At 34.3% G+C, this 138116-nt stretch overlaps 4 protein-coding genes across 8 annotated transcripts; 1 reads left to right on the top strand and 3 right to left on the bottom strand.

Annotated features, from left to right (window-relative positions):
* Positions 1-18315: 18315 nt before the first annotated feature.
* Positions 18316-36735, bottom strand: LOC143251097 (uncharacterized). Of its 2 annotated transcripts, none has more exons than XM_076502462.1 (4): positions 36441-36735; positions 25847-25988; positions 20974-21107; positions 18316-20351 (listed from the first exon to the last, which is right to left on the bottom strand). In XM_076502462.1, exons 1-4 carry the CDS (start codon positions 36526-36528, stop codon positions 19939-19941), a joined length of 777 nt encoding a protein of 258 aa, XP_076358577.1. In that variant the 5' UTR covers positions 36529-36735; the 3' UTR covers positions 18316-19938. The 2 variants fall into 2 exon arrangements, with proteins under 2 accessions (XP_076358577.1, XP_076358579.1); XM_076502464.1 differs by having other exon boundaries at positions 20974-21006; positions 36441-36719.
* A 2302-nt stretch (positions 36736-39037) lies between these two features.
* On the top strand, positions 39038-55431 carry LOC143251096 (PRA1 family protein 2-like). Of its 3 annotated transcripts, none has more exons than XR_013028493.1 (6): positions 39038-39254; positions 39592-39737; positions 40718-40789; positions 42365-42500; positions 45774-45875; positions 53401-55431. XR_013028493.1 is itself a non-coding variant. In XM_076502460.1 (6 exons), exons 1-6 carry the CDS (start codon positions 39046-39048, stop codon positions 53459-53461), a joined length of 672 nt encoding a protein of 223 aa, XP_076358575.1. In that variant the 5' UTR covers positions 39038-39045; the 3' UTR covers positions 53462-55431. The 3 variants fall into 3 exon arrangements, 2 of the variants coding, with proteins under 2 accessions (XP_076358575.1, XP_076358576.1); XM_076502460.1 differs by having other exon boundaries at positions 45774-45821; XM_076502461.1 differs by lacking the exon at positions 40718-40789 and having other exon boundaries at positions 39049-39254; positions 45774-45821.
* Positions 55432-59963: 4532 nt separating this feature from the next.
* LOC143250352 (uncharacterized) lies at positions 59964-61854 on the bottom strand. The gene is made up of 4 exons (XM_076500798.1): positions 61753-61854; positions 61052-61558; positions 60833-60848; positions 59964-60627 (listed from the first exon to the last, which is right to left on the bottom strand). Exons 2-4 carry the CDS (start codon positions 61459-61461, stop codon positions 60106-60108), a joined length of 948 nt encoding a protein of 315 aa, XP_076356913.1. The 5' UTR covers positions 61462-61558; positions 61753-61854; the 3' UTR covers positions 59964-60105.
* Positions 61855-65102: 3248 nt separating this feature from the next.
* On the bottom strand, positions 65103-105618 carry Ipk1 (Inositol phosphate kinase 1). Of its 2 annotated transcripts, none has more exons than XM_076502457.1 (14): positions 105307-105618; positions 100964-101005; positions 100600-100704; positions 99235-99301; positions 98215-98342; positions 97080-97175; positions 95663-95721; positions 90979-91051; positions 89560-89639; positions 88039-88178; positions 86498-86648; positions 83407-83497; positions 72897-72970; positions 65103-67219 (listed from the first exon to the last, which is right to left on the bottom strand). In XM_076502457.1, exons 1-14 carry the CDS (start codon positions 105439-105441, stop codon positions 67030-67032), a joined length of 1431 nt encoding a protein of 476 aa, XP_076358572.1. In that variant the 5' UTR covers positions 105442-105618; the 3' UTR covers positions 65103-67029. The 2 variants fall into 2 exon arrangements, with proteins under 2 accessions (XP_076358572.1, XP_076358574.1); XM_076502459.1 differs by having other exon boundaries at positions 83407-83494.
* Positions 105619-138116: the final 32498 nt, after the last annotated feature.

The raw sequence follows: 138116 nt of genomic DNA, 5'->3' as shown, positions 1-138116 counted from the left end.
AATTGTATCTAACAATATCTGAGTAGTCAGTTTATGAAACGTCAAAATTGTTGATGTTATATATTAATAACAAAATAACTTAGAGGCATAACTGCTTTCTCTCTTATTTACAAGGTCCGGCATGGCCAGGTGGTTAAGGCACTCGACTCGCAATCCGACGGTCGCGTGTTCAAATATCCGTTACACCAAACATGCTCGCCCTTTCAGCCGTGGAGGCGTTACAATGTGCAGTCAATCCCACTATTCGTTGGTAAAAGTGTAGCCCAACAGTTTGCGGTAGGTGGTGATGACTAGCTGCCTTCCCTATAATCTTACACTACTAAATTAGGGACTGCTAGCGCAGATAGCCCTCGTGTAGCTTTGCGCGAAATTCAAAAACACTCTATCTACAATTTGTATACTGGCGGGTTTAATAAATTAAACCGCATTAAAAACATCAACTAGCTGCCTTCCCTCTAGTCTTACACTGCTAAATTATGGACGGCTCTGTGCAGTGGGCTAACAACCTACTCACTTAAATACTTGTTGAAGAATCCGCAAGCGATTGCGGCCCTATGTTCCTAGATGGAATCTGATGGTGATAACTAAACTAACTAAAAACATCAAATTAAAATTGTTTGATCTAGTACAGAAAACCGATTCAATCAACAATTGTCAATATTCACTCAAATGTTAATAGAATGGATGTCAGTTTTTAGGGAGTGACATTAATAATGTCGTTATGCTGAAATAGAAAATTCAGAATGTCGTATATAAAATGTAGCTGATAATATGATCGCGAACGTACATGTTTTTATAGGTTCTGAGTATTTACATGTCTGGTCACTATCTAGGATGAATTAGGTGTGGTGTTTTTTATGATAGTTACAGTGAATAGGATTTAGGGAAATGAAAGATCATCTCTGCACAAAGAGGGTGAATGCACTGATTCCTGTAGTTCGCTCCCAATAATGAAGTCTAGGGTCTTTGAACCCAAAGACTCCAGAAACTCGAAAAAGGAAATAAAAGCGGCCGCATTCTCGAAAGTAGGGAAAACAACCTGAATATAGGAGGACAGATATATTGCTGATGCTGAAGAGAAAGATTAACAAACTGAGACGACAAAATTTGTCTCAGTAATTTGAAATATATTTATATTGTTTTATAGATGGCGCTACATCACCGAATAAAAGATAAATTTCTAGAACTTTCGAATTTGCTGAGGAGAAAAGTTACCGAAAAAAAAACCCTCAGGCGAATTTAACTTCCTACGTTTTATTTATGCCGTGAAAGTATTTTGATTAAAAAAAAGGAGTAAGTTAATGTATTATCATCTGTTTGTAAGGAGGGGCACTATTTAAAACAAATGAAGGAGAAGTGAAACAGTTTGGACAGTTTTAAAACAAACTAAATATACTTCCAAGTTAGATTTCTATTTTTCTTATTATTTAAAGTTAGAATCATGTTAACGAAACATGATAACGTCTGGTTTTAGGAAGAGACATCTACGTCCACGTGTTTAATAAGTCTAGCATTAAAAAAGCTTTTGCAAAGGTTGAAATATTTTCACAAATATTAATAAGGAGATTGATAGTAAAAGGTCAAGCTCGAGAGGCCATTAAAAGCAAAGGAGTTTCTATTTGTTTTCTGTATTTATGGCAGAGCTGCTAATGCTATCTTCTATTGTCTCTAATTTTGGTTTGCTGACCACAGGGGTGGAAGGTGGTCTCTTATCCACAGAGGAGGAAGGTGGTCTCTTATCCACGCTAAGAGATTAAACGTTATTTTTTATTGGTCTTTTTTAGCTCTCGAACTAAGGTTGAATACGTGCGACACCGCGAAAGTTCCACCCCCAGTTTAAGCTATGGGCGTATTATAAGATTGGCATTCATTCCCCTTAGCGCCATGTCAGAGACTACGGAAGGTCGGATATGACATTCCCGACTTTGGAACTGTTGGACAAAGGGAAGGCAACCAGACAACACTACCTGTCGCTGCCGTTTACATGGCTACTCTTAAATGGTTAGTGGTATCGACTGTAACTACTATAACGCAACTACAGCTGAAAATACAGAACGTGTTCAGTGGCGTATTACGGTCACGACCCATGAACCTTCCGATCACCAGGATCTAACGACTAATTTTCATGTTCCTATACATCAATGAATTGAAACCAATAAAAATTTAAGGATTACTTAGATTCGAGGCTTAGATACATAAAGAAACATTTAGTTCAGTGCACAAAATAGTATAACATTCGAAATCATTTTTGGTGTATCTTAAAATCAGGAAACTAAAATATGTCGTTCAATTTATATCTTAATAAAATAGTTGGTTTTAAAACTCAAAGGTGAAAGATGGGTTGTCTGCGTTATGACCACCGAAAAAGGGTCGAACCAGGAATATGAGGGTTATAAGTACTCAAGCTTACTGCTATGCCATCTGGCGAAGAAGGTTGATAAAAGGTATACAGTTTGGTTGTCTGTTTTTTGAATTTTGTTCAAAGCTACACGAGGACTATCTGCGCTAGCCGTCCCCAATTTAGCAATGTAAGACTAGAGAGAAGGTTGCTAGTCTTCACCATTCACCACCAACTCTTGGGCTACTGTTTTACCAACGAATAGCGGGATTGACTGTCACATTATAACGCCCCCACGGCTGAAAGGGATTCGAACCTTTATATATAGCAGTGACAACTAACATTGGCCCATATCTAAAATGAAGTTTATTTATAGAGTATTAGACGTATGTGTTTGTGTGTTTTCTTACAGCAAAGCCACATCGGGTTATCTGCTGAGTCCACCCAGGGTAATCGAACCGCTGATTTTAGCGTTGTAACTCCGTAGACTTACCGCTGTACCAGCGGGGGGTCAATATTAGAAGTGCTATAAAGCTACATCTATAATTATGCAACTATATATACTAACAGCTGTATTTCTTTTAACGATTTGTAGGATAATTTATACTTAGAAATATGAAGAATTAGTCATAAGAGTTTGTCGGATTTTTCTAATTGAGGTTTACAATTTTGTTATTATTAGAATTACTTTCTTACCTACTAAAAACAGTGTTTATCAGTAATCCAACTATTGGGAACGGCTGCCACTTAAATTGTTTTGCACTAATACTTTAACTCCTGCGTGACTAACTCTATTTCTTCCACGTGTTTACTGCACGGGCTCACACGTGAACCCACGTGTTTACTGCACGCACTCACACGTGAACCCACGTGTTTACTAGAAAAAAAAAAGACAGTTTTTTTTATCAAGTAAATAGGATGAAAAAATGTTTTCTGTCAATTATTTAGTTGAAGGCTGTAATATAAACTGTGTTAGACTTGGAAGGAAAAGCTGAACCTCTGGTGTAACAATAGGACGAAAGGTAAATGACAGACAGACAGACACATACACATACGTCATTGTTAGTAGAAAGGGTCAAAATCCAGCTATTCCTAGAACTTGCGCACTTTAAAACCCCCTAATATCATTGGGTTTGTTTGTTTGTTTTTGAAATTCGCACAAAGCTACTCGAGGGCTATCTGTGCTAGCCGTCCCTAATTTAGCAGTGTAAGACTAGAGGGAAGGCAGCTTGTCATCACCACCCACCGCCAACTCTTGGGCTACTTTTACCAACGAATAGTGGGATTGACCGTAACATTATAACGCCCCCACGGCTGGGAGGGCGAGCATGTTTGTCGCGACTCGGGCGCGAACCCGCGACCCTCAGTTTACGAAGCGCACGCCTTAACGCGCTAGGCCATGCCAGGCCCAATATCATTAGGATTATTAGTGTCTGTTTCTGGAATATCTCTATAGTGACAAGTAATCTTGACCTGATGTTTTTCAACACAAGTTTACAAAAATGACCTATTGCTCTTTGTATATTTATATTAAAATTGTTAACTACTTCAGAAAAGAAGTATTGAACAAACTTGCCATGTGAGTTTTACCGACTATTCTGTATACTTTGGTCTGACATAGCCAGGTGGTTAAAGCACTCGACTCGTAATCTTAGGGTCGCGAGTTCGAATCTCCGTCATACTAAACATTCTCGCCCTTTCAGCCGTGGGGCGTTATAATGTTACGGTCAATCCCACTATTCGTTGGTAAAAGAGTAACCCAATAGTTGACGGTGGGTGGTGATGACTAGCTGTCTTCCCTCTAGTCTTACACTGCTAGATTAGGATGGCTAACGCAGATAGCCCTCGTGTAGCTTTGCGCGAAATTCAAAACAAACAAACAAACTATAATACTTTTTCATTAAAAAAGGTAGAAAAGACGCAAGTTTACGGATACCTTTCCATTTCTTGACAAACACGAGAACAGCCTGCAAACGTATGAATTTCATCCTTCACCACTGCTATTACTATATTTTCGTCTGTTGAGTAATGTGAATTTTTCACGCTTATCACATTGGCTCTCAGACGACCCACCGTTGGGTCGTGATAGTTTTCCACTAAGACCCATCGGTGAGTCGTGCACTGTTTTGTTTTCAGAGGGTCACTTATTGACTGGGAAACAACGGCTACATATGTACACTCTTCCTAAAAAAAGTAATTATAAACTGACTTGTGGGACCCTGGAACGTATCAGCGAAATAGGGTAGGGAACCAGCGTGTTAACTTGGCACAGTGACAATTTATATCAGTCGACACCTATATTGTCATGAAGTACTTGTCCCTGAGACAATCATCATTACATGAACTAGCACTGTGCTGTTCAGAAGTCCAATAAGATAATAGCCAGATGTAATAAAGATGACGTTACAACGTACACAAATGTCAGACACTTTACAGATATAACCATGGTAGCAGTGGCGTCTGCGAGTTGAAAGAAAAGAAAAACAAACTTTCGGTCGTTACACAAGTGTAATCATGTAGTTGGTTGATTGTTAAGTATTGACTTAAATACATTTCAAATTCCGACTACGTTTTTGGTCAATGCGTCATGGCCATGGTCAACCAAAATTGATGTTTTAAGCCAATTCAAAACGTACTCGAACTTTCACGTCACGATTCTGCTGGACACATATCTAAAGGATCATAAAGCACTGTTTGAATGCGTAGTCGAAATTACAACTTCATACAATGTATTGAAAATTACGTTACGATTGGCTTGTTTGGATCTATGCCTATGGTCTTGATGATTTATGTTCAGAAGTATATAATAGTTAGTGATCTTATACATGTTGCCACGGTGGCGTCTCTGAGTAACAAGATGTCAGCTAGTTTACTTGATGTTAGACCACGGTGGCGTCTCTGAGTAACAAGAAGTCAGCTAGTTTACTTGTTTTTAGACCACGGCGGCGTCTCTGAGTAACAAGAAGTCAGCTAGTTTACTTGTTGTTAAACCACGGTGGCGTCTCTGAGTAACGAGATGTCAGCTAGTTTAGTATAGTGACATACAGAATTACGTAAAAACTAGCCAGTTCATTGATCAGAGTACTATTAACATTCGAAAAGATTTAGGGTTTGACCCATAAGAGACAAATGCTACTAAAAATAATTGAAACATAATTATAGTTTATGAAAGTCAGATCTAGAACAGTGTAAAATACATTCGAGATACAGGCCACTTGGGCTAGTGGCATCCAGTGATTCCCTTGACATCCGAGATACAGGCCACTTGGGCTAGTGGCATCCAGTGATTCCCTTGACATCCGAGATACAGGCCACTTGGGCTAGTGGCATCCAGTGATTCCCTTGACATCCGAGATACAGGCCACTTGGGTTAGTGGCATCCAGTGATTCCCTTGACATCCGAGATACAGGCCACTTGGGCTAGTGGCATCCAGTGATTCCCTTGACATCCGAGATACAGGCCACTTGGGCTAGTGGCATCCAGTGATTCCCTTGACATCCGAGATACAGGCCACTTGGGCTAGTGGCATCCAGTGATTCCCTTGACATCCGAGATACAGGCCACTTGGGTTAGTGGCATCCAGTGATTCCCTTGACATCCGAGATACAGGCCTCTTGGGCTAGTGACATCCAGTGATTCCCTTGACATCCGAGATACAGGCCACTTGGGTTAGTGGCATCCAGTGATTCCCTTGACATCCGAGATACAGGCCACTTGGGCTAGTGGCATCCAGTGATTCCCTTGACATCCGAGATACAGGCCTCTTGGGTTAGTGGCATCCAGTGATTCCATTGACATCCGAGATACAGGCCACTTGGGCTAGTGGCATCCAGTGATTCCATTGACATCCGAGATACAGGCCACTTGGGCTAGTGGCATCCAGTGATTCCCTTGACATCCGATATACAGGCCACTTGGGTTAGTGGCATCCAATGATTCCCTTGACATCCGAGATACAGGCCACTTGGGCTAGTGGCATCCAGTGATTCCCTTGCCTAAGATATTGCCACGGTGGGGTCTCTGACTTGAAACGTGTCAGCTAGTGTGCATAACGTTCAACCACAAGTACGTCAGTTTGGTTTAGTTTGAATTTTGTGCAGTGAAGACTAGAGGGAGCTAGTCATTATCACCTGCCGTCAACTCTTGGGTTACTTTTTTTCCAACAAACAGTGGGATTCACCGTAACATAATATCGCCCCCACGGTTGAAAGGGCGAGCATGTTTGGAGTGACGGGGAAGTACTTCAGAATTAGCTGTTGTCACGACAGTGCTGCAGAGTGCACAGAAACTGACCAGTTTACAGGAGACGTTCTCATGGATGTGTCCTGAAAAGTTCCGGCGTACGCTGCTTGTTTAGATCTGTAATCCGTAAGAGTTACTGCTCACTGAAACTCTAAAAACTTTGTCACACGAACAAAGAAGTATCCAAGACGTGACTTTCACTTGACTGTCGACTTATTTGAAAATACCTTTACGCCTCCTTTTTTCTGTTTGTTCCCTAGTGGCACAGCGAAATGTCTGCGGACTTACGTCACTAGAAACAGGGTTTCGATACCCAGAGAACAGATAGCTCATTGTGTGGCTTCGTGCTCAACTACAAACAATTTTTTTTGTTTAAAACTACTTTTCACCAACACATGGAATAAGAAACAGGGTTTCGATACCCAGAGAACAGATAGCCCATTGTGTGGCTTCGTGCTCAACTACAAACAATTTTTTTTGGTTTAAGACTACTTTTCACCAACACACGGAATATTTTAATATAGAAGAAAATTAATGATATAATTAACGAAACTGTAGAGAATACAAAACTATAACAAGAAATGTACACGAGGCACCAGGAAAATATATTAAAAAGACACGTGCGGGTATAACTTTATCTTATCGTAAACGGTCTTCTTGACTATCATGGCAATGCAGCATTGTGGGTAGTTCGTAATAGGTATAAAGTCCACAAACAATTTAAATTTCACTATTTCTAATATACTAATCAAAAGACTCGAACCCTACTACTAGAGGACTTTCAACATTTTCATCAGTATGGACTGTTGAAACAGTGTAACAAGGTTACGTATCCCATGGATTTTTTTTTCTTTCAGTGATGTCGAGAAAACCCACTTGTAGAGAAATATATATGTTAAAACGGCTCGTTTGGGTTGAGAAAATATTTTACATAGAAGAGCGAACAACGTTTCGACCTTCTTTGGTCATCGTCAGGTTCACAAAGAGCTTCCGGTCAGTTACCTCTTTCTTTGTGAACCTGACGATGACCGAAGAAGGTCGAAACGTTGTTCACTCCTCTACGTAAAAAATTTTCCCAACCCAAACGAGCCGTTTTTACATATAAATTTTTTCTTTTGTAATTCGACTCTATCGTCAGTAGAGAAAAAATATATAATGCAAATCACCAGAACAAACTACACTGTAACAACACAACAACGGTGTTTTTCCTTATTTTATTTGAATAAAATATTTTTGGAATGTTTGTAGGTTATTGTATGACGGATGTTGTAATATTATTTGTATGGATGTCATTGCTGAATGAATAAGTCAACAGGGACACAACATCACCTTTGTTACACATCACAACCCCTTCAAATTAACTTTCTCCATAATTTCTCACTGTCTACCGGTAGGTGCGAAAAACAAGTTCCTAGTGCTCGATGTATTTTATCTATTTCTTACAATTTCCACTGTTTACAGACTGTGATGGCAGATGTAGTTGTAGAGCTTAACAAGAATGTCTTTTATGATGATGCTTCTCCTAAATGGGACACTACCATCATACTCCTTTGAAAGTCTGAGATATTCTTGATCTTACTGGTTGTCTCGCAAATTGACTATGATATGATCACATCTTTGTTTATAGACTGACGTTTTATCACCTAACACATCATTCAGTTAGTATATTCTGCATATACAAATACAAATGTCTTTCTCTGTGTAGAGGCCCGGCATGGCCAGGTGGTTAAGGCACTCGACTAGTAATCCGAGGGTCGCGGGTTCGAATCCCGGTCACACCAAACATGCTCGCCCTTTCAGCCGTGGGGGCGTTATAATCTGACGATCAATCCCATTATTCGTTGGCAAAAGAGTAGCTCAAGAGTTGGCGGTGGGTGGTGATGACTAGCTGCCTTCACTTTAGTCTTACACTGCTAAATTAGGGACGGTTAGCGCAGATAGTTCTCGAGTTGCTTTGCGCGAAATTCAAAACAAACAAATTTCTCTGTGTGGACAGAGAAGTCTTAATAATGTTCAATCACTTTACATGTAGAATATTAGCTTAAAATTAGTTAACTTAATTTGTCACTGTAACATTTAAATATGTTGTGTGTTATGGGGAGGAAGGAAGTTCTAATAAAGTATCCAAATAGCCTGTGTGTAGAAAGCTGGCTTATAACGTTGACTGGCTTCATTTCGTGATTACCTATAACATTTGAAATTCTAGCCCAAGACAGCAAAAAAAAAAAAAAAAAAGAGAGTAAAATTATGTAAGAAATTCTTATTAAAGGGAGTAAAAATATATTGATGAATATATCTGAATATATCTGCTTGTTTGTTGTTAGTCACAAAGCTTTCAATTGACTATCTTTGCTGTCTGTACCCACTGCAAGTATCGAATCCCCAAACGTTAGCATATCCCACAACTGAACGCATTTCTTATGTGTAATGTTAATAAATCTGGTTAAAAAGTGAAAATAAAGTTAATTAAAAATGATAAAAAACAGCTATCTTTCTGTTTGTTCGTTTGTTTTGAATTTCGTTCAAAGCTACTCGAGAGCTATCTGCGCTAGCCGTCCCTAATTCAGCAGTGTAAGACTAGAGGGAAGGCAGCTAGTCATCACCACCAACCGCCAACTCTTGGGCTACTCTTTTACCAACGAATAGTGGGATTGACCGTCACATTATAACGCCCCCACGGTTAAAAGGGCGAACAGGTTTAGTGGGACTATTTTTCTGCCCTGAACAAAACTTGCAAAGAGAACATTTCGGGAAAATAATAACACAACTTAAAAAAATAAGAGAAAAACGTAATAAACGGTACTAACGTTTATATAATAATCCAATCATAATTTAATATTTAAAAAACAAACTCTTCCTAGCCTTTTATTTTCAACCAGAAACTGACAGAGCTTACGTCATACGTAATTATTTCTTTTTATGGTAATTCTAGATGTTAGATTATTTTGAAAAGTTAACAAAACAGTAGCATTGATGTCTCTGGTGATAAAATGTTACATTATTTTCACACGTACCTGCTTACTTGGTGTCTCGTTTTCACTTGTGACGTCAAATCTAACCTTTTGGTATCACGCACCGAGGTCGTGTTAAATTACATTTGAGGATTTTATTTTATTTGACATTGTGTGAACACTATTAAAATATCGTATAATACACTTAAATTATCAACTTCCTGAGTTGTTCAGGTAAATTAGTTGAAAGAATTGTCGCAGAAAAACTCGTTTTTTTTGTTTTTTTTTGCCAAGAAAATAATCCGCTTTCCAACATACAAACCTCCTCCAGGAAGAACAGAGAAACCAAAGATCATTCTTTGATAGATCGTTTAGGCAGAGTATTTATGATGAAACTTTGTAGAATGGACGGCAACTGTCTGTTGTGGAGACACAACTGTAGAGGACGACGTTTCGAAAGTCTTCCGCCTTTCGTCTTCAAGTCAGTGTTCAAATCATTCAACAATAATCAAGCCACTATAGGTTTCTTTCTCGAAGTACGCGAAGCTTTCGATATCGTATAACATAACGCAATTAGATATGTACTTCATTCTATAATCGCTAATAGTGCCATCATTAGATGATTCTCGTACTTCCTTACTAACCACACCGCGGTCATTAAAGTCAACAACACTCCATTTAAAACGATGGATATTACGGAAGGAGTTCCGTATGGATCAATTCTTTCGTCATGCTTTTAAATTATATTCGTAAACAATTTATCTTTTCCTAATCTCACATACACGTACTTTTTCTAGTATGCCGACAACATTATTGTTTGGAGAGTCACGAGAAGGGGGGGTATTTTCTGATAGCAAAGCCACATCAGGCTGAGCCCACCGAGGGGAATCGAATCCCTGATTTTAGCATTGTAAATCCGGAGACATACCGCTGTACTAGCAGGGGGCGAGAGTCTCAAGGAACGCGTTAGTAGCCGCTAATCGGGGTCAAAAGTCTCTCCATGTTATTAGCGGCTTATGCAACGATTGGTAGGTCATGCTAACTCCCTCCTCCCCCCCAAAAAAAGGATTTTTTTCAAACAAGTTTAAATAAACATTTTAAAAATTGGAAGAAAGTTAAATTAAAAAACGTTAAAATAAAATTTTGTTTCAAATTGTCACACATGACAAAAAACTCACGTGGGCAGAGCACGTGAAGAAAACACATAAAACCTTCCGCAAACGAATTAGTCATCTTAAACTAATAAAAGGATCACACAGAGGACAGAAGGATAGTAGCGTAATGAATAACTTCAAAGCTTACATCCGCCCAAGTATCGAACACCACCGTCGAGTCACCATAACCATGTCAACAAGAGTGCTCGAAAAATGCAACACCAACAAAACTGTATGCTAAGATTAGCCTCGGAGTTTCCCGGTAACTTGTCTGTACAAAGTAAGTAACTTACCTCCACTAAAAAACAAAGTTAAACACACTAACAGAAACAAGAAATAGTCCCACCTCTACCCTACCACCATATCATGTTTGCCATATACAAAAATATCACCGTATAACATGTACTGTTACAAAATAACGCTAGGATTTCTTGCTAAGAACGGACTAATCATGACATATCTTTTCTTAACACATAGAACACGGGACACCCAAATTATTCGGCGCCTGCCCTGTGAAAGTGGGTTTTCTCGGGGTATTCCCCATCATCTCCAAAACATTCTAGGTATAGATTTTACAGATCTCTGCCGATCTGTTTGAGGGTTATTTATCCTTATGTTTATTATTATTTTATTTTGTATGAATAGATATATATTATGTGTGTGTTTGTGTGTATTCGCCTGAATATTTGGCGCATCTCCTGATATAGACCATCGACTGCATACCTCCATTTCTTGCCTCTGCCACACACATTTAAAATTATAGAAAAGCATATAAATTAATAAAACGAAATGACAGCTAATCCCCACTGTAATCCTATACATAACTTCACGAACTGAACGAAGGAGAACACGAATATTCCTGTTGTAACAGAACACCTTCCTCAAAACTCAGCACACACTACTCATTTTGTTTGTACTCTTCACGGTGTGTGTGGAACGTACACATGTTTGTGTGTGTATACACCTGAAAACTGTACGTGTTCTGACGAGTGAAAATGAATATTTACTCAAGTGAAAAAGTAAATTGGATACTTCCTACTCGTTATTTAATGGAAATTTATGTGCACGTCACGATTATACGTAAATCCATTTTAAATAACTATTTTGGGCCTTATTATATAAGGTAAGCAATTATGTCATCTGATTCCTTTCAATTTAAGCACTATATCGTATCTAATGGGGCTTGCTACGAGTATGTAGGTGTGGCAAAACGACCAAAGCCGTCAGAAGCGTAGTTAGTAACCACAGCGTATGACTTAATCATGTCAAAATGTAATTTCCCCCAGAGGTGACCGAAGGCCTTCTGGAGAGCTCACCTGTTTAAACCAATCGCACCACTATACAGTAGTGTGTTGTCTGTTAGCCAGCACACACTAAAATGACGTCGAATAATGGTTGTTTTGAATTAAACACAAAGCTACACAATGGACTATCTGTGCTCTGCCCACCACGGGAATCTAAACTCAGATTTTTAGGGTTGTAAACCCGTAGACTGACCGCTGTACTAGCGGGAGAATCGAGTAATGGACGCTTAACATTGCAATTTGAACTGTCGTGATGTCAGTTAAACTTAGGCCTGCCTTGAATCGCGTGAAGAATTACAAGCTCCGTAAACTATAATACAGCATGACATACGAACCTCAAGAAATAAAAGTATGTGTTACTCTAATTTTTGTTTCAATTCCTCTTTAAACAGAAGACGTTCGGCGACTCTGTAGAAGTACACCTAATTTGGTAGTATTGTGTTCTGAGGACGGCTGTAATGGGTAGTAAAAGTCTTAATTAAAATAAAGTACAGAACAATGTTGGACCTTCTGACATCACCTTTAGGTTAACAAAGAGAGTTTGCAACTGATTGTTCGAAAACGTATGTCTCAGGACGAGAGAATAAATGGATACAGGATTGTAGGGAGCGTTGAAGTTAGGTTATTAATTAGTATAGGTATAAAGGTGTTCCCTTACATTGATTTAATTTTGGTTTGAGTAACTTTTACTTGGTCATTACAAGGTGTCCAAACATCTGTTAAGGTCACGAAAAATGTTTCCATAAAATGTAAAGGTACTTTAGGACTAAAACAAGGACTTCATGTTCTTGTGAATTAGTATGATATATTATCATCTACATTTTCATTAAGGACTTCGTGTTTTTGTGAATTGCTATGATATGTTATTCTCTAGATTTTCATTGAGGACTTCATGTTTTTGTTAAGATACATCTTTGATGCTGACCGCTATAACTGAATTTTTTTCCTATCATGTTTTCATTCGATGTCACCGTTTTATTTTAGATACGGTTTCCACGTAAAATTACATAATTAAAATTTAAGCCCAGGAAATACGTAAACATTGTTTTGTAATTTCTAATTTGGCACAATTTTAAGAATAGCAAATCAGAAATAACATCGGATTCTATTATAATCGGACGGCATGGCCAAGGGTGTTAAGGCGTGCGACTCGTAATTCGAGGGTCGCGGGTTTGCATCCCCGTCGCGCCAAACATGCTCGCCCCTTTTAGCCGTGGGGGCGTTATAATGTGACGGTCAATCCCACTATTCGTTGGTAAAAGAGTAGCCCAAGAGTTGGCGGTGGGTGGTGATGACTAGCTGCCTTCCCTCTTGTCTTACACTGCTAAATTAGGGACGGCTGGCACAAGTAGCCCTTGAGTAGCTTTGTGCGAAATTCAAAAACAAACAAACAATTATAATTAAACTAAAACAAGAATTCTAGCAATTTTTAAAAATATTTTCACCCTTTTTAATTTATACGTTATTGACAACTTCTAGTAATTTGGTTATTTGAGAGCAAATTACATCTAAAAACATTGATAATTATTTAAGTATTTCAAGTTTGTTAATAAATGACAACTAAATAAAAATAGCTACATGAGAACTATCTAATTTAACAATGTAAGACCAGAGGGAAGGCAACTAGTCATCATCACCCACCGCAAACTCTTTTACAAACGAATAATGGGATTCATGGAAACATTATAACGCCTCCACAGCTGAAAGGGCAAGCATATCTGGTGTGACGAGGGTTCGAACCAGATTACAGAGAAAAATATTTTTTCTGATATTGTCATACTGATTTCTCAATAAAACTGGATCATACATGTCGTAAATGTATTATATTCTACAGTCCAAGGAACTTCTCATGTTACGAGTTTCTCCCGATACGTATTTTCATTTATAAGAAAGAAAATCTCGTCTCATTCTGTGAATTTGAAGTTAAAATATTTTTTCTGTATAAAAGCGGACATCTTTTCGTAATAGCAAAGTTTTATCAAGGACTAAGGCGCCCTCTATTGAAGCCTAACGAACTTATTTTAAAAATACCTCAATAATATATGCAGTAAATTAAATATACGTTCATTGATTTAATATTCATATCTTCAACAAAAATTGGAATATCAACACAGATGGTTATTCGAGTTGCATCGTTTCGCCACATGTCAGGCAGAAAAATATCTGTAATTATGTTTTAATTTACCTAATCACAGCTTCTTCCACAGCGGTTGTTGTTTGGCTTTTACTGGCACAAAACAACTAGGCTACCTACACCAAACCAATCGGTAAAAGCAGTATTACATGTAAAAAATAAATACAAAGAAATAATGTCGACAATTCGAATAAAAGGGCTAAATATAATTAAAATGGCTAATGGCAAAAAGTTAAAAAACCCGAAGCAAGTTGGCCAGTCTCACCATTACTAATGACACTCTGTCCAATGTCAGAGGTAAACCCGTAAAAAAACGGCACGATAGCAAAACGTAAGCGATTGTGACTCGAGTGTCACAAAGACCACATGTTGGTGGATCAGTCCCAGATAAAATAAAACGATGAATTATATAAACAAACTGTAACCAATGTGTGACCAAGTTAGGGCAACTTCCTACTATCTTTACGGAAACAAGACGGCCAAAAAATAACAGAAGGTTTGATATGGAAAACCTTGTTACGACGTTGCTCACTCTAACTGTCATGTCGCGAAGTTGAGCCTTCAATACTGAGCCGTAGGCCATATTTGGGAAAGGTACGACTTTGACGGCACCAGCGAACTCGTTCTGGCGAATACGGACGTGGCCAGATATCGAGAAAAAGTAGATACGAATAAAGGAAAGAGAAAACTGGGCCAGTTGGTTTTGAATACCGACGAGAACTAACGGTAAGAGATGCCAGCATTAATACAGAGCTAAGAGAGTTGGTTTAACTAGTACAATCTGTGTTCTGTATAGCTTCTATGTGATCCAGGGCAAGAGAAATGATATACAACTCGACAGTGAATACTGAAACTGTAGAGGGGATACTGTAAAAACCACCGAGTCACGACGAACCATGACAGATCTCACACAGTCACCTGATTTTGAACCATCCTTCCATTCCCGTTATAGGGTGTATCCATCTGCCTTCCTCAGATGACTGAAAGAAAGGTCGCAGATGAGGATGGTAATAATCTATAGCGGGATGAAGTTATAATTGAAGACACCAACGTCATCCAATGACACACCCAATTCAGCCAGCTGCGACTGGATACGAAGGCCAAAAGAAAGAATGGCAGACTATTTATTACAAAAGAGCATAGCTTGCTGAGAAAGGAAGACACAACGTCAGGTGGGGCGCTGTGGTAAAGAACGAAGTTTTAATGGCATACAGCAAAGAAGGTTGCAAATGGTAGAGATGAAGTTCGTGGTACACAGTGTATAAATTCTGAACCACAGAAATGCAGAAAGCCTCAGATGACGAATGGGGTCGAGCATCTTCAAGACCTAGGTCCTGGCAGAACCAGAGACCCATAGTTCAATTTGAAACGGTTGAAGACAGAACAGGACTTGAGCATATAATATCGATCCACTCCCCAAAAGGAAGAGAGAACACATAGAATGTTCAGTGCCATATTACACTTGACATGCAGTCAGCTGACTGTCAGAGATAAGCTCCAAAAACTTTGCCTCAGGGGTCACAGGATAAACAACACCACTGAGATGGAGCTCTGGATCAGGGTGTATACCCCCGTTGACAGCAAAAGTGCATATAAACAGTTTTACAGAAAGAAATGGTGAAAATCAGTTTCTCTCAAAATGATAGGAAAATGACAACTGCCATGGGTTACTGTCAACCCTCTTAGAAAAGGGAGGGTTGATGAATGATTTCTCCAAGTCCATTCCCTTGGCTGTGGTTTTGCTAAATAGCAGATAGGGACAGTTTTCAAGGGAAGCAGAAAGAGAGAACAATACCAGTAAAAGACTAAGTGTGAAAATAAGTATAAGAACCAGTACTGGAGAGAGAAAGGTTGTGATCTGAGAGCACACACTCTATAGAATGACCCATCCCCATTAATAGCAGTGCCACCCCAGGGAGGATTGTGCCCATGATTAAAAAGGGAGACAAAACTGTTCAACATGAGCCTCAAAGTGTGACTGAGTACAGGTATTTCCTCTAGAGAGCACAGCGATGGTACGACCCAAGGAAACGTGGATGGTGACGGCCTCCAAGGGTGTACTGAGCTGCAAAGATAGAATGAACACGTGCTGGTGAACTATCAGTGCCACCCTTCACACAACCTGTCATTCTAGTATAAAGAAAACTGCCAAAAAGTTTCCTGTAAGGAAAGACACACACAGGATGATAGGAATCAATCAAGGCCTTAAGGTTATCCAAATTAGAATGGATTCCTCGACAGTTCCAATTTATGAAAGTAGTCATATTTATTCAGGTGGTGGACAACTGGGTAGAGAACCTGGGCAATCATTGGAAGGAATGGTGGGAATAGAGACAGAACTAGAGGTTGACTTGTCAAATTGCTTATCTAAAGAAAGCAAAGGACTGTATGTGTTTTGAGTATGACTCTGTTAGATGCAGAGAGAGATGTGTCTACACTCCCACTGTAGCAGCGAAACGTAGTGCAACTGCATATGTCTGATATAGAGACGAGGACAATAACTTCCGAGCCTCAGTGTAAGAAACATTGTGAATCATTTTTCAAATCCTGTGTCTCTTTCTCCTCCACCCGCCCAGGGCAAGAACAAAAGTAAGAGAGGTGAGAGACACTACAATTAACACAGTGAGGGTCCAGTTTGCACTTGTAAGCATCATGGTCTTTGCCACAGTAACAAGCAAATGTCAAAGAACCATGACATGATGCCTTCATGTGACTCAACCACTAACACTGAAAATATCTCAGAGGGTTGAGAATATATGGCTGTACCTTCAGTTCAGATAATCCATCTAGATAGTAGCAGGTGCTTGTGGTGGTGTAAACGTCAAAATTAGAACATATAATAGTCAGTATAATTCCATCTTTGTGAGTGGAGAGTGCAGAAATTTCTTGGGTGGAGAAACAAGCGAAGATTTCTGACTTTGGGATGTTATTCAAATCCCTCTCAAAAATAACTCATGAGGAATTCTAGTACCATGGGGAATAAACCGAAATGGATTTATGCCCACTGGCTTTCGATTTAAAGAGAAGTTAAGTGTGTTTTTGGGTACATATTTCCTCCAAGACGTCCCCATAAAATTACTTCTTGGTTGACTAAGGAGAGCCAGCAAGCCCCTTCTGAATAAAAAGGGAGACATTTGCTCTAAAGGTTTGTCTGACCAAGAATGTAGTATGAGAAAACTAGGTGTACTACAAGTGTAGAAGAAGGTGGGGACTGTTGTCCAGAGTCTTCAAGACATGGTTGTTTACCAATGATCTGTGCCCACTGACCCCACCCACCATGGAGTCCACTACAACGTAACACCAGCAGGGTTTCATGAGTGCTATATCCAAACACCAGCATTAGACATAATGCCCACATACCATTTGAGGAGGCCCAAGACTGGTACTTGGTTGACCCTAGCTCAACAGGCCAAGCCGACTAATCCTGGGGAGGAGGGACCACCCACCTACAGGAATTCAAAATCAAAGTGGTGTGTTGGAGTTAGACCCCTCAATAACCAAGATCTTCTCGCCCCTTCACACGTAGTCACACACGTAAAACAGGTGGATGGACGTTCAAGTTTCAAAGGAGGTTAACTGAAAACACAGAACCTTCTCTGTGAGGACCATTCACTACATACAGGAATCCGCACCAAGGGAGTCATAGCAAACTTCAATTCATGGTGCTAGCTTTCACATCCACAGAATTTTATTGTGTCAGAAATAAACATTCAGTGGTTCCATGACCAAGAAAAGGGGGGCATATTTACCTTTCAATTTTTTTCCTTTTGCCAGAACTTTCATGAAGTTTTACATCCTACCACCGACATCTTATCATATTTAATACACAATTTACAAATGCTATTGAAAATTGGAATTGCTATTATTAAAAATAGTGGGATAATCAGATTACCCAGTTTAGTCACTAATGAGGGTAAATAATTTCAGAAGATAACTGTAATTCATGTCTAAAAAACTGAAATATATCAAATACGTTACAGTTATATGCTGCTATTATTGCTCAATTTGATGAATTTAGAATAACAATTTTGACTTCTAGTTAGGGATCAAAAGCCTATATTTCATTAATGTTATTTTCACATGTGTATCAGTTGAATACAAAAAAAGACCCACATCACAATTTATACTTTCAACAAACTGGCCAAAACTATGCTGAGACGACTTATGTGGATAAACATTCAAACCAATACATTTATAAAACGTCAAGTTACAGTTTTATTACAGCCACTATTTTTGGTTCTTTCACAAAAATTAAGGATTTATAGATTATCAACCTGTTCTGTTTTAATGAAAATGTTTGTATAAGAAGTACAATAAGTTACTTTTAGAATTAACATAATATCACACTTGATATTTCACACACAATCATTTACATTGTAAAACCAAAATGAGCAACTAAAAAAATATTTTATCTAAAGGAAACAAAACTACACACAAGAACTATCTTGGTGACTGAACTCTGTTCTTCTTTAAGTATCTAAATACAGTTTTTAAGATATCCAAACTCATTTAATATTCATCTTTTAAATATAAACAAAGTACTTATGCTTAATATTTTTTCAACAGTGAATGAACAGATAAGTGATACAATATTTTCATATAAAATAAATATTTATCAGCTGCATTATTGTACTCAAGAACGATTTAAATTATTGTCAAACATTTCAAAGAGGTTGCACCAGCCAATCAGGAATTTTATATAAACAAAAAGGTCATAGAAAACAGAATATTTTTAAGAGTCACAATATAAAAGTACATCTTCAGGTATTGCATGAATTATATCTTCTTTCAAAATAAAGAGAATTTCAAATATAAGAACAAAGCCTATGCATTTGTTTTATATATATATACACATTACGTTGTTGCTACAAGACATTACACTACTTTCTTAACATCAAGACCTTTTCACAAGTCATCCAGAAACAATCACAAAAGAAATGTCTTTTTTTAATATTACTAATCAAACTGTAAATCTGTAATATATTTTTAACATTAACAACCCGGTTCGATTCCTTACACTTGTATCACTTCACAAAACAAGAATGAATTAAACCTACAAAAGTGTGTGTAAACAAAATATTTAATTTTCCTTGAAATTGGTCTCACAACCATTTCTAACTTTTATTATTAACTTTAAAATCTTTATTTTTGCTCTATTATAGGGCAAAAGAATAACACTGACACTTAAACTAAAAACATTTGTATGTCCTACTTTCATACGCACTTGTTTTTTTTGTGAAGAAACCAGAATACACATTTTTTCTTTGGCCTAATGTCAGATAATTTAAAAAAAATTTAAATTAAAATATCTCACCAGAAAAGTGTCTGATGTTTTAAATCACAGTTAACTTTATTTTTTATACTTATTAATAATGTATTTCATGCTACTTTAAAGTCCCATTAATATTAATTAAATCAGCTGTTTTTTAAATACCCTAAAATAATGTCTTATTTCTAATTAGATTCAGTTACCTCAGCTTAGCTGCATGTTATCTCACAAAATATTTTTACTAGTAAAATTAGATCACATAATGTTAATTTTAGTGGATTTAAATATTTTTTTTTGCCTAACAAATATTAAAGCATTAAAGGTGTTTGATATGAAAGAGAACAAATCTTGGAGATACTTCATAAATGAGATTCCTTATGAGTGTCAAATACAAGGATGTTTGTTACTGAAGTAAGAAAATTAAACATAGAAAAAGGATTTTTCTTCTTATGAATTATGTTCTAACAAAATTAATGTTTTTCTCATCACAAGAAAATGATCACCAGGTTACGTTAAACTCAATACTTTATATTTACATATCAAATTTATGCCTTTTCATTATGGTTATTAGCCATGTAAGTAGGGTTGTAAGCAGGCTGACTGATTCCAGGGTAAGGAGGAGGGTTCATCCCAACTACTGATGGGTTGTAACTCAAATCACCTTGTTGCCCACTACTTGGTGGATTATTCTGTGTATAGCCACCAGAGGAAGCTGGATATTGTGGAGGACCACTAGAAGGAAGATGGTATGGAGGAAGACCACCAGTTGGAAGTGGGAAGCCACTAGAAGGTGTTGGGTATTGTGGATAGGCAACAGGTTGTGCCAGATACTGGTTATCACCACCAAACGGTGGTGGGTAAGGAGAAAAGCCACTGGTTGTTGGTGGTTGACTTCCTGGTTGTGGGCCATATGTGACAGCTGAAGTGGTATTAGATATAAATGTGGAGGACTGTGGGCCTACAAAAATTAGAATGTAATAAAGTTATTAGTGTTTGATAGTGAAAAATGAAGGGTAAATGTTAAAATAAATAATTTTCATTTCATATAAGAAAAGTACACAACTCAAAACACTGTTGGAGTTAACAATCACTTTAATTAGAACATTAAACACATTAAAGTAAAGATAGAAGTACGTCATTTTGTCATTTTACAATTAACAAAATAATAATTTTAATTCAAAGTTTGCATTTTGTTCTACAGACTTGTTACCAAGACATGCTTGTTATATTGATACAACATTCATTATTATTAATCTGACTTTAAGATAAACTAATGTTTTATCAATGACAATTTCATAAAGAACAGGATAAAACTAAAATTTAGCAGTCTGAATATTTATAGAAACTAAATGACTTTCAAATTAAAATATTCACCATGATATCAGCCATTTACCTGCAGCAAAATGGAACACAAAATTCAACACCTTAGCCATAAGATAAAAGAAAACAAGAGAACAACACAACATTTTCAAGCAACAAAATGATCTTTATCTTTGACTAATTTTAAGCACAGTTTCTGTTTGCTATTTTCGAACATTGCTACATTTGTCTACAGTTACTACTAAATTAACAATACTTACCATATAAAACTCTTCCCTGCTGTCGACGTTTTGCTAGGAGGCAGCAGCCACAACAGAAGCAACATAAGAAAATACCAACAACAACTATGATAATTGAAGAAACTAACAATCCCAAAATCAAGCCCATGTTACTGCTGTAACGGTAAATAAAACAGATGGATAAAAACTCTCAGTAAGTTGATACATAACTCAAACTTGCATAATAATAGTTAGAATAATGAATTGTTTTATACTTTTTAAAAAAAGTAATCTCCATCTATTTATGTAAATATACCATTGCCATCTGCCTTGTTCTCTAGACTGTAAGTGGTCTATAGAAAGAAAACAGAAGCTCAGTAAAACAATGCACAGTGGAGAAATTTGATATCTAGATGTTTGTAATATATATTGACAATTTGTATTTATATTCAGAAGTAAAGGGCAATTATTTTTTTTTGTTTTCAATTCAGAAACTAATTATTTCTGAACCTTTATGGTTTATCCAGGAATTCAATAAGTAATTATCTTAATCTGTATAAAATAGCCTAAGTTTTAAAAACCATGATCATATGGAAGAATAAGTGAAACCAGCAAAATTACTGTCAGATTTTGAGTTTATTTACTGATTAAGTTTCACAAGTTGTAACTTACAATAAAATAAAAATTACTGTCACATTTTCAACAGAGAAAGAAAAACATATTGCTGTACATAAACATAGCTCATACAAGTGATGAAATACAACAAAATGGGTACACTGTTATTTAGACTATTAATGTAGCTTTATTTACAGTGAAAATGATGTTACTAATGATTACATGTGAAATGAATTCAGGGTTAAAATACTGTTTCCTTCACGTGCAGCTTTCATGTTTTTCAAAATTGGTGAATGTTGATCTGTTTCTCCAGTGTATAATTTTTCATCTCCACTATAAGCTACTTTGTATGCTGTAATCTTCACTTTTGTCTTTACAAGATACATTTCATTTAATATAATTTAACATGTATTTTTTTTCAATGCTCAACAATTTTAAGGGCACTTCTTAACTGCATTCCTAACTAGCTTTCTGGAATGAATTGTCCAGGAAAAGCTTGTTTCCATATATATGTAGGGTTGTAAATATTCATTTTTAATTATTTTGTCTACTATAAAGTTATAATTTTCCTCTACTGAAAAGTTATTTCTGATAGGTATATACCTTCTCTTACATAAATAGCTATTCATGTTTAGCACAGCCCTCTATGTGTAAACTTATTTTTGCATGCCACAAGCCTAAGTTCCCACATACCCCATGTTTAACATGATTAAACTGCATCTCATATTTAAATCATCGTGTGACAACTCTCCACCAATAAGAGTACAACACACCCTCCTGATGCACATGACTCCCTCTATTTAATTATCTAATAATTATCACTGCATGTTTTGGCAGAAAATTGAAGTACTGATTTTCAGTGAGGAAGGGTGGGAAGTGTGACAAGAGATAAGTTACTATTGGAAAAATATTTTCAGTGGAGGAAAATTATGTCTTCTGATACAGTATTATTATATACCTTCACCACTTTTGTCTACTGTTGAAGAAGGTGATGCAGACATGGGCAGAAAATGTACAGAGGACATGGTAAAGGAAAAGAACAATATAGACACACAATAACTGAATCTAAATCCAACAGATTACATGAATGTGCCCCTATGTGTAGAGTATCTAAGCTGTAATGGACCATACACAGTAAATCAACTGCAACAAAACCCCAGATGATGAGAACCGACACCTACGAGGCAGTAGGATGAGGATCATACCATCGATAAGCCAACTATAACCCAAAACAAGTCATCAGAATTGACATCCATGTGCAGGTAGGAAAGAAAATCATACTGGTGGCAAGTCAACTACAATCCAAAACAATGCTACCTGATAGGAGTAGGAAAGAGAACATTACCAGTCTGTGAGCGAGGTATGATAGCAATATGTTAAGCTGCTTGACTAACTTGGGGACATCCAGATGATGATGTCCCTGTAAAGTAAATGCTCCCACTCAAAACCAATCTGACAGAAGCTATCCCAGTGCAAAAACATTATCAGTATTTGAAAATCATTGAGGTATAGTACAAGAGGAAGAACCACATTTTTCTACAAGTATCACCACTGTGATCCACAACATGAGTAAAGTGAACAACAGTATAACTGAGTAAGGGAACATGCATACCTGTAATACATGTCTGATAACTTATGTTGATTGGTTCAGGTCTAAATCCAAAACCCAGACCCTGGAAACCGATATCCATGATAACTTAATGGTTTAGTGAGAAATTTGGGTCTTCCAAACAGTTCTTCAGAGAGTCTGGGATCCAGACTTCAGGAGATTTTAGTGGTACAGAAATCATAAGAAAGAGTAAACATAATATTTTTTTTGAATAAGGTTCACTGGCTTATTGCAATATTGCTGAATTAATCCAATGCTAGAATGTCAGTCTGTGAACTAAGTGAGTGGCATTTGTTCACTGATTCCTCCAAAGTCCAAAAGCTGTTCTTCTTAACAATAGTAACATGTACATTCATCTCTTCCTCCTGCTCATTCAGTTCAGGAAACACAAAAAATCTCAAACATCTTATTAATAATGTCAAATACAAAAACCATGGTGGAGACTTAAAAGTCCTTTGCATGTTGTTGGGTGAACAATCTGGTTGTGCAAAGTTTCCATATTTCTTTGTGGGAATGGGATAGCAGAGCATGACATTAGCACTGGATCAAGAAGCAATGGCCACAAGAGTCAGCATAATATTAGGACTAGAAAACAGTGAATGTGAAAGTTCGGTTGGCACAAAGAAAGTCCTATTACCTCCACTTTACATAAAAGTGGGCTTGTTGAAGCAGTTTGCAAAGACCTCAGACAAAGATGGCGACTGTTTCAAGTATCTATGTGGGAAATTCCCAGCTCTTTTAGAAGTGAAACTTAAAGAAGGGATTTTTGTTGGTCTTCAGATGAGGAAACTGATTTGGATGAAAAGTTCAAAGGGAGAATGAGAAAAGTTAATAAAAGAAGCTTGAACTACCTTTAAAGATGTTATTGGTAAATGTTCGGGAAACAATAAAGATCCAAATTACAAAAATATTGTCAGTAACATGCTTGATACATTCAAAGAGGTGGGTTGTAATATAAGCTTGACAGTCCATTTCTTACACTCACATATTGACTATTTCCTTGACAATCTCAGAGCTGTTAGCAAAGAACAAGGGGAAAGGTTTCATCAAGACTCCAGGAAAATGGAGAAGAGATATCAGGGAAGGTAGAACATTAACATGATGGCTGGTTACTGCTGGTCATTGAAATGAAATGTTCCAGATGCAGTACATAAAAGAAAGACCACAACACAGTTTTGAGACAAAGACAGATTTCACACAAATAAAATCAGGATGAATGAGGCTACATATTAATTTCACAATCATTCTTCACTTTTGTTTTCAGCTTGTTTGTATTCTTGTTAACAAAATAATAAAAAATGTTCATTATGGCTAACAAAATAATAATTTAAGTGTTTTTTCCTTCTGATGTTGTAAAAAATCCTCACCCGATAGAAAAAAAATTATTTTAAAAATCTGCATAAATTATAAAAAATCTATAATAAAAACCAAAACAACTTTTACAAAGTTTAAATTTGCAGGTCTACTATGAATTAATCAGTATTCTGTAATAAATTTACATTGGATAATTACATTAATATCATGATTACAGTAACAGATTTTGCAGCATTGTTAATATTTTAAAATAAAGGTTTCAAATGTAAAGGTTTTCCAAGGTTTATTGGTCTATTTTTAGAATAGATAAAGAACACAGTTTTTATAGGTTTTAAATAGTTCGCTCATTTAAAAAGTGTGAGATGCGATCAAACACATGCTCTGAAAAAACGTTCACATAAGAAGAAAGGTTACAAGTTAAGCAATGTTTTAATTGATTAACCTTAGATTGGCTATTCTCAACCTTTTTATTAACAGACACCACAGAAAATTATAGAAGCATGGCATGTAAGACAGTATTGTTTCTAGTTGCTGTTGGGTTCATACATGTGACAATGGATGACACATAATGCATACTGTGGTGTACATTGCAGGTAATGTTGTCATAATCCTATATATGCAAAAACGGCTCGTTTGGGTTGAGAAAATATTTTTCATAGAAGAGCGAACAACGTTTCGACCTTCTTCGGTCATCATGGCTAACAAAATAATAATTTAAGTGTTTTTTCCTTCCGATGTTTTAAAAAAATCCTCACCCGATAGAAAAAAAATTATTTTAAAAATCTGCATAAATTATAAAAAATCTATAATAAAAACCAAAACAACTTTTACAAAGTTGTTCGCTCTTCTATGTAAAATATTTTCTCAACCCAAACAAGCCGTTTTTGCATATATATTTCTCTACAAGTGGGTTTTATCGACATCACTGATTGTCATAATCCTGTTTCTTTTACAGCAAATCAACTGATATTCATCTTTTAACCATCCTTATGTTTTAAATACAAAGTATACTGCAATTTAAACAATAAATTCAGTGTTAACTCTAGAGTAATTTACTAAAATTTTCATTAATATATAATTAACACTCTCAAGGTATTATATAGTTGTATTGTACTTCTGATCTATTGCAACATTTAAAACAATATTTTCATTTAATCTTAAGCCTTTTTTTTGGCTCACCAGTGAACCCTAATCAACAATTAAGAAGCACAGTCTGAGGTTGAATTGGTACTGATAAACTAACCTACTTTAGCTGTTTTTTTTTTGGAGGCAGCTTGTTTTTTTACCATTCCAGTTAACAAAATACCAACACAATCAATATTGAGAAGATATTGCTAACATGAATTTTTTTTCCCACAACAATCAGTACGAACTTACTCAGAAGTACTATATTCGAAATATTCATGTGCATTGCAACAGTATTCTGAACCCGGTTCTCCACAACAATATGATGCTTCTGCAAACTCATGTTTAGGGCAAATTAGGCTGTTGAGTCCAGTGCCACAAATCTTTCCATTCACTACATAAAAGGTAAGAAAACATGTATACTCACATGTATTTGTAATTATTTCAAAATTTATATTTTTTTTGTAAAAAAACCAATTTAATTAGTAAATTTTCATATTAAAACAAGATATAATTAAAAAATAAATAATTAATTAATACAAAAACCTGTTTATGAGAGTCAATTTTTAAAATGTGAATGGTACTAAAATGTACTTGTAGAAAATATTAAAGTGTCTATAAACATTATCTTTCATATTTTAATTTTATTCACTTACTCAAGTAATAAATAGAACAGATGTTTCTAGAAAAATGTGTATCCATTTAGAAAACAATTACTAAATATTTAGAAACACATATTAAACATTAAATACATTTTTCACGACAAATAATAAGAGGATTTCATTTTTTATCTGTTCATCATGTGCTAGAGGTATCTCGTTGCAGTTTACATGTCAGTGCACAGTCCAGGTGGCATTTTAAATTTTGAGAAGTCTTTTTCCATAAATACTATACTGTAACTAATTCAAATGTTCTTGGTATCTGAACTTTATTGGTGTTTTATTCACATAAAACACTTTTCTGTCTTTCAGTGCATTTGAAGATGGAAGAACATGCTTGTGTGTACCAAAAGATCAGTCATGACGAGACAAATAAATAATGGATATAGTGGTTTATTCTACGGAGAGCTTGGTATCTGTTTGAATTACTTTTTCAGTTGTCAGGTATTGAAAATGTTAAATTACAGTATTTATCTCTCCACAGAACAAGTAGCTAGAATCTCATGCTGGGAAGATAGTGGAGGAAATAAAACAAAGAAATTAAGGTTAGTTGTTTTGCACACTATAGAGGGAAAAAGAGAAAACTCATGGAAAGAGTACTTAGGAAAAGAAACACTTTGTGTGAGATCCACCTCAAGCACAGAATGCTCTTAAGAACGTTTTCCAGAAAACAAGTTTCGACTTGCTGTTAAAGTGTTACAATGTTAGATGGAATGCGAAGGCTTCTGAAGTACCCTATATATCCAAGAGGATCAGCAGACCCTCTAAACTGTGACTAGGATAATATGTCAAGCTGTACAGCATAGAAAAAAATACCTGTGAGGACCACTAATAAGATGTAGTTACATGGATTAATCGTAGTAGACATACAACCCGAGGAAAAATGAAGCCCCACGAGACTAGTTAGAGCTACTCAAATTGTCTGTTTCTTAGTGTTTGGGATGGCTTGCACTACTCTATCAGGTTGACTGATGTATACGTCCATCTGGCCTCAAACTAGCAGGTTTATAATGACAAGAAGAGAAACTCCATACACTGACAGCTCTAGTGATTGGGTACTGAGGAAGCAAACATTTTCCCACTTCATTAGCAGAAGCTGAGACAGGAAACAATATATGGGAAAATATTGGAGAAATGTGTAGACTGAAGAGAAATTGCTTTATCTGTATACGATTTCTCACTAAGATACTGTGTATGGATTACTATAAACAAGGACAGCATATGGTATTAGTTCATGCACACAAATTAGAATTAGTTATTTGTGTACATAATATTATTACTTCATATGCAGAATATAATAAACTGATTTGAATAATTTATTACTTGGTGCACATATTATATTGGTATGTAATTTAGTATTTAGTGTACATTATGAACAAACCCTAAACATGTCCCTAAAGGGACTCCACAGGTTCCTAAATTCTGACATTCAAAACTGTTAAGTTTGAACAATATTTCTATCAATGATCAATTGAAGTGAAAACATTAGAAATGCAACAGCATAGCACCTAATGTTATAATTTAACAATAACAGTGGATCTGTCTGTCTGTCCAAATAGGGTTTTCCATGCACTAAACTTAAAACCAAAAAACTCAAAGCCACTCTTTAGCATTGAAATATTTATGAAGCCTTTCCATACACACACTTAAATGTAATGCATCCACTACATCTGAAGGCAATTCATTTCAAAAGCCAACCACCCTGTTAGGAAAATAAAACTGTCTTAGCTGAAGATGCCTCCTACCCTGTCAAAATTTATATTTGTGTTCCTAGTCATACAAATCTCACCACTGAGTACATAAAAGATGATGCACACACACTATAAATTCCTTTAACAATTTCAACACCTCAATCAATATCTTCTAGCTTTTTTTTTTCAATAAAACCTATTCCAGAAATTTTAATCAAAAATTTAGAAAAAAAAGACTTTTACCCTCTAACCTGTCCTCAGATGTTATTGTTAATACACACAACCTGTCCTCAGATATTATCATTGTTAATACACACAACCTGTCCTCAGACATTATCATTGTTAATACACACAACCTGTCCTCAGATGTTATCATTGTTAATACACACAACCTGTCCTCAGATATTATCATTGTTAATACACACAACCTGCCCTCAGATGTTATCATTGTTAATACACACAACCTGTCCTCAGATATTATCATTGTTAATACACACAACCTGTCCTCAGATGTTATCATTGTTAATACACACAACCTGTCCTCAGATATTATCATTGTTAATACACACAACCTGTCCTCAGACATTATCATTGTTAATACACACAACCTGTCCTCAGATGTTATCATTGTTAATACCCACAACCTGTCTTCAGATATTATCATTGTTAATACACACAACCTGTCCTCAGATGTTATCATTGTTAATACACACAACCTGTCCTCAGATATTATCATTGTTAATACACACAACCTGTCCTCAGATGTTATCATTGTTAATACACACAACCTGTCCTCAGATATTATCATTGTTAATACACACAACCTGTCCTCAGATGTTATCATTGTTAATACACACAACCTGTCCTCAGATATTATCATTGTTAATATACACAACCTGTCCTCAGATGTTATCATTGTTAATACACACAACCTGTCCTCAGATATTATCATTGTTAATACACACAACCTGTCCTCAGATATTATCATTGTTAATACAGATATTATTATTAATACACACAACCTGTCCTCAGATATTATCATTGTTAATACACACAACCTGTCTTCAGATGTTATCATTGTTAATACAGATATTATTATTGTTAATACACACAACCTGTCTTCAGATATTATCATTGTTAATACAGATATTATCATTGTTAATACAGATATTATGATTGTTAATACACACAACCTGTCTTCAGATGTTATCATTGTTAATACACACAACCTGTCCTCAGATGTTATCATTGTTAATACACACAACCTGTCCTTAGATATTATCATTGTTAATACACACACGTCCTCAGATATTATCATTGTTAATACACACAACCTGTCCTCAGATGTTATCATTGTTAATACACACAACCTGTCCTCAGATATTATCATTGTTAATACACACAACCTGCCCTCAGATGTTATCATTGTTAATACACACAACCTGTCCTCAGATATTATCATTGTTAATACACACAACCTGTCCTCAGATGTTATCATTGTTAATACACACAACCTGTCCTCAGATATTATCATTGTTAATACACACAACCTGTCCTCAGACATTATCATTGTTAATACACACAACCTGTCCTCAGATGTTATCATTGTTAATACCCACAACCTGTCTTCAGATATTATCATTGTTAATACACACAACCTGTCCTCAGATGTTATCATTGTTAATACACACAACCTGTCCTCAGATATTATCATTGTTAATACACACAACCTGTCCTCAGATGTTATCATTGTTAATACACACAACCTGTCCTCAGATATTATCATTGTTAATACACACAACCTGTCCTCAGATGTTATCATTGTTAATACACACAACCTGTCCTCAGATATTATCATTGTTAATATACACAACCTGTCCTCAGATGTTATCATTGTTAATACACACAACCTGTCCTCAGATATTATCATTGTTAATACAGATATTATTATTAATACACACAACCTGTCCTCAGATATTATCATTGTTAATACACACAACCTGTCCTCAGACTTTATCATTGTTAATACACACAACCTGTCCTCAGATATTATCATTGTTAATACACACAACCTGTCTTCAGATGTTATCATTGTTAATACAGATATTATTATTGTTAATACACACAACCTGTCTTCAGATATTATCATTGTTAATACAGATATTATCATTGTTAATACAGATATTATGATTGTTAATACACACAACCTGTCTTCAGATGTTATCATTGTTAATACACACAACCTGTCCTCAGATGTTATCATTGTTAATACACACAACCTGTCCTTAGATATTATCATTGTTAATACACACACGTCCTCAGATATTATCATTGTTAATACACACAACCTGTCTTCAGATATTATCATTGTTAATACAGATATTATCATTGTTAATACAGATAGTATTATTGTTAATACACACAACCTGTCTTCAGATATTATAATTGTTAATACAGATATTATCATTGTTAATACACACAACCTGTCTTCATATATTATCATTGTTAATACAGATATTATTATTGTTAATACACACAACCTGTCCTCAGATATTATCATTGTTAATACACACAACCTGTCTTCAGATATTATCATTGTTAATACAAATATTATCATTGTTAATACAGATAGTATCATTGTTAATGCACACAACCTGTCTTCAGATATTATCATTGTTAATACAGATATTATCATTGTTAATACAGATAGTATTATTGTTAATACACACAACCTGTCTTCAGATATTATAATTGTTAATACAGATATTATTATTGTTAATACACACAACCTGTCCTCAGATATTATCATTGTTAATACAGATATTATCATTGTTAATACAGATATTATCATTGTTAATACAGATATTATGATTGTTAATACACACAACCTGTCTTCAGATGTTATCATTGTTAATACACACAACCTGTCCTCAGATGTTATCATTGTTAATACACACAACCTGTCCTTAGATATTATCATTGTTAATACACACACGTCCTCAGATATTATCATTGTTAATACACACAACCTGTCTTCAGATATTATCATTGTTAATACAGATATTATCATTGTTAATACAGATAGTATTATTGTTAATACACACAACCTGTCTTCAGATATTATAATTGTTAATACAGATATTATCATTGTTAATACACACAACCTGTCTTCATATATTATCATTGTTAATACAGATATTATTATTGTTAATACACACAACCTGTCCTCAGATATTATCATTGTTAATACACACAACCTGTCTTCAGATATTATCATTGTTAATACAGATATTATCATTGTTAATACAGATATTATGATTGTTAATACACACAACCTGTCTTCAGATGTTATCATTGTTAATACACACAACCTGTCCTCAGATGTTATCATTGTTAATACACACAACCTGTCCTTAGATATTATCATTGTTAATACACACACGTCCTCAGATATTATCATTGTTAATACACACAACCTGTCTTCAGATATTATCATTGTTAATACAGATATTATCATTGTTAATACAGATAGTATTATTGTTAATACACACAACCTGTCTTCAGATATTATAATTGTTAATACAGATATTATCATTGTTAATACACACAACCTGTCTTCATATATTATCATTGTTAATACAGATATTATTATTGTTAATACACACAACCTGTCCTCAGATATTATCATTGTTAATACACACAACCTGTCTTCAGATATTATCATTGTTAATACAGATAGTATCATTGTTAATGCACACAACCTGTCTTCAGATATTATCATTGTTAATACAGATAGTATTATTGTTAATACACACAACCTGTCTTCAGATATTATAATTGTTAATACAGATAGTATTATTGTTAATACACACAACCTGTCTTCAGATATTATAATTGTTAATACAGATATTATTATTGTTAATACACACAACCTGTCCTCAGATATTATCATTGTTAATACAGATATTATCATTGTTAATACACACAACCTGTCCTCAGATATTATCATTGTTAATACACACAACCTGTCTTCAGATATTATCATTGTTAATACAGATAGTATCATTGTTAATACACACAACCTGTCTTCAGATATTATCATTGTTAATACAGATAGTAATATTGTTAATACACACAACCTGTCTTCAGATATTATAATTGTTAATACAGATATTATTATTGTTAATACACACAACCTGTCTTCAGATATTATCATTGTTAATACAGATAGTATTATTGTTAATACACACAACCTGTCTTCAGATATTATAATTGTTAATACAGATATTATTATTGTTAATACACACAACCTGTCCTCAGATATTATCATTGTTAATACACACAACCTGTCTTCAGATATTGTCATTGTTAATACAGATATTATCATTGTTAATACAGATAGTATCATTGTTAATACACACAACCTGTCTTCATATATTATCATTGTTAATACAGATATTATTATTGTTAATACACACAACCTGTCTTCAGATATTATCATTGTTAATACAGATATTATCATTGTTAATACAGATAGTATCATTGTTAATACACACAACCTGTCTTCAGATATTATCATTGTTAATACAGATATTATCATTGTTAATACAAACAACCTGTCTTCAGATATTATAATTGTTAATACAGATATTATCATTGTTAATACACACAACCTGTCTTCAGATATTATAATTGTTAATACAGATATTATCATTGTTAATACACACAACCTGTCTTCATATATTATCATTGTTAATACAGATATTATTATTGTTAATACACACAACCTGTCCTCAGATATTATCATTGTTAATACACACAACCTGTCCTCAGATGTTATCATTGTTAATACACACAACCTGTCCTCAGATGTTATCATTGTTAATACACACAACCTGTCCTCAGATATTATCATTGTTAATACACACAACCTGTCCTCAGATGTTATCATTGTTAATACACACAACCTGTCCTCAGATATTATCATTGTTAATACACACAACCTGTCCTCAGATATTATCATTGTTAATACAGATATTATCATTGTTAATACACACAACCTGTCCTCAGATATTATCATTGTTAATACACACAACCTGTCCTCAGATGTTATCATTGTTAATACACACAACCTGTCCTCAGATATTATCATTGTTAATACACACAACCTGTCCTCAGATATTATCATTGTTAATACACACAACCTGTCCTCAGATGTTATCATTGTTAATACACACAACCTGTCCTCAGATATTATCATTGTTAATACACACAACCTGTCCTCAGATGTTATCATTGTTAATACACACAACCTGTCCTCAGATATTATCATTGTTAATACACACAACCTGTCCTCAGATATTATCATTGTTAATACAGATATTATCATTGTTAATACACACAACCTGTCCTCAGATATTATCATTGTTAATACACACAACCTGTCCTCAGATGTTATCATTGTTAATACACACAACCTGTCCTCAGATATTATCATTGTTAATACACACAACCTGTCCTCAGATATTATCATTGTTAATACACACAACCTGTCCTCAGATGTTATCATTGTTAATACACACAACCTGTCCTCAGATATTATCATTGTTAATACACACAACCTGTCCTCAGATATTATCATTGTTAATACAGATATTATCATTGTTAATACACACAACCTGTCTTCAGATATTATCATTGTTAATACAGATATTATCATTGTTAATACACACAACCTGTCTTCAGATATTATTATTGTTAATACAGATATTATCATTGTTAATACAGATAGTATTATTGTTAATACACACAACCTGTCTTCAGATATTATAATTGTTAATACAGATATTATCATTGTTAATACACACAACCTGTCTTCATATATTATCATTGTTAATACAGATATTATTATTGTTAATACACACAACCTGTCCTCAGATATTATCATTGTTAATACACACAACCTGTCCTCAGATGTTATCATTGTTAATACACACAACCTGTCCTCAGATATTATCATTGTTAATACACACAACCTGTCCTCAGATATTATCATTGTTAATACAGATATTATCATTGTTAATACACACAACCTGTCTTCAGATATTATCATTGTTGATACAGATAATATTATTGTTGATACAGATATTATCATTGTTGATACAGATAATATCATTGTTGATACAGATATTATTATTGTTAATACAGATATTATTATTGTTAATACAGATATTATCATAGTAGCCCTTCTTTAAATTCTTTCAAACAATTCAATGTCTTTTCTAAGGACCAAATGTGGCCTAACATTAACTTATTAAATGAAATTATAACTTATTAGACTTATATTCAGTGTTTCTGTAAATAAAATGCTATTTTCACAATCATTAAAACAGAACATTGGTTTGATGGCTTGAGACTGATCAAGTGGAACATGAAGGTCCTTTCCTACCTTAACGTTAAGTTTATTTCAACAGAAATTACTCAAATTGTGGTATCTTACATGCATTATCTTGTATTTATTATAATTGTGAGTCACTTGTCATTTATTCACCCAACTTTCCAAATAATCAAAAGCTGTAGTATCCTCTTCGTAGCAAGTGATATCCAAGATGTTAATATTATTAACAAATCTGAGCAATTTACTCACAATTCCTTCATCTGTATTATGATGTAAATCTAAAAGAGCAAAACTAGGTCATAGTCCACGGATATTTCACTTGGAACATTAATCTAGCTTCACTCAGCTCCATTTATAACAATCCTCTACTTTCTTCTATCTATCCCTTTCTCTATTCAATTAACCAACTTATAAAACAATATTTTAATTAATCTTTTATGTGGCACTTTCTCAAATTCTTTCTGAAGATCCAGACACACAAACCTCATATCCTTACAGCACTCTGACAAACAGTAACCTCTTAAAAGAATATAAATAATTGGTAAGGGAAGATATTCCCCTCCATATAGGTAACCATGTTGATTACCAAAACATTTGAGACTTTGTTAAATGATTCCACAAAATATCTTTGTTCAGACTTTTTTACAACTATGGATGTTAAAATTTGACTTATAATTCCTGGGACAATGTTTATCATCTCCCTTGGAAAGAGGAGTAACATAACCAAATTCCAATTTTTTTTGGAACTTGTCCACTATTCACAGACTTACAAAAATGTTACGAAGAGGATCACATATCAATACCCTGATATCCTTCAGAACTCTTATTAAAATGTCCAGTTTAGTGCATACTGTGATAAGTTCACTATTGTAAAATGGTTCACTGTTAATATTTTTGTGTAAATAAAATCATGGAACTGACAGGAGTTTATGGAATAGAGGAAAAGGTAAGAGAAGTGAGGTTGAAGTGGCTCAGTCATGTGGACAAAAGAACAAGCAATAAGAAGAACAGTAGAACTTCCAGTAGCCAGCAAGAAAAAATGAGGAAGGCCAGTAAAACATTGGAAACAAGGAATTACAGAATACATGAATACAAAAGAGGCTGTGGAACTTGCAATGAATGAAGATGATGGAGAACAATACGTGTGAAGGTTAGTAACCCCTGCTAAAGGGGAAAGATTATTTTTTCCTTTTAGTTTTAACTTGATTTGACCTGTGTTACTTTTGAAATTAGAATCAGCATTAGTAATGCTCTAAAATACTGAAGACAATAACCTTAAACTTAGGAAATTTAATGTTCATGTTCTTCAACAAAATTGCTACTGATCCACTTTGAATATTTCTTACAACTTTTTTAACTAGTTAAAAACTTTGGTGTAAGTCATTAATTTGTATTTAAATTTTTTTTAAAACAAATATATCTACCTAATGTTTCACTTCATTTAGTTTCAGTTTTGATTTTTTGTTTCCTCACACAAGAGATGACCATTATTTAGTTGATAGATCAAATGGCCTCATTATGTCACCTTGAACTTGCATTTTTTGTTATCAATTTAAAGCTATCTAAAAGCAAAAAAAAAGCCTTTTAAATGTTATTTTTGGTCCTTACACAATTAACATGAATCTGGCAAGTGCTAAGTTACAATAACGTTTAGAACTTTTTAAGTTCTTAGTGTAAGTGCAGGTTATACTATATTTAATGGTTTAGTTTTTGGTGTGATTCTTTTATGGTCAAGAGTTTCCTCATGTGATATGTTATTGTGATCATGCTATTTTATAAGTAATTTATAAAAAAAAACAAAAAACACTGGCATACTTTTTGGTTCCTTAAAACTACCTATCTAATGACCAAACAAAGATTATACCTGCTAGACTCAAGTTGTTTTTTTTAACACATTTTTCAATACAGACATAAGCAGTAAATAACACTTGGTATCACTATATACATAGTATTATAAAAATGTAAACATTATAAGGGTAAACAATATAAGGTTATACTTTCCTTATGAATAGTTAATTAATTATTATTACTAGTAGAGTGATAATTATAAAGAAATTATCAGTTGAGTTTAAGTTCAAGTGTATTACTAATACTATTACCTGTACGAAATGCCAAAGAATTTAGTAGAACTAATATTAATAGGGGCAACATTGAAGATTGGTTGTCGGTTTTAAAAAAGAAAGCCATCAGTTTCGTTCTTATATTAGATGAAAATCGTAAAATTCAAAATATTTACTAAATATAAAAAAATTGTACATTAATAACAGTTCGAATTATATACTCTGAACGTGTTATCAATTCTCTCTATCACTATTTTAAATTACAACTTTAACTAAAGATATTATTGAAATCGCTGAAGTAATTACTCAAACTACTACTAGGATTCTCTGCGTGCAATATTACTGTCTAAAAATAATATTTTAAAAATATAAAAGTTTAGAAACTACATGAGCAATAAATATTATTGTGATTGTAAAAATTGCAAGCACACTTTTAAGAATATGGAGAAAACCTAAATAATTTAAGTTTTTAGATTATTGTCTCTGTTCTAAGTTCCAGTACCTTTTTCTTAGCTACAACATTAATTTAATTTTGCACTTTTTAGCAACTAAATTTTAGGTGATATCTGTTATTGTATTGCTTTTTTTTTCAATAAGAGTACATGATTTTACCCATTTCTCTCAGAGTTGAAGAATTTTTTAAAAAACAGAGGGTCTTAACCAGTTTCACCAAAAAGAATAAAAAGTATACAACCGTGCTTTTATTCTGACAAACTAGTATGTATTATAATGTACGAACATATATTTTGCGAAATTTTAATGCATTCTCTTTCGTCGTACTATTATCTTATTTTATACATTGCTCTGACTGTATTTTATTTTAATTATTAGGAATAAATGTTTGAGTATTGACACAAATAATGACAGAATTACAGTTTTTGTTGAAGGATTAATTAAAGTAAATTTTACGTATCTTTTTTAAGTTGGACGGACAGAAACACATGCAATTACAACCAAGGTAAAAAAAAACAAAAACAATTTGTTAAAATATAATAGAAATCCAAAATAAACTTTTAAGCAACTTCAAATCTTAATAAATAATACAACACGAAACTCAAAGTCCTTCATTTCAACACAGAAAGGAAATTAGAGTTTAAAAAACACAAGACAAACCTAGTTCCGAAAAAACAACATAATGCACCAAAATTGAGCCACTTCTCAAAGTCAATAACAGTTTCGAGCAATTATGCTATCTATACCTCATGAACTAACTAGTTTAATATCATAAAAAGATTTTTATTTAGTGATTAGACCACGAGACTACATCTCATGTGACTAGCTATTTCCATACGTCTACATAATATTTCACGAAAATAATATTTATACGTCACTGTTAGGGGAGCTGTATTAGTTTCATAATACATAGATATTGAAAACCAACGTGGTCTAGATGTAAGGTGTGTTAGCGATTTAATTGTTTGTTTTGAATTTCGCGCAAAGCTACTCAAGGGCTACCTGCGCTAGGCGTCTCTAATTTAGCAGTGTAAGACTAGAGGGAAGGCAGCTAGTCTTCATCACCCAACGCCAACTCTTGGGCTACTCTTTTATCAACGAATATTGAAATTGACTCACATTTTAACACCCCCACATCTGAAAGGACGAGCATGTTTGGTGTGACGGGGATTCGAACCCGCGACTCTCAGGTTACGAGCCAGACGCCTTAACCCACCTGGCGATGCTGGTCCTTTAGCGATTTAATATAATTAAAAGTTCATAGTTGAACTAAAAGATAGAAGGAATAATAAATGGACTGTAAGCAAAACCATAACAAAATAAATGCGGAATTCACTATTTTACAAAGATTTGCGACTTGTTTATACAAAGATGTTATCTAATATGCAAGAAGGTAAACAAGAGTTCAAAATAAAAATAAACTCAGATTTAATCTATAAGCATGTACATATATTAGGTTGAGGAATAATTCGTGAGCGTTTTTAAATAATTTCATTTGTTTTGTTTTGGAATTTCGCACAAAGCTACTCGAGGGCTATCTGTGCTAGTCGTCCCTAATTTAGCAGTGTAAGACTAGAGGGAAGGCAGCTAGTCATCACCACCCACCGCCAACTCTTGGGCTACTCTTTTACCAACGAAAAGTGGGATTGACCGTCACAGTATAACGCCCCCACGGCTGGGAGGGCGAGCATATTTGGCGCGACGCGGGCGCGAACCCGCGACCCTCGGATTACGAGTCGCGCGCCTTACGCGCGTGGCCATAAATAATTTCATTCAAGCATTACATGCAAGACTATACAATACTTCAATGCATGAACACATTACACCCAAAACATTTATTATGATACTTTATTTCATGTAATACCTAGGTATATAGTATGCATTGTTTTAAACGAAATTGCAAGAAATTAAATGCGAAAAGCAGATGGTGTCGAAAATACTCGATTTTGTCCACTTGACATTCCATTTAATGAGCTGAAAATGAAAGCAAAAATTAAAGACATATGAAAATCAAACACACCATCTATTAGAGCAAAAAATTATCTACCAAATGACATGAAATATTTTGCGAAAGCGTTTCATTTATGAATATATTTTTTAACTTGAAAAAACGCTCACGAATTATTCCTCAACCCAATAAATATATATATATATATGGGGTAATTAGCCTACTTTGGTATATGTCCGTCAGATGACAGCGTTATTTGCCGTAACTGAAAAGATGGCTGAAGTTGAGATTTCTCCGATGAGAACTTTAGATGATTTTATTTTGGGTGGGGCAAAATTCCAAATTCCAAACTTTAAAAATCCTGACAAATGGGCGAATCGTGTTATGAACAATTTGCTATATTATCAAACAAACTATTTTTTGATGGCAGTTCTGGTGTTTTTGATAATTGGGTAACTTAGGTTTATTCAGTTTCTTTTCTTACTCGTAATAGTAATCTTAATACCAAGATTCTTACTCTTACTTAACCCTACAAAAAACCTAACTTACACATAGTTAAAGAGTTAGATTAAGCAAAGGTCTTAATCTTAGACTGTTTAGACATTCGTGTTATAGTGAATTAACATAATATTATCATTAAATTTTGTAATGTACGTTGACACTCAACAGATATATTTTATAATACTAACAGACTTCTTACTTAGTTTATATGAATGCACTTATAACTAAACTTTTAAAACCTCAAATTTTGTTAAATGTATTTAATTTAAGAAATATTTGCTTCTCCAGCATCATCCATCCTGCAAAAATGCTGTGTGGAATGATGGCTATCTGTGTTGCATTTGGCCTATTCTACTATGTCACCAACACAAAACGATCTGCAACACGTTTTAAACAGGAACATCCTGTTATTAGCTTGGCTGTCATTTTCATAGGTAATATTTTAGTAACAAAGTCATTTTGTTGATGTGGAAGTGGAAAGTTCAAGAAATGTTTAAAGGTGTAGATGTTCACTGAATATTATATGTAAAGTTTATCCAACATTAAGCTATATTTTCAAATCAATAAACTTAACTGCTACATCTTTTAGCAAGTATGAAGGTGATTATTTTTTCAGATAACATTTAAGGAAAACGTGCTACATGAATGTGTATATTTAAACTGTTTTTTTAACAATAAAGTTTAACTGAAGTAACATAAAACGAAAAATTAATTATTACAATTCCTGCTTTGGCTTAATTTGTTTTATATGTGTTTTTTGCTTTAGAGATATTTCAAAATTAATGTTTAAATGATGTTTGAACCACTAAGCATATACACATCTTTTCTGATGTGTAACTTGACAATTTCATATTCATTGTTTCAGCTTTATTTGTTTAATTTTTAATTGCAAAATCAAATTATAAAACTTTGAATGGTATGAATTGTGTATATCATTAAGAACATGGTGTTGAAACATGTTTGAATTAAAAGAAAATTAAGATTTTGTGTTGAATTATTACAGTATTTGTATTGAAATATCACAGTATTTGTTTATATTTCATAATTTCTGAACACTTTACTTAGTTGATGTTGAATAATTTTGTTTCTCTTTAAGCAAGTGATTTACCCAAAATAAATTGTCAGTTACAGTATTTAGTTTTATTAACACTTTATGTTTGTCCATTCTCACAATACTAATATTAAATTTTGTATTATTCTCCACACATTTCTTTCAGAAATACAAATATAGTTCATTTAAGAATTGTAGTTGTAACAAAATATTATATTGCTCTTATATGTTGTTTTTTTTTAAATTACAAAATCAGTTTCAAAGTGTAGTTAAATATTTTCCACATTGATTTTATTGAACTTCAAACACACGAAAGACCATTAAGCAGGTATGCTGCTGTTTTAAAGTTTTTGTCTATTTCAGGTGGTTACTTCATTGTCTACATGTTTGGGGCTGTGGTTATATTTCTTTTTGGAATTGGCCTTCCATTATTGTGTAAGTAATTGCTTTGAAGGTTAACAAAAAAACAGTTTATTTCTTCATCCTTTTAAGCATATTCCAAGTAATTGTGCTATTTTTTGTTGGAGTGGTGATTGGATTGTACTTCTTTTGAGAAAAAGGATGGATGGATAAAATGTTTAGTGCACTGTAAGTGATGGTGATCAAATGGAAACTAAAGTTGTGTTTTAACTACAGTATTTTACACCTTGTAAGATGTTACATCACGGAAGATGTACCCTAATTTTGTGTAGGCAATTCTAAGAAAAAAATATTTTGACTCTCCAACCCACTCCCTGATGCAGCATTGACTTTTTTTCAACCCACTGAGTAAATACAGTCATATTCTTCACAGTATATTGATGATATTAGTTAACTCGAATGTCTTATGCTATTGAAAATACTTGTAATTAGTAAGTAATGAGATTACAATCCATATGAGAGGCTGTTTTGAGTAGACCCTAAGCTAACCTCTTGCTTTAACCCATCACTTTTATATTGGAAGACGAATGGGGATTTTTCAAAGTATTTTTAAAGAAAAAAGTGTGTCGTACAAGGTATAAAATACAGTAATACTTGGCCCTATACTGGGGATTAATTATACTTTATAAATAAATGTTCTGGATTTTATGGTTCTATTAAAACTGCTACTATCATTGTTCATTTTTACTCTGATGATCATGTACTGTTGCCCAACATTGCATACAGTGGAGGACCCATAGAGAGTTTGTTAAAATCTACAACCTAAAATAACGTATCAGCAAAACAAAGGCACACAAGTCTATTTTAGCTGCAGATATGATTGCTATGATTCCAGTTTTTTCATTCATCTTTAGGAAAATAGCTGTTGCTTTCAACACCTGGCTTAAAACTTGTAAACTTACCTTTGCAGACTACAAATATTTGTTGCTAACAGTAACAAGGGACTTCTTCACATTCCCTGCATTACCACTGTAAACTGGAGAATCCTTTTTTTCTGTTGACAGTGGAGATTATTCGCATTGATTTGGTATATGGCTTCAGAGTTTTTGTTGTCCGAAATGCCTTGCTGTGTAAGATTTTACATTTTCATAGAGTATATTAAAGGCTCTCTTCTTTGGAATGTTGTGTTTTCTTGGTTCTACTTCATTTAGACATCTCGCTTTATGGATGTCTTTTCTGAATGGGTCCTCGCACATCCTCAATTTCAAATTCTTAACTGTGGTAACAATTCACTGTTAAGTGATTTGAAAGTTGGTATGAAAGAAATATTTAAATATCTTAGATATGTTAATCATGACATTGCTGTAGGCATTTGTAGCAACAAATCACTGATATAATTTAAAGAAATTTTTTTTTTTTAATGTGGTGCTATTAATTTTACATATTTAGATTTTTCTGTCTGTGACTTTTATTATAAGCTAATCATATCTTGGTTTTGTTAGATATTAATATGTTTATGAGATATACAAGAAAACCTGACAAATAATTATGTAAAAACTGGATGTTTGACAACCCAAATTTAAAAAAAAAATGTCTAAACTGTTAAACACCATGAATATACCTTAACTATTTTTGTAATCTATTTGTTAGTGATGATTATTCATGCATCCATGAGGTCACGCAACTTGAAGAACAAGTTGACAAACAAGATTGAAACTGTAGGTTTACGTAAGACACCTATGGGAGTATTTCTAGAAGCCTTGGGACAAGAACCAGACTTTACTCTGTAAGTTTAAAAGAAAGTTAAGAAAGTAACCATTTCCTTTTAATATTATGTAAAATAACCAGAGAGCTAGTAATTCTTTATGTAAATAATACAAACTATCAGAAACACTGGTTAGCTGTTTGTGCTAGTAAATATTAACTATAGTATTCATACCTCATTGAAAAGAATTTAGAAAAAGTGAACATTTTCTAAAAAAAAAAGGTTTTCTAGGAAGTACTTTGCAGGAAAAATATTTGGGTTATGCTGTTGTAGACTGTAATGTTTTTATATATTATTAAACCTCTTATTGAACTTTTTAAGAACTCCAGTTTCCCAATAATACGTTTAAAAGTTACATCAATAAAGATGCAACCCTTATATCCATTCCTAGTGGAAGTCATGTTTTTGTTGTAGGAAGAGTACTTTTATTTAAAACAGTGTTCTGTGATCAAGAAATGGTTGTTGCACATACAACAGTTATTTTTCTGTCTGAATCTTGAATACCCAAAATTGTGAAATATTTTCATGAATTTTTTAATTTCGTGCCATTCAATAGATGACACAACATTGTATTTATTATTTTGGCTATACACACACACACACACACACACACACTGGCTATATCTGTCATAGTAAGAAGAAAGTGTGGTGCCTTGGTAAGTTTTGTAGTTAAAGGAAGTGGTGCTTTACTAGCAGTAGCTAATGAAAGAGTTGCAGTTCTGATTTATAAACCTGTGAGTCAGTTGTGGGAACAGGTGCATGAAAGGGTAATTTGATGCTAATGTTCCTAATGATGAGAAGCAAAAACCACTGCCATTCTCTTGATGTAAAATCGTCCAGAAAATTCAGCAGTGTGATTTTAATTTTGAAATGTGCTTTTTTTTTAAATTTCCAAATTAATAATAACATTTTAAGGCAGTGTATAAATATTGTTTTAGCACTTTGTGCTTTATACTAAATTAAGTTATTATACATAAAATCACCAGTATATTATCCTATATTGAAACCTGGTTTTTAGCATAGTACATCTACAGACATACTGCTGAGCCACTGGGGGGCATCTGTATAAGTACTCTAATTGTTGCAAAAAAACTGAGACAATGGATGAATTTCACTTTAACACAGTTTTAATTTTTATATCAGTTTGGACCTAGGATCTTTATTAAATAATATCAAATAATTCCTTTAACCATGTACCAAAGCAAATTTAAATAGTAACAATGCACTAGAGTGAGTGAAATATGGCATTTATCAGAATGTATAGATACCATATTTCACTCACTCTATCACATTGTGTTGTTGTTTGAATTTGATTTTATCTCAGTAATGTGGTGGAGGCATTTATCTCGGATCTGAACTGGCATATCTACACAACATTGTATGTGTGATGTGACAAGGATTTCACATGTTTAATGTGGCATAAGGGAAATGTATGTTATTATCCACTGCTATTATTTCAGAATGCATTTACCTTTACATTATTATATTGTTTTGATTAATGACATTTGAAATAACCCAGTGAAGGGTTTCCACAAATAAATTTTTTTTTAAATTCATATTTCTTTTCCATCCGAAATGATATTTGATCAACTGTCAAGTAATTACATACCACTATAACTCTGAATTTACTGTGTATATCTTCTCATAATTTGACAAGCATCCAGTAAACAGGCAAAATATGTTATACACAGAAAAGTGATTTTTTTTTATAGGAGGGTATCTCTATTAAAGATGTGTTTGTGAAATTTCAAAACCTTTATTGAGTCAGTCTAAGTGAACGATGATCCTTATGTTAAGGGAAAAAAAAATTGTAATTGTATTGTTTCCTATTTATTTGCTTCATCTTTTGAACCTTCAAAGTGAATATCAATTGTTTTTTTTTTGGGGGGAGGTAAAGTTTTGTGTTTTTATCTCTTACTTTCTCTACGCTAACACTAATAGCATGTGTGGTTGCCAGGTCTATAGAGAAATCAACTTTGTATAGTGAAATAAAAACATGAGAAACATGGTATGAAATGAGCAACAAAGTTTAAAACTACTTGACAGATTAACCTGTTAATCTTTTCACACACTGTTCACTTTTAATTTCACAGTTTTATTGGTATGCAGCAGCAGCCCTTGTCTCAACAATGCAAACAATTATAGTGAAAGCAATAAGCTTGTGAAATTTTTAGATGTTACTGAAATGTCTCAAGAATAAGTTGGGGAGTTTTTAATTTATATCTTCCAGTCACTTATGTCTATAAATAAGTGTGTAAAAGGAAAATACACTTACATACAAGGATTTGAAATACTCTTGGGTTTTTGCAGTCAAAACTGCTTTTCCCTAAGAAGAGTTGAACCTCACAAATGCAGCTTTCAAACATACATCTTAGAATATAATGTTCAGAAAATAGTATGATATATCCATTTGTTTTAAAAATAAACTATAAGTTTAGTGTTAGCCATTTGAAATAGTGGTACAGTAATGACACATTAAGAAACATGTATTAAATAAATAATCTTTGTGCTAAAATAAAGAAACAGATGTGATATATGTGTAGAGGAAACTTTTATAAATGTTTTCATCAGTTGTGAGTTTATTAGCAAACAATCTTAAATCATGGTAAGGACTTCTCTGGTGGCTTTGGAAAATTTGTTGATTTCTCAGCAAATGAAGAATGTAGGAGGTGTCAATTTCACATTCATACTTTTTACTTTATGTGTGTGTTTCTAACTGATTTAAAATTGCAACAGTTAATATTCGAAGGCTAGAAAGTTCGAGTGTAAAGAAACAAGTACGTTATGTGATAGAAGAATGGAGACTGGGAAATGTTTAAACATCAATTATTTTAATAAGTTAATGTAGTTAATATATATTTGAAACCTAAACTATACCAAGTTTATTGACAAATGTTGATAATATAGTTCTATAATTAAATTTTGAATGTAACATTTGCAAAAGGTTGTCACATGCACACTTGTGACACAGCTACGTTGAAATTGAAAATTCAGTTAAATATTTGTAATTTTAAAGTTCATAATGCATAAATCAAATTTATACTTTCAAGTATCTTTAAAATGAAATCCTTTTTTATTAGTACAAGATTTTCCTATATCTTTGTAATTTTAACCTTTCTTTCATCATTTCAGAAACAAAGATTGAAAAACTAGAGCTTTAGATCCTTAGTGGTTCAAGTTTAACATACCTTTAACCTCTTTTATAATTTTAATTATTGCTAAAAACGTTTAGGTTGAGTGACAAAAAAGTTTCATTTACTTACTATTCTAATTTTACCATTTTTATTTTTGTAGAAAAGCGGAGGCTGAGGTTACGTCACGCTTGAGTCAGGCTCTGAAAAGGTGAACTGGGCAGTAGTGTATTATTCCTTTTGTCATGCTTCTGTGTTACTACACGTATGTCTGTTTTTTATTCCAGAAGTATTTGTGTAGAAAGATTTATAAGTTCTTGGGAGCCTTTACCGTTTGCTACCTAAGAGTCTTAAATCATTTAGAAACTAATATCACTAAGATGGGTTCAGTTTAATATGATATTGTTCAATAAAGAATGATCCTATTATGAGGAGGTATAAATTTTGAGGCAAAAATGACAACAACAAAAAGGAACCAGTGTAACAGAGTATTTCTTGAAGAGTGTTTTATTTATAAAACTTTTTAAGAAAATATTTTTACAACAAAACTGCTAATTATAAGGGGTATATTTCTAATTTTGAAATTAAGGTTCAGTTTGTATCATTTCTTTTTTAGTCTAGGCATTCACAAAAGTTTTATCTTAACTCTTGAAGAAGAGTACGCCTCAAATTGTAATGTGTAATGAACTGAAATTGAGCTCTATGGAAATGTAAACTTTTGTCAATTCCACTAGTTGTTCAAATATTTATTATAGATACTTGTATGATTAACGTACCCATTGCTTCTGAAAGAAATAACCAAGAGAATTTGATCTAGTCATTTCGGTTGTGTTGCACACAGTTTTGTTTTGCACACTTTGTTTTTTATTTACTTGCTTTGCTGTTTTGTGCTGTTAAAAAACAACATTTAACAAAAAAAATGTAAATATATTTTTTAGGATAAATTATTTTTTTGGCTTTTTCAACATTGGAAATATAAAATAATTTTGTTTAAAAATTGTTTATATCATAAATGTTTCTCACCCGAGAATTGAGAGTTATTACTTTACACTACTGCTGAAAAAATGTTTTAGGCTTGTACCTAGCTTGTGGTTGAAACTACAGTTCGTACTTTTAATAACTTGTACCTAGCTTGTGGTTGAAACTACAGTTCATACTTTTAATAACTTGTACCTAGCTTGTGGTTGAAACTACAGTTCGTATTTTCAATAACTTGTACCTAGCTTGTGGTTGAAACTACAGTTCGTACTTTTAATAACTTGTACCTAGCTTGTGGTTGAAACTACAGTTCGTACTTTTAATAACTTGTACCTAGCTTGTGGTTGAAACTACAGTTCATACTTTTAATAACTTGTACCTAGCTTGTGGTTGAAACTACAGTTCAGATTTTCAATAACTTGTACCTAGCTTGTGGTTGAAACTACAGTTCGTGACTTTTAATAACTTGTACCTAGCTTGTGGTTGAAACTACAGTTCGTTACTTTTAATAACTTGTACCTAGCTTGTGGTTGAAACTATAGTTCGTGCACTTTTAATAACTTGTACCTAGCTTGTGGTTGAAACTACAGTTCTGCACTTTTAATAACTTGTACCTAGCTTGTGGTTGAAACTACAGTTCGTACTTTTAATAACTTGTACCTAGCTTGTGGTTGAAACTACAGTTCGTACTTTTAATAACTTGTACCTAGCTTGTGGTTGAAACTACAGTTCGTACTTTTAATAACTTGCACCTAGCTTGTGGTTGAAACTACAGTTCGTACTTTTAATAACTTGCACCTAGCTTGTGGTTGAAACTACAGTTCGTACTTTTAATAACTTGCACCTAGCTTGTGGTTGAAACTACAGTTCGTACTTTTAATAACTTGTACCTAGCTTGTGGTTGAAACTACAGTTCGTACTTTTAATAACTTGTACCTAGCTTGTGGTTGAAACTACAGTTCGTTACTTTTAATAACTTGTACCTAGCTTGTGGTTGAAACTACAGTTCGTACTTTTAATAACTTGTACCTAGCTTGTGGTTGAAACTACAGTTCCTACTTTTAATAACTTGTACCTAGCTTGTGGTTGAAACTACAGTTCCTACTTTTAATAACTTGTACCTAGCTTGTGGTTGAAACTACAGTTCGTATTTTCAATAACTTGTACCTAGCTTGTGGTTGAAACTACAGTTCGTACTTTTAATAACTTGTACCTAGCTTGTGGTTGAAACTACAGTTCGTACTTTTAATAACTTGTACCTAGCTTGTGGTTGAAACTACAGTTCGTATTTTCAATAACTTGTACCTAGCTTGTGGTTGAAACTACAGTTCGTACTTTTAATAACTTGTACCTAGCTTGTGGTTGAAACTACAGTTCGTGCATTTTAATAACTTGTACCTAGCTTGTGGTTGAAACTACAGTTCGTACTTTTAATAACTTGTACCTAGCTTGTGGTTGAAACTACAGTTCGTACATTTAATAACTTGTACCTAGCTTGTGGTTGAAACTACAGTTCGTACTTTTAATAACTTGCACCTAGCTTGTGGTTGAAACTACAGTTCGTACTTTTAATAACTTGCACCTAGCTTGTGGTTGAAACTACAGTTCGTTACTTTTAATAACTTGCACCTAGCTTGTGGTTGAAACTACAGTTCGTACTTTTAATAACTTGCACCTAGCTTGTGGTTGAAACTACAGTTCGTACTTTTAATAACTTGCACCTAGCTTGTGGTTGAAACTACAGTTCGTACTTTTAATAACTTGCACCTAGCTTGTGGTTGAAACTACAGTTCGTACTTTTAATAACTTGTACCTAGCTTGTGGTTGAAACTACAGTTCGTACTTTTAATAACTTGTACCTAGCTTGTGGTTGAAACTACAGTTCGTTACTTTTAATAACTTGTACCTAGCTTGTGGTTGAAACTACAGTTCGTACTTTTAATAACTTGTACCTAGCTTGTGGTTGAAACTACAGTTTGTATTTTCAATAACTTGTACCTAGCTTGTGGTTGAAACTACAGTTCGTACTTTTAATAACTTGTACCTAGCTTGTGGTTGAAACTACAGTTTGTATTTTCAATAACTTGTACCTAGCTTGTGGTTGAAACTACAGTTCGTACTTTTAATAACTTGTACCTAGCTTGTGGTTGAAACTACAGTTCGTGATTTTCAATAACTTGTACCTAGCTTGTGGTTGAAACTACAGTTCGTACTTTTAATAACTTGCACCTAGCTTGTGGTTGAAACTACAGTTCGTACTTTTAATAACTTGCACCTAGCTTGTGGTTGAAACTACAGTTTGTACTTTTAATAACTTGTACCTAGCTTGTGGTTGAAACTACAGTTCGTACTTTTAATAACTTGTACCTAGCTTGTGGTTGAAACTACAGTTCGTACTTTTAATAACTTGTACCTAGCTTGTGGTTGAAACTACAGTTCGTACTTTTAATAACTTGTACCTAGCTTGTGGTTGAAACTACAGTTCGTACTTTTAATAACTTGCACAGTGTTAGTTTATGATATAATGACTATAACTTTCCACCAATAGAAGGGCAACACATCTATCATGCTTAATACTTCCCTTGAACACATTATTGGTATCAAAGATTATTTTTTTCTTTGTACTGCTAGTGAATTAAAAGTTTTTGTTTTTTTTCATTATGAATTGTGTAATTTTTTGAGTTTTATAAATTTGAATTTTAGTTAACATTCAAAATATTGTCTTTGTCACCTTTAATTTCTTGATATTACAAAGAACAGCACGAGTTTTTTGAACTTTGAGTTGAAGCTTCAGATGTATTTATAATTACCTTTTCTTACATTAATTTGATTTCTTCTCTTAATAAAATTACAAGATTTTAGGACGTCTTCCTGGTTGTATGGTATAGTTCTTTTGACAGGACTATCCATCTTTGTTATTAACTCAGTATTCAGGTTTCAAAACTTGATAAAAAAAATTTGTTATTACGACAGTGACCAAGCCTACATATAATGAATCTAATTAATATTAAAAAAAAAAATTGAATTAATTTTTGTAAATCTTACATGTGTTTAGGAAAATCCCAGAGGCCCAGAATCTCTTTCCTAAGTTATAATTTTTGTTTTTTATATTGTGACTGGAATTACTCAGATGGTTAGCAATTTTACCACCATTGTACATCACGTAGTTGGTTCATCTTGAATCCCGGACTCGCCGCTTTCTGCTGTGTTCTTCATCTTTGAACATCTTTCACCATCACTTTATCTCCAAATAGGATCATGTAATGCTGGTGTCTGCCTTTGTTACTCCAATAACATAAGTGTGTGATAAATTTTGTTTTGCTCCAGATGCTTTCTGGTATTTCTCAGGTTACCTTGTATTCACCTTAACTTGTTACCTTGGCATGCTGTAGCATTATTTATAATTCCTTTCAGTTTATGCTTCATGTTAACTTTCATGGCATGTTACCTTGACATGTTATAGCATTATTTATAGTTTCTTTCAGTTTATGCTTTATGTTAACTTTCATGGCATGTTACCTTGGCATGCTGTAGCATTATTTATAATTCCTTTCAGTTTATGTTTCATGTTAACTTTCATGGCATGTTACCTTGACATGTTATAGCATTATTTATAATTCCTTTCAGTTTATGCTTTATGTTAACTTTCATGGCATGTTACCTTGGCATGCTATAGCATTATTTATAGTTTCTTTCAGTTTATGCTTTATGTTAACATTCATGGCATGTTACCTTGGCATGCTGTAGCATTATTTACAATTCCTTTCAGTTTATGCTTTATGTTAACTTTCATGGCATGTTATAGCATTATTTATAGTTTCTTTCAGTTTATGCTTTATGTTAACTTTCATGGCATGTTACCTTGGCATGCTGTAGCATTATTTATAATTCATTTCAGTTTATGCTTTATGTTGACTTTTAGCTGCCATTTCCATCCTGAATTCCTTCTTTGTGGTTCATGGTTGGACTCCTCACTTTTACTGGTGTTCCTATCCCTTTTATCTCTTCTACCAGCTTGGGTTTTTTTCCCCCCTTTTTGTGCTCTGATTCTTTGTATGGTCAGTCTGGTTTTCTTTGCCTTCTGCTTACTCTCTTAGTTTGCTATCCACTTAATCTTTTCATTCTGGACCTTTGCATTGCTTCTGTGACAGTTTTATTCTTTTACGTACTACCCTGTTTTATTCTTAAGCTATTTTCCAGTTTACTTTCTTTGGTTCAGGGATTTACTCTAATTGGGTACCTTATTTTCTGGATTTGTACTCCCCTTGTTTCTGTCTCATGGCATGCCCATCATGGCCAGGTGGTTAAGGCCATGACTCCTATTCCAAGGCTTTCATGCCTCCTTTTCTTCTTTTGTATAATGGATTGACTGTTGGTTTATTTCCACTTTAATAATCTTTTCATTGGTAAATTTGTGGTTCCTTTCTATACTAACTTCTTTTTTAGTTACCAATCCCAGATTCTGTGGCCCTGGTGATACTTGCTCTGACTTGGGATTGATCCATCTTCTTTGTATGGTTCCACTTTTAATTCTCAGTATTCTTTGTCATATTCTTCTATTTGATTTTTTATAGCCATGTCAATCATTGGCAGTCCTAGGACTTCTGTATCTTCTGTCTCAAAGATTCCTTTTTATATCTGATACAGATGTTCACAATTCACCACAATATTGCATAATTATGCCTGTATGTGTGGCTTTTATCAGTATCTTGCAAAATGGGCTGTTTTTTCTTTCAGAGTAACCTTCTTGCTTGCTTTTCCCAGTCATCCATCTTTACAACTTATCTACGTTGGTGGATTATTTATTAATGTTGATCAAATTGCCTCTTTTCTTCTCCAAGTTATTTCACTCTTGTATATCTTATTTCCTTCTTTTTGTGGCTTGTGAAAACAATCCTTCTATTTTTTTTTTATTGCCAGTTACATTCCATCTATTCCTTGGGCATTATACTTTCTCTGCAGTTCTTATGAACCTATTCTGAGCCTTTATAATCGGTTGTCCTCCTATTCCAGTTCACCTTATGAACTGGAATCTGTTTAGTTCTCCATTCAAAACTTTAGCCACCTGTTTTTCATGGTCATCCTTATGATCTGTTTCTTTTAATTTTTGTTTGCAAGAGACATTGCTCTGATATTTTTGCATTGTACAGCTCCTTCATATTTCCCACATGGACAGTTGATTTTCTTTCCATGTTGCTATTTTCTCTTTGACATTTGGCTTACTTAAATGGGTGATTGGTAATCACCTTCTCTTACTTAGGCACAGATTGTCTCCTTTGGCCTGTTGAGGTGGCTTGCTGATCTTAGTTGTACTGTTCTCTTTTAAGGCATTAGACAACATTTTTTTTCCCATGGAGTTTCACTTTTCTTTTGGTTTATCTTCTTCTACCTTGTCCAATCGAGCAAAAGAATTTGTCCAGTTCCTCTGTGAGAGGTCACTTCTTTTACCATATCAGCTCATATAAAACTATCTCAAGTTTCTCTGAATCTCTTTGTTAACATCCCTTTTGTGTGATATTGCAAGCGTGATTTGCATTGTGGTGATGACCCTTACACTATTGTCTCACACCATATTATCATTTCTTCCACTTCTGTTTTTTTTTGGTTTTTTATCTCCCTCTGGTGTTTCCAGTGGCTCTAAAGAGGTGAGCTCATGGATCTCACAAACAAACCTTAAAGTAACCGAAATAATTGAAGAACACATGAACAGACAAGTAGTGGAACTCATCACTTGGCTGGTGGTACCTCACAAGGATTACTTATCTCTTACAAACTCTCTGCAGAGTGGGAGGTAAAAGGTTTTAAGCCCATTTGCCCTTATTTAGTACATAATCTTGAAGTGAGGTTTTCTGTAAGATTGCTTTGGCAGAGTATACACATGTATACATTACCTTCAAAATAAAAAATTTACATCATTAGGTGTGATCTTGTTATTGCTTCTGGCTGACACCTGTTGTCCATATTCATGGTACTGTGTTGCACAGTCCAAGTGTGGGACCTTAGGTAAATGATATAGAATTCCTGATTAGTATGAAAACCGTGCTTTCTGTGAATCAATATGGAAAGTCTCTCTTTGCATTGGTCTAATCCCACTTGTACTATATCAAGTGGTTACATTGTTTGATAGGAAGTAGTGCTGAGTTTTTACCTGGAAGTGTAGAACAGGCCACTGAAGATAGGTTTGCTCCCTATGTTTATGCCAGCTAGATGGAACTTGCTTCCTCTACATTTAGAAACTGTGTAAGGGTTCATCCTTGCATCTGTTTATTCTGGTACATGTTTCATGGTACAGTCTGCCTTATTACCCTATCCACACTATATGTACATGCTCCACCAACCAAATAAGTTGAGACGTCTTGACATTCCACCTGTGTGTATGACACGTTGGAGTTTTTTTTACAGTACCTTTTGTTCTACCCCAACCCTGTAAAAAGATTGACATGGTCTCCCATCAAGTTATTTCCCTCTCCACTCCATTGTCAGTGATATGATGTAAGAATTGAGTATATTTCCATATTCTCAGAAGGGAGCTATCTTTTTATTTATATATATGTCAGTCCATCCACTATCTTACCAATGTGAGGTTCTAGCTTTTAGTTCTGTGGAAAAATAAGTGGCATTTCTGAAGCTAACATTTTTCTTATCTAAAAGTGTATTTTTAACTTTAGAAGAGTTTAAATTTATTATGAATAAAACCAAACAAGGTAGAAAAAAAATCCTTTTCTCAAATGTTTTCTATAAGTACCTTTCTAGATACAAAAACCAAAGTATTGATTGGTGATTTTCAGTTGAATATTTATTGTATACTTTAGGATTGCTGCTGTTCCAGATTCTCCTTCTATTTCTTGGGCTGGAAGATTTGGCAAAAGTTAACAAGGATTAACAAAACTAGTTTACAATATATGAGGAATTACGTTTTACTTTTCTGTCTAGATGATTATTTGATCTTATTTCTGGCAAAAATTAGGCCATGAGTTATAAATGTGGTTGTTTTTAGTGTCTATTGGATATATATATATAAATAATAATAACGGAGAGAGGGGGAGTTTTTACCAACATATGACCTTCTTTCTGGCTTGTCTGTGATCTGTTACAATACATGTTAATAAGAGTAAAATTATTTACAACAGATGTATGTATTGTTTCATAAAATAATTTTAATTTCTAAGATGTGCTGTTACCATTCTATAATGTGCAGCTTTTCTGTTTATCTGTATAAAGTGTTTCTATGTCAAATTTTTTTTAAAATATGGCTTCTCTAGTCTTACCGGAAAATATCTAGTTTATTACAAATTATAATGAATGTGCAGATGTAATTAAATTAAAGATACTACATTCAGATTTATAGTGAGTTCAGAAATGTAAGTGTGAATTAGCACAGTTGTTATTTCAGTCATGCATTTTTTAAATCATCTGTACAAATATATACTTATCATATTCAATGAAAAGTTAAACTTTTTTCACTGTTAAAATACACGGCAGTTCAGCTTTGTTTCAAGAAACTTTGGTCTTATTGTTTATAAACAATAAAGTTTCAAACTAAGAGTGAAATTTCAGAACTTATCTTTATTATCTATAACGTGATGCCTTTGTGAATTCAGGTATCAAAATGAATTAAAAAGTTCTCCAAAAATGAAATTTAGGAAAGCTCAAAACCTGCAAGGGCCTTACAATGGTAATTCATTGTCCATCAGGGTGAATGAGACAACTCCTGAAAAATGTCTAAACTGTTTTTGTTGTTGTTATAATATCTGATAGACTTGGAAAATAAAATACTGGAAATCAAGTTAAGGTGACTGCTGATTCACATGTAGTCTGAGAATGTGAGATATGGTGGTAGACATTTTGATATGGTGTGTTGATAGGATTAGTGCTGTTTCTGATAAAACAGATAGAAATGACAAATACAGTTCTGTCTTATTTTAATATTGTTGACAATATGATGATGGTATTGTTATTCTCTTACGACAGTATATTTCTTCTGTCTTTTTTGTTAATTATTCTCTCTCTCTCTCTTCCAGCAATAATATTTATCCAAAGATATAGTGTAATATCATCACTGATTAATGTGATATATAATTTAATCTCTTCAATGCTAGACATTGAACAATTGAAAATGGTGTAATTCTCAAAGCAGTTTAATGACTTTTTTAATATTAGATCTGTCTGATTCCTACCAAGAAGCAATATGACACTGACAAAAAGCTGGAAATATTAAAGTTCCAAAATCAGTGTAATGATTTCAGTATATCTTATTTGACTTATCTAATTAATACTAATGAAATACAGTGGAAATGTTCAGTTAAGTTAGAGCCATTTGCTTTGTAGACGAACTGGTTTTCTCGAGATTTCTTGATGATAAAAGTAGCTACCAATTAGATATGTATATGGAGAATGATTCTGTTTATATCATAATAAACTGATTGTTTAAAAAAGGTGAGCCCTTTTAATATTTAACATAATTGTTTTAAAATAAATCCTGGTGTTTGTGGAGAGAGGTTTTTGAATAAAAATGAATCAACCAAGTTTATCTAAGCACAATGTAAAAGTAATCAGGTAGGGAGTGACATTTTTTTGTTTGCTTGCTGAAGGTTTTCATCATTAACCACTAAATTTAAGAACATACAATGGTTCTGTATTGCTTAAGAGCATGTATTTGATTTTGTGTATTTGTAAATTTCTTGATGTATAAATGTTTATGAAAGATTATCACAAAGTGGCATTCTGCTCTTTGATAATATAAGTATCTGCTAAAGATATGCAAACTGTCAGCCTTCTATGGTTATGTATGATACTGTTTAGGTGAACATTTCCTTGAAAAATAAACTTATTTAAGCTTCAAATGTTGTGTTTTTACTCTTTTCTGTATTTTCTTCTTGATTTTAGTGGTGCTAGTAGATATTTGTAGTGCAATTATAAAGATAGTTTTGTAATTTAGTACATATCTTGCATATATTATGGCTTAGTAAGGTGAGTTATTTAAAGGTATGTCATGGATATTGTACAGATGCAAATATCATGCTTGTTGCCACCAGGGGTACCACTGTGCTTTGTTTTACACACTTCCCATGCATATAAATGGGCCTATCACTCTTAGTGTATCTTATTCAAATGACATGAAACTGACAGATTTACAGAAGTGTGAACTTATGAAATATTATTACACCGAAGAATGCTATGAACACAGTATAGTGCATAACATCTGCAGATACCTTGTTCCAGTGTTTTTGTATGCAAGTTCATAAAATTTGATGTAGGTTGCACTTGTGATAAGCAATATATAGGAAGCTACTGAAAGTTCTTAAAATCATTTCTGAAATCTGTTGTCATATAGCACAGAACAAGCTCTGTCCATGTTATTTTGACAGGTGTGTGAATTTGCCAATGTTAGCTGTTTGTAAATGTTTTCTTATAACTTACACAATGCTCAAGCACTGAGGGAAACCATTTTAACCTGACTTGTTAGGTTTTGCAACACATTTCTTGGTAACATTAGAAATTGATGATCAAATGTCAAATGGCCTGCCAATATTTTATGGATACCATCCATTCTGGAAATGAAACGTGTAACTGTACCATCTGGTTAGAATCTAATACAGCTCTGTGATGCTTATGTAATAATGTGGTATGTTTTCACAGCTGACTTCATTATTGAATTGTACATTGTAAAAGAACCATCAATGTATGAACTGCAGACCTACATACCAGAACTGTACATCACCACAATACACAATCAAAGTAATTCATGGGCTGCATGAAAACCATAGCATTAATTAATCAGGCAAAACATGTCTTGTGGAGTACTTTCAGGCTAGAATAATTTTGGGTCACTCTCCTTGTGACTGACCACCTTGTCTACCAGACCTAACAATGGCCAATTTTTTATTGTGAAGGTACTGTAGCAAATGTTTCACAGGTCTTGACCTTGAGAGCAATTAATTGGGAGGTAGCCATCATATTTTACAAGATGTGTGATGTTTCTGGATGTTGAAGGAACACAGTTTTAAACAGTTGTGATTAACAAGCTTGGCCCTGCACTTTCCATATAAACAGATTTTTACCAAAAAATCTTAGATTTACAATAAGCATTATTCATTTTGTTTTTTCCTGCTTTTGTATCATTCAAATATACCAAAAATATGTTGTTTTATCAGGAAAAACACATTGCATGAGATATATGGAGATAATACTTTGTGTGTATATGCACAGCTACCTATTGAAGTAAAGCAATTTATTATTAATCTACATGAAACATGCAATAAACAAACAGACATACAAGTTCTGAAGTGCATGTGTATTTGAATGTACTGATGAATCCTGCACCAACCAAGAGCTGTGACTTTCACATTTTAAAATGTTAAGCATGAGTTTTAATATTTATTGGCTAATTGTTCTACATCTACAATAGTAGACTGTTTATTCAAATGAAGAAGTTTATTTGACGATTTTCTAATCTTGGAGGTGGCACTGTATTCCGAGTTTTACACTAAACCACATTGAATTTGTTCATAAAAGCATTAATCCATTGAATACGTTTTTCCATCAGTCCTTCTGTCTCTAGGCCCAGCATGGATAGGTGGTTAATAGCTTGACTCGTAATCTGAGGGTTGAAGGTTTGAATCCCCATCACACCAAACATGCCATTTCAGCCATGGGGGTATTATAATATGATGGTCAATCCCACTATTTATTGGTGAAAGAGTTGGCAGTGGATGGTGATGATTTTAGCTGTCTCACACTGGTAAATTAGGGATGGCTGGTGCACATAGTCCTTGTGTAGCTTTGCATTAAATAAAAAAACAAACTTTCTGTCCACCATAATAAACTGTTATTTATCCAGAACAATTAAGTTCTTTTTCTTATTTTCTTCTGTTTTTGTTGTTGTAGTAACATACATCAGTACATTTCTAGGAAAAATACAATCTAAAAATACAGGGCTCTGAGTTATAAGACAAGGCCATTGTGGTGTTTATTTGGTGGGAAAATGGAAATTTTTCTGCTTTTAATTAATGAAACATAGTTCTCTTCACATTTTGACAAAATAGTTTTTTAAAATTCTATTTTTTGTTAAACATGTTCTATCAGCATTTAATAAGATTTTAATGGTAATAAAAAGATTAACTCTATTCTTTGCATAAATGTACAAGTATAAAAGCTTCAGATTTGGTATTGTTATTGTGTTTAATTTTCTTTACCTAATTTTTCAGTTTGATAAGTTAGATTACTCAAAATTTTTGTCCTATCCTAATTTACTCTCAAAAATCCATTATCTTTCTTTTAGTTTTGCAAGTTATATTATTTACTAAAAACTTGTTCTATCTTGATAAGTTGTCCTGACTCACCGTAACCTCCGAGTTGTATGCACACATAATTTCAAGTGACTTCCAAGAACAAGTTCCAGTTGAAACTAAAATTATTTCAGCAATGTTGTTTGAAAAACCATTAATTACAATTATGATCTAAGTGTAATTTATCATGGAAGGTTTTTCAACCCATCTCCCAGGTGGGTCAGCAATAAGTTTATACACTGTTACATTTGGAATTTGGTTTTCCATGGCCAACAGAGTGCAGATAGTCCATTGTGTAGCTTTCCACTAAACATTTAAATGGTTCTTTAAACAAATGAACAAAATACTGGAAATTGCAACATATTTTAATATTGCTTTATATTAATAAGATACTATTAGTGAATCAGCTTCATTAACTATGTTCCCAGTTTCAGTTCATGGAACATGGACACCTTTAAAGTCAATGTTTGGAATACGAGTTTCACTGGACGAGACAGATGTTGTACAACACTGTAATGGGGATTCTATCCCATTCTTTGTTCACACCAATTATCAGTTTTCTGACTTTGCATGATAAGTTAAGATTGCATTATGTGGTGCTCACAGAAACCACAGATGTGTTTGATGGAGTTTGGGTAAGAATTCTTACTGATGAAACCATATCATAATTTGTTTCTTTTTTCAAGATCTTTCATCACAGTTCTGACAGTATAATTTGACATATTAGCCTGCATCAGGACATACTCTGTAAACATTGTGCTCAACAAAAGGTTGTATAACCAAGTGCAATTTTAAGTCAGTTTATTAGCATTGCTATTCCATTCTTAATGATGTCACTTCACATAAGAACAATCCAATTCAGCAATGTTGCATTAACTGCAGTTGTCATATATCTCCAAATACATACCTAAAATCAATGATACAAGCATTTGAGACTATGGGCACTAAGTGATTTCTTCAAAAATCCAAAGAAGCACAGGGATGAAGTCATTTCTGGTTTTTTTTGTTGTTGTTCAGGTAAGGTTAGAATTCAGAAGTTTGTTCCTTATTGTTGGCCAATGATAATCACTCATTACTGTTCTGAAGTCCACACTGTGTAACTGACCACCACGTTCTTTGTCTGATAATAATGTCAGCAGCAACTATTTCATTATGAATCAGGATACACCAAAATAAGCTGTAACTTATCTCTGTGTTTGTGAAATTTAAATGGTTTGCTTTTATTCATAAACTTCTCTACCATCACACATACTGAAAAGAAGTAACTGTCAAAATTCAAGTGATATCACAAATGTTCAAACGATCAATTTGGAGAAGGAAATGTACTTACTTTTGTACATTGCATGTATAAAATGCATTCTTCTGTGATCTTCCAAACCATAATATAACATTTGACTCTCTAATTTTGTTGTATCAATGCATAAAACTATCTAAAATTCAGTCATTATTTCACATTAATTACTGGTAATTATGTTTTCAATGTAAGCTTAAAAAATTGAAATTTTCAACCACAACAGCACCTCTTGCAATATGCAGATGAAACAACCATGTGAGACACCTAGAGTTCAGGAATACCTGGTATTTCTTATAAATTACTAAACAGAGAGTTTACTAGCTTTTTTTTAACCAATGGGACTGACAGTCACTTTGATAACACAGCAATGCTAAAAGCACGTTAAGCAATATCATGGCACTCCACTTGTGATGCATGGACTAGCATGCAGATATGAATAACAGCAATACGTTTTAAACTCCAGTTTCATATTTATCAACAATATTTCCTTTAGTTATTGTATTAAAGTGTTTTATTTGAACGTTATGTTAGCTGAAAAAAAAGTATTAAAATAATTCCAGTATTAAAGTGTATACAACAAATACAAAATATTATTTGTAGTTGGTTACCTGGAAGGGTAATGTATCCTTCAGAGGTTGTTGAGGTGTTACATCCTTTTCTATCTCCTACTCTGGAAATACATTTATCCTAGATAGATGTGTAGATAAAATATACTACAGCTCAAAAAAGAAGTTTAAAGTTGTTTACATAATTTTAGTATGGACGAACACAATGTCCACATAGGGGGTTTAACACTTTTGGCATGGTGCTGAACATATATCTTTGATACTTCAACTAATTATGGTATCAGTACTAAAAGCATGATATCTCAGTAATAACTCAACAAAACTCCCTGAAAGGTTCAGTGATTGAACCCAATACTACATATGTTAAATTCAATACATCAGAATAACAGGAATAAAGGGAGACACCCTGATACACAAAGTGCTATGTACAGCACAATAATTTATTAAAATTGTATACAGCAGCCCATTGATAGTCTTTGTGGTTATGATATATCTCATGGCATGGTAAAAAGCACATGGAGAGATTGCACTGTTTGCAGAAATAATTAGTCTGCTTTCTTTTCCATCCAGCTGTGTATCTATCGCTGCAAACAGTACAATCAGGTTTGTGTTTTTGTCCTTATATTGCCCAATACTATGTCTTTCCACCAAGCACTGACCTGTATCAGTACTTTGTCTTCCTTTTTGTTTGGCTTTGCTGACATATCCCTCCAGCAAATTTTGAATAATCTGCTCTCTGAATAGTCTTGGAGATACCGGATTTCCACCGTTGCTCTTGCAGTCTGCACAATATATTATATATCTGTTAACAAGAGCTACATCTCTAAGCCAATGGTAAATGGTAAAATACCACTTGGTACTTTTGTGTGGATACATAAAGGTTCCCAGCTTCTAGTCCATGATGTCTACTCCACCCATGTTGTTGGTTGTATGTTTCAGCAATCAGCAGTTTTCTCACATTTCTGTATCCACCAGGCTCTTCTCTGGATCAAATTCTTTTATCAGTAGTGCCATTCGTGGAAATGATTGATAACAAATGCACACGTTTAGTGTCATGCCAAGCACATGCTACCATATTACCACCATGCATAAATACCGGCGGATCTCCTTTGCTAAGACGCAATATTGTAGAGTGGATATCTGATGGCATGTGTTTCTGTCCAGCCTTAACTGTGCCACAAGCCCCAGTTCCATTCATCTCTAAGTGTTTGAATAAAGAAGGTGAAGAATAAAAGTTGTCCGTGAAGACTACATGTCCCTTATTCCAAAACTCCTCTAGTAGATTCAAACATATAGTGACTGAGTATCCAGCTACAGGCACTGTGGTATTTTCCCACAATATGTAATAATTTGGAAAGCATATCCAGATTTGCTTTCACACAATGCAAACTGTGTGATGCCCCATCTTGTGGGTTTTGATGGTAAATACTGTTTGAGATGAACTCTCCCTTTGAATTTGATGATACTTTCATCAATGGGCAGCTCATGTTGTGGGGCATATACTGCAAGGTATTTTGATTCACAGAGATTCACCAGATCCTGAATTTTCCACAGTGGACCATAATTTGGATCTCCACTGTTTGGCTGATCATGCTCATTGTTAGCAAAATGCAAACATGTCAGAATTTCATAACAATCTCGTGGCATTACCTCTGTAAATGGCACACGAGTTAGCCAAAAGGAGCCCCAGTAATCTTCCAGTTCATGTTTCTGGCACAACTGCATTGCTATTTGCTCTTCCTTCTCCTTGTACCTCTAGACCTCCTGGAATATACACTCCTTGATCTTCCACGAGGACCACCACTGGAAGTGCTAGAAGCATCTACAAAATAAAACAAAAAAAACTCATGTACACAGAGATATAGCACTCTTCCGATGTTCCATGTATGTATATATGTTATATTTATATATTTTCCTATCAACAATATATGAAAATATAGAGAACTAGCCTTGGTCAGTCAGTTTATGCAATAAGTTATATGACACTAACTACATCTAACAACACCATGTGCTTACCTAAAGCGGGGTAGATTCCAGGCCACGAATGTCTTCATTATCATTCTCGTCCGTTACAAGTAAGCTTTCATTGTCATCTGGCTCAAACACTTTATCACTCTCTAAATCATTAGAAATAATATTGATTACTTCTTTAGTGGTATAAGCTTTTCCTTTTGGCATTGTAACAATGTCGCAAGTATCAACAGAATATGCAAGGAAGGCGTCTTCTAAAACAATGAACAGTATAATCTACACAGGCTAGAAAATAAAGAAATCAGGGGACCTCTGGTTTATATACCTGCTGGGAATCCCAAGTAAACAATGAATACATGTGGTTCTAGCCTCAAGTGGGTCTACAGGCTTGTGTGATTATGATATTAGCCAGGAGGATATGTTGTTTACATCTTGTCCAGCGTTGAGCCTTAAAGTCAACTGCGGTCACCAACCGTGCCGAAAGGGTTAAACAATCATCACAGAAAATGCTTTAAAAGATGGGTTTCCTGTGCATTTATATGTGCAGTGATAAGAATATATTGTCTGTGGGCCCAGGAAATACGATTCAATGCATGAAAACATAGGAATTGAAAATGGGTGTTACCTTAGTGATTGAGATAAGCAATTACTGTGGAATTGTTGAAATGAATTATTACCAGATGAAGTCTGGCCAGATGAAGGAAATGATCCAAGGCCTGATACATAGCTAAAAGCCCTTATTTGAGTGTTGACATGATAAGACTTCTCAGCCATAAACCAACACCCTGAAGCCTCCTGTTGATCGACCCATGTCCTCATCCCCAGAGAGAAATGTCTGTGAAATATGCAAATCCAGATTAGGAGGAGGCAGCAATGTGTGGATCCTGTTCAACCACCAACACAGATTGTTGGCTATGGTAGGAGAAAGGGTAATTAAAGCTTGCAACAGATCTTGTGAAAGATTTCACTACTCATGAAGAGCTCGCACATAAGCACGACCTAAGGAGATAAGTGCAACCATGGAAGGCCACATCCACAAAAGCAATAGAATCTTGTGAGCTGTAATAGAGGGAGAAGTAACAACATGGTGAAATGAAAGCTTCATTGAACAAAGTTGAAAAGGAGAAAGTTGGGCCCGACTGAGATGACTGTTGAAAAAACATTCAAATGAATCAAATGTTAGGTAAGTTGAAGGAAAGACTTCTCCAGTCTGATTAACCAGCCCACTTGAACCACGTCCCAGAGCAGTTAAAAAGTATGATGGGTAGACTCCTGTTTAGAATGATGAACAAAAGCTTGAACCATCTGGCAAAAAATATATGGGGCAAAAGTAAGCCCAAAAGGTATTACATGAAACTGTTAACTCGTCCCTCAATGAACAAACCAAAGACATGGTTCCTATTGCTGAGCTATCAGGATATGCAAGTAAGCATTTGAAATGTGCATATTGGTCATCTACAAACATGGAAAAAGCCCATTTGAGGTAAGAAATGATTACATGGTTAAATAGGGAGACTGAAAAATTGATTGAGGCAGGACAAGTCTACTGTTTTCTTGGGAATACTAACCAAGAGAATGATGATTCACAGGTTCAGTGGTCTGTTGAGACAGAAACTCTCAAACCACCTTTGACAGGATCCTGAGGCAGAAGGAAGGAAATGAATACCTGTGACAAAAGAGGTGGGGAAAGAAATTGCAGGACAACTCTGTCTGATAGAACCTGAATAACCCAATGATCTGTGATGAGCGATTGTAAATGTGAAACAAGTGCACACAATCGAGCTCCCACTGGTACTGTTGGCATCTTGCTGATCTATGTCAAAGAAAACAAAAAGAAAAGGACCCCTGAAAGAAGGAACAGGTAAAGGCTGAGAAGGACTAGGATATAAAATATGAATGGGGGCTCGTTGTGGCTTCGACTGCAATAGATGAGCTACCAAAGAAGAAAGGGTAGTGTTAATGAGGGGAATCCACACATGATTTTAAAGTGTGAGGAACAAGATCAAATACATACTACTGAAGAAAAAGGGATATACATAATTTCTTGAGATAAATGGGCTGCAAATGAACTTGTAATGAAGCTTCACCATGACTCAGAAGACCCCAATAGCAAAGAAACTATGTGAGTAAAGCAAGACAAAGTAACCAACATGGAGATAATGAGGGAGAAGTTGTCTCATGAAAAACCCTCAGGATTTTGGTGCATAGCCTTAGCAAGGAGATGTGTAGAAGGGGTGTAAGAGTAACAAGAAGGTGTGAAAACTGCACCAGAAAATTGGGGAGTGCACACCAAAACTAGCAAAATAGATCTCAACTGCTGAGAGACAAGAAATGGACAGTCAGCTAAAGCAAACTGATCAGTAACCTGTGGGGGGACAAGGTATGCTGCCATCCTTAACCATTTGGGAAGCAAAATTCTCAGCATAAACCCTAATATCCAGAGAAGGAGGGAAGACTAAATAATGAGAAAAACTATCATGCAACAAAGAAGGATGGGAATTCTAAAGGGATAAAACATTACATATCTAAGAAATCATGTCTGTAAACACTGTATTCTGCAGGTGGGATATAGATATGGTATAATCCAGTGATGAAAAAAGCTATTAAAATCTTCATCACACCAAACAGTTTTGGCTTGTTCTTAAAGAAGTGGATTAACTTTAGCAGAAGGTGGTTGATCCATATAATGATCAATCTCCACAGATAAATCCAATGATGGGTGACCCCATCTGCTGCCAGTAAAAAAAGTGATTGTAGAAGATGTGATACTCAAAGTGGTAACATTAACCTTGAAATTCATGCTAAATCATAAATAAAAAAAAACTTTGCTAGATTAATACACCCGTGTGAGAGAGAGAAAAAAAAAATGAGTGGAAACTGAAAATAAAGGCATCAGCTGTATAATCAAAAACAATTGATAAAGAAGGCCACTTCAGAAGTAAAACTATACATTATAAAGATGAAGCACACTTAAGCAAACGTTTAAAGATCTAAACAGGAGCAGTGCTAAAAGAGAAGTGATAGCCTGGTAAAACTGAATAGAGGGACTCGTGTTACAATAGTGTGTGTGGCACTCTCATTGGTAGAGGATTGTTACATGGTAACTTGCACCAGACACAAATTGAAACAAGTCATTTGCAATGAATGGAGGGGAGGCAGAAAGCTTATGGCATGCATGACAAAATGTTTTAAATATAGAGGGCAACTCTGAATAAGAATAGCTACTTATGTAAAAAAGGAACACTTGTTTCTTAATATTTCTATGATAATTTTGAACTTCAACAAATTTCTATCAATAAAACCACCTATTGCACTACTAAATATCTTACAATAAATACAAATTCTAAATTTTGGGTGTTCAAAATATTTTAACTTTGTAATTATTAAGAAACAAATTTTTTTGTGTGTGTGGGTGAAGATAATTTATTTGATCATCAAATTTACATGATCATAAAAATATAGCCTATAAAACTTTCTGTAATGTTCATTCTAAAGAAAACAAAAACTGTCTAGTCTACAAATCAAATGCATTTAAATTATCTTTAATACAATATATCTACAATTATTCAAATTGCAAGTTGAAATCACAGGAACATGAAATCAGATATCAAGATAACAATAAATGTATCTTGGTTTCCTTATCTCATCTGAATACATATTCATGACTTGAGTGTTGCAATCATGATTAAAATTTTCCTTTTTCCAGTGCACAATATTAAATTCAAACATTTTAAAACACAATTACTTTTTACATATTATGGTACAATACCTGTGTCACAATGGAGTATTACACACTTAACTTTTACCATTTTGGGGCAACTGACAACAGCAAAAATGCTTTTTAATCTGCAAATGGTTCATGAAAAATAACAAACAAAACAAAAGATAAAAATATGAATAAATTTGAGTTAGGACAAAAATAATGTGTACTATTAAGCATAATTTATTTAACATACAACAATGATGACGTATTCTAGAACTTTTGCAAATTAATCTTAATTTAAGGTATGTTTATATCAGAGTTTTTTCATAAAACTAACATCTACAATTCACTGTACTACGATAGACTTTTCACAGAAACACCACCATAAAACCTCTAACATTATGAAATACACCTCTGTGCCAAAAGAATTTAATCTTTAGCTGCTAAAGTTGGTATTTTTTGGAGCACAATAAATTTTGGTTAAAAATGTTTCAAAAGTTAGGTGCAATATAAATATGTCATAGTTGAAGAAATTTCATGTCCACAAATCTATCACATTTATTAAAATGGAAAGTTAATGTATCACTTTCTAAAGCTGAACATTAAAATGAATAGTATTAAATGATTGGAACTGCACAAACAATCACAATCAAGTGAGATTACAAGGTATCCAGATAATATTCAACTGCAGCAGCTCCGTGTTCAAAAAGCAGAACAAAGATTAAAAGCCTACAAGTTCCCAGTAAAGTAAACACAACCAGAAAATAAACAAAGCCTCAAGTATATCTTTGACAAAAATTAAAATGTAACACAAAAATATGATCAATTCTGTAACTTTCTACTTCCATACATAAATATATGATGGAAAGCAGCTAAAAAACAAACAACTACCAAAACAATAACATTAAAAAGCTTTCCAGTTATTATGCCATTTTAAATAGAAATTACCTACTTTTTGATAATATGCATTTTGCTAATGTTGCAAATAACTCAAAATGTGCCTTTCTAGTACTTTCAATAATCAAAAACATCTTCACTCCAAAGAACACATTTTAAAAGACAAAACAATATAATTAATTATTGTAAAACTCATTAAGTAGCTTACAAATGAAAACAGTACAAATACAGTAAAGTAACTTGGCAAAGAACATGATGAATTTATGAAAACTGACTAGAAAAAAGCTTTTCTCAAAAAATGATTTCTTTTTACCAGGCATGTGTTGTATGCAAAATATTGTACAAGTTATTAAAAAAGAAAAAAAAACAACAAACTATCCACCTTTCAACATTTTATGAGAATAATCATGAGGTACTATGAGTTTAACAAGAAAATAATGTAATCTTAGCTGCTGCTAAAATCTTTTTTGAAAAAAAGTGTAGTTTTGAATTTTAAAACAATGAAACAAAGATAAATGTTTATCTACGAATGCACAACTTGCAAAGATCTAAGAGTGACACTCAAATAATACCTCATTTTTACAACATTAGATGACTAGAATTACACTGTGACCAAATTATACGACGTACAATACAATATATAAGTTTCAGTGTCAAAAGCTAGATATCAGAACATATACATATATATGTATGTATATATATAACACACACACATCAAACTTTTAACAATATTTGTAAGGAACAGTATCATTGGATCTCTTCTGGAGTATCTGAATGGCTTGACAGTCATTATGATACGCACTTTCTATTTTGGATAGATGTTTATAATCTAAATCCACCAGACCAAGAGAAAAGAGATATGGTCTACCATTATCATCCATTAAGATATTTTCATCTGGAATATAAGCAGTCCTGAAAAAAATGTAAAACTTATTATTAATTCTTTATATATTATAATACAACTAACACCAATACCAGCAAAGGTACCTAACTGATGACCTAGGACAATATAGTAACAGAATCTTTGTTTAGTTTGCCTTTTTCTCATAATTAAATCAGTAACTATTATTTCCGTACAATTGTATCCACTCTTCTGGTAGAAATAACTAAATAATTTTCAACATGGACACATGCTAGCATTCAACTTATTTTTCTAGTCCTGAACTTTTACAAAAACATTTAAATAAATGAACACCGAATAAACCTTTACATCACAATTACCTATTTTTATCTGGTAAAACACTATAAATATACATATAAAATACAGACAGACACTATAATAACACTAGAAAGATTTAAATCAGGAAATTTTAGACTTTTTTAAAGCACATTTTAAATACTACAGTTGTACAAGGGTTACTGATAAATTTTGCCACGTTTTTATGACAAACTGTAGCAGGGAAAGTACTGGTATATTTGTAGTGTAAAATTTAAAGAAAACAACAGATGCTGTATGGTATGCAACTATTCAAATTAACACTAAAATGTATCTTGTTTTTCAAAAAACCATTTTGCAGAAAAATACAGTATAGAACTCATAAAGCCCAAATTTTGTCAAGCCTGAAACTGGTTAAAAATGAACATTGGAAACCATAACTATGAATTTTATTTCTCACAGAAAATGAAATGGAATATTTGATTCCACATTTGTTTTCATTATTATATTATTAACTATTTTTTGTTTACTCCTTTCCTTGTAAACAATTTTCTGTCAAACAAAACCGATTATGCCTTGTCACTCTGCCGTAAATTTCTCCCGACTTATTGCTTTGCAGAGAAACTTCCTATGGTATAGACCTGCAAATGTCTTACATGAAGAATTTGAACACATTTATGTTGGTAAGTTAGCAATGACAGGACAGATATAGAGATGTTAGTTACTGCTTATTTAGGAGAAGCTAGTTAATTAGAATAGTCTAAACTGAGCAATAAATAGCTTCTAAAAGCTATAGAAAGCTATAGCTTCTTTTGGAATTTTTATTAACCCAAACAGAAGTTATAATTTTTCTAAATGAAACAGATTAGCTCTCACAAGATTAGATTTATCAGTTTATGCTGCCCTTCATTTGCAAACTTTGAATACATTCCACAAGCTTTCAACCTTCCCTCTGTTGTCATCCAAAGTTTCAACACGACTCTCACATAAATCACTATGTGTCACCTCACTACCAACAAAACATAACAATGTGATGTATGTGACACCTTCTATATTCTATCACCAAACTATCACTTCAAAGTTTGGCAGATGATGCAAACACTTATAATGTGTAAGGAGGAAGAGTGGGAAGTGTGAGCAGAGGGAAATATTTATCAGAAATATATTTTCATTTAGGAAAATTATAACTTCTAATACGGTACTCTCCCTCTTCTCACAATATTGGCTTGAGTCCAACATTGAACTGGAGAAAAGACCAATGTGAGTGAAGCACAGGTGTAACCCCTGGAAGCATCCAAAGCACACTCTAACCTGAGAGAAACAGATCAGAGGAGGGGCACCACATTACATCTGAGTCAGATATCTTTTCCTCATGAAGAAAGGTAAAGTCAGAAGAACTACACATGACAGAACAACAGGATAGCATATCCCCATTGGAGAGGACAGTGCAATAAAGATATAAATTAAAGTAGAATCACTAAGATAGAAGGTGGATAAGAAGTGATGTGCCCTAAGCTGTGGAGTGGCTAGGGTAAAACAGATAACTAATACTTACTTGCTAGGTACTGACATCCTTGCAGGGTAGAATTAGGACCTATATCATCTTCACCTCATGTCTTTGTTTGTTTGTTTGTTTTTTGAATTTCGTGCAAAGCAGCACAGGGGCTAGTTACACTAGCCGTTGCTAATTTATCAGTGTAAGGCTAAAGGGAAGGCAGCTAGTCATCACCACTCCCTGCCAACTCTTGGGCTACTCTTTTACCAACAAATAGTGGGATTGTCCATCACATTATAATGCATCCATGGCTGAAAGAGTGAGCATGTTTGGTGCAACAGGGATTTGAATCTGCGACCCTCAGATTATGAATTGGGAGCTCTACCCACCTGGCCATGCTGGGCCATCAAGTCTTTGAGTCCAGAGAAAACCTACCAGAACACTCCAGGTACACACAGGGTAGATTAATTGCAGAAACCCAAGAATGTGTCATCAGAAATCTGAACGAAGTTTATCACATGCACTTGACCTCTGCAACCAAGAACAAGCCCAAAATGACCCAGGTCATCAACGTCCTCATAACAAGAAAAACCAAGGACAGAAAAGAAAACATGTCATGAAGACATTCTGCAACCCACTACAAAAAAGATCAATTGAAAGGGGAAGATAAAACAACTTGAAACCTATGTGATTGGTTCACTTAATCTCCAAAACCTCACTCAGTGGGTTCTGACATCCATTCCAGGGTAGGAGGAGGGCACCTAATCAGAAAGGTGAAGTGCATTTGGGTATCCGGAGGATCTTGTAACACCCTCTACACTAGAAGAACACCACATCTCTACTCTGATCTGAATAGTTTAGAGCCCTCTTTGTGAAACCCATTCAGCAGGATTTTTCCATGGCCATCCACCCCAGCAGCTTGAAACTGGTAAGTGGTAAAAACTCCCACACTCTGCTGGAAGAAAGGGAGGAAAGTGTGTTGGAGAGTCTGAAGGACTGCAACACCCAAAACAGTGCAATGGTGATCACTAAACCCTACTTTCAAAAGCAGACCACAAAGATCTATTCAATCAAGGTATAGCACGGATGGGCAACAATCTCTTTCTACTTTATCCACATCATCCATGGGCAGAGTGGTTTGGGACAAACATATTATAATGCATATATCATGAGGATTTCACACTCGAGTGATCTTATGAAACATGGGTGAGCATACACAGCCATGTAAATATAGAAATCAACATGACCTCCTGTGTAAATTAAAGGATGTCTGTGAATGATTATAGTTATCTGAGCAGAACCTATTAAGAGTACAAGATAAAATATCACAGTGGGATCCAAAGTGAAGCTGAAGCAAGTGCCTCTAAAAGAAAAGAAAGAAATAGCAAAGACTCATCTTGTGTCACAGTCTCGTCAAAGTCAAGAGAAGAGTCACAAGTGGTAGGTGATACTTCAAGGAAGCAGAAACAGTGGTGTGTAGGTAGTAAGAGATGAACATGTGCAAAGTCTTCCAAATGCCCTCAGTAGAATCTCCTCCAATGGCTGAAGAAGATGAGAGACAAGGAAATAGGAAGGTGATGTAGTTGATACAAAGAGATATGAAAGAGATCAAGCCATGGTAATCATGGAAAGATCAGAGGAGAAGGAAGGTTGCTTAAAGGAGAAACAGGTGGGAAAAAGGATCCTGGGCCACAAGCTGGAAGAATTATGACATCATAAAGAGGTCAAACAAAGAACACACTGACAAAGGTACAAAAGGAGGTAAGAGCAGGAAAGACTATGATAATGTCTCAGACTGTGAGCAATAAATGCCTTGGAGGCCGACACAGCCAGAAGGAACGGATCAACATACAAAAGGATAGGGGAACAACGACCATTTGGAAATGGGAAGAAAACAGAAAGCATGCAATAATGCCATCCAAAACTCAAAACTGAAGAGACCAAAGACTTTCTTTCAAGGAAACACTCAGAGATACAGGAAACTATTGGATAAGAAACATGGAAATCCCATTTTAATGCTCAGGAGCAATAAATAGTCCACTGGCACAGGCAGATGGCCAAAGAAGAGTGAATGGAACACGTTAAATGTGAAGCAACTCTGCGAGAAAAATCAGGAAAATGAGCCAACAACCTGATAAAAGCTAGGTGAGAAGATGGAGGACAGATGATGTGAGATGGAATACTGGTGACTGGGTTGATGGAGGAAGTTGGGATGGAAAGGAAAGGACCACCTGCAGTTGGAGGAACTGAAGGAACCAAGGTTCGATGGGCGAGGAAGGAGCAACCAGAATGACCATGAAAAGATGAAGAAGACCACCTGAAGAAGTAAATGAATGGGAATGGAAACATATAGGAATAGATGAGACCAATCACAGCTGAAAACACTGACAGCCAAGGCTGGAAGATGGGGAACCATGGACAGAAATCAAGATAACTGGGATTGAGGGCAGTGGCAAAGGCACATCCATAAGGGGTGCACCCAGATACAGATAGAGCCACTGATAAACGGCAGGATGCAGGGACAACACCTGGGATAAATAAGATATTGTTGGGAAATATGATTGAGCAGGAGAGTGAAAGCATCCGCAATATGACGTGCCACCCAATGTGTCTAATATGTGTGGGTCTAAAAAGACGATCCATAGTACAAAAACACAGGAAATGGGACTTTGTGCCGTCTTGGTGGTAGATAGAAGCCACCCAGTAGAAATGTTAGAATAGAGCATAACCAGCTGGTGTTTGTTAAGAGAAAATAAATAATACATAATCCAATTAAAGAACAGAAGTTTGAGAACATTGATGTGAAGAGATATCTCCTCCACAGACCAATGACCCAAACCTCTTTGTCAACACACCCATACACCCCAACTCTGAAGGGAAGTATCCTTAAACAGATGTAACTGAGGCAGTGGAGGAGGAAGAGGGACTCCCACCAACATATGGGCCTTGTCCAACACCAGAGAAGATTGACAAGCATGGGAGAGAAAATTAACAGGAGCATTCAAGGGATGTCGTACAAGGTTCCACTGATTATAAAAGGCCCACTGAAGCAAATGCATGAGCCCTTCCAAGGGGTATAACAGGTGTCAGAGGTGATTACCACCATATCAAAAGCTATAGAACTTTGCCATTAGGAACTAAAGTAGCAGATAGGGCAATTTGAATGGCCAACTTCATAGAAGGTAATCCGAGGAGAAGGGAGAGCCTAATTGAGATGGATGTCAAAAACAACACCCAGATGTACAAAGTATTGGGAAAGCTGAAGGAAGGACCTATCCCAAGTGAATAACCATCCCACTCCCACAACTTTAAAAAGGGGTTGACATGTAGGACTGGCTAACTCCTCTTCAGAAATGGCAACACGAAGCCAGTAGTCCATGCACCTGTGGAAGCACAGTCCCCAGGGTATGAATATGCCAAGCAGTAATGCAAACAAATGACAAAAGTAGATGGCATAGAAGGAAGACCAAAGTCCTTAAAGGTATATCTTTCCATAAGGGGCAAACTGTCAGCAGTGAAACCCATGTAAAGAAGATATAATACCTGTTGGGATAAGAGGATAAGGATGGAAAGGATAAGATCAGGAAGCAGGATTCAGAGATACACCTGGAGAACTTTGGGTTCATTGCAAGGAAAGGCAGAGTCCTGTTAAACAGAAGCCATGGCGAACTCTGTTACACAATAACTCCAAACTACATGCTGGTAATCATTATACAACTGGGTAAACTGAAACAATTGGGGTAAATTGTCTTGCTCAAGGACACAACATGTCACGAGCAAGTCTCAACTCACAATCTTTCAACTATAAGTAAAAGCAATAGCCACCAAGCCACAATGTCCCCAATAGAGATGATCAATATTAGAATATTCTGTTAAAATGTAGGAAAACTATGCTCCATTAACTTACTGTACTTAATTTTATTTAAGTTATATCATACCTTTCTTTCAGCCTCTGCATCACCACCATAATAGAGCAGTCTTTTGCAGAAAGTGACAGAAGAAATTCCCATATCTGTGACAAGTAGAATGAAAAGAACATATAACAAATACCTTTCTTTTTCACAATCTTAAAAAAACATGTAAAACAACTTACTAATGCAGTCAATGTTGTTAAAATTCATGGACCATTGAACTATTCAATGTGTGTGGCTTGACTCTTTACATACGTGTGTGTAGTTAAAAATAGGGTCATTTAAGAACTTGGCACTACTTTATGCAGATGTACATCTTAAGCTGTGGGCTTGAGCACCCCCATCTCGCTCTCCTAATTTCTAAACTTCTTATGTGAAACTACTGAATTGGAGGTTAAAACTGATAGATGGTGTATCCCCACTGCAATGTACATCCTACATATCACTCACCTCCAAAATCTTGGATACATTTTTAATGCCATGTTGTAACTTGTACCCCAGGATCTTTTTAAAAATATACAGCATATTTTGTTTAATTTTAATGCATTTTGTTTATGGCTTAAAAACTTGTAGTTATAATATATACATATATATTTTAGCAAAATTAAATAATTACATTCAAATGAAGCTAAATGAATAAAGAAAATCATGAGGAAGGACTGCATTAAAACAACAAATCCCAACCTCTGATTAATTATATTATAACCATAAATTTTCAAGCCATATACAAAACACATTAAAATTAATCTAAATATGCTGCATGTGATTAACACGTAGTTCAAACACCACCATAAGTCACCTGAAGTTGGCCTTTCCAGACTTGGTTTCAAGTTATTTGACATTACGGTCATTTTCTAATTTCAAATCAAACTAGATGGACTGATTCTTAAAAGGAATCACATTAAAAAGTCATAATGTATAAATTAAAAAATTTAAATAACATTAAAAAGATTAATGGCCTTTAAAAAACTAAAAACATTTCTAAGGTGGACAGTGTTACCATTGCCTAATGTTATGGATAAACCTTGGGACAAAGCATGTTTAAAATGGTGCCATTGTTGAGAGTTGTAACAATGGCAAGACAGTAAAATGAGGCTTATTGTGACCTGAGTGTTGCACAGACAACTCATTGGTGCATCTGTCCCAGATAAAAGAAATCAATAAGTTAAAATCTGTGACCAATGTGTAGTCTTGTTAGAATAACTTCCTCTTTCCAATCCTTATGAAAGCAAGAAAACCAAGGTCAAACAGAGGGTTTTCATTGGAAAACCTTGGTTTCATGTTGCTCACTCCAAGTCAACTGCAAACTGGCATGGAGCTGACCCTTGAATACAGGATCATAGTCCATGTAGGAACAAGCACAGCAGTGACAGTGCCAGAGTAGACAGACTTAGCTGCAGTGTCAGTGAGCCCATTCCCGAGAATACCAACATGGCCTGGTACCCATAAAAACTGGATAGAAGTAGATGTTAAAGAGAAATGGGCCAGTCGGTTTCGAATATCGATGAGAACAGGGTGAGAAATAATGTGAAGCGATTCCAGGGCCAGTAGAGAACTAAGTGAGTCAGTATAAATACTGCAATTTGAGTACTGATTAGCTTCTATGTGATCTAAGGCAAGAGAAATGGCATACAGTTCAGCAGTGAACACAGAAGCTGTAGAAGGGATTCTGCACGCAACCACCGAACCACAACAAACCATGGCAGAGCCCACACAGTCACCTGATTTTAAACAATCTGTATAAATAGGAATAGAAGGATGGTTCAAAAGATGTTCAGCAAATAACACAGTATTTCCATTCAGAAATGTCTGCTTTTCTCAGATGACTTAAAGATAGGCCACATTTAGGGACTGTAATAAGCCAAGGTAGGATGGGCTGCCCAGTGGATACAGCAATGCTATTCAAGGACAGATCCAATTCATCCAACTACTTGTGGATACGAAGGCCAAAAGCAGCAATGGCAGATTGTCTGTTCTGAAAAAGCATGGCCCACCGAGAAAGGAAAATACAACCCCAGGTGGGATGCTTTGTTGAGGAACGAAGTTTCGAAGCATACAAGAAAGACAATTGCAAATAGCAGATGTACAAACAAGGTTCGTGAGACTCTGTGTATAAGCTCTGAACTGGGGAAGTGCAGAGCTGAAGTCCCTGATGATGAATGGGGTCCAGCATCTTTAAGGCTGAGGTCCTGGAAAAGCCACAGGCCAGTGATGTACAGTATAGTTTCGATCGAATAAGAGCACAATATATCTTCAGCATAGAACATTGATCTACTCCCCAAGTGGTGGAAGAGAGGACACTAAGGATGTTCAGTGCTCTTGTACATTTGACCCGTAGCTGCTTGATGTGTGGTATAAAGATCAGCTTACAGTCAAAGATAAGCACCAAGAACTTTGTCTTAGAGACCACAACTTCACCAATGCAGAGGCAGGAACAGGGTGAATACCTCACTGGTGGAAAAAGTTCATGCAAATGGTTTTAGAGAGAGAAAAGGTAAAACCATATGCTGTGGTCCACTTCAGTACATGTGAGACAGCAATCTGTAGCTGCCACTCAATATACCTCCTGTTTGACGACTGACATGAGATGTAAAAGTTATTGACATAGAGCTCGTTTGCAATAGTAAGAGGGAGTTGTTCAGTGATGGCATTACTCTTTACATTGAAAAGTGTGACACTCAAAACACAGCCCTGAAAGACTCCAAATTCCTGTAGAAAGAATGGGAAGTGTTGAACCCACATGAACTTGGAACTGCCTGTCCATTAAAAACATTTTAATAAAAATGGGCAAATGGCCATGTAACCCATATAAATAGAGGTCTTGCAAAATGCCAAACTTCTGTGTTGTATTATATGCCTTCTCAATGTCAAAGAATATTGATACAAGATGTTATAATTTGAGAAAGGCTTCTCTGATTGACGTTTCAAGTCGAATCATGTGGTTCATGGTGGAGAGCTGTCATCAGAACTCACACTGGGTGGGCATGAGGAAGATGTTTGATCTGAGGAACTAAACAAGACGAGCATTAACCATCCTCTCTAAGGTCTTACAGAGACAGCTTGTCAAAGCAACTGGATGGTAGTTTCAAGGAATCTTCGGATCCTTCCCAGGCTTAGGGAAAGGTTGGATAATAGCCTGGTACCAGGCATCAGGAAAAATATTATCCTGCTAGATCCAGTTAAAAACAATCAAAAGAACAGCAAGAGAAGCAGGAGATAGATGGCGCAGCATTTCATAGTATACATCATCAAGTCTGACTGACGTACCACCAGACTGATGAAGGACCAGTTTGAGATCTACCAGTGTAAAGGGACGATTGTAGTGATAGACACAATCAGGTTGAAAGGAAAGAGGTATCACTCTGCCTGAGTCTTGATGGAGGATGAACCATAAGTGCTAGATACCTGGCAAAAGCTTTCACCTAGAGTATTGGCAATGCTCCAGGTATCAGCTACTTCTTGGCCATCAGAGGGTAAGATCAAAAGGGGACAGAATTATATTGCCCACTGACCCTTTGAATCTTGTCCCATATGACTTTGGAACTGGTGGTAGGAGATATGCCAGTTGTGAACTTAATCAAAGATTCCTTCTAGCTTTGATGTCTTACCCACCCAGCATGTGCATGGGCCTGCTGGAAAGTGATGAGGCATGAGAGTGTGAGATACCTATGAAAAGTATCCCAGGCCTGTTTTTGAGCCTTCCGTGCCATGTGGCAGGCAGAATTCCACCACAATGAGGATATCCACGGAAAACATGTTGAGGTTTTAGGAATAAATTGAGCAGCTGCCTGTATAATACAGTCAGTCACTGCTGCCACACGGTTATCTACTGATGGCTTACAGATGATGGCAAGATCAAGTTCTGTGAGAGCAGTTAAAGAAGGCCAATTTGCTTGATCCAGCTTCCACAGCAGCATGTTGGTTGGGTAACACTGACCACGGCCAGAAGATGTACCCAAGGAAATGCCCATACCTGGAACCAAAAGAAGTGGATCTTGGGGTTTGCTGGAATGTATGTTAGGAACAGAAATGGCTTTTAATGTTGATTCATCAATTTTTTTAACTATGGAGATTAAAAGACTTTTTATTTGGTTTGAGAATGGTTATTTTGAAGGCACAAAGAGATCCAGCTGCACTCCCACTATAATAGTGGAATGAAGTGTAGCAACATACGTTTGTAATGAACTGGTGGACAGCAACTTTCGAGCCTCAGGGTAAGTAATGTTTTGAATCTTTTTCAAATGCTGCACCTCTTCTTCTTTCAACCATTTAGGGCAAGAACAAAGTAAGGCGGGTGAGAGCCATTGCAACTGACACAATGAGGGTCTGTTTCACACTCCAGGCATCATGGTCCCTGCCACCACAACAAGCACACGTCAAGGAAGCACAACATGATGTCTCAAATGACCAAACCACTGACACTGGAAACATCTGAGGGTTTAGAATGTATGGCCATACCTTGCAGTTAAAATAACCTGCCTTAATGGTAGTGATGTAAATGTCAGAACAAGGACATTGGTCGGTATTATAATTCAATCTTTGTGAGTGGAGATATGCCTCACTGCAGAAACTTCTTGGGTGGAGAAACCAGGAAGAATCTCCGACTTAGGGATGTTCTTCAAACCCCTCTCAACAATAACTCCTTATGATGAATTCAAAGTATCATGAGGCATAACCTCAATAGGTATATCCCCAATCGTCTTTGAATGCAAGAGGACTTCACTGTGTTGACATGTGGATGTTTCCACAAATACGTCACGAGAGCGAAGCTTCTTCACTGACTTTGGAGAACCAGCAAGTCCCTCTAGACCCTTCTGAATGAAAAAGGGATACATCTGCCCTAAAGGTTTGTTTGAAAGAGAATGTAGAATAAGAAAATGAGGTACAGGTGTTTCAGATGTTGAAGATTGCTGCTCAGAATCTTCAAGACATGGTTGTTTACCTATGGACTGTTTTTCACTATTTTATTTAAGTTTTTATTTGGAGGATCTATAATAAAAAACGAATATTCCAGTGTCTGCTGTTCTCACCCACCATGGATCCCTAAAAGGGGATGCACTACAGTGCCAAACCAAGACACTGCAGCAACACCAGGGTTTCATGAGCACTATACTCAAACACCAGCATCAGATAAAATGTGCACAACACCTGTTGAGAACATCCAACACTGATACTTGGTTTACTCTAGCCCAAGTGGACCAGCCAATTGACTTTAGGGGGCCACCTCAAGGCTGTCCATCTGCAGGAATTCAAGGCCAAAGTGGTGTGTTAGGGTTGGACCCCTCTACCATCAGCATCCTCTCCTCCTCTTCATGGGTCACCATGCGCAGCAAACACGTGGGTGGATGCTTGGATCCTAGAGGAGGCAAACTGAAAGAACAGAAGCCTCCCTAGGAGGTCCCCTCATCACATATAGGAATTCACACCGAGGGGATATGCAATAGGATATACTATAAATCTGATGAAAAGTAAACTTAAAGATGACACAAACAATTTTGAAGATACTAAATGCCTATCTTATCAAAAAAGTGTTAAGAGTTCTAGCATAAAGACAGACTTCAACACTTCATGTAACACGTTCATAAGAGGTTTACGTACAACACATGTAGCTAGCTGGATACATAACATGATTGTGAAGAGAGTCCATTATAAGGTGAGAAAGGTACCATAACTAAGGCATGACAAGTACAAAATCTTGATGAAATTGAAAGGAAAAGCTAAACCTGCATAGCTACAATATTGTAACAACATACTTAACCAGCCAGAGGATGATAAACCTGCACAGCTACAATATTGTAACAACATACTTAACCAGACAAAGGATGATAAACCTGCACAGCTACAATATTGTAACAATATACTTAACCAGTTGGAGAATGAAAAACCTGCACAGCAACAATACTGTAACAATATACTTAACCAGTTGGAGAATGATCTGCACAGCTACAATACTGTAACAATATACTTAACCAGTTGGAGAATGATAAACCTGCACAGCTACAATATTGTAACAATACTTAACCAGTTGGAGAATGATAAACCTGCACAGCTACAATATTGTAACAATACTTAACCAGTTGGAGAATGATAAACCTGCACAGCTACAATATTGTAACAATATATTTAACCAGTTATGGGATGATAAACCTGCACAGCTACAATACTGTAACAATACTTAACCAGTTAGAGGATGATAAACCTGCACAGCTACAATACTGTAACAATATACTTAACCAGTTATAGGATGATAAACCTGCACAGCTACAATATTGTAACAATACATAACCAGTTGGAGAATGGTAAACCTGCACAGCTACAATATTGTAACAATACATAACCAGTTGGAGAATGATAAACCTGCACAGCTACAATATTGTAACAATACTTAACCAGTTGGAGAATGATAAACCTGCACAGCTACAATACTGTAACAATATACTTAACCAGTTAGAGGATGATAAACCTGCACAGCCACAATATTGTAACAATACTTAACCAGTTGGAGAATGATAAACCTGCACAGCTACAATATTGTAACAATATACTTAACCAGTTGGAGAATGATAAACCTGCACAGCTACAATACTGTAACAATACTTAACCAGTTAAAGGATGATAAACCTGCACAGCTACAATATTGTAACAATACATAACCAGTTGGAGAATGGTAAACCTGCACAGCTACAATATTGTAACAATACATAACCAGTTGGAGAATGATAAACCTGCACAGCTACAATATTGTAACAATACTTAACCAGTTGGAGAAAGATAAACCTGCACAGCTACAATACTGTAACAATATACTTAACCAGTTAGAGGATGATAAACCTGCACAGCTACAATACTGTAACAATATACTTAACCAGTTATAGGATGATAAACCGGCACAGCTACAATATTGTAACAATACATAACCAGTTGGAGAATGGTAAACCTGCACAGCTACAATACTGTAACAATACTTAACCAGTTAGGGGATGATAAACCTGCACAGCTACAATATTGTAACAATACATAACCAGTTGGAGAATGGTAAACCTGCACAGCTACAATATTGTAATAATACATAACCAGTTGGAGAATGATAAACCTGCACAGCTACAATATTGTAACAATACTTAACCAGTTGGAGAAAGATAAACCTGCACAGCTACAATACTGTAACAATATACTTAACCAGTTAGAGGATGATAAACCTGCACAGCTACAATATTGTAACAATACTTAACCAGTTGGAGAAAGATAAACCTGCACAGCTACAATACTGTAACAATATACTTAACCAGTTGGAGAATGATAAACCTGCACAGCTACAATACTGTAACAATACTTAACCAGTTAGGGGATGATAAACCTGCACAGCTACAATATTGTAACAATACATAACCAGTTGGAGAATGGTAAACCTGCACAGCTACAATATTGTAACAATACATAACCAGTTGGAGAATGATAAACCTGCACAGCTACAATATTGTAACAATACTTAACCAGTTGGAGAAAGATAAACCTGCACAGCTACAATACTGTAACAATATACTTAACCAGTTAGAGGATGATAAACCTGCACAGCTACAATACTGTAACAATATACTTAACCAGTTATAGGATGATAAACCTGCACAGCTACAATATTGTAACAATACATAACCAGTTGGAGAATGGTAAACCTGCACAGCTACAATATTGTAACAATACATAACCAGTTGGAGAATGATAAACCTGCACAGCTACAATATTGTAACAATACTTAACCAGTTGGAGAAAGATAAACCTGCACAGCTACAATACTGTAACAATATACTTAACCAGTTAGAGGATGATAAACCTGCACAGCTACAATATTGTAACAATACATAACCAGTTGGAGAATGGTAAACCTGCACAGCTACAATATTGTAACAATACATAACCAGTTGGAGAATGATAAACCTGCACAGCTACAATATTGTAACAATACTTAACCAGTTGGAGAAAGATAAACCTGCACAGCTACAATACTGTAACAATATACTTAACCAGTTAGAGGATGATAAACCTGCACAGCTACAATATTGTAACAATACTTAACCAGTTGGAGAATGATAAACCTGCACAGCTACAATACTGTAATAATATACTTAACCAGTTATGGGATGATAAACCTGCACAGCTACAATATTGTAACAATACTTAACCAGTTAGAGGATGATAAACCTGCACAGCTACAATACTGTAACAATATACTTAACCAGTTATAGGATGATAAACCTGCACAGCTACAATATTGTAACAATACATAACCAGTTGGAGAATGGTAAACCTGCACAGCTACAATATTGTAACAATACATAACCAGTTGGAGAATGGTAAACCTGCACAGCTACAATATTGTAACAATACTTAACCAGTTGGAGAAAGATAAACCTGCACAGCTACAATACTGTAACAATATACTTAACCAGTTGGAGAATGATAAACCTGCACAGCTACAATATTGTAACAACATACTTAACCAGTTAGGGGATGATAAACCTGCACAGCTACAATATTGTAACAATATATTTAACTAGTTAAAGGATGATAAACCTGCACAGCTACAATAGTGTAACAATACTTAACTAGTTAAAGGATGATAAACCTGCACAGCTACAATATTGTAACAATATACTTAACCAGTTAGAAGATGATAAACCTGCACAGCTACAATATTGTAACAATACTTAACTAGTTGGAGAATGATAAACCTGCACAGCTACAATATTGTAACAATACTTAACCAGTTAGAGGATGATAAACCTGCACAGCTACAATACTGTAACAATATACTCAACTAGTCAGAGGATGATAAACCTGCACAGCCACAATATTGTAACAATACTTAACCAGTTAGAGGATGATAAACCTGCACAGCTACAATACTGTAACAATATACTCAACTAGTCAGAGGATGATAAACCTGTACAGCCACAATATTGTAACAATACTTAACCAGTTGGAGAATGATAAACCTGCACAGCTACAATATTGTAACAATATATTTAACCAGTTAGGGGATGACAAACCTGCACAGCTACAATACTGTAACAATATACTCAACTACTCAGAGGATGATAAACCTGCACAGCCACAATATTGTAACAATACTTAACCAGTTGGAGAATGATAAACCTGCACAGCTACAATATTGTAACAATATATTTAACCAGTTAGAGGATGATAAACCTGCACAGCTACAATACTGTAACAATATATTTAATTAGTTGGAGGATAATGACTTATTTTTGAACAATGAAATAATAATGAAAAGGGAACTTTGGACACAGCTAGTTATACCAACTGTTTATTTCATTTTTTACATGTGGGGTAGCAAATACATCCAAGCTGTATATGGACATGTGAAAGTCAACACTGATGCTCTGACAAAACCAGTAAGTGAACAATGATCTTTTCACACTGCAATTACTGAATGATGGTCTACGAAAGTGTGGGTTATTTGAGTAAGATAGAGCAATTCTCCCATGAATGATGGTCTAAGAAAGTGTGGGTTATTTGAGTAAGATAGAGCAATTCTCCCATGAATGATGGTCTAAGAAAGTGTGGTTTATTTGAGTAAGATAGAGCAATTCTACCATTATCAGCACACCGTCACCTACTTTTTGAAATGGAACATGTCTATGATGGGTTGGAAAAGGGTGTCTGATTCTGTGAAACCATAATCCTAAATGAACCTCCCTTCAAATATTTTTCCCATCTGAGGAGTTCTTCACACTGTACCTCCCATATAAACTGCAATCACAGAATTATGGCCTATATTTTATAAACTAATGTACACATTATTCTTTCATGTACAGTGAGAAGAAAGTGACCCATGTTAACCCTTACATGCTAACACGTGTATGGTCAGTGAGTGAGAACCAACTGGATGTGTGCTGTTTAACCATTCTGAAATTCAACAATTTCATGTAGAGATTTTCTCAATTTGTAGGATATTTGGAAAAAATATTAAACTATTCCAGTTACAATATATGGTACAAGTTACTTGTTAAACCATGGCAGTAATTTATACACACCGTATCTTAAGTTACACTGACCAATGAGAATCAATTTTTTAAAAGTTTATAAAATTAATTAATTAATATATATAAAATTAACATTCCCTATCTTAATCCTTTATGTAAAATACATTAACTACGAAAACTTATGCTATGTTATCTAGCACAAGATATACATCTACATTACCAATTCACTGTTTAGGTTGGTTTTAGAAGTACCTATTTATCCTAAAAATATTTAATGAAAAAATTATGAAAGGCTATTATTATATTATTTAACAAGGTTGGTAAAATGTCAGTCCACATATAATTACACAAAACACTAGCATCTGAAAAGATACTGTGCAAGATATACCCAAAATTCCAATTGATCAAATACAACTTATCTAGCATCAATCTTCACCTCATAAAATCTGTTATAGAAATAAATAAATAAATAAAACATCCTTACACATTTACTGAAACAGAACAATCGATAACAAATGCGAAACTAGTCTTACCTTTCTGGAGATGAAGGAAGACTCAGTCTCCCATGACTGCCTTTCAGTCTTCCCTAGACCTCTGTGAATTGCTAGTACAAGGAGGAGTCTGCTTAAAAAAATGAGTGAATAACTGAAGTTTGAGTACCCAATTGGACTGATTAACTTTGGCTCACTTAACTGGTATGCAAAAATTAACTTTTTTTGTAATGCATGAGTTGAGACATGTTTAAAGACTGGTTTATTTAAACACTATAATAAATCTCCTTGTCTGTAATTTTAAGGCTTCACTGATAAAGATAAAAAAGCAGAGTTAGAGGAATTTGAAAAACTTTACAACAAAGGATAACCTTTAAAAATGTTACTACCATAAATCATCTAACCCATGTTCCACAAATAGATTGTTACTTTTATTATGATAAAATTGATTTTATTTGTTTTGAATTTCACATAAAGCTACATAAGGGCTATCTATGCTAGCTGTCCCTAATTTAGCAGTGTAAGACTAAAGGGAAGGCAGCTAGTCATCACCAACTCTTAGGCTACTCTTTTACCAATGAATAGTGGGATTGACAATCGTATTATAACTCCCTCCCTGGCTGAAAGGGCGAGCATGTTTAGAGTGACGGGGATTCTAACCCAAGACCCTCAGATTACGAGTCAAATGCCTTAATCCACCTGGCCACGCCGAGCTGATAAACTTGGTAACATAGTAGTTTACAGTGGACAAACTGAATAAAAGTAAATACAAAGGAAAATCTGGTATTTAAAATATGAGTGAGTGAAGCCACTGTAACAATAAAGCTGTTATATAATATCCAATTTTTGTTTTATTCATTGTTAATGTTCTTTAAAGTTTCAATATTCTTAATCTATGGACAAAGAATATAATTTTTGTTACACAACAGTTTCTCACTAAACTGTCACCTTGATAACAGAAGCAAAATTGTTTTTCAAAGACATTAGTTAAAAATAATGTGACCTTCATAGTGATTTGATAAGAATATGCACTGTATCATACTCTGACTATTACACAACCAGACAGTAATCTCCTCTATGTTTTTTTCAACTTTAAATAAGTCTATATACACTGCATTAAATAATAATTACTAACTATAGAATAATTAAATTATATGAAAACAAACATTTAGTAGTATTTTCTTAGCTTTACATACATGCTATTAGTATTACAAAAATCATTAGCAAATTAAATCTGTAAATCATGAATGAAAGTACACCAGCAACAAAAAATGATACAAAATGCTCAGTAAGTAAACCTAGGTATGTTTTCTGTGAATAAAATCTTCATTTGCAAAATTATTTACACCATCTACAAGGTTTAATGTATGCTTCTTAAAGAGAGCTTAGTGTATCCTCTATATAGTTTCAAGTACATGAAATATGGGGATTAATATATGCTATACACAACCATATCCTGAGGTATTAGGGAGTTTCATCACTGATTTGCAGTACAAGCTGATATGGTAATGAATTTTAGTATGCAAATACCCTTAAACATGAAATGACATAACTTCTTGAACATTGATACTGTCAGATCATTGAACTGGTAATAGAACCTGGAAATACTTGGCTCAAAAAGAAGTTAACTTGTGGCTGAAGAAATGGTAGACTGTTTAATAAAAAACCAAGCCTATGTCACCTAAGTAAGCACTGGCAGCCTTCAGTGTCAACTTTTTCCTTAATGTCTATCAGTTGTTGTCTGTAGTTGCTATGTGGTCAGCACACTTAATAACCCCAGAGAAGATATTTTCAATGTTGGGATGGCTGAGAAATGCAGCTGACAGGACTGAATGTGCTATTGGAACACTGAAACTGACATCAATCATGTTAAACTAGATGACTGTTACACTTTTACAAAATCACACTGCATAAATTTTGTTCTGTAGTTTATTTTGTAGTAAGATTTTTAAATAGATAAGACCATTAATTAACTTTTTTTCTTAAATGGTTTACCCTCCAAAACATCAATTCACCACACCCGTCAATACAGCTTTGACAATAGATCACATTTCCTTTATCTGCAGTCCAGGTTGTCAACTTATTATCATTACAGCTAACATCTATGGTAATAACTCCCAAATGCAATAGGAATGTCCCACCTATCAAACAAAATCCAAACACTGATGTTAAATTAGCCATCATGGAAAAATCAAATAAAGTTACAAATCTGAGTGCTTACATTCAAAACATGTAAACTTTTACTGCTTTTTACTGTCTGTAGCCAGTTATTGGAAGGTAGTCACCCTTGGACTTCTTAACGTAGAAAGAAAACCACCCTAGCATTTATACCAGTTAAACTCTCAATATTTACAAAATATATTAAATAGAATTATAATCTTTACAAAATATATTAAATAGAATTATAAACCTTATCTTAAAAGTTCTTATCAACCCTTTCCCTTTCTCTTGAAGATTTATTCAAGTATACCATGGGAATGTTGAGACAATTCCAGCTACTAGCATTTTACTTACAGAAATAAGATAAAGAGGCAGTATTTGATTTGATTGATAAATAACTAATAACATTCTTTTGAATAATTTTATTTGGTATACAAGAATTAAAAGTTCTATTTAACTAGCAAAAATGCTAAAGTGGTTTCAGTTCTTCTTTAAAATATTTACAGGTAACTGCCTTCCCATGACTAGCTATAAACAGTATAAAGTAATAGAAGCTGAGACGTTGTGGGTGTAAACACTCGGATTCGTACACTTCTTTGATTTTTCCATAACAGATAACTACATTAATATCAGTACTTGGATTCTGTTTGATAGATGAAATACCCCCCAGTATATTTGAATACTATTACCAAAGGCATTAACTGCCATGACACTAAGGTGACAGCCTGGATCTATAAAGGTAATGTGATGTTTAACTTCTATTAACAATTCCTGCAATCAATAGTTTAAAAGCTATATATGTAGTGCTTTATGCACATCACACATCCGGACTGCAAGCATACTATATACAGAGGCTCATGGAAACTGTATTTAACTTCATGTACAATACACAGGCATGGTGGTGATTGCTGTAAGACACCGAAATTCCAAAAAGACGTTTTTGATGGGTTACTTCACAAATTATACAACTTACTTCTCTAAACAATTGTCTCCATTGTTTAGCTGATCCTTAAATGCCTTGAACTGAGGGTAAAGGTTAGCAATGTCTGTTGTGTCCAACTGTTGGACTTGTAGGATACGATGCAACACACAACCATCAGGTAGAACGTGGCTAGCTGCACACTCTAACAAACAAGACCCAAAGATATCTGACTACCAAAATGAAATAACAGTGTGTAGAACATTTCAGTGTATGTAGGTTTGTGTAACAAAAATATAAGCTCTAAAATTCCACTGGTGTAAGTATTACCTCTAATAAATTTGTTTACTTATGTTTAATAAACAGACAAAACCAACAACAAAACATGTAATGTGAAACAAACAATTCTGTAAAAGAGCTATGTCTTTCTGCATTACATTTTATATGTAAATAACATTACAGTGTATTTTCTTAACCCCATGTAGGTAGGTTACAAGTGTGTATTCTACAACCTTTCAGACAGTGTTATTTGACATATTATGTATTTCATTCCAAGATTATTAAATATTCATTTCACCTTAAACTGCTAGAAGACATAAAATACCAGATACTGAAAAATATCTCTTAAAATGTGCCTTTTGGAGGTTCTAGAGGTTACACAAATGTAACACTAAACCTGTAGAATGGACAAAAGTATTCTCATATTACACATAAACATCACCTTGTTCTCTGATTTTTAAAGTCTGAGTCAAACTGACAGATATGAATAGAATTACTTTCATTTTAACATGTCTAATTTTTTATGTACAACAGACTTGTATGTTTTATTAAGCATGCTACATTTTGAGAAGTTACACACAGAATATAGCACTGAGGTAAAAACATCTAATATACTATGTTAAAAGTACTGTTAAAGAAAGGAAAAAAAAACAAACAAACAGAAATACAATATCTAAACAACCTGACCAGTGAGTTGCAAGTGAAAAATATGGCATGCTTGTTAGCAGTTTAATGTTGTGAAAGAGATTACTTAGGATAAAGTATTGAAAGCAAACATTGCATTTGTATAGCTTTCTGTTCTTCATAAAAATTAGTTCAACTAGCTGCGAGAATTATGTTAATCTGGCCTTACAACTTGCTGGTTAGGTTGAATTACCCACATTAGAAATGATACAGTCAAAAGTGCATATACATTTCAGAGCCTGTTTTAACGTACTCTGATAAGTAATAAACAAGATAACGCATTTTAATTTAAACTTAAATGATAAAAACATTAAATAGAAACAAAGTTAGCTTTAAAACATTACCACGTAAAATGAAAACAAAGAGTACTCTCATCGTTACATACTTGCTGGGTTTTCCTTGTGGCCAACTGTTTCTCAAAAATATTTACTTTCAATAAATGCACAATATATTACTGTTTTTTTTTTCTCTGAGTCTAAAGGAATGCAACAATTTCCCTGTTTGTGAAGCCGATATCTTCCAATTATGTAAAGATAGTTTTTTTAAAGCAGAACTAAGATAATTAAAAAAATTATTTTAATCTGCCTCTTAAAGCTACTTAATGTGTAAAATAAAAAATTATAGGTTCATACCAGCAGAACAAAGTTTACTTGACTTAACACAGAACTGAAGACAAGGTTTAACAGCTGGCAGAAGTCCATTGGAGGTTATGGCACTAGGGAAAACTTTAAGCAAAGCTTGAATAATCAGTTGGACAAAAGAGTCCATTTCACTGGAATAAACATTAAAAAAGATGATTTGGTACTGAATATTTTTTTCATTTAAATCTCACTTCAAAAACTACAAAATTATAAAATGTAATAACCTACACAATAAACATAATACACACATTACCATGGTGTGGAAACAATAAATATGGTGCAACAAGAGACAATAGATACTTCAATTGAAGTACTGAAGATGTAGATTACAAATGTATCTGTACATTTAACATTTTTCAAGTAAAATATACATAAACAGACATAATCTTAAAATAGTGTAGATCAAAACAAAGTTTCTAAATTTTGGTCATAATATGGGTTATAAATATTCCATCCTGCACAGCACAGAGACTGTTTTTATAACTAAAGTGAGGTTTTTACCAAAATATCTTATTTCTTAATGACAAACATTAGTGTCTATACTTACAACTGAAGATAAATATTTAATAAAATATATTCTTCTCATTTTATTCATTATCGAAGCTCTTCTTGAGTGTAATGTGTATATTATTTATTTATTATTAAGCACAAAGCTATATGATGAGTTATTTGGTTTATGCCCATCACAGGTATCAAAACCCAATTTTTAGTATTATGAATCCTAAGACCATTTAACCAATGGGAGAAGGTAGTGTCTGTTTGAATAACTTTGGAATAGCACCTTTATTTCACACTTTTACAGCTACATTTAACTGGAAAGCTCATTTAAAGATATATATATACATCATTCAAGTATTCAGTCTAGTACACAACCTTAATATGTTAACACACATTAGTCCCATGGACGTGAAATTTGTAAGACTAAAATTAATCAGTTTTATCATGTGAAAATTATCACCATAAAAATGTGATTGAGCTAATGATCATACTCAAACTAATATAAATTAAACCACAACATTCCATTAATGCCTCAACTGTTATTGATATACTTTATATGTGCAAACAGACAAAACTATTTTTAATTCTATACATGAACATTACCTTCTCGTCTACAATTGATACTATGTATATCACATGTGTCTATGAATCACATTACCTATTCTCCTTCAGATGTATTACTGTGACAAAATGTATCAAATTTTCTCATACAGTTTGAAACATCTCAAGCTTCACTTGATTGATTATTTAGAAAAACCTGGCAGGACTCAGGAGTGTGCAAACTGTGCTATTACTTTTATTACCAGTTCATTGCCTTTTTAAAAGTGTTAATATAAAGACTGTTTTCCATCCTTAGAATTGATTTACTTAGAGCCACTAATAACAGTGAGAGAGGCATGCCTGGTTTATTAAAAAAAAAACGTTCTTTTCTTTTCAGATAAACAAGCTTACTTTTATCTTTAATAAAATTACAAATTTTGATTTCATGACAAAAATATGACTATTGGTACTCACTTTTCAGAGTTATGAAAAAAGTCAGAGAAGACTGCTGTCAAACTTCCTTTTTTTTCTCTACTGTAAACTATTTCTTGGTCCTAAGACAGTGGAACAAATAGTTCTTGCATAAAAATCAACACTAGCAAAATAAAAAGTTTACGATAGTTGTACTTAGGGTTTTTTTTAGAAACATTTTTTTATACATGTATAAAGTTTTTAAACTTGTGTCTGGTTCATGTATTAGGTTCATTATGAATCAAACTTGGCTACCAGTAGGCTTTGTCTGTCATTTGCTTTTATTGTTTCCTTTATATGAAACTCTACACAAAGCTATCCATATATAGTCATTTTTCCTAATTTTTGAAATAATTATTTCATTAAATAATAGTATTTGACCCTCATTCTTAGAGAACACTTACAACCTCAAAGTGCAGGGTGCATTTTGTGCAACAGAGAGATGTAAACTGTGAATCCTAAAATCTATGTGCGAACAACTAAACCGTGCTTTGCCCCCTAGTGAGGGTAATCAGCACTAAAATCAAGATTGTTAGAATAAATGGTTAATTCTAGAAAGCTGAGGACAAATCCTTGTAAATTTAACATATTTATATACAAATTTATAATCTAAATATAATAGAATGGCATATATAACTTGAAGGTAGGCCTTGAATAAAGTACAAAATACAATGTTAGACAACTGTACTTGAAAAACAATGTCACACTTCTAATTATTACTAATCTATTAGTTACTTCATGATACAACTGAAATAATACATAAATAGCCCATGATATGAGGATAGGTGGTTATAATTCATTATAATGCTTTTTTAGAATTGTTTCACAAATGTTATAAGACTGGATTGAATAAAGAAATGCACAGTAGCATCTGGATGTGCAAATTTAAACTTCTTAAAAGTAGTTTTGGTTTTAATAATAGATTTTGTCATAAATCAGCTGTGCAGATTTCAAAAATAATATTCATTTTTTCTATCACGTGGGGATTTGCTTATGAATTTGAAAGAAAAAAACTCTTACTTAATTCAAAGTTACAACAAATTTACCACAAATATAACAGAATATGTTTGGGTTATTTACACAACCTCTTGTTGCAAACCCCTAATTTTAGCATTGTAAACCCGTAGACTTACAGCTGTACTAGCGAGGAACTGGAGGAAAATGGATATCATTTTCAAATTTAGCTTACAGGAATTACTATAAAACATGTGAAAATTTCAAGGCAATAAAACTACTGCAGACCTGTGTAATGTACAATGTATAGTGTATGATAACAGTCAACTGTATAAAGTGACTACAGTAACCATGAAAACATTTTTCTATTATAATAACTTACAAAATTAAACTGAATTATCTGATATGAAGCACAAATCTTAACATGTTTTCTTATAAGTAATTCAGATTACTGAGAAAATATCTCACCCGGACAATTCTCAGGTTATTCTGGGGAGTTTTAAAAAGATTCTGAATGGCTACCTTCATACGATTAGGACATCTAGGAAATAAAAATAACAACGAAAACACACATTATTAACACACAAATCTTTGGTAAAAATATACTCTAACATCCAAGCTAGGCCTGGTGTAAAAACAATGGTATGATGTAGTGCAGTGAACCTGATAAAAAATACACATTTTTTCTTACAAGAAACTTTAACTGAGCTAACTTAGAAAACATTATTAAAATTATTTGTAGCTGTTCTGTGATGTCACTTTAAAAAGAGCTATTCTAACAGTCATGAAACTAGTGTGTCACTAATTCACTGACTGGCCACATCACTGGCAAAGAATTGGTTGATCCATTAACAACAATTAATACATAAAATTTATAAATGAAATCAGGCCAAGAACTTTCAAAAGGGCTACTGATAACTGTTTTACATTGTCAAACAAAAAGTTACACACTGTTAAGCTTCAGGCTTTAGGGAAAAAAAAACACCTTTATTGTAACTTAAGTTATTTCTGTCTTAAAATTTTTATTTATGACATAACAACCTGCCACAAACACAGAAATAAACTACTATAAAAATGAAAATAAATACAAATAATGTATCTTCAGAGAAATAATACTTGTAAAGGGTAAGCTATTTCAGTATTTTCATTTCAAAACTGATTACATGAATCTGAAATCCATCAGTTTACATGCTTTTAAAAAGAAAAAAAGAATTTTTTTTTCAAATACTGGATGAGCTATGTGTTGAAATGTATTTCTGCTTTTAGAAGTGTTTATTAATTGATTTTAGCATAACTTTTATGAAGCACTACAGTACATACCAATACTTTATGATTTTTGATGTTCTTTATCAACAACATTTCAAACAGTGATGCTATTACAGTGAAAATAAACCTATTCAGAACAAATAAGCATGTGCTACTAATAATACTTGAAAATATCAAGATTATACAAATAAGAACTTTATTTTAACAAGATAATCAAGGATTTACTACACATTAAAATCTCACAAAAGAAGTGAAACTACTGACATCTTAATAACATCTTTTAATCCCTATAACCCTTCAAAGTTCATGTCATCAATTTCAATACAAGTTTGTAGGCTTATATTCAAATTTTATTGTACTACTATTTTATGTATGTATGTCAATATGTTTGGTATTAAACTGTTGATTATAAATCAAATTTTAATATTATACATTATTTAATTTCTTAATTTAAAAGTAAATATAAAGAAACCTAAAAATTTACTAATGTGTATCACCTGGTAAGTTGAATGCAGCACTGGTTCACATTAGATGTTTCTAATGTACAAAGTCTATAGTTTCTTAAGAATTGTAAACTCAAATCACCATTACTTACAAGCTAGAATATAATCCTAATGTTTCTATTTGTTGAGGTATTGCTACATTTAGTGAACCCAACACAGTAGCCCCACCCATTTCTTTACATTTTAAATGCTTATGTACACCTACAAGATGTTTGAATAACCAATCATATCTTTCTAGGCTCAAATACAGCTTCCTTACTAAGTCTGATAAATTATAGTGGATATCTCTGGGATTTATATAGTAATTTTTTAGTTCAAAATGCATATATTAAAACCTAAAAAACATTATGTTGTTTTATGTTCTCTATGTGCCAAACTTGATAAGGCTTAGCAAATTATGGTAAGCAGCAATTGGATACAAAGTTCATAACTAGAAGAGATAATTGTTTTCTATACTTCTTTATTTACTGTTGTATATTTAAAAGAAAAATACTGAAATTTAAGAACTTGTTTGTAAATACTAGTATTGTATATACATACATAATGCATTATAAACAAAATGTGACAGTATTTTACAAAATAATGGTCCATCAGTACACAGCCAAGATAGGTTACTTTTTAAAGGCCACTTTTATATTACTGGATACAGTAATATTACCATACATGTTTCTCACCATTCAAGTTTTATAACAGAAGTCAAACACTGCTGAAAGGTTAATAATTTTAAATAAAAAGCTTTACATATGTAAAATGTTGTGAGATTTAAAATAGTTATACTAAATATCTGTGGTTCTGTGTTATAACTTGCAGTAATCCTAGAATGAAGTATAGCTTACATCTATTTCCTTTTTTTTTACTGTGATTACAGTCAGTCAAATTGACCAAATCCATACAAAGATATAAAAGCAAAAATAACAAAATATAAGGTGATTTTTCTGAAAAAAATGTTTGATAATTATCTGGAGGATATTAGAAGTTTAGGGAGATTTTGCATGTGTAATATGATAACTTTCTGATGCATAGAAATATTTTAAATTGTAAAATCAAAATTACTTTGTATGTTGGGTAGTTAACATTTGAAAATAAAAAAGAACAAGTAGACAGTTAATTAAAAAATGTTCAACTCTATTAAAATATGTGATACTTTGTGTATGATTGTCTCTTGTAATATGCTGATACTTTGTGTATGATTGTCTTGTAATATTTGCTGATACTTTGTGTATGATTGTCTTGTAATGTGATACTTTGTGTATGATTGTCTTGTAATGTGATACTTTGTGTATGATTGTCTTGTAATATGTGATACTTTGTGTATGATTGTCTTGTAATAGCTGCTGATACTTTGTGTATGATTGTCTTGTAATATCTGCTGATACTTTGTGTATGATTGTCTTGTAATATCTGCTGATACTTTGTGTATGATTGTCTTGTAATATCTGCTGATACTTTGTGTATGATTGTCTTGTAATATCTGCTGATACTGTTCAAAATATCAAGATATGTGTACATTTCAAAAAGTTACAATATAACTGCTTTATGGGAATACAGGCTAGATGGAATCTACTCATCCAAGTTGCTGTGGGAAACTATTGACAATTTCTCATTAATGACTTTTGTATTACCCTAGAAAACAAGTTACCATATGAAACTGATGACATCTTATCAATAACAATTTGTTTTAGAAACTCCAAAAAACAACCATGTGAAACTACTGACAATAGCTTTGTGTTAACAACTTTCCTGAAACCCTATGAAACAAAATGTTGTGTGAAACTACTGAAAACATTTCCCATTAATAACTTCAATTAAAGACCTGCTCACTATTGATTTTTGTTTGGTTTTAAGCACAAAGTTACACATGCTGTGTCTGTTCTGTAGGGATTGAAACCTGACATTTAAATAACAAACTATAAAACCTTCTACTTAGTTACTTGGAGCCTCACATATTTCCTTCATGAGTGCTATACGTCTAACATGGAGTTTACTCTTTCCTTACTTTGGAGTTTATTTCCATAGCTATATAAATGAATTCTTCATCATGCAAACGCACATGACAGTTCTTTCAATCTTTCTAAAACACTCGAGTTTTTTTGTATTCTTTCATTAAAAAAAAGAAAAACTGAACTAAGAAGGGAAGAAGGTAAATTTTGTAACACTTTCATTGCGTGCAGAGACACAGCAACTGTAACACCTCTGACTGAGTTTTTTAAACACAAAATTTCAATCACAGCAAAATTGTCAAAATTAAAAAAAAATGAAAGCATCTTTACAACAATGTTGCTAGTTGTCTTTTCAGTTGTAATTCATTAAAAGTTCCAGTTATTAAATATCCATTTAACTGTGTATATATGAAGGATTGTTTGTTAATGAAAATTCACGTCTTATCAATGACAAAATTTCCAAACTACATATCTCATGCACTAGACATGTTTTAAAATATCTAAAATTCAGAATACTTCCAGCCTACAGCCTCATTACAGCACCTTTTGGGAAATATTTATAACCTTATGTAGGCTCTTTCTTTAATTAAAGCTTTGGGTAGAGAAGAGGTTACCCGTTTAAAAGTTTTAGTGCACTAGGCATGTCATTAACGTTTTGTCAATAGGTTTGTGTTTTTTCAAAACACTGTTTTTTCGATGATATGAATATTTCTCTTCTACCTTTCTACAAAGTTGTATTATAAAGGTGGGTTATAGATAAGATTTTTTACAATATTCTGAATGTGAAATTTGGGTCCTTCCAAATAACTAGGCCTAGTTCTAAAACAAGTTATCCATAATACCATAGTAAACCCTGAAAACAAACAAACAAACTGAATAAGAGAGATGTGAAAAAATGCATTAAGAAACTATATAAAACTATTGTTTTATTCTTCACATACTGATTAGGCTTAGAGTTCAAGAATGGAGCAAATGTGCACTAGACTACTTTGTAAATAAATTACTTCAGGGAAGTTCAAATAGGGTTGTAGTTGGGATTGTTCAGATATATGCAATTTGTTTTACTGCTTATAAGAAGTAATATTCAAAAGTTTTGCACTGTAGAACAAACAAGCGAGTTGTAACAGTTAAAGAAATTTTACAAATCTGGAAAATAAGCTTGAAAGTCATCTTCTGATTCCAAAGATAAAAGTTAAGTACACATTAATAATCAAGTCTACCAATACTTTTTACTGTCAGAATAGAAATTAACATGGAGATGTACTTTTACATTTTAACTATTTCAAAAGTGTTTACATTATAGAAAAGATTAATCTAATATACCTTTAGCACTAAAGTGTATTTGTTAACATTAAACTTAAAGTATAAACTTAAGCCTTATAAACCATTCCAAGATGAAACACTCCGTACATTGTACATTATAACCTGCATTCTTTTACTTACCCACTAAACAAATCCAATGGACAATACTGACTGATAGAGGGTTTGGTTCCTTTTTTTACCTGTATAAACCATTATAAAAATAACATTTTCAGTACTTTCTGGGGGATATACTTTCTTCATCAACTGAAAAAACAGTGCAACCTAAAAAACTCAGTATATATTTAACATACTTTTATTTTATCGGTGATCATGTTATAGAAAAGATTAAAATAATGTATTTTTTAACTATAATCACATTACAGATAAAGGTTAAATTAATGAACCTTTCTAATGGTCATCACATTATAGAAAAGATTAGAGTAATGCACTTGTTTACAGTGATCACATTATAGAACAAACAGAACTACACCCATTTTAACAAATGAATATTTAAAAAATTAACAGCTAACAGCAATATGACTCGTAGATTGACCTTAACCGTTCATGCTTCTGATTTCCTTAAACAGGCTTTTCAGGTAATATTTTTAACCTGAAGAAAACAAATTTTCTTAATATCTACAAATAAGCTACATCCCTCATACCTACTTAAGAATGTCACAGGGTTTAACTGATGTACATGTAAGCATGGTTTGAATTTAATTGTTGTTCAACGAAACTTAAAACTTCGTACAACCAACTCAAACTCCTCTGACGTCTGACGAACGAACAGCGTCTTAGAATAAACCCTTACTCAAACCGGCATCACAGTTTACTGTACACTTATTCATGTACACATGTAATGTTGACTCCAATCTTGAACCAATATTACTGGTAAATTCCCTAACTTCCAATATAAAAAATTATCTTTTTCTATATTTTTTTTTTTATTCGAATAAGATTGTTCTTTGCACAAGTGAAATGTTGGTACAATTCACCAAAATGGGCTGAATATATTAGAAAAAGTTCACATTTGTGATTGGCTAATAATGTTGTTTTACTCACTATTGTATTTTCAGTTATAGTAAACTGTTCTCGTTACTTTCTATGATTATATTAAGTTTTCTTGGTATACTGTATTTATATACATGGTACACATCATTTTTGCTTGCTTATTCAGGAAAGCACAGGCTCAGGCTGATCCAAATTGTGTAAATTGTTATTTACACAAGTCAACAAAACATTTTATGTACAGAATTGTAAACATTTTGAAAAAAACACCTAAATGATTTCTAATTAATTCATGATGACTGACATATTTATTGTTAGTTTCAAAAATCTACATACTCTTTCCACTATACAATCACACATTTTGATGTGCACGTGAAAGAAATTATGACCACTTTAAACACATGCATATATAAAACGCAAGTAGAGATTCAATTCAATACCGATCTTAGCTGCAAAGCATGGTAACCTACTTCACTTGACCTCAGGATAAAGGAAGGTATTTAATGCAACATAAGTCAACCTTTCAAACAGTCTAACATATAGCACTTACTTTATAATGCTGAAGAAGACAAAATCTACAGATCGATGCTTTGATTTTTTGGTCCTTCGGAAGAATCTCCAGAGGAGGCAAGAATCCTTGTTTTGCCTATCAAAAACAACTTTGTTTCTCAGATACTCTCAACAGTGTTACTGGATGTCATCTTTTGTGATAAAAGTCACAACAAAACTATAGTCTTCACTGGAATATATGAGAGAGATTATCCGAACTACTTAGAATACATGAACAAAAGTGCCTGTTACTAATTCACACAGCTTCCGGCTTCGATGCGTAAATCACCTTACGGGCTATTCTACACTTTGAGCATGTGACAAAAATGTGAACATTATGAAATAGTTTTTCATTGTAAAAGCATACTGATGAACTATCCATCTTGTAGTATTTCTCTAATTAAAAGTTATGCAAAAGTCAATTCTAAGAGAAAACACAATGAAGTTATCAGAAATTGTGAGTTTTATATTACCACACCCTCAGAGATAACCATCAAAACTAAGAATTACCTAAGTTTTATCATACTGCATTGATATGATGAGGGACAAAGCAAGAACATAACACTTAATAGATTTTTATATACTGTAATGCACCAATGTAACACTTATAAAGTCATTTCAGTATACTTTAATATACCAACACAACACATTAAGTCATTTGAGTAGACTCTACTGCAACAACAATCTGTAACATCTACTCTCTCTATTCACCTAATTATTGTGACAAACACAAATATGTCAGCTGCTCCAAAAAGCAAGTTTTCATTTTAAAGGTTATGTAACCATTATTATAATCCTTAATCTTAAACTGAAGGTATTAAAAAACAAAACAAAAAAACTTAATGGTTTTTTTTCCCGGTTTATATTTATAAATTATGCCATCTATGACCATAGTTGGTGATCTTATTATTACTTTGAAATAAAACTGTTTCAACAAATTTACATGTCCATTATCTATCACCAGTGTCTCTTTGGAAAAATATATAACCTTCTGCTACATTTAGTACACATAAACACACAATGTCACTACCAATTTTAACTAAAATTCAATGATCTGTTTCACTTCATATAGTTTGTTTCAACAATGAATGAAACACACATATGTGTGGATAAAGATATACAAATTTCTGTTTTACCTTTATTTCTACTCCTATAACTGGTCCCTCAGAGGGAAGGTAGGGGAACGTAGGTGGAAAGGTGCAGTAATCTTGTAAAACAATTGCTGAAGTTGGTGCTTCTGGAACCAATTTCCACACCCTGTAGTCTGAGATAGTAACAACATTGGTGTTCAGGTTAAAATAGTACAGTTACTGAACATTATACATTTACTACTAGTAAGGTGCACAGTTACTGAACATTATATATTTACTACTAGTAAGGTGCACAGTTACTGAACATTATATATTTACTACTAGTAAGGTGCACAGTTACTGAACATTATATATTTACTACTAGTAAGGTGCACAGTTACGTGACGTAAGTTTATTGACTAATGAACAACAGTTAACACATTACGGTATAGTGGTGCAATTGGTTAAAACAGATGACCTCTCTAGGTGGGCTTCAGCCCCCATTTGGAGAAATTACAGTATATTAATATTTTTGTTAGTGTATTTAATAGCAGTGTGATGAAAGAACATAAGACATCTTACGGCTATCAGTAAGGAATACCCATAAGAAAATGTTTATGAATACATTTAAGAACACACAAGAACTTCTGTTATCCTAACCTTTGGTCATACACTCAATCTGTTACAATGTTCAATCACTGAATGATAATAACATTAGATGCTATTGGTTTTGTTTGGTTGACAGATTTATATTCAACATGACGCTTCAACAAATGATACAGTAGTTTCTTTAATACTGTCCATTACTATATTCTGCTTAGTTATCTGATCTCAATTTTCACAAAGTTACAAATTCAAAAGACACTGCTAACACTTCTTCACGAATGTAAGGTTTAACTTAAAGCTTTTGGTTAGAAACTTAGAATGCATTGTACTATTAACTTTTTGTGACTCATTCATATATTTTTTTGATTTACAGTATCTATGAACACACATGGATAAATAAAACACAAAGAACTTCTTTATAACATAAAATGTTATACAACAATAACAATTTACATGAAGAACAAAACTAAAATTCTTTACCTGGTCTTTGTCCTTCCATAATTTTGTTCAGTGTTCTGACATCTTCTACTGACAAATTTACTAAGTTCTAAGTGACATAAAAATAAACAATACAGAAAAAAAAAACCCATCAGAACAGTGTTTTATATGCAAAAAAAATATTGTTACATTCTTAAAAAATTCCATCTTTAAAAATTTCAAACAATATTATAACACGTTCCTTTTCTGAATAACATTTTGTTAAAGATACAGTAGTTTAGGTGTATGAAAAAATGTGTTAAATTAGTGATAAAACTGAAAAGAAAAACTAACTCTTCCTGTGTAATTCAATACTAATACATAAAAGTGCCTAATACAAGTTTTAAATAAAACAGTCACTTGTATAATAATATCTTTATGTGCAACATTAACATTTGCCAACTCCAAGTAGTCTATAAACTAAAAAGTTGATAATTTCTTTTTTTTTACTTGTCAGTATTATCAAGTATAAATAAAAAAGCTATGTAATCTTATCCCATGAACAGTCTGATAACCAATCATCTTATCTTTCGGAGACTGTTTCGTAAAACCTATAGCTATACAAATAAAATCATAAATATATCAAAAACTATCTGGAGTACTCCTACCTTGGATGGGACTTACGTAACTTAATGATTAATGAAAGGATGTCTTATGACATGAAAAACTGCTTCCCTGATAAGTAACTCTAAAAAACATAAAAATGTCCATAAATACCACAAAATACAAAAACTGAAAATGTGTAGGACCTGTTCATGGACCCAACAAAAGTTCATTTTAAATTTGGTGAAGATCCATCAAAAGGGGTTGAAGTAGTGATAAAAACTGCAAAAAATGCCCATAAAATGGAAAATCTGTATATATTTGTCCATGAACCCAACAAACCTCCACACCAAATTTGGTGAAGATCCATCTACAGGAGAGGAGGTTGTGTTAAAAAAAATGCAAAAATGAAAATTTGTATCTTTCCATGGACCCAATGAGCATCCACATCAAACCTGGTGAAGATCCATCTACAGGGGGCAAAGTAGTGTACAAAAATACAAAAAAAGAAGGAAAAAAAAAAAAAGAGACAAAACTGTACATTTGTATGTACACCAGCATGGGCCTAATGAACCTTCATACTAAATTTGGTGAAGATTTATCCATAGCCTGAGAAGTTGCTACATGAACAAGCAACAGATAATCTATTATATTTTTAAGGCTACGCCTAGAAAAAAATTATTAACATAGAAAACAAACTTGATAAGTATATCTTTACATAATCTCTGGTGGTATCACAAAAAGTTTAGGTGTAACCACAGATAAGTAGTAAATTTTATCAAGGTTACAAATTCTAATGAGTGAAGAAAACATCTTTCAACTTACAGGACAGTGAAGGAAAGCTGGGCTCAGTAAGGGCTTCATCACAGTATGTACAAACTCCACATATCTCCATAATTTATCTGACACCTCCCTCTTCGTGCTTTCCTTCTTCAAAATTCAATGAAAAAAAGAACAATAAACGTCTGGAAAGATTTTCCATAAAATCTTATCTATCTCATGAAATGCCAATTTTGTAACCAGCAGAAAAAGAATTACTGATACTTCATACGTCACACAATAAAACTAACAGCCATGTAAGAATGCAAAATCATGCTTTGTGAACACAAGAATTTTATGGAAGTTTGAAATATGTAAAACTAACTCTTTTCACTTAGAAATTCCTCTTATCACAATAATAATCTCTTACCTCATTTTTCTCACTCTTCAACAGCCTTAACACCTTTTTTTCCTAGAAAAAACAAAGAAAATGCAAATTTTATTAAAATATGCATACATATAATATGAATGAATAGGATAAGAGAAAATCTAAATCATGGAGCATTCCTATTCATCAACAACAGAAAAGATCTGAAGCAGCTAACCTAAATAAAATGTAAATGTTTACATGAATTACTGATCCACCAAGTTTGTATAGTATTTTTGCACATCATTGGACAAACCATTTAATAACCATATTATTCCTAAAGAGGAATATTTCCCAGAATTTCAAGTTGTCATTTTTGTATCCTTATACCTGTAGCCCATTTAGAAGTCAGAATCTAACTGATACTTTCATAACTCAAATGATTTCAAAGAAAGTATCATTCTAGTACCTTTTCTACAGTCTTATGCTGTGACTTATTTTATTTTTAATTTTTAAATTTCCAGCTGTTAGCTTTCTTCCATACAGTCACATTTCTTTTTACAGAGACAGTATTCCCATGTACATGGAGCAAGTCAGCTGCAAACAGTCATATCCCATATGCATTATTTTACACTTCTCAACATAAAAATACAAAACAATACCTTTCAGAATAGGTTCACAATAATATAATTCATTTCCCAGATAACAGACATTAAATAGCATTCTTGATAGACAATAATAATGTATAACCTATGCATTTCAATCCTAACAATAAACTTCCTCAAAAAAGTTGGTCAAATATTGAATTAAAAATAATAATATATATATGGAGAAAATGGTTGTCTGAAGATATGAACATTAACAAGAATTTATTTCAATTATTTTAAGGTATACAATATTTTAGGATAGAAATAGGGTCTTTGAGGGGTGATAACAGAAAACTTGTATACGATAATTACAAGACGACTGGGTAATTAAATCCTATATTTTGTTCAATTTTTACATACAAAAATTTAAGCAATATTCCTCACCATGAACTAGACGGAAACAAAATCAAACCATATGATCACGTTAAATCTGATTTTGTTATCAAAAGATTAGGAAGTTTGAAAGAATGATAAAACACCTAATATAAACAGGGTGGTTTGACTTTACTTTTGTGTACAGATATGGAGAAAGCATTACAATAAGGGAAGATTTGATAAATATTTGAATTATAATAAAACATTTATCGGGTTGTGAAGCCCAAATTTACCATTGGGCCACTCACTGTCTTCAAACGCTATGATAGTTGCTATGTAACCCTGAAGAGAGGTAGTGTAAGTAACAAGGCTTATCTACACTGTAGTGCATATACATTTTTTATTATATTGTAGAACCAATACCTGCAAAGTACATACTTAATTTTACAACATCAAAACATATACTTATCAAATTGCTATGGTTGATGGGTCTATCATGTTATTTAAACTATAAGTAAATAAAAATATTTTAGTGAAACTACAAACAGCATGTTCTTTCAAATGCTATATAGTTTCATCTGCTGTCAAACTACAGTTTCAAGGTTAACACAGACAAATTATGTACTTGTTTTGTTTTACCCACACATGGATACCTGTTTTTATAGCATGTGTTTGCTTTACCCCAAATTACAATTATAAACTGGCAACAGATCTCCAGTAAACTCTGTGATGCATATTTCAAAATTAATGGGACATGCAACACTGGATGACAAATGTAAGTCAGATCACTAGCACATTCTACCATCAACTCAGTGCACGCTCACTGTCTAGTCAGCTTAAGCCAGAACACTGTCACATTCTACCATCAATCCAGAACAGGGTTGATATTAAAAACAGCTTCCAATACAGTATCACTGAAAGATAAAACAAGATATTTTTACATCATGTCAATTTTGTTAGAAAGATTAAGAAGGTTACACTCTTGATGTAATTTATAAACATAAAATTGACATTAAATATGGAGACACCTGTAATACCATTTTTCTTCACACGAGATTTTGAAACCAATAAAAATTGTATACAAAATAAATAACAACACTAAAAAAATAATAAAAACTGCTTCATTAAAGAACTATGTAATTTCAACACCTCCAAGGTCACTTGAAACTAAACGGTTTTTCATAAAGAAAGTTAAAAATTTGAGGATCTCCTAGGCTTGTTGACCTTTATTTTGCCAGAAGGCAAAATGAGACTTAACAAGTTAGAGTGAGTTTCTCTAAATTAAAATCTTCTGATAGTTTGTTTCACTGACTGTGGTTTTGAATAACTTCTTCACTACACCTTATACTGTATATAATAAAAAAAAACATTATTTTAAGCTAGGCAATACCTTACTCTATTTGATTGTGTTAATTAGATTAATTAGAAGTGATTATTTACACACAGTTTTGATAAATAGATAATCAATAACACATCCTTACAATTTCTACCAGCTAGCTCCAACACGGATAGAAATGTAAAGCAATTTATATGCAAAAACGACTCGTTTGGGTTGAGAAAATATTTTACATATTCACATATTTTACATATTTTCTCAACCCAAACGAGCCGTTTTTGCATATAAATTTCTCAACAAGTGGGTTTCTCGACATCACTGAGAAATCTAAAGTATTTACACAACAGTATCTTCCATAAGAGAACTAAGAACACACAAAAGTAGGCCATTTGGCTTAACTGAGGTTATGTGTCCATAAAAATAAAACAACAAAGATTCAAAAAGATAAAAATACAATTTTCTTTGTTCGTAACATGAAACCTATTTACATACACATTATTATGATTAAAATATGTCTACAGCTGTTACTTCGGTTTAACTCCCATACAATAACAAAAATACATCACCTACTTTGCTATATCATAAATAGTTATTTTACAGATTAGTTATAGAGAAGGAACTTGTACAAAGTTATATAATAATTGATAATAAGGATGCAGTTATTTCTCAAAGTAGTTTTTCATAACATTTAAACATTTCTTTTTAATAACACCGCTTTTAGCCTTAAAAAAAAAAAAAAATATTAATAGGATAATTTTACTTTTCTTTTACCCACTGAAAGCTTTATTGTCCTACTAATACAATATAATGGGTCAGTCCATACCAACTTGCCCTGAAAAATGAACTTTTCCCAGTTCATATCATAGATTTTCTTGAAAATATTCAGGCAAAAATTTCATTTTGACTTATTCAGCCATTAAAAATCCTAAAACTGAACTGCATTGCTAAGTAAATCAAAATAAAATTTTTGCTTACATTTGCTAAAGAACATTTATGGCATGAACTGGGAAGTCCTTGGTGAGATGGCATAGAATGACCGTTATGTAAACTTTGTGCCATCTCAAAAAACTATTTTCTAGATCATTAATTGATACAGCAATTAGAAAACTATGGGCTACAACATCTTTTAAATAACTTTTTGAAAGATTATTAGTATATTCTAGTCTTAAAAAACAAATTATTGAAGATTTTGGGTAAAATGTATGAAACAAAGCTCTTATCCACTAATTTTGCTGTAAAGTTTTTTAGGCATTGTTAAGTGTAAAGTTATACCATTTCAATAAACCACAGTTAGCACATGAAATGTTGTTGAGAGATATTAATTACTATTAATACCAGTCCAGACCATGGCAAATATTAAATATAAGGTTTAAAAACACTATTATAACATTATAAATGTATATACCATTAAACTGCTACTACCAATAAGATAAACCTCTTGAATGTTTAAAATAATAATAATAATTTTATCACAGTGCGAGTCTGTTTTTTTAAAAAGTTATTAGTTAATACCACTAGTACAATTATTACCGTACTAGTTTTACAAGTTATAACTGTGAAGGTGTCAGTCCCAGTGCAACAATGCTAGTAGAAATATACAACGTTTGTGAAATTTGAAATTTCATTTCCAACCTCAAGCATAAAGTAATGCATATGGAGGTACAACAAAAAAAAAAAAAATGCAAAATTTTGTAAATCTGATCATATAGCAAAATAATTAAACAATTTCATGCTTCGTAACGATATGGTACATTCTGGTAACAATTTACGACAAACTAAAAGTGCACCTTGTAATGTTAAGCCTAAACAGAAATCAAAAGCTCTCTGCAGAGGATACCGGTTCTTCACATCGAAAACAACATATTATCAAAATTATATTGGTTTTTTTTTTCCTAAATACAGTTAACATATGCTATATATCAACACGTGAAAGAGAAAATGGTGGGTAAGAGACATCTATACTTTAAATTTTATCAATACACTCTTCCTTTAAAATGTAAACTAAAATCGTTATACCTGAGAATAAGAAATGTTTCACAAATGCCTACTCTGTTAATTAATAATATCACACTTAAAGCTGATAAATAGCCGTAAGTTACTGCCCTTACCTTAAGTAATGCAATTGCAACTGCAGCATTACCTTCACCCCGGTACTTGCAGTTCGTAAGAGAAATTTCTAACTCATTTCGTTCTTTATGGTCTTTCTGACATATGGAATTACATTTTGAAAAATACCCAGCCATAAGAATGCTCTAACACTAGCCTTCATCACAAACCTGTCCCACTTATAAAGTCAATGATCAATAACATTTCGTTCATGAAATACATCTGTAAACTTAATGTTGCACCAATACGTTTTGGATTTGTTGTGGCAACAGGCACATGCTTCTTCTACGTAAAGCTTAAACATAAGCAACGTTACGTGTGAAAAAAAAAGGAACGGTTGAAACTTCCCTAAACCGAATTTAGCTCTCAACAACTATCTAAACCGAAAGTTGAGCAATAATAATTAACATACGATTCAAGTATGATTGCAAGAGAGTTTTGCGATAATTATGCGTAGTAAATTACTTAAGTAAAGTGGAAAATTTTAAAATTATGTCAGAAGCAGCTGTCTCGATGTATTTTATTGCCAGCGTAATTATAATTTATATTCGGATATTTCGTTATTACATCAGTGTAGTTCTTAAAAGAAAATAGAAAAGTTATATGTTATAAGTGCCATAAAATAATCCAATAAAAATGTAATGTGTCAAAATATTGTTCACAGTGGTGTTACTTATGTTAAAAACCTAAACATCACGTGGCATATTTTAACAAAATATAGGAAAAAAATTTGCATGTTTTTAACTGATTACTTGTTTGGAATTAAGCACAAAACTATACAAAGGGCTATCTGTGTTTTACCCACCACGGGTATCGAAACTCGGTTCCTAGCGATGTGAGTCCGCAGACATTCCGTTGTGCCATTGGAGGGCATATGCTGTTTGAATTTCGAGTACCCCAAAGTTTGGCTATCTGTGCTGTGGCCACCACGGGTATCGAAACCCGGTTTTTAGAGTTGTAAGCATTAACAGTTACCGCTCAGCAAATGGGTACAAAAATAAAGAATATAGTAAAACTAAGACACAGGGAAACAGAACCATAAACTTAATCTTCTGTATAGGAATATTTCAAATGGCGACTCAATTTGAAAGACATTTTCCCAAAATTATAGTTCTGCTAACATACCACAGCTACACAGACACTGTTTGAAGATGTTATTTAAAACAACTGTATTTTGCCTACATCTAAACTAACTTTAAGACACTTATGCTAATTAAAATGTTATAGTTTTATTAATGTCTTAAAGTTATATATGTAGTTTAAAAACCATAGACTTCAACAAGTTATATTAAATTTTATGAACTGGCAAAAATTAGGGAACGTTAACAACAACAGATTAAACCTCTAATATTTGTGTGTCTTTCGGTGGGTCAGTGGTGTGCTAACGGACTTTTACCGTTAAATTAGCGCTTTGATTCACCACAGTGGACAGAGCGCTGAAGGCCTAACGCGTAACTGTGAGCTGAAGAGCAAGCTACAAATATGTCATATTTATTTTAATAAATGAACTAAAGTGATACACTTCTATTCTTTCTACATATAAAAATGAAGCAAACTCAAACAGATTTTTATCAACATGATTTTAAATTCTTCAGCTCGTGTTTGTTTAAGGTATCAACGCTAAATTTCAATTAACGTTTGTTTTGACAGTCAAAATTAACAAAATAAAATCAAATAAAATATTTTAACACAGAAATTTTAATGCTTTGTAACAAAGAAAGAAAGCCACTGAAAAATAACATTAAAAACTCAAATTTTCAAGATATTATTTTTATATACTGACATTCTTATTAGATGGCTTGATTCTTACTCTAAGGATTGCGACATCTAACGACGTTCTTGGAAAGAATAAGCAAGAAACACGCAAAACTCCATTATTTATCAGGGATAAAAATTAAGCCTAGGTTATAAGTGAGGAGAGATTATATCAAACATTGTCATATTTTATACAAGCTACGAATATGTGTGTTTTCTTATAGCAAATCCACATTGGGCTATCTGCTGAGACCCAGCATGGCCAAGTATGTTAAGGCGTGTGACTCGTAATCTAAGGGTCGCGGGTTCGCATTCCCGTCGCGTAAACATGCTTGCCCTTTCACCCGTGGAGGCGTTATAACGTTACGGTTAACCTCACTATTCGTTGGTAAAAGAGTAGCTCAAGAGTTGGCGGTGGGTGTTGATGACTAGCTGCCTTTCCTCTAGTCTTACACTGCTAAATTAGGGACGGCTAGTACAGATAGTCCTCGAGTAGTTTTGTGCGAAATTCAAAACAAACAAACTATCTGCTGAGTTAATCCGAGAGGAATCGAACCTCTGATTTTAGCGTTGTAGATTCTTAGACTTACCTCTGTAACAGCAGAGAACTACGAATATGTAGTCTCTGTAATTATTGTAAATATCTCATCTTACATAATCTTCAATTTTGCAGTTTGTGGCTCGGCATGGCCAGGTGATTAAGGCACTCGACTCGCAATCTGAGGGTCGCGGGTTCGAATCCTCGTCACACCAAACATGCTCTCCCTTTCTGCCATGGGGTCGTTATAATGTTATGATCAATCCCACTATTCGTTAGTAAAAGAGTAGCCCAAGAGTTGGTGGTGGGTAGTGATGACTAGCTGCCTTCCCTCTAGTCTTACATTACTAAATTAGGGACCGCTAGAGCAGATAGCCCTCGTGTAGCTTTGCGCGAGATTCAACAAACAAACATTTACATAATTTCGACGAAGAAGTTCAGTTTGAAGGAAATATTTAATATAGTGTAATAGAGAAGATGTGAAGTTAACTTAAACAAAACAAGTGAAAACGATTCAGATCTGCGTAAAATGATAAGAACGAACGTAACAAATGATATTAAAATTTACTTACAGTATCTAAAATTTCCTATAAAACATTTTTGTTGGTTTACTGCAAGTGACTGTTTTAATATATTGGCCTGGCATGGCCAGGTGGTTAAGGCACTCGACTCGTAATCTAAGGGTCGCAAGTTCGAATCCCCGTCACGCCAAACATGCTCGCCCTTTCAGCCATGAGAGCGTTATAATGTGACGGTCAATCCCACTATTCGTTGGTAAAAGAGAAACTCAAGAGTTGGCGGTGGGTGATGATGACTAGCTGCCTTCCCTCTAGTCTTACACTGCTAAATCTGGGACGGCTAGCGCAGATAGTTCTAGTGTAGCTTCGTGCGAAATTCAAAACAAATTTAATATATTATCTTGGTTTATCCTGTAATTCACTATTTGAGATGTGAGCGGAGTTGCACCCCAGCGGTATGTTTGCGGACTTAGAACACTAAAATCCGGGTTTCGATACCCGTAGTGGGCAGCGTACAGATAGCCCATTGTGTAGCTTTGTGCTTAATTCAAAACGACAACAAGTGAGAGGAGTTTGTTGTTTTGCATTTGAAAGGAACCTTATCCATAAAGTATTTATATAAAATACATGTGATGACCGTGTAGTGACCTAACTACATTTAGCTGAAATAAAAAGGATATCTAAAAATAGCCCACAACCGTTTGCGAAAACAAGAACCGATCTGAGAGAGAATTAAAGAACAATAAATGGCCTAGTTTTTGTTTTTGCTTAAGACCAATAAACATCAGGAGAGCGAGAAAGGTCAATGGTTTTGGAGTGAAGATTTTGAGAAAACGAGCGTGCGTTCCAAACTGTCTGGTAGAGCTCCTACGAATGGCAGTTGTTGCTAAGTTTAATGTCAAATAAAACGTCAAGCCTTCCAGAGAACACATATCTATAATGCAAGATATTTTGACTAAATAGCATGATCATTGCTGAGGAACTAATAAGTATCGTGATAATACGAGTATGAAGTTATTAATATTACCACATTTTATCCTTCTGTAACACGATCCACAGTTGTTTAGACACATTCAGGTAGACTTTTCAAAATTTTCGAGCAAATGTTCTGTATGTAGTTAGCATCTTCTTAATAAATCGGATGGAAGACTACATTTTAAAAGACTAGAAGCAGTTTACTTTCTCATCCTGCAACAGTCATTATTATACTGGCTTCAGTTTGTGAACGATCAATGTCTCTTTTAATCGAAGTTTTGGTTCATCTTAGGTCCTAAGATAATTTTAATGAAAGACTACGTCACATTTATTTAGGACAGGTTTCAAGTACACCTGACTATATAGATTTCTTAGGTTGGCTTGTTCTTTCATCAGGGTTAACAATTTTCTTTTAATGGATACGATATGTCCTTTTTGACAAGAACAAAAAATATTATAAACCACTTTTGACAATTTTTAATTAGGAATTTGATCCTTAAATCTTAAAAGAAAAATAAACAATAACTGTAGGCGACAATTAGGCTTAAACACACTACATATACATTCCAATAGCATTTTAAACTTACGTTTAAAGGATATTTATCAATGTATGGTAAAACAGGATATCCAGACACTTCAAACACACGTAATTTACTAACACTTCGCTTATTCAAATAATTGAGAAATATTTCATTGATGATATATAAGAGAAAATAATTTTTACTTAAAGTATGGTTTGTTCTGAATTTCGCTCAAAGCTCCTCGAGGGCTATCTGCGCTAGCCGTCCCTAATTTTGCAGTGTCAAACTAGAGGGAAGGCAGCTAGTCATCACCACCCACCGCCAACTCTTGGGCTACTCTTTTACCAATGAATAATGGGATTTACCGCACATTATAACACCTCCAGGGCTAAAAGGCCGAGCATGTTTGGTGTGACGGGGATTCGAACTCGTGACCCTTAGATTACGAGTCGAGCGTCCTAACCATCTAGCCATGGCGAGCCACTTTGCTAGAGGTCTCGCAGAACTGGACTTTACAAATAAGACAAATGCAGTTCAATAAAGTTTAGAACTAAAGCCTGAGGAGTACACAACACAAGCGATGGTGAGATAATATATAAAATATGGGTATGTATATATCAATGAGACATCCATGTTTTTCTCTTAGTACCGTGTATAGGGAAGTCTTTCGGTCCTCATAACAATCACAGAAGTTTCGTTACTTGTGGTTACACTAATATATGTTAGATTGAGCAATAATAACAGCTTTTTATTGTTGTGTTGATAAAAAAATTTAGTGAAATTAAGTACGCCTTTGTTATTTCAAACTTCTTTTAAGTATTATTATATAAACTAGTAGAAAATCTAGAACTTTCGATCACCTTTATTCGAATGTTTAGCTCTTGTATCGGAATCGTACTTATCAACAAAGTCATGGGATAAAATTCTAGAATTGTGGTCCCCGCCACCTATAGCTTTTGTAGGTTATCTCTATCTCTATCTCCTAAGAAATGGCGAAAAACAAACAAACCTAATCAACCGAACTTAAGTGTTAAGACTGCTAACTAGGTCAATAACATTTTTAATTTGTGAAGCACGTACTCAACAATACGCAGTTGTTTACGTTTAAAAACAAGAACAGAGGACTCTTTGATGTGCCAGCCTATTTAATGATAGCGGAGACGCAGTGTATTAAATATTAAAAATATTTAACAACAACAAAACACATATTATGTATGAAACTTAAGATTTTTGCCGAAATTTTTCTTTTGTCAGAGTGAGCTTGCAGTTCGTGAAGCTCTACTGGTTGTTCGAGTCTTAACAGACCCAGTATCAACAGATAACATGGATTTCTCAACAACAATGATAAAAAAATCACATGTACACAATTTAAAATATTATAGTCTGTTGTACGTTCATGTAACTACTTCGCAGGATGTGGATGAATCTTTACCAAAATTAGTATGAAAATTCATTGGGTCTATGGAGATATACATATAAACTTTCAATTTTGCATTTCGTGTTTTGCGATTTTATGGGCATTTTTGTTATTTTAACAATTACATATAAGGGAAACAACTTTGAATGACGTAAGATAACCAGGTCCTGCATGGCCAGGTGGTTACGGTACTCGTCTTGCAATCTGACGGTAGTGGATTCGAATCCTATTACTACCAAAACATGCTCGCCCTTTCAACCATTGGGACGTTGTAATGTGACGATCAATCCCTCTATTCGTTGGTAAAAGAGTAGCCCAAAAGTTTGTGGTGGGCGGTGATGACTGGTTGCCTTCCTTCTAGTCTCATATTGGTAAAATGGGGACTGCTAGCGTAGGTAGCCCTCGTGTAGCTTTGCAAGAAATTTCAAAACCAAACAAACAAACAAACCGAGATAGCTCTTCATTAATCGTGAATTTACATCAATTCCATCCAGATGTGGGTACTTCAGCCAGTTATCAGTACGTTTACACGTGTTTTGATATATCAGCTTTGTGAGTTCATTTAATAAGAAAAGTTATTTTGGGCTTATAAACGTCACACATCATCACATTTTATACTATGACATTATTCAAATTTTAATAATTATGTTTCGAAAAAAATTATATTTTGCCATTAAATCATACTCGACAACACACATTTCTTTTCAGATTCCTATTTACTAATTATTACGTCGTGACATGCTTTGTCAGACGGTCGTGCATCTTGACAGTAGGTCTGCAACCTAATTTTCATTGCAGAAAGTCTCTTTCTTATGGTTTTCATGTCTAAAGTACATTATTGTTCCTTCAATGGTTTCCAATAATAAATGTCTAATGTACAAAAATGACGGGGTTCCAGCACCCGTCTAAACAGTCCAATCACATAGAAACCCATAGGTGCTGCTTCTGGTAACTCAACCATTATACTTTTTTATGTATTAGTACAAATACCACTTTGTTCTTCAGCTACTTGAGGTATGCAACGATTCAATGGATATATCGTGGACGTTGTTCCAGATGGAGGTCCCTCTTCATTATATGACGTTGAGTACTTCTAACTAAGCAGATTAAGTTTATATTTTATTTCTTTTCATTCTCAGTTAGATTTTTTATTCAGAATATATAATCTAATCTCATAATAAGAAACTTAAGCATAGCTGAGAACTTTAGTTTTTATTAATTTCTGAGAGTAAAATCGATTATTGCATCCAAGTTGTTACATCATTTGTCACTTAGGAACATTTAAAGCACTATATTTGTAGTATATTTAATGTACAAATACATGGTTATATGACACTTAAGTGATGGCGAAAACGACGAAAAACAGAACACTTTTCCAATAATGAGTAGCAATATATATATATAAATAAAACTAGTTAGGTTTAAAGGAAGTGACAGATGTTGCAAGTGTTTGTTTCAGTTGAATTTATGTGTTAAGTCTTTCCTGGCTATTCAGGAAGTTACATTTATTTATGGGGAAAACCCATAGGTTGCAAAATAACATTTTTGTTTCATTATTCTTGAAGTAATTTCATTTCACGACCACTTGGAGTAGAAAAAAATAAATTGTTCCCTGACTGATTAATAGTTTTAAGATGTCGCTCGCTTGTAAACACCAATAGCTAACTTATGAGTAGGATGACTTATTCTTAGTAGCTAAAAATAACTTGCGCGAGAAAAGAAAATCATTGGAGATAAAAGTAAGAAACCGAATGTAGGTCATAGTTCTTATTTTTATCTTTAACTGTTTTTTGAGCATGCGCGTTATCTTCACATCAATAATGGAATCACTTGTTTTATTCCTTTCAATCGCTAATAAATAACTTTGTACAGATATGTATGTGAAGCTAATTCAACCGAATCCTTCCAAACAAATTGAACCATGTTTAATAGTAGAATGTACGTGTTATACAGGGAACCTTTTGTTTTTATTTCAATGGGACATCAACGTTTTAAAATTATGACATCGTGGGCGTGTACACGTTACTAAGTAGTGGGTTGTTAGTGAATGTGAGTAATGTCGGGTGGATAAGTGGTTGTTAGTGGATGTGAGTAATGTAGGGTGGATAAGTGGTTGTTAGTGGATGTGAGTATGTTGAATAGATAAGTGGTTGTTAGTGGATGTGAGTATGTTGAATAGATAAGTGGTTGTTAATGGATAACTGATGTCAGATGATTTAGTTGTATGTTCAATGAACACACAATTGGTATGATGACGTACAATCAGCTAACTACGTTTGATGTGCATAAGCATTTTGTTTGTTTTGGAATTTCGCACAAAGCTACTCGAGGGCTATCTGTGCTAGCCGTCCCTAATTTAGCAGTATAAGACTAGAGGGAAGGCAGCTAGTCATCACCACCCACCGCCAACTCTTGGGCTACTCTTTTACCAACGAATAGTGGAATTGACCGTCACATTATAACGCCCCCCACGGCTGAATGGACGAGCATGTTTGGCGCGACGCGGATGCGAACCCGCGACCCTCAGATTACGAGTCGCACGCCTTAACGCGCTTGGCCATGTCGGGCCACATAAGCATTCCATATATCAGATAGATAATTAAGCTGATGGATAAAAAATAATTAAGTTGTAAAGTAACTAAATGGGCAGCTAGTTGTATTGGTTTTTAGTGTATGTGTAATGTTGATTTGGTATTTAGATATACTGTTAATTAGGTAAATTTTAAAAGCCCTTACATTCTGTTTCGAATTGATTTGGTCTAGTGATGTTTTTTCAGTGTAGGTGGTGTTCAAAACTAACTTTCTACTGAGAGGAGGTTCATTATAGAACTTTTTCAATGCGAAGTTCTGTGTATTTGTTTGCTTACTAGAGAGGCGTAATCTTTACAAATTGCTGATGTATGACCTGTACTGAGAAGATTATTTTGCACTGATCTTGCTCTTGGCGTGCTACACAAAAGCCTTCTGCGCAGAGATTTAAAAACCTTTCTGTCGCTACAGCAGATCATGATTTCGATCTGAATCGATGGATGGTTGAACGAATAATTTCTATAATTGTTTAGGTGTAGTTGTGTGATTGAAACTGAATAATGATTACTATATGGATATAATCTAGCATAATTTTAGTGAATGTTACATACAAATATGTTAAGTTTCGTCTAGTTTGTGAGTTGTTCTACAAGCTGGAGAAAAACTTTTATAGGAAAAATATAATCTCCATAATAGTGGAGAAGAATACTTTCATGAAAAAATGGTTTTAAATGAAATTTTCAGTAACTGACTAGAAGTGACGGCTTCATATTAAATGTAAAAACAATTGTTTGTGGCATGTATAAGGTGTATTTCTTTGTTTCTTTGGCATGGCCAGGTGGGTTAAGACGTTTCACTTGTAATCTCAGGGTCGCGGCTTCGAATCCACGTCGCACTAAACATGCTCGCTCTTTCAGCAGTGGGAACGTTATAATGTTACGGTAAATCCCATTATTCGTTGGTAAAAGAGTTGGCGGTTGGTGGTGATGACTAGCTGCCTTCCCTCTAGCCTTACACTGCTAAATTAGGAACGGTCAGCGCAGATAGCCCTCGTGTAGTTTTGCGCGAAATTCCAAAAACAAATATGCAAACAAACTTTCTTTAACTTAGTTTCTTAAACAATACAGTTTAAAATGCATAATACATACACTTACATTATTTCCATTCTATGTAACTAATTCCTCCATGTTATCACATAATGTAAATCTTAATACTATGGTAATACTTCACTGATCTCTGTGGACAACTGAATGAGTCAGGGTGAGAATACTTATCATAATTTAAAACTCTCAAAGAGATAATGATCTCAATCACTCTTCCAACCAGTACAGCTGAGAAAGAAGCTGTTGGAGTCATTCAAGTGATACAACATCTCCACAGAATTCCAGTCTCAATCCAACTGATCAGATCTGGGATTTGATAGATGAAAACTTCACAAATGAAAAGTTAGTTCCAAATAAATTTTATGGGAGTGTATTAGAAACATTTGGAATAAAATTCGAAAGGACAGTTTGATTTAATATGTTGCAGCAATGCCTGAAAGACTGCAATTATTAAAGTAAAAGGGGAGACACAAAATATTAACTGTTTGCTGAACTGAAACACTTCCTGTTGTATTAACTATGAAGATTAATATAGTTTTGATGTTTCACCTGTGATTTACCTTCCATTGTTCTTTGAAAGTAACCTGAAATACAATTTTTGACTTTGTCTTAACACTTTTTCAGAGTACTGTGTATATTTTAATTTTTATACATCTGTTCCTTCTGATGATTAGTTTTGCACAGTCACCTTTAGTATATGGATTTTAAACTAACCTATGTCTCTTAAGTTGGTCGAACTTCGTGAGATATGGTTATTAGAATTACCGCGTCGATAACAATGAGTGCCGAAATAAGGAATCAATACCTTCTAATCATGTTTTTGTTTGTTTTATGACAGTGGAGACTGCTTGTCGAGCATGTATATTACACTAGTCACATTATTTACTGCACTAATCTTTAGTTAGGGTTACTGTTGGTACCTTTCTTTGACCAGAAGTCATAACACGTATACATCTATGTTGAGAAAAATTTTCCCTACTCATAACAGCAGTTTTCACATGTATATTTTTCTCTACAAGTGGGTTTTCTCGTCATCACGGACGTATATATCTCTGTTGGAAGCTTGCTTTGATCAGAAGGTATAACACATATTTTTCTTTGAAGGTAGCTTGTTATTATCAGAGTTATAACACAAGTATATCTCCATTAGTAGCTTGCTTTGATCAGAAGTTATAACACTTGTATCTCACTCTTAGTAGCTTGGTTTGGTCAGAAGTTACAATACGTGTGTTTAGTACGAAATACTCAACTAAAATCACATCTGTGTTTCTTACCCGAACAGTTTTACATTTATTATTAATAAAATGTTCTGTGATTGTCATTAAATTCTTAAAGTTTTAGTGTTCAGATAGAACACACTAAAGGCTATTTTTGTTTTTTAAATCAATGAATTAAATATCTCGTATTTTGTTTCAGTCTGTACAAAGTATTAACAATACAAAAGACGGTTTTCCGTATTCGCTTAACAGTTTTATTTAACAAATTAAATTGACACCAGCAGTCCTTGTATAGTATTATATAAATATACTTTGTACAATAGTAACAAAACGTAATTCAAATATTTATTACGACTTTTAAATAATCGCGAAATAGCTGTTATTTTATTTAATACTAGCTGTTAGATAAAGACATCCATATAGTATATTTTTCAATTTTAAACATGTCAGAGAATTATTTGTTTGTAATTAAGCAAAAACCAACATAAAGGGCTATCTGTGATCTGCCCACCATGGGTATCGAAACTCGGATGTTAAGGTTGGAAGTCTAAAGACATTCTACTTTGCCACTAGGGGGCGCAAGTAAGAGAAAAGTGACTATTTCTATCGTTTGACTATTTTATCCGAAGAATATATCTAATCACTTTTAATACATGATATATATATATTTTACTTGTTGTTATTGTTCCTTGCATTTCCATTGACTGTGGAGTTTTTTTTTTTTTTTGGTGTTGTAGGTGTCTTTCAATTAGCCCTTGCATCTAACACATCTGTGATAGGCCTAACGTATACAAACACTCCATGACAACGACGATGCACGTATTATTTAAGACGCAAAATACGACGTTCAGCTAGTTAACAGTGGCCTTGTTCTGCTACAGTGGGTCTAACGGCTAGGTTTGATTTGGTTTGTTTAGAATTTCGCGCAAAGCTACACAAAGGCTATCTGCACTAGCCGTCCCTAATTTAGCAGTGTAAGACTAGAGGGAAGGCAGCTAGTCATCACTACCCACCGCTAACCATTGGGCTTCTCTTTTATCAACAAATAGTGGGATTGACTATCATATTATAACGCCCCCACCTCTGAGAGGGGAAGCATGTTTAGTGTGACGGAGATTCGAACCAGCCAACCTCTGATTACAAGTCGAATGCCTTAACCCACCTGGCCATGCAGGGGCCGCGACTGAGTTACTCCTACTTGTCTTGTTAACTAATTTATAATCTTGTCATTTATTATTACACAGGATTTTGGTTATATGGTTGCCATTATTGAGCTCTGATTTTTCTAAATGTCGATTAACTCTTACAACATGGAAAAAAGACCTAGCTGTTTATTTTAAAGTGAAGCAATGGTTCACCTAAATCTTATGAAATATTGGTTAAGAAGTTGAAAATGTCTTAAACATATTAAATATTTGAGCTAAGCGTTAGGCCTAAATTTTATAGTGTCTTGGCAATGTGACGTCATCATTAAAGTAAATATCTTATATTTGCAAACTACATTTCCTAGGCCAAGCATGGCCAGGTGGTTAGGGCGCTCGACTCGCAATCTGAGGGTCGCGAGTCCAAATCCCTCTCACACCAAACATGCTCGCCCCTTTTAGTCGTGGGGACGTTATAATGTGGCGGTCAATCCCACTATTCATTAGTAAAAGAGTAGCCCAAACGTTGGCGGTGGGTGGTGATGACTAGTTGTGTTCCGTCTGGTCTTACATTTTTAAATTATTGACGGCTAGCGCAGATAGCTTTCGTGTAGCTTTGCACGAAATTCCAAACAAACATTAAGTTATGATTTTTCATTTGTGGCTACAATGAATGTGTTTCGTTTGTGATTACGTATATTGTCTTGCTCCCTTTTTGGCAATTTTCTTGAAACTCTTGCCTAGTATATTAAAAGAATGAAAGGTGACAGCTTACGAATGGTTATAAATATACATTTCACAACAGAGCGTAAACAAAATAACTTATTAAGAGTTCAGTTTCAACTATGGTAACGTTGCCTAACGGAAGAACACCACCCCACGTCTAAGCAGGAAAAAAAGACGCAATAGAAAGTTCAGTTTCTGGCGTGTAAACAACTACGAGATACCGTGTTTCTCCGATAATAAGACCTACCCATAAAATAAGCCCTAGTGTCATATTTTGGAGTGAAAATTAATATAAGCCCTGTCTTATTTTCGGAGAAACACGGTATTACATTCGATCCATAGACCTTATGGAAGGTAGATAACCTGTTGTACAGCTTTGCGCTAAGACACAATAAAACAAAATGTTATGGTAATTTTTAATTGAGTTGAATAATAACTTACAAGTTGCGATCACATCTATCATAACCTTCCTGCCGTGAAGTGTATCAAAAAGGTAACTTTTCAAATATAGTAGCCTAGCGCGTAAGGCGTGCGACTCGTAATCCGAGGGTCGCGGGTTCGCGCCCGCGTCGCGCTAAACATGCTCGCCCTTCCAGCCGTGGGGGGTGTATAATGTGACGGTCAATCCCACTATTCGTTGGTAAAAGAGTAGCCCAAGAGTTGGCGGTGGGTGGTGATGACTAGCTGCCTTCCCTCTTGTCTAACACTGCTAAATTAGGGACGGCTAGCACAGATAGCCCTCGAGTAGCTTTGTGCGAAATTCCCAAACAAACCAAATCAAATATAGTACATTTCCGTCGTAAAATAGATTAAAATGTGTTACAGCACTGTTTATATGGACATGTAGTAATCAAAGGATAATCTAATATTTTCTGTTGGAAAAGCTTGATTTGTGTGATTAAGCCCATCCTGAGGCTTTCCATGAAAAACACTGGCAAGAGCTTTCCGAAACAATGATCATTAGTTCCAGTAGAAATAGGCCTAACCTAACAATGACCAGTTCTTTTGTGAGGCTGATAGAAGAGTAACAAATCCAGAACGGTACAAGATAAGTCTAAAGCAAAACTGGTGAGGCTAATAGAAGAGTAACAAATCCAGACCAGTACAAGATAAGTCTAAAGAAAAACTGGTGAGGCTAATAGAAGAGTAACAAATCCAGATCAGTACAAGATAAGTCTAAAGCAAAACTGGTGAGGCTAATAGAAGAGTAACAAATCCAGACCAGTACAAGATAAGTCTAAAGCAAAACTGGTGAGACTAATAGAAGAGTAACAAATCCAGACCAGTACAAGATAAGTCTAAAGCAAAACTGGTGAGACTAATAGAAGAGTAACAAATCCATATCAGTACAAGATAAGTCTAAAGCAAAACTGGTGAGGCTAATAGAAGAGTAACAAATCCAGACCAGTACAAGATAAGTCTAAAGAAAAACTGGTGAGGCTAATAGAAGAGTAACAAATCCAGATCAGTACAAGATAAGTCTAAAGCAAAACTGGTGAGGCTAATAGAAGAGTAACAAATCCAGACCAGTACAAGATAAGTCTAAAGCAAAACTGGTGAGACTAATAGAAGAGTAACAAATCCAGACCAGTACAAGATAAGTCTAAAGCAAAACTGGTGAGACTAATAGAAGAGTAACAAATCCATATCAGTACAAGATAAGTCTAAAGCAAAACTGGTGAGGCTAATAGAAGAGTAACAAATCCAGACCAGTACAAGATAAGTCTAAAGAAAAAATAGAAGAGTAACTGGTGAGGCTAATAGAAGAGTAACAAATCCAGATCAGTACAAGATAAGTCTAAAGCAAAACTGGTGAGGCTAATAGAAGAGTAACAAATCCAAACCAGTACAAGATAAGTCTAATGCAAAACTGGTGAGACTAATAGAAGAGTAACAAATCCAGACCAGTACAAGATAACTCTAAAGCAAAACTGGTGAGGCTAATAGAAGAGTAACAAATCCAGACCAGTACAACATAAGTCTAAAGAAAAACTGGTGAGACTAATAGAAGAGTAACAAATCCAGATCAGTACAAGATAAGTCTAAAGAAAAACTATAGAGAAGTATATTTAGAATAGTCACACAAAGACGTATAGGGATATACAATATGATGTGCTTTTAGAATACAGTGTCTGTAGCAATCTAATATATACTTTGCTTTTACATGTTTTCTTTTATATCTTTTCGTCAGCAAGCCAACAAAAAAATCTTAATGCCGTCTGATTATTGAGTCAAATAAAATATTTTTCACAAGAGGAATAAAACACAGACGCATACAAAAATATATAATATCAACTCTGAAGACTCACAGTTGTTATTAATAAATACACATGCATCACCTGTTGCATTAAGTATTATCTTCTATAACACCTTATAATCATACCTTATCGTGCTTGAAATAATCGTAATGACTGGGTAAATTCAAAGATAGCAAAACAGAATTACAGATCCAAAGACTGGGGATATTTCCACTGATTGTGGTAATGAGACATGTCATTATTCTATATATGGTGGCCTAAGACGTGCGGACTATGAATGGTAGTTTAATTTGTTTAGATAATATTTTTATTTTCGATTGTCTTAACACGTCCTTAAGGAACCTAATAGTGTCTTCACACTTCAGTTTGTTGAATATTAAAATATCAGTGCAGAAGCTCTCGAAGAGGACGGTTTTGGATGTATATTTTCGAGACAAGTTTTCTTTTTGTTAATTGATACATTTTTAAGTGAAATGGTTTGGTTTGTTTTGAATTTCGCGCAAAGCTATTTGAGAGCTATCTGCGCTAGCCGTTCCTAATTTAGCAATGTAAGACTAGAAGGAAGGCAGATAGTCATCACCACCCACTGCCAACTCTTGGGCTACTCTTTTACCAACGAAGAGTAGGATTGACCGTTACATTATAACGTCCCCTTGGCTGAAAAGACGAGCATGTTTGGTGTGACGGGGATTCGAACTCGCGACCCTCGGATTACGAGTCGAACGCCTTAAGTCACCTAGCCATCCCGGGCCTAAAAGATATATAAACATGTTTAAAACTGTTTATCGCCCATTCTTGGAAGCTATATCCTTAAATGTAATAGAATATATTATCTAAAAATAGATCTGACAATAAATCCGATCTAGGAGTATTCTACTCAACTCTTAAATTCCAGGTTTGTTTTATGTCATTCACTTGCAACGTGGTCCGTGTATTGACTGCATGGTATTGAGTAACTCTTAAGTGTTTGATGTTTACTATGACCACTGGAAATAAATGACAAAAAGTTATGCACAAATCACTCATGTTGTGTGTAAAATATACGGAAAGTAAGCGAGTTCACACTGTGATATTTAACTCTATTATCCTTGGCATCTTTAAATTTTATATGAGCCTTAGTAGGGATCCTGTAACCGTTACAAAAACGTTATGATTCAGAAGAAAAAATATTATACAGTTAGTTTATTTTTGGCTCAAAAAGTTATCACCCTGTTGTCAAATAAAGTAACTATTCTTCTCAAGACGCGGGAAACTGCAAAATACGATTATAACATTTTTGTTTTCGGTCATTTACGAACAATAATGCCAGGAAAGGCGAAACAGGTTCCATTTAATTTTAGAGCTTTCTTAAATATACTCTATTATTTATTCACGCGGTAAAATAGGGTGCTAAAAATTTAACAGGCACAATTAGTTAACACTTTTATTCAATTTATTTTGAAAACTTTTTCCATAAAACTTTCGTAATTAGTGTACAGTCCAGAAATCGATAATTTCTGATGAACGATTTCTTGAGAGTAAGAATGTTGATACACTACACGGCCAAAAGTAGGTGGACACCCGACCATGTATATTCCTGTCTTACTGTAAACTTAATACGATTATGTTTTCCTTTGAGATTGTGTGAAAAACTTCTTAATATGATTTTAAGTTATAATAACAAAAACATCATAAAAACCTCTACAGTAATGTAATGACACACGCAAGGAGTGAGCAACTATACTGTTACATTATTTTTTGTTCTTCCTAAAATAGCATGAAATAAAACGAATAGATGTTTTTGTTGTTGTTTTTGCGCAGTTTTCTTAATTTGTTTAACTTCTGTCATGCGAAGTACACTCGTACTAATGTTTGGATTAAAACGCAAACATCCGGGGTTCGCTTCTCCGAGTTAGACACAGCAGATAGCCCAAAGAGGCTTTGTTCTAAAACAAACAAACAATTACAAATCAGAATAGTCTGGTTCGATCCGTGCGACACCACAAAACATCTCTCCACACATACACATGCACTCGCTTGAATTGAGCTTTGGAAGCGTTATGAGTGACCGTAAATCTCGTAACGTGAATAGTGGGTGCTGCTGATTGGCTGGTTTCCTTCTGATTAGTAGTTCAATACGTCACAAAAGATAACTTTAGTGTCTTTTCCTCACGGGAAAGATAACATACAAAAAATGCTTCTTAAAAACACGAACAGTAATATCAACATGAAGAACTGTTACTCAGTTCTTACGTGAAGACCAAGAAAGGCTAATTTTTTCTGGAAAAGTTATTTCCATGTGAGGAATTTTATATAGATGTTATCATCAGTGCGTTGGCGAGGGGCAGAGGTTAAATATTTATACTGGCCAAATAACTTAACTATCTTAGCGACTTCTCTTGTGTATACATATCACTAAATTATTTTCAGTATATTTTATTTAAATCTACGTTTATCCTGTCAAGATGACAATGAGAAAGCAGCGTGGGAGAAGGAAAACCTTGAATATATTAGAAAATGAACCATCATACACAGTATTCGTCCTGAACGGGCTGGTCCCTTTGAAGTGTTTAAGAATATTTAATATTTCACAAAAAAAATGTAACGTTTGTCTTACTTACAAGCAAAAAGATTATTAGATAGAAGGTACCATAAGTATGCATAAGGTAAATTGGGATCTTTCTTTTGTGAGAGTGGCCTAATGGTTAGCGGGTTGGACTGTGAATCTGAAGATTTGTGGTTTGCATCCTACTGTTAGGTTCTGGTTTCATTATCTGAGTAGCGATTGGATCTTACTATTTGATTACAGTAGTCCAAGAGTTCAAGGGTTGCTATTGGCTAGTCGTCTTTCCGTGACAAATAAAACCTCTCGTAAAACTAAGAGTTCTGAAAAACATACAACTGGGACCCACTGCGATTTATATTCTGTGAAATAGGGTCTTACAAAGAAACGTTCCTTGGTATCTAGGACTTGGTGAATTAGGGCATTGGGTCTTTATTCTCATATATAAGATGCGTTTACTACCATAAAAGTATCAAACTTTTAATTAATTGAACAACACAAAAAAAATTACTATGACTTTTACTTTATACATGTAGAACATATATATGTTTTAATCTCCTATAAATTCACAGAAGTACGCAGGAAGGGAATTCAGGCGAATACCCTATTTTTGTGATGTAAAAAACAAACACAAACATGTTTATATAATTATAGCGCAGTTGCGTATGATATTTAACGTTTTCTAGGTGGTCCACATTTTCCTGATGAAGCATTGGTGTTTTTTGGCTAGAAATACTCTCGTACCCCCAGAACCCTAGAGCAGATATGTGTTGGCTTCTGGTCTCACAAATCAATCTCTCCTTCCCGTCTGGCCTGGCATGGCCAGGTGTGTTAAGGTGTACGACTCGTAACCTGAAGGTCACGGGTTCGAATCCCGTCGCATCACACATGCTCGTCCTCTCAGCCGTGGGGGCGTTATATTATGACAATCAATTTCACTATTCGTTGATAAAAGAGTAGCCCAAGAGTTGGCGGTGGATGGTTAATGACTAGCTGCCTAGTCTTACACTGCTAAATTATGGACGGCTAGCGCAGATAGCCCTCGAGTAGCTTTGTGCGAAATTAAAAAAACTAAACGAACAAACCTCCACGTCTTTCAAACAAACTGCATACGAGCCTGAAATTTAGATTTATTTTTCGAAACTTTTATGACAAAATTAAACAAAAGAGCATCCTCAACAGCCGCGACACTTGAAATTATTACAGCAAATTAATAATTATATCTTTTTTTCACCCCCTTTTAATTGGTTATATTTTTGTGTGCCAGCAACACCAAGTAGGGATAACACACATACACGTTTCGGTTTTATTACTCATCAGGATCTCTACCAGCCTACCTTCAAGTTGAAATTCTTTTAGGCAGAATTTAGAGTAAATTAATCTGTAATTGATGTGTTTGATCTCCTGAGCCCCAGACTGTAATTAGATGATCTCAAATTAATCAAGAGATGATGGAGTTATGAGCTAAAAGTTTGTACTTAAAAAGAAAACTCAAAATCGTTCTATGAGCCGATATGCCGCGGCTGAAAATAAAACAAAAAGAGTTATTGTGAGTTAAGACATATATACTTTAGTCTCGTTTACCAAATTAATATATTTGACGTTTAGTGACGTATTCTAAAAACTCAAATTTCGATGTTATTCAGCTACTATGTACACTATGACATTTGTGTTTTCCTGTGCATAAATATATAAAATTATTGTGAGAGGTATGCTTCTGCAATCACGTGGTTTTCACATGCAATGTAAATTAATTCTGAAATTCTCTTTGTTTGTAATTGAGCTACACAGACTTGTCATTTAGCCACTAGAGGACTCTGAAGTTCTGATGATGATCTCATCCCAGTATTGCAACACTAAAACAGGTTTGTACGTCATTTATTATTATAAACACTCAAGTTTCTACACATACACACAAATCCTTATACAGGTAGGAGAGAAAAGCAATAAAAACAAATCAACTACACATACAACAGAATGAAATTTAAAATACCCTTAAAGAAAGTTGTACAACGGACTATCTGTACTATGCCCTACTAAGTAGCGAAACCAAGTTTACAGCGCTATAATATTTCAAAATTGTCTCTTTGCCACTACGAGGAGGGGGAATTTCTGAAAGAAAAAGAAACCAGTTACAAGCGTTCCGCTGTCGTGAATACATATAATTCTTATAGTGTAACCTGACTGACCTTGAAGGGCGATAGATTCGTTGTTAACTTTCCTTAATGTAACTCATTCGGTGTCTAAACATGTTTAACAAAGTTATGAAATATTTTCCGCCTAATCTCGGGACCAAACTGACTGTTATCAACTTTTGTTTTTAGGTGTATATGTAAACTTTAATTTAAAGGAAGCAGTTAGAGAACAAGAATATTGTGTTTTTAATAACTGAATACGAACAATTGTAACGGTTTATAGACTTTTACAATGCACACATCTTTAGGACAGGGAGATATGGAAAGAGACATTTGCGTGGTTTCTGGATCAGGTATTGAAAGAAGCAACACATGCCTGCGAACGGTTTAATTGTCTTACATTTTTACACGTTCTACAGTAATACCTGTATGATGAAGTCCAAAATGACATCAATTTTTACCGTCACGTAAACATTTTTCACAAAACGTCATATGTACTTTTACACAAATGAACCATTTTTATTCAAATCGGATCACATTTTGTTATATTAAAATGTTGACAACCATTGGCTATAGATTTCTCTGGACCAATCGTGACGTGAGATTCTTATCGATCGTTCTAGAACCCAAACGTAATAAACAATGTTCATTGTGGTACAGGAACTAATAATTGGTTTTAAGCAAGTGTTTGTTTCGATTTGTAACAAAACCTTACTTGATAGAAAATAAAAGAATATTATTTTCGAAATCTACATAGCTGAATGATTAAAAATCAGTTATTAAAAACCGAAACAACTTTTATGAAGTTTAAATTCACGGGACCGTGTAATCAGTAATACATGGGTTATCCTGTGAATTTGTTGGATACCTTTCCAGCCTCTTTCGCGCGTGTGTGTAATAAACGATATTTAAAATTGTATCACAATGCTTTTTTGTTTGGTTTGTTTGTTTGGGAATTTCGCACAAAGCTACTCGAGGGCTATCTGTGCTAGCCGTCCCTAATTTAGCAGTGTAAGGCTAGAGGGAAGGCAGCTAGTCATCCCCACCCACCGCCAACTCTTGGGCTACTCTTTTACCAACGAATAGTGGGATTGACCGTCACATTATACACCCCCACGGCTGGGAGGGCGAGCATGTTTAGCGCGACTCGGGCGCGAACCCGCGAATTACGAGTCGCACGCCTTACGCGCTAGGCCATGCCGGGCCCTGTATCATAATGCATACGAATAAATTCAAATACATAATAAACACATTTTGAAAATAATTTTCACACACTGAAGACTTCTACCGCATTTAATAATGATTTGTTTTGTTTTCATTGTTTCTACGCCTAAATGGCACCCCATACAAACATTGGGCTATAGGGCCAAATCAGAGACCTTTATAGTGCAGAAAATATTTACCTTTGATCTTGTACTGTGGTTCAAATGGAAGGTTATCAGTGACGGTAACCGCCACAGTTAGTTTTAACCAAACTGACTGATATAGGTACACAACTAAAATGGTGAAGCGTGTTAAAAGCAAGAGGCGCCATCTAGGTTAAATAAATAATAGCACTCTACAACGAGGGTAGAAAGAAGTTACAACTAATGTAGTCTGTGTAGAATCGTTTATTCCTTATTACTCTCGCACCAAGGAAAGTTTCGGCTGAGGAACAGCAAGAAGACAGGTAAATTTACGAACAGATAATTTACATGTACCTCCTCCGATTTTGATGAATACTTAGAAATTGTTTGCTGTTTTAATCGTTCTTTGCTCTGATTTTTATTTTCTAGATTCATATCATCATCACCGATAGGGCCGACAGTAGCTCGCGTCCTGTTCACTGCTTTTATGGATCTCGGATTTGCTATACGAGTGACAATTCAATCCACTTATTGGTCAGACAATACTAGCTCAGTATTATGCGAGTTGACCGTCTTCCTATCCTCTAGTCTAACAATAAAACACTAGAGGGCGGCAGTGTGCACACAGTCCTTTTGTAGTTTTGCGCGAAGATTATTACTAAACGAACAAGCAAATTTTCTCGACACAACTGGATACACTGGATTTATTCTCTGTGAAAATCAGGTTTGGTATTACAAAACATAAAAATCTATTAAAAATTATTAATATTACTAACATAATGATTTATTTCAGCGCAATGAGCTATCTGTATTTTGCCACCGGGGTATCGATCTCCTACAGTTTATTCTTGAGCCACCAAAGGGAGGGAAGTACATATGAGCAGTTTGTTTGTTTTGAATTTCGCTCAAAACTACTCTAGGGCTATCTGCGCTAGCCCTCACTAATTTTGCAGTGTGAGACTAGAGGGAAGGCAGGTAGTCATCACCACCCACTGCCAACTCTTGGGCTACTCTTTTACCAACGAATTGACCGTAACATTATAACGTCCCCTTGGCTGAAAGGGCGAGCATGTTTGGTGCGACGGGGATTCGAACCTGCGACCCTCGAATACGAGTCGAGTGCCTCAATCACCTGGCCATGCCAGGCCACATACTGCAAGAATAAATATTATGTAAGATAAGATATTTACAACAATTACAAAGATTACATATTTGTAGTCCCCCGCTGGTATAGCGGTAAGTCTACGGATTTACAACGCTAAAATCATAGGTTCGATTTCCCCTCGGTTGTTTCAGCAGATAGCCTTAACTACTTGGACATGTCGGTCCGATAAGGTATGAACTAATATATCTCACCTATCTGAATAAAGGGACCCGGCATGGCCAGGTGGTTAAGGAACTCGACTCGTAATCTGAGGGTCGTGGGTTCGAATCCCCGTAGCACCAAACATGCTCGCCTTTTCAGCCGTGGGGGCGTCATAATGTGACGGTAAATCCCACTATTCGTTGGTAAAAAAGTAGCCCAACAATTCGCAGCAAGCTCTCTAAACTTACACTGCTAAATTAGGGACAGCTAATGCAGAAAGCCCTCGGGTAGCTTTGCACGAAATTCAAAACAAACAAAACACCATGAGTAAAGGTCACATGTAAAACACTATCCATATGAATGGATTACATAACCCTATAAACTACAAGTTATGGTCAAGTTATACAGAATAGCATTTATAGTCACATTACCTACTTAAAAAAAAATTGTTTGCTGAATAGTCGTTAGTTTTAAGGTAGAATAAAAAAAGAGAAATAATCTTGTAGTAGGTTATAATAACTTCTGTATGAAACACACCATTTTTCTTAGCGGAATATTAAAAACTAAAGTTCACCTAGAGGGCCAGTACATTTTATAATAATTGGACATAAACGTCTGTTTCAAGTTTACTTGTTTCAGGACTTAAAGTAATAAAAAGTGGAAGTATTCTTAATCACAAAACGTAAAAAAAAGAGAAGAGATAATTCAATCATGTACAACAACTTGTAGCGAAACTCGTTAAGCCTGAAAAAAACATTTCTGAACTGTAAACCTTTAGGTAAGCTTAATAAACTCACGAACTTTTTTCTTTGTTTTAAAATAGTGCTGTTGAAGTGCATTAACACACACATACTGTATAATAACACCGCATGAATATGTGAAACAAAGAACTTTTAACTCAACACGTGTGCAAAGAAGAAAAAAAAACAGTTCGATAACGCGAGCCAAAAACAAACAAAAAGTACTTGGGTTAGCTAATATACTGTAAACATCTCAAGGTCACTTTAGTTCTGTTGGCAGTCGGTTTCGTAACTTGTTTTTTTGTTAGAAGAACCACATTCTACCTATATAAAGTACGAAGGCTCGGCATGGCCAGGTGGATAAGGCACTCGACTCGTAATCTGAGGGTCGCGGGTTCGAATCCCCGTCGCACCAAAATGCTCGTCCTTTCAGCCGTGGGGGCGTTATAATGTTACGATCAATCTCACTATTCGTTGGTGAAAGAGTTGGCGGTTGGTGGTAATGACTAGTTGCTTTCCGCTAGTTTTACACTATAAAATTAGATACGGCTATCGCCGATAGTCCTTGTGCAGCTTTGTGCGAAATTCAAAACAAACCAACCCAAACAATAAAGTACGACCGTGAAACGGAACTCTTTCCGATTCTTAAAACAAATTGTACCCCTTATTAAAAAGTGTAATAAAAATCTTTTCAACTTCTACACCTAAAAACAAAATCATAAAATGATGGTAAAATTGTGCGATAAAAAACAGTAAAAAAAAAACCCTACAAGAGAAATCGGAGAGTCTGATTACCCAAGCCTCACCACTCTTTTCCGAGTTTGCCTGTGTCTGTATTGAATCACGTAAAATTTCACTTCTAAGAACTCAGAAAATATTTTTCAGGTCCACTGCCAACTCTTGGGATACTTTTTCACCAGATAATAGTGGGATTGACCGTCACGTTATAACGCCCCCACGGCTGGGAGGGCGAGCATGTTTGGTGTAACGAAGATTCGAACCTGCGACCCTCATATTACGAGTCGAACGCCTTAACTGGCTTGCCATGCCGGGCCCTGACAAGAAGTCTTAACCTTAATGTCCCCATGAACTTTTTTAGAAATACGATCACATTTTACAGCGTTAATAACCCAAACCACGAAAATGCCCTCTCTAAATTTGGTTTAGCTTCGAAATTGGATCCAAACCAACTTTAGGAGGAGATTGTACCATAGAGAGTTCGCATTTTTTATGGAATTTTTGTGTATATCTTGAGATTTTCGAGATAAATACACGTACAATCACACATGCAGACTCGACTTAAATTCTCTGACAAGGCAATGGTAACTAGCTTTTTTATTAATGGTTCAAATGTTAAGGGTTTAAATCAATAAGAAAAATAAATTTCAAAATTATGTATTTTATACGTTATTAAAGAAAATTACGGCATTACTTTCTTCTATTATTTATTTATTTAATTATTTATCATATTATTATACAATTAATTCAGCTCATTTTAAACAACAGTCTTTCATTTGGTAATATAGAAGCTATATTGTTTTAATTTGATTGTTGGTGGGTTGTAAAATGTAGTTTATTTCTTAACTGTGTGCGTATGCTTTCTTTACAAATAATTTCTCAGCAGTCTCAAATTACTTTTTCAATGATGGCGTATCGTTGCTCTTTCGTTGGCGGGTTCTTTTAAATTATTTAGTGAAGATGTTTTAAAGGTATATCATGAAGTTATTATTCAAACCAGTAGCTTCCTTTAGCTAAAAAAACAACATTAAAATATAACTTGTAACAACACATTTGCAATGAATTCCATTTCTCGAGAAATAAGAGCTCTGTAGGTTGTGCTTTATGTTTGTTTGTCTTGAATATACGAGGGCTATCTGCGCTAACAGTTTCTAATTTAGTAGAGTAAGACTAGAGGGAAGGCAGCTCGTCATCACCACCTATAGCCAAATTTTGGGCTACTCTTTTAACAATGGTGGAATTAACCGTCACATAATATGACCCCATGGCTGAAAGGGCAAGCATGTTTGGTGGACGGGGATTCGAACTCGCGACCCTCAGATTACGAGTCGAGCGGCCAAACCACCTAACTATGCTTCAAGACTAATGCACGCCTGTCCTCCCACGTGCCGAAAAGCTCGTGATGTAAAGTTTTTGGAAGCCATCTTGGTGGCGTCTGGTAGTCATGGTACGAGAAACGATGTAAGGCGGGAAAATAATAAGCCTACAACTATGAAAGATTTTCTTTCAAACATATGGGATGGAAGGAACCTCTTGTTCCTCAGTGGTAAGCATGGGAGCTGATAACACTGAAATCAGTACATAGCCCCTGTGGTGAACAGAGCAGAAATAGCTCATATTAAAGCTTTGCAGTTAAAACAATGAAATCCTGTCTGGAAAACAAGTGTCATGTTTTGTCACTACATTGTTACCGGTGCTGTTACCACTGGAGACTGGTGCCATTTTTGTCCGCAATTCCTCCATCCGGGTGTGTTAAGAGGGAAAGATGTTATACACAGTGGAGCGCCATTAAGCCGCGGACCAGTAAACCGCGAAATCGCTTAAGTCGCTGTAGCAAGTCTTGTGAGCGATGTGAGCGAGGATTATCGCGGCTCACCGCTAATTTAAGAACGTGTAAAAACGCGGCTTACGAATTTAATCCTGGCTTTATAACTTCAAGGGGATATTTAAAAGGGTTTGCTTTAATTTGGGAAATAAATAAAATATATTACAATAGAAATCGACCGTTAATCTACCTTATCCGCTCTCTATGTCAGTTTTATGGAGGCCGCCATTGTTACCGAATCACACCTCTCCATACATTAAAGTTAATCAGCGGTAAATCCGTGAAAAAAGTGATCAATAATTAAAGTATTATTTTTAATTCGATAATCCGATATAATGATCACGCAATGGCCCGGATGAGGCTCCTCGGCGGAGCTGTTGGCGACTTCGGCTTTTCAGTCACAAAGATTTAAGCCGCGGACCACTTAAGCCGCGGTTAAGCAGGTTGACCCCCCAAATACCGCGGCTTAACGGCGCTCCACTGTATATATTTGTTTGTTTGTTTGTTTTGAATTTCACACAAAGCTACTCGAGGGCTATTTGTGCTAGCCGTCTCTAATTTAGCAGTGTAAGGCTAGAGGGAAGGCAACTAGTCATCACCACCCACCGCCAACTCTTGGGTTGCTCTTTTACCAACGAATAGTGGGATTGACCATCACATTATAACGCCCCCACGGCTGAAAGGGCGAGCATGTTTGGTGCGACGGGGATGCGAACCGCGACCGTCAGATTACGAGTCGCACGCCTTAACACGCTTGGCCATGCCAGGCCCTACTATATATATACACATATATATTCATAGTGCTAGAGTGAATGCGAAAGTTTCACTACTAATTAAACAAACAAGTATTTCTTTGATTAATTGCTGGCAGTTCTTTCAAAAACACGTTTAATAATTTCACTCTGAAGATGTTATTAATTTATATTGTTATAGTTATACACAACTGAAGTTCACTTTTACCTGAACATACTTCGAGCGACCATTAAACTTTTCTAATGTATATCTATCTACTTGACAAACCAAATACAAAACTTGTAACTCTACGTATTACGGGATTTAGCCTTTCTTGCTTTAAGACACTTTCTACATAAAGTTAGACACCTGGAAGTGATGTAACACAGCCTTGTATTGAAATATGACATCAAACAAACACAGTTACAGACAGTAGTTTTAAACAGTTAGAAGACAACAACTAAAGTTGTAGCATGTTATCGTTTCAATTACTTTGCTTACAAACAATACACATTTAGGACTTTACATAATAACGATGTTCGATTACTTACGTAGATTATTATTGGCTTAGAAGGTTTGGGTAGAAGAGATTATTTAAACACGTGCAGGTAAGTGTTAAGAAAAGATTATTAAAGCTCGTGCTGGTAAGTGTTAAGAAAGGATTATTAAAGCTCGTGCAGGTAAGTGTTAAGAACAGATTATTAAAGCTCGTGCAGGTAGGTGTTAAGAAAAGATTATTAAAGCTCGTGCTGGTAGGTGTTAAGAACAGATTATTAAATCTCGTGCAGGTAAGTGTTAAGAAAAGATTATTAAATAAGTGTTAAGAAAAGATTATTAAAGCCTCGTGCAGATAGGTGTTAAGAAAAGATTATTAAAGCGTGCAGATTATTAAAAGCTCGTCGTGCAGGTAAGTGTTAAGAAAAGAGATTATTAAAATCTCGTGCAGGTAAGTGTTAAGAAAAGATTATTAAATCTCGTGCAGGTAAGTGTTAAGAAAATGTTAGATTATTAAATCTCGTGCAGGTAAGTGTTAAGAAAAGATTATTAAAGCTCGTGCAGGTAAGTGTTAAGAAAAGATTATTAAAGCTCGTGCAGGTAAGTGTTAAGAAAATATTATTAAATTATTAAAGCTCGTGTTAAGAAAAGATTATTAAAGCTCGTGCTGGTAAGTGTTAAGAAAAGATTATTAAAGCTCGTGCAGGTAAGTGTTAAGAAAAGATTATTAAAAGCTCGTGCAGGTAAGTGTTAAGAATTAAAGCTCGTGCATTATTAAAGCTCGTGCAGGTAAGTGTTAAGAAAAATTATTAAAAGCTCGTGCAGAAAAGTGTTAAGAAAAGATTATTAAAGCTCGTGCAGGTAAGTGTTAAGAAAAGATTATTAAAGCTCGTGCAGAAAAGTGTTAAGAACAGATTATTAAAGCTCGTGCTGGTAGGTGTTAAGAAAATATTATTAAATCTCGTGCAGGTAAGTGTTAAGAACAGATCGTGCAGGTAAGTGTTAAGAAAAGATTATTAAATCTCGTGCAGGTAAGTGTTAAGAAAAAGATTATTAAAGCTCGTGCTAAGTGTTAAGAACAGATTATTAAAGCGTGCAGGTAAGTGTTAAGAAAAGATTATTAAAATCTCGTGCAGGTAAGTGTTAAGAAAAGATTATTAAAGCTCGTGCAGGTAAGTGTTAAGAAAAGATTATTAAAGCTCTCGTGCATTTATTATTAAAGCTCGTGCAGGTAAGTGTTAAGAAAAGAAAAGATTATTAAAGCTCGTGCAGGTAAGTGTTAAGAAAAGATTATTAAATCTCGTGCAGGTAAGAAAAGATTATTAAAGCTCGTGCAGGTAAGTGTTAAGAAAATATTATTAAAGCTCGTGCAGGTAAGTGTTAAGAAAAGATTATTAAAGCTCGTGCAGGTAAGTGTTAAGAAAAGATTATTAAATCTCGTGCAGGTAAGTGTTAAGAAAAGATTATTAAAGCTCGTGCAGGTAAGTGTTAAGAAAAATTATTAAAGCTCGTGCAGGTAAGTGTTAAGAAAAGATTATTAAATCTGGTGCAGATAAGTGTTAAGAAAAGATTATTAAATCTCGTGCAGGTAAGTGTTAAGAAAAGATTATTAAATCTCGTGCAGATAAGTGTTAAGAAAATATTACTAAATCTCGTGCAGGTAAGTGTTAAGAAAAGATTATTAAAGCTCGTGCAGGTAAGTGTTAAGAAAATATTATTAAATCTCGTGCAGGTAAGTGTTAAGAAAATATTATTAAATCTCGTGCAGGTAAGTGTTAAGAACAGATTATTAAAGCTCGTGCTGGTAGGTGTTAAGAAAATATTATTAAATCTCGTGCAGGTAAGTGTTAAGAACAGATTATTAAATCTCGTGCAGGTAAGTGTTAAGAAAAGATTATTAAATCTCGTGCAGGTAAGTGTTAAGAACAGATTATTAAAGCTCGTGCTGGTAGGTGTTAAGAAAATATTATTAAATCTCGTGCAGGTAAGTGTTAAGAACAGATTATTAAATCTCGTGCAGGTAAGTGTTAAGAACAGATTATTAAATCTCGTGCAGGTAAGTGTTAAGAACAGATTATTAAAGCTCGTGCTGGTAGGTGTTAAGAAAAGATTATTAAAGCTCGTGCTGGTAGGTGTTAAGAACAGATTATTAAATCTCGTGCAGGTAAGTGTTAAGAACAGATTATTAAATCTCGTGCAGGTAAGTGTTAAGAAAAGATTATTAAATCTCGTGCAGGTAAGTGTTAAGAACAGATTATTAAATCTCGTGCAGGTAAGTGTTAAGAAAAGATTATTAAATCTCGTGCAGGTAAGTGTTAAGAACAGATTATTAAAGCTCGTGCTGGTAGGTGTTAAGAACAGATTATTAAAGCTCGTGCTGGTAGGTGTTAAGAAAAGATTATTAAAGCTCTGCAGATAAGTGTTAAAGATAGATTAGTAAAGTTCGTGCAGATAAGTGTTAAAGATAGATTAGTAAAGTTCGTGCAGATGGGTGTTAAAGATAGATTAGTAAAGTTCGTGCAGATGGGTGTTAAAGAGAGTATATGAAAGCTTGTGCAGGTAAAGTGTTAAGAAGAGATTACCAAAGCTCGTGCATGCGAGTATAAGTCAAGTTAGTGTGATATCTATAAAGGTAACAAAGCTTTCTCTTCAGTATATTTTAAATTGCATTATAGCATAAGTGTAATTTATACAAGGGGGACGTTGTCCCCTCATTTTTCATTAAAACGAATTGTCTCATTTAAACAGTATTAATATATTTTGATTTCTACCTAAAATATTAACTTATTGCATTAGAGCCATGTGGAAACTACCACCAAAGGCATATCTGGACACATACCACAGGGTGTGGTCTCTCAAAACATTCCTCCTTTCACGTACAATTTTCAAACAAAAAATATCAACCCGATTACGTAAGATATTTTGTTGTGTATAACCGGAGGGCTTGCTTATAAATACGTACAGGATTATGGTATTTTGATTATTCTAGTTGCTTACTTGCTGTAAGTATAATCGGTACTTTTTTCAAATTTTGTTCTTTTCAGGGAGTGTAATACATTTCCTTTAGTCAATTTAAATTACGAGGTGTTTTTTATGTTTCATTTCAATATTCAGACTTTCCACGAAACTGATCCAATTATAGATGTCATTTCTTCTATTGAAAATTCTTTGGTTTAAGTTTCTTAGTTTCTTTACGATCGTATGTCTGAATCAACATACCTTACATCCACTATTAACAGTACACGCTCATACGATCGTAAAGAAACTTGATCCAATTATAGCTTACAAACAACCTCCTGAAAATTCTATATTTCATTCATAAGCTGTTTCTAATAACCTGTGCAGAGAATGTTTCTTTATTCAGGTTATTAACGTATTGTCGCCGGCTCTTTCGTTTCCGAGTCTTTTGAACAAAACGCCTTTGGGTACGTAATTTAAAGTTCAATATACACGTATTCTAAATTTCTTTTAAACGTCTACGGTTGAACGACACGATGTAAAAGCAGAAAAAATATTAGTTTTAAACTTTAAACAAAAATAATATAATTCAATTTATAAGAATTACGTTTGTTTGTTTTTCGCACAAAGCTACTCGAGGGCTATCTGTGCTAGCCGTCCCTAATTTAGTAGTGTAAGACAGCTAGTCATCACCACCTACTGCCAACTCTTGTGCTACTCTTTTATCAACGAATAGTGGGATTGACTGTCACATTATAACGCCCCCACGGCTGATAGGGCGAGCATGTTTGGCGCGACCGGGATGCGAATCTAAGATTACGAGTCGCACGCCTTAACACGCTTGGCCATGCTGGGCCTTAAGAATTACGAACGCAAGTAAGCGATTTTAATTTGATAAGAAATATTGTTCTTAAGCGTGGAATGAAATGAGTTGTTATTGCTACAGATCTCACTGTCCACAACAATCAGGACGAGCGTGACCTAACGGTTTGGACACTTGACACTGCGAATTCGAATCCGGTTGTCGAACATGCTAATCCTTTCAGTCGTAGGAAGTTGTAATATTACAGTCAATCCCACGATTCGTTGGCAAAAGAACAGTTGGCGGCTGGTAATGTTGACTAGCTGTCTTCGTCTAGTCTGTCACTTCAAAATTAAGATGGCTAAAACAGGTTAGCCCTCGAATATCTTTGCTCGAAATTCTCCCAGTATATAAATAAGGAACTCTCATAATAGTTATCTGTATTATGCTACTATCTTTAGCCTACAACCGAAAGTTGAGATACAACATTACAAGTGTGGGTAACACAAGACACAACTTGTGGTCAGTCATAAACCTTACTTTCTCTCGGTTTAGCATGATAATAGTGCAATGGATAGTATATCGTAAATAAGTTAAACTCTAAACATTTCTCGCTTACTCTTGATGTGGCAGTTTGCGTGTCTGGCTGCGGATCCAAAAGTCCAAAATTCGAGCCATGATAAGCTGCTAAACATGTGTTATACTTTCAGAGAGGATGGTGTCATAACTATCCACTTAATGGACAATTTGGTTAACCAAAGACGAATCGAGTAGACACCTGGTGCTGATTAACTGTTTTTCAATAATGTCAATAGTTGTTACATTAATAATATATACACCTTCATTTCTTATTAACAGGGATTGTTCCTCAAATTTCGCATGAGGGCCCTGGGGAAATCATTGCATATTTAGACAAGTACTGTAGCTAGAAAAGCAACCAAACTTTCTCTATAATCAAATATTTAATTACACAATAACAGAGACATAATTTAACAAGGAACAGAAAGACACAAACCTGGTCATTTTACATTTACATGAGGTATTATCTTCACATTTCATTGGTTTTTGACCTGGCAACATAGGCCAATTATTGCATCAGGCGCCGCCTATGTTCAAAATACCGAATACTAAAATATTTCTTCATAAAACATGAAAAACAAATTACCTTAAACTTAAATTTTCCTTTCTTACTTCCTTATCGTCCCGAATAAGTCCCGTTGAAGGAAAGAGTTTCGTAACTACATTGAGCAATGTATACCTGGTACATGTTGGTACGAAAGGCCGGATTGTTATAAATAAGTACAACTGGCAAGCACTAGTAGAATCTATAATGTCACTTTTGTATTTTTTACTCAATCAAATAGCAGCTTTTATTTGCTCAAACGAATGATTACAAAAGCAAAAATACATACGTTTGTTTTGGAATTTCGTGCAAAGCTATACAAGGGCTATCTGCGCTAGCTGTCCATAATTTAGCAGTGTAAGACTAGAGGGAAAGCACCTAGTCATCACCACCCACCGTCAACTCTTGGGCTACTGTTTTACCAACGAATAGTGGGATTGACCGTCACATTATAACGCCCCCACGGCTGAAAGGGCAAGCATGATTTGGTGCGACGGGGATTCGAACCTGCGACTCTCAGATTACGAGTCGAACGCCTCAACACACCTGGCCATGCCGGGCCAAATACGCGTGTAGATCAGAACTAAAAATATGTTCCTATGGTAATAAGCATAATCAATTAAATATAATTATCAAACTGTATAACTTATAAAGATTAGAATTCATTTTTTCACCAGTTGAGTATCTTCGCTCTTGCATATCTTTGCGGTCGAAAACTCGATATGTCGTTATTTCTAACGTCAACGCTATCAAAAAAAGAATACATTTTTAAACGAATGACTCTGGATACGGAGTTGAATCCTTGTCGAGTTAACGCGACGAGACGTATACCACGTTACCCTAGATATTGTGATTTAACGATATTTCTTATAGTCATTGGAACTGTGCACTGCTCCCTCCCTCCCTACAATATCTTTCTTCCGAATTATCACGACTTTTGTGTTCACGTAACTTGTAATTAAGCAGTATTCGTGTGAAACACAAAACACAACTATGCGAGTGCTTTCTCTCCAGTTACAATAAGACACAGTATGCATGCAAACAAATATTCAAGTCACTACATTGTGGTATTCCACTGAAGTCGGTTTTTTTCTAACGAGTAGAAAGCAGGGCACGTTTCATTTTACATGATATCAAATTACTATTATTTATATAAAACTTTCTTTGCATTTCCAGAAATTAACAACAAATGATGTGACATTAGAAACAGAACAAAGACTATACACAATTTTAAATAATTATTCGTTTACCAATTTTTGCTGTGTAATGCCCTCTAATGGCACAGCGTGAAAACAACTTTTTACAGGTTCCTATTACTTTCTGTAGCTGTGGTTACGCATTGCAACTGGATGCATTATGGGTACACTTTTA

Source organism: Tachypleus tridentatus, chromosome 5, assembly GCF_004210375.1.
Source record: "Tachypleus tridentatus isolate NWPU-2018 chromosome 5, ASM421037v1, whole genome shotgun sequence".
Taxonomy (NCBI): Eukaryota; Metazoa; Arthropoda; class Merostomata; order Xiphosura; family Limulidae; genus Tachypleus; species Tachypleus tridentatus.
This window is presented reverse-complemented; position numbering and strand designations above follow the sequence as displayed.

What these genes read in the sequence shown, in the direction of transcription:
- LOC143250352 (XM_076500798.1), bottom strand. Translation starts at nt 61,461, where the DNA reads ATGCAGTTGTGCCAGAAACATGAACTGGAAGATTACTGGGGCTCCTTT.
- LOC143251096 (XM_076502460.1), top strand. Translation starts at nt 39,046, where the DNA reads ATGACAGCGTTATTTGCCGTAACTGAAAAGATGGCTGAAGTTGAGATT. An exon ending in CTGGTGTTTTTGATAATTGG is followed by an intron (nt 39,255 to 39,591) that starts GTAACTTAGGTT and finishes TTGCTTCTCCAG; the next exon opens with CATCATCCATCCTGCAAAAA. An exon ending in AATTGGCCTTCCATTATTGT is followed by an intron (nt 40,790 to 42,364) that starts GTAAGTAATTGC and finishes TCTATTTGTTAG; the next exon opens with TGATGATTATTCATGCATCC.
- Ipk1 (XM_076502457.1), bottom strand. Translation starts at nt 105,441, where the DNA reads ATGGCTGGGTATTTTTCAAAATGTAATTCCATATGTCAGAAAGACCAT. An exon ending in TATGGAAGGACAAAGACCAG is followed by an intron (nt 98,343 to 99,234) that starts GTAAAGAATTTT and finishes TTACTATCTCAG; the next exon opens with ACTACAGGGTGTGGAAATTG. An exon ending in AAGTAAACTTTGTTCTGCTG is followed by an intron (nt 86,649 to 88,038) that starts GTATGAACCTAT and finishes CTTGTTTGTTAG; the next exon opens with AGTGTGCAGCTAGCCACGTT.
- LOC143251097 (XM_076502462.1), bottom strand. Translation starts at nt 36,528, where the DNA reads ATGGCTTTCTTTTTTAAAACCGACAACCAATCTTCAATGTTGCCCCTA. An exon ending in TTCTTTGGCATTTCGTACAG is followed by an intron (nt 25,989 to 36,440) that starts GTAATAGTATTA and finishes CCTTTTATGTAG; the next exon opens with TGAATGGAAAGATTTGTGGC. An exon ending in GCAGGGAAGAGTTTTATATG is followed by an intron (nt 20,352 to 20,973) that starts GTAAGTATTGTT and finishes TAATTTTTGTAG; the next exon opens with GCCCACAGTCCTCCACATTT.